A 121,493-nucleotide genomic window follows, 5' to 3' on the forward strand; every position below is an offset into this window, starting at 1 on the left:
TGCCTAAGGAGATGACTCAGGAGTCTCACTAGTCCCCCAAGCACAAATCAGTGCTAATAAACCCAGGAAACTGGGAGGAAGCCCCAGCAAGGGGTTCGCTTGGACAACATCCTCATACTTGCCATGCACAGGATAAGGAGAAGGATGAGCAAACACAGGTGGAGCCAGCAATCACAGCACAAGGAGCCTGCTCCAGGAGCCACACATGGCCCTCAGTACTGGGAGAGGTTTTGTTCTTCTTGTCCCTTCTGGATGGATGTGTTTTGGTTTCGTTCCCATACAGATTAGCATGGCAGAAGGCAGCGTGGCCTCACTCTCTATTTGCCCAGCTGTAATATAGAGAGATTTATATTCAACTCCTTTGCTCTCCTCTAAAGTGAAAGATGGAGTGTTCTTACATCCCCTTCTACATTCCTCAGACCTAGTAACGAAGCTCCAAGCAAACATAAACTCAATTAATGGTCACCCTGAGACTCCACGTCGCGTAAAATCCCATAAACATGCAGGAGGAAAAACTCTCCCAGTGCTGCCATTTCACTGCCACGCACAGCACTCCAACAGTGGAGCTGCTGCAAGCACACAGAAGCCATACCTACCTCAGCATAGGGAACATTTCCTGGGGAGATGCTTCCCTCCTCCCAGCACAGATGAACTCTGCTGAGCTCCTGAGTCTGGTGGATTGCCCTGGACAGCCTGTCCTCACCAAAGCCAAGCTGTTTCCTTTTCAAACCCAAGCAGCAAGAATAGCAACCAACCCATCAACTCAAAAACAAAGAAACAACCAGGCAAACACTCTTAAAAAGAAGACTGGAACAAAGCAGTTACCAGCAGTTCCCCAGCACCTACTTTAGGACTAACACCTACATTCTATTCAACACAGAAAGTCACAAAATCATAAAATCACTGAGGCTTTGAGATCCCCAAATCCAATCCAAGCCCAGCCCACTGTGCCCACTGCCCAGACCCCTCAATGCCACGTCTCCAAAGCTCTGGAACACCTTCAGGGACGGCGACTCCACCACCCCCTGGGCAGCTGTGCCACTGCATCACTGCTCTTTTGGAAAAAAAACTTTTCCTACTATCCAAAATGAGGTCTTTAGAGCAGATATCGAACCTTTTGGGCTTCACGTATAGAAGAGAAGCTCACAGACTTGACTTTCATTAGGGTTGCTGACACGCTGCTATAACATTAATTTTGTTTTCCCCTTGGAGTTCACTGTAACTACTATTTGACTGAAGTTTCTCTTTTCTCTTTTGCACAGCTCATTAATTTCCAACCACACCAAACACAAGTTGCAACAAATGCACGCAGCAGGTGCCCTGACACGAGCTCCCACACTCACACAGGCGATGGAGAAGAGGTGCCTGTGAGTCACCTTTGAGCCAGGATCTCTGCTAGGTTTAATTCCAGAGCACCACAAGAGCTTTACAGGAAGTGACAGCGTGTCTGCAGGAGCTGTGCGAGGAAAACCCATCCTGCTACACTCATCCATTGCAATGTGTGACAGCAGCTCTGCAATTGCCTCGGACAGATTTTGCTCCCTGGGTTGGTGGAGCTGTAAAGCAGAAGGTGGAACTTGAGGCACATTAGGGTCTGTCTGTAAACGCAGCACCTGGGAATCCCTGAGAAAGTCCATCCCAAAGGCATTAACCTTTGCCTCGTGCAATCTCATCCTAGGGAGGCTGAGAGACTGCTGCAGTGGATAGACACACACAGACACCATCCTCAGCCCCCACGCAGTAAGGGCAGCTGCTCCCCAACACTCTTCATCCTCTTGTTCCCTTGCCCTGTGCCCCCTGCCTGGGATGCATTCAGTGTCAGAAGGAAGGTTGGCCATCCTGCCAGGCACTCTGCTCCCAGAGCCCAGACACAACCAGAGCTGCTCTGAACAATAATCAGTGTTAATAAGACTTGATTACACTCTAATTCCCTCTGGGACTTGGGTTGCAGGTCCACAAGATGAGTGGGGTTTGCTGTAAAAGTTCCTTTCTCAAAACTGCTTCTTAACAGTTGCTGGCTAAGTGTGGAGCTCAGACTGCTGTCATTCTGCTTTGATGTGGATCAGACCCACCTCTCACCTTCACCTGTTGGGACATCCACAGTGCAGTTCTGGCTCTGAACACCACAGTTTCTAGTGGCTGGGGTGGGAGATGCTTAGCATTGCCTCAGCTCACTCCAGTTTTCAGTTTGCAAACAGATGCCAACCTCTGTCTTCTCAACTCATTTTTGGGACTCATCTCATCCAGCTTCCATCCAAGGTGCACAAGGGAACTCAGGTTCACTTTGTCATAAAAAGAGAAAAGGGCATCTCCAGAAGGCAGACGTGCTCTGAGTATCCTATGGGCTTTCTGAGAGGAACATAGGACACAGTGCTCCATCCAGCAGGCATCTGAGCATCACCAAGCTCAGTGTCTGAGCACGGTCCACACTAACACAAACCAGGAAGCTCCTGCTGCACCCAGCACTCCTGGTGCCCCATGGTAGTTTAAAGCATGCCGCTACAGCAGCAAGAGGGATGAGAAGATACCACAGATCTCCCATTCCCTGTGCACTGGGAAAAGCTGCTCTTTGCCCAACACCCAATCATAGACTCATTCAGGTTGGAAAAGACCTCCAAGATCCTCAAGTCCAACTCCATCCCACCCCACCATGCCCACATCCCTCAGTGCCACATCTCCACAGCTCTGGAACACCTCCAGGGATGGTGACCCCACTGCTCCCTAGGCAGCTGTGCCACTGCATCACTGCTCTCCAGGGGAAAAAAAAAACCCAAATGTTCCTAACATCCAACCTGAACCTTCCTGGTGCAACTTAAGGCCCAATCCACCCAAAAGAAGTCACCAGATGGATGTTAACCAACACCAGAGCTTTTCACACATTTAAAAAGCACATTAGAGGTTGGAGCAATACTGCAGACAGATGAGAGATAGGCAGAGGAATGCTCCAGTTTCCCTCATTTATTGGCACTCAGGAAGCCCAGAGGCTGCAATAAAGCAGCTCTCATTATCCCAGCCAGTGACTTCTGCTCAAGATACTCCCCAGCAGACAGCTCTGCACATAATTAATTCAGTGCTTTAGAACAGTTGCACATGACCTCCCCAAACACCTTCAGTCTGTGTGTCAGAGCTGCTGCATTCACAGCTTGCCCAGAACAGGGCTGGGAGAAGCGTGTGGGAAGCTGAGGTCACCAAGAGCTCCAGCTTGTTCTTTCTGTCTGTGTGGATGGGCACATCCACCAAAAGGCCAATTTAAATACCTGCAGCATCAGCAGGGCCATCCTCTACTCTAGATGATGTCAGAGGAGCCCAAGTGCTCTTGGCTTACAGCCCAGCTAGGAACAGTTTGAACACATGGCAGTGATGGACCAGGTGTCCTCCTGCACTACCTGGTCCTGTTGGCAGACACTCGCTGCTCAAACCACCTCACAATGCATGCATTCATCAAATTCAGCCCAGACCACCCCGATCAGCCAGTTTTTAAATGTAATTAATTCAGTTCTGATCACCTGGTGGCTAAAAGCCATTGCATTATCCCATAGCAACGCAAACCACCATGGGAAGAAGAGGCTTATCCAGCTCAGTGCTGGAGATCTTGTCTCTGAAGGGGACGTCTCTCACGAACAGGCTTGCATTTCCACAGAAGCATGCTGTAGTTTAATCCTCTGTAGGAATCACCCTCCATCCTCCTCTGCTCCCCTGCTTCCTCTCCGCAGGAGATTACATGGCAGGAACTGCCACTGTAATTTTAAAGAGGAATCAGTCCCTCAAGAGCCCACAGAGAAACCAGCTGTACGTTTGGGCTACCTTAAATAGGATTATGCAGGGTTGAGCGTTTGCTGCTTAAATCCCAAATGCCACATGCAGAAGTTCTGTGCTTTTTGATCCCAGTAAGCCCTGCAAAAACCTGACAACAGCCTGCCATCCTGCTTTACCAACAGACCACAGAGTCTCATCCCACCACGTCCCCCATATCTGCCGACAAGTAAAAAAATATGTATTAAAAAAAATAATAATAAAGTGGTTTTCACAAATTGCATTTCTTTGTTGAAGCGACACCCGTCTCCCCTTTAGTAGAGGATTTGGGACTTGCTTTGGGGGTCATTCCTTCTTAAGAAAGATGGAGGCTCAGCTGTTTGAGGCGCATTGCATTGCAGAAAGGAAGTCACCCAGGGGACCGACTTGTTTTTCCTTTCCTGAATGTCAGTGTGGGGTGAATACAACTGGAACGTGACACATTAAATCGGGTTGCTCCCACCCAGCTCTGACTAAGCAGGAGCTGGTGAGGCATCTCTGCATGGAAGTCCCCAGGGAGGACGAACTGCACGGTGAGGGCATCGGTCTCCAGAGCCCAACAGCTCCATTATGCTCAGCACATGGGATTTGTGTTGGACCTTCATCCTACACTCTCAATAGGATGTGGGGAGGATCCTGCCCATCACTAGTGAGTTGGGTGGGTTTGGGGTTGTTAAAGGCTCACCTGAGCATGCAGAGAAACACACGTGAGGGTCAATTTAAACTTCCTCCTAATTAATCAATGCCATGAAATAGGTATACAAAATTAAACGGGGAGAAAACCAAACCAAAACACACAAGCTTTCTGAGAGCAGAAAAATGCCTAGGGGTTCCCGAGGGCATTATATCAAAAGTAAAAGATGATCTGAGAAAGATGATCTGCATGCAGTAACCACATTTTTCCCAGTCCCTGAGGGCTGGGAGGAGTCACAAAAGAGGCCACTTCTGCACCAAGAAATCCCACACCTCTGAGGAAGAAATTGCATCAACTCTTCATCTTCCCAATGCTCCATAGCTGCTGCCACAGAGAACAATAAACAGAATGTGAAAATTACATTTGCTGTAGACACACAGCTTTAAAAAGGCTGAACATAGGTCCCAAACAAGAGCAGCTCACCCAGAGGTCAGGAACTACACCTGCAGACACAGAGGGCTGTGGGGCGCCCAGTCCACGCAGTTAGCACAGAGCACAGCATCCCTTCTGGAACAGGATGCATCACAGCACCATCAAGCACGGGACAAGTGATAATAAGCAAGGTAAGAGGATTAGAAGGGAAAAGATAATCTAAACCATTAAAAAAAAAAAAAAAAAAAAAAAAAAAAAAAAAAGGAAAACTGAACAATTTTGAAAGCAAAACGCCTCTCTGTGCAGAGAGCTGCCATGTCCCTCAAAAGGCATGGCTTGCTGCTTAGACAGGGCTCAACTTTTCAAGTTTTAGCTCAACCTTGAACAGAACGAGGCCATGTGCTGCAGTGCTATGGCTCTGCCAAAAAAGACAAGAAAAAAAAAAAGAAAGAAAAAAGAGAGAGAGCGAGCTGAGAGGAGGAAGAGGAATACCAGGAAAATATGGGAGATGAGATACAGGAAGCCCAGAGTCCATCTCCAGCCACACTCCAAGATGGGATCCATGAGACTCAGCTGTCCATAGAACTGTGCAGAACATACATACCTGTATAATGTACACATACACACCATGAGCGGGTCACCCACTTGTGTCAGTGTGGGAAGAGCTGTTATGCATAGAAATGAATCACAACACAGCACCATGAAATAGGGAGCACTGTTTTCACGGAGGGCACAGAGCTGTTACAGAGGCAATAGCTGGGCTGAGTCTGGAGGGATGGAAGCTCCACTGAATTCCTCTGATTTGTACTGCGTGAAATGGTGCAAAAGGGAAAGAACAATGACAGAAGGAGAAGGGAAATAGATCAATGGATGCAGCATGAGAAACACTGCCACTTGCGTGGGGATCTCCAAGCAGCTCTTCCATACAAACTTCGTGACCTTGAGGCAGTCCCTTCACCCTCATGTCTGTGCAGAAGCAGCCAGCAGGCTTTGTGCTGTCCTTGTTGGATTATAGACTTTTTTAGCTACAAAAACCCAGAAAAGCCCCCACCTGCCCCATTCTGATACACAGAAAGCTGGCATTGGTAGGGTCTGGCTGACGGGCAGCAAAGGGAGTAGCTGGCGCTGGGCTTTTCCCCGGTGACTTTGTGAGATGTTCACTGTACCCTCCAGCTCTCTAAATAACATATTACTGACCTGCCAAAGCCAACCTTATTGTATGCATGGTTCAGAAGACTGGCATTCACAAAACATCCCAACGCACTGTAAAAAATTAATCACATTACTAACGCTTCACAGACCTCAGCGCAGCTCCTACCTCAGCCCTGAGCACTGCCTCCATTTCCCAGCAGTGTGGGTCAGGGGTGGTTTTGCAGTGTTTCCTATTCAGGCGCAGCTCCTGGCACAACCAGGTGACGCACAGCCACGGGCCCAAAGCAAGATGCAGCTGTGGGCTCTAGGGGAATGCACTGGAATGCACTGGGGACTTCAGGAGAAGGTGAACCCCAGAAGGAGGTAGCTTAGGATACCCTGCTCGTGCCCTGTGATGATTACTGCCTGCTCGAGCCAATGCCACTGCAGAGAGCGACGTAGATCAGAAGTCAAGACAGCAACTGAAGAAGCAAAAGAAGCTTACAAAGCCCTCCCAGGCAGGGCTACCCCTTGCTGGTCATTTGGCTTTCAGCCCCTTTCAGTGCTGCCATTGCCAGTTCAAGCTGGGTTTTCACCTGTGTACAGCATGCACCGTGTGCTCTTAAATACAACCTCATTCTCGCTGTAAAGCCAGACGAGCTCCTCCATGAGACTTCGCAGCACCAAGCACATAGAATTCCTGGGCATGGAGAATGCTCAGGACCTCACTGCCATCACATCCATCACTGAGCTCCAAGGATGCTCCCAGGGACACCCAGCTCTCTACAAGCCCCCAGCCCTCTGCAGTGCAGGGTGAAGCTTTCCCTTCCTCCCAAACAGCATCTTATCACCCGGACACAACACACCTCCCTGGGAGGCCTCAAGGCACAAAATGGCTGAGGACCATAAAGCACATCCCAATATCTGATCTAAGAATGTCATGAGCAGCAAAAGGAATAAGGGAAAATAACAAAAGGCCCCAAAAATCTTCTCGATTGAGTTGACGGAGGCCCTGGCCATGATGAAGAGCACGCAAACAAAAAAATCCATTGGCTCTAAGGGCGCAGGAACCCAAACAGGGCTGTGCTGGAGCCCAGGACCGCAGAAGAGCCCAGTGGGACTATGGAAAGTCCCAGAGGGAAGGGAGTTGCAGTAACACAGCGACTTATCCTGACCCTCCCTTTGCAATCCTCCTAATAACGAGCAGCCAGCTGCCCTCCTCCTGCAGCACAACCTGCAATCAGGGGCATTTTTTCCCACCCAACGTAGCCATTCCTGCCTAAAATCCAGGCTGCCGAGGGGAAACGCGCACCCCGGGACCGCTCCTTTGTTCCCTCTCCATCCCCCCCAGAAAGCCCCAAAAGCAGCTCAGCATTTCTTTGCAGATATTCCCACCCCACTGCCTCCCACGGGGGGCACAGAAGAACCTCCGGACCCCGGTGCGGAGCCGCAACCCCCCGGCCCCACATCCTCCGCAGCACCCCGCAAAAGATGGGGCCGGAGGAGACGGGGGGGTGGGGAAGGGAAAAAAGCCAGTTCCCGAGCAGCGCTTTGTGTTCCTCAGCTCGCAGCATTGCTATGGTGATTTCAAGCAAGACGGAGGAGCGCTCCCTCCCCATCTCCCCTGCATGCACCCACCACAGCCCCTTCCCCCACAAGCGGGGAAGTAAACGGGGGTGCATAGGGCCGGTGCATTGCACCTCCCCACCGGAACCACCCCCAGCTCTGCAGGGACAGCTTCATTTTTCCCCCCCACCATACACACACCGCACATCCCTTCCCCAGGTGCACCGTGCCCGGACACTGTAGGGCTGCGGCAGCTCCGGGAGGGGCTCACAGTACTCTTAGGTTCCCCAGCGAGCATATCCACCCCCCCCCCCCCCCTCCCCCATCCCTTCCTTCCCTGCAGCCGTTCTGCAGCTGGAGCATCCCCCACCCACCCCGCACTCCGCGATTGGCGATGGGTGGCAAAGAGAAATTTGGGGCTAGGGGTAAAAAGGGAGGGGGCTGCGCTGTACTCCAACCCCACACACACCACCACCTTTTTATTACTCACACGTATGCGTGGTAAATGAAAGCCCAGCCCCGCGGTCTTTCCAGCACATTGTAGAGAAAATTCTGCAGCTTGCGGTAAAAAGCATTCCTTTTGGGGGGCTTCCCGCTGCCCGACACCCCCGAACGGGGTTTGCTGAGGATGCTACCCCGTTTGGTGCTCTCGGAACCGGCGATGAGCAGAGCCCCGTCCCGGCTGGAGTCCGGAGCTCCCGGGTCCAGCCCTACGAAGCCCACCTTCAGCTTCTTCTCGGCGGCGGGCCCCGGGTAAACGCCTCCGTTGCGGGATTTCTGCACCATGGTGGTGGCCGGGGGCGGCGGGGCCGCGGGAGGGGGGTGGCAGGGGAGGGGGGGCTCCACCCGCGCTCCCCTCCGCTGCTCCGCGCCCGGCGCTGGAGACGCCGCAGGAACGGAACGGAACGGAACCGGCCGCAATGGGCTCCGCCGGGCCGCGCCCCGCCCGCTCCGCCCGCCCCGTTAACCCTCAGCTGTGCGGGGAGCGGCTGCCGAAGTCCCGCAGAGAGCATCCTCCAGAATAGGGAGCTGAGAGCTCCCCGCTCTCATAGAAAGGAAAAGGGAAAAAAAAAAATAATAAAGAAGAAAAAGAAAAAGAAAGAAAGAAAGAAAAAACACACTAAAAATATACACACACGCTAATGGAAACAAGTGCAAAGAAAGTTCTGGTGTCCCCCCACAAAGCAGGCTTCAGCATCCTCTCAAAAATTCAGGATCTGGCATTCTGCCCCCAGAAGAAAGCTCCAGCATCCTCTAAAACCAAGCCCTGGCATCTTCCCCTGGCCTAAAGTTACCCTCAGTGTCTCCCTGCTTTGGCTTCTCCCCATAAAGTCACTGCAGGTTTTCTCCCACTGGGAAGGTCCCACAGTGTGAGCTGTTCTGCTGGGGCTGCCCTGTGGTGGGGTGCCCATCCCAACAGCTCTGCCACAGTCTGGGTGGCAGCAGGCACAGGCAGTGCCACGTAGGTCGCAGGAGGGAACCAGCTCCATACCCACTCAGCTTCTGTAACCTCATGACAAATCCACTTATGCAAAGCCATTCCCTTTGCCCACGCTTCCCTGAGGTCAAACCAATCTTCTTCAGGCTCACAAACCCTGTGCACCTTAGTTCCTGTGCTGAATCTTCAGCATGATGTGGCTACGAAGCTCCCACTGTTGGAAGCCCTTTACTAAGCACGCTGACCCAAACCACCTCTTTATCACAGCCTGTAATTATGACCCAGTGTTACCATTTTCCCCCATACAGCATGGCAGGCTTCTGCCCCATAGAATATTTCCTCCTGATGGACAATCACAGGACTCAGAAGAACACACAAAAGCCTGACATAAGAAATATATACCTTCCTTCACCATTATCCTCCATGGAAAACAGCTCTGTTTTTCATAAGTAGGCAGTACTTTAGGACAAGGCTTGTTGTGTGAAAATAGAACTGTGAGCTCTGCTGAGCTGCTTCTTTCAGCACAGACCACCTCGCCACAGTGTGGGTACTTTGGAAACAGCAAAAGGTTTACCCAAAGCTCCATGGTGTGCATCCAGCAGAGCTGCATTCCAGTTCCTTCTCCTGTGAGGGGCAGTAGCTGGAAAACCAACCCCACCACTCTATGGCTTTCATATTTAAAAGAGAAAATCAGCATAGCCTTCTGGATTGCATTTCACAAGTTCTGGTATTTTGTCCTCCTTTTATGCTTCAGGAGAATCCCAGCAGCAACAAATGCACCAGAGACTGACATCACTGCTGCTTGCTCTGCACATCCTATCACATATGTGCTCCAGTGTGGAGCATCCCTACATCCCAATGAACAGTGAGTTTTCTGTGACCCATATTATCTCTAACACATGACCGAAAGAGGAGATGTCTCTGCAAGGCAGGCAGAGAGCTAAAGCTGGGTTAAATAATGGAAAAACAGATCTGCAAGTATGTCAGTGAATAAATTACTCAATTCAGCGAGGGGCCATTCTATTCATTATTTGTGAACACTTGTAAGATCATTAGTGTTCTTTAATAGGGTGGCCAATTACAAATGTGCCTGGCACTAATGTACAAAGTGCATTATTATAGATCCAGCGACGCAGTCCAAAAGCAGGAAATATCCCCCTCCACCAAAAGGCCAACAACAAACAGAGGAAGCAATTTTCAATTAACAAATTCCAGATTACTAATAGTCTGTGAGCCCTAAAGAAGAATCTAAATTCGTCGCACTCCTCTTTGCCTAATTAGCTGGTCATTTGTGGTGTCACACTGCAGCGCAGCTTTGGGCGCCACGCATCTCTGATATCATCAGAAAACAGCAGTGGGCTCAGGGACGGGGTGGGATTTCACCATTCCCAAGCACTGGGTGTGAATGAGATGCTGGGGAAGGTGTGGGGTGGTGCTGGTGGCTGTCAGGGATTGTGGCTTCATTTGGGAGGGAGATGAAACCTCAAAGGAAAACCAGCAGAGCCCCATAAGTAAGGACAGAGAGCCTGCAACAGGTCATCTCAGAATGGCTTAGGTTGGAGGGGATCTCATTCCAACTCCTCTGCCATGCACAGGCTTGCCACTCACTCAACCAGGCTGCTGATGAAATGTCAAAGATCACAGAATCACAGAATGGCCCAGGTTGGAAGGGAGCTCAAGGATCGTGAATCTCCAACCCCCTACCACATGCAGGGCCACCAAGCTCCACATTTAATACTCAACCCAAGATGAAGGCAGTTGTTTTGGAACAGGAGGACAGACAGCCACTAACACTACGTGAATTAATGAAGTATGTAAAAGCAGTACTGGGAAGGTGCTGTTATCTGATCCAAGGACATTATGTCTCCACAAACAGAATTACTGAGTCACTTTTTTGCTTTCAACACTACTGATGGCTTTAAACACAAACACCGTGGCAGAGAGCTCAGACCCTGAAGGTAAGAGGAAATCTATTGAGCTCTGTGATGATACAGAAAGTTCATGTTCTGTCCCTTGGCAGTTGGAGTAATAAGAGAAAAAGAAGGCTGGTGTGAAATATGTGGAATGACTCCAGAGATATGCTTCCATTTGAAACCCTGAACCGGAGCCCTTTCTCCACACCCACCCAACAACCGGTGATTTGTGTGCCCTGTGCTGCCCATAGCCTGGGTTTTGGCACCCTCACTTTGCTCCCCGAGCTATTTTCAAATTCCAAAGCAGATGGCTCTATCTCTTCTTGTACGGGGCTTGGCTAACTGATGCTGCACCATCCAAGCAAAGCTAATCCAAGAGCAGAGTGGTGACTGATCTTTCAGCACTTTGCAGCCACTCATCTCCCTCTTCTGCTGAACCCCTTTCCTCTACCAACCCCATCCTCTCCTCCAGGCAGCAACCAGCATCCTAGAGTCCACGTTTATTGATTAGACGTGTCTCTTTCTGGTCGGCCAACAGGGGCTCTTCCTAACACCATTTTGACAAACCTTTTTGAGATTTAAACTACAAGACATGACCTGAGAGTAAGGTTGGTTCATGCAGATGCACCTGGCACTACAGCTTGAGCCCATAGGGGAAGATACTGCAAGAAAAATTCCTGTGCAAAAGTGGAAAATTCAACAGATTTCCAAAGCAGAAAAAAAAAAAAGTGAATGTGACAAGGGGGAATGTGCGCTTCTGGCTCAAATACAAGCCAACATTCAGCACAGGTTTCATCATTTGGGATGGGAAGATTTGGGCACAAATGCATGATGGAGAAGGAAGCACTAGACAAAGTAATTGGAGGGAGCCTGCTTTTTGCTGTTCTTAATTGAACCGTAATGATATGGGCCTTTAATGAGGGACAAAATGGCTGAATAAGCTTAAATTAGGTTGAAGATTCATGCCCTGTTGATTGGATTGAGGAAGGGATTAATGCACTTAATAAATGTGGGGCTGCTACAGACGCAGGGTGAGCAGCAGGTGGGGTAGTTTTATGTTACCAACCTGGAAATCCCATTCACGGCTTGGCCTGAGCCAACAGGGTCTGCAAAACCTCCTGCTGCCATGGGAGGGGATGGAGACATCAGCTTTTGGGTCACCAAGTGGTGGAGACAACCCAAGTGCTGAGGGACCACCCTGGGAGCAAAGGGGCTTCAATGGGGTCATGGGGCAGGGAGCAAAAGCCTTTCTGGGTGCTTTCATCCAACCACAGCACCACCACAGATATTCTTTAACAATCTAAAATGAAGAGACACCAGATGACTGTCCAGTTTCAATCAAATTTGACAGTCATCAGCCTGGAGGTTAATTAAGTTTGTGCCAATTTTCATGAAAGCGAGAAGCCTAGAAAGAGAGAGAGTATCTCTGATGCTGCCTCCATTCCCATTCAAAGGGGATCCTGGAGTGTGATCTCATCTCTGCAGGACACCAGGGAAGGTACCCATGTGGACATTGCTCCCAACCCCCCAGCCACTAAAATGCTCCAGCCCAAATTCGTAGGCAGTGCATTGATAAAAAGCCAGGCTGCCTTCCATCCGGTGCTGACAGAGCTTCTTGTTTTATATCACATATTTAGCAGATGCAAAAATTCTGTGCCATCATCCATCTCTCCGTCCTGTTCTTAGACAGCACCTACCTCGTCAGGGCATCTACAGCAGAACCCAGGGAAAGTCGTGTTGAATGAGATGGGCCTGAGCTGCAGCAAGGAGCGCTCGCATGGAGAGAAGCCTCTGAGTCGCAATGAAGAGTGTGTGCATCCTTTGCACAGATAGAATTTCTTTGTTTCTCCTTTCTAAGAGAGATTAAAAGTGGTGAAGTTTCAGTGTTAGTTTAAGCTGTGCAGGTCTGACTGCAAAGAAAACCAGATCCCAGAGAAACAGCAAGTGGATGAGGTATGTGAAAAAGGAGAAGCAACGGTGAAAAACAAAGTTGGGTGAATTCTATTGAATTAAATGGAGTTACCTTCAGGGTGTGCACGAAGCTGAAAGGAAGCAGGTTGGTCACACAGGGATCTGATCACCTCGTTTCCCCCAGCATCTCATGGCCCTACTTGCCCCCCAGCCCTCTCCCCTGGCAAATCCCCCCAGCCCAGTCTCCCTCCCCTCCGCTCTATGCATCTCCTTCATCAGCCTCCAGCTCTGGCTCTTGCCCTACCCTCCTTTGAGACAACACTCAATTCCCTTTCTTCATTTATATTGTTACCTTGAAGGTATTTATAGCCTGTGACCACGTTGCCCCTGTGTCTTCTTTTTCCCAGAGTCTGTAAATTTAGCTCTCTGTCATTCTTCACATCTACCTTGTTCACATCATCCGTCCAAACCTCCTTGGCTTTCTGCCTCCTCCTGCATCCACGAGGCCACACAAACCAAAAAGCTGCCACCTCTGTGCTCCAGCACTTATTCCTTGGGATGAAACAATGCCAGGACCTCATCTCCCCTCCATGGAGCCACCAGCAGCTCCATGTGGGGCAGCCCCTTACAGACACATCTTGGAAGGCTTCCCATGGGCAACACCTCCCAGTTTCTCCAAACCAACACACCACTCTTTGCAACTTGCAGCTTTATAACAAACAACAGAACTAACCAGCCCTACCAGATCCTGTAAACTCGGGGTCCAGCTCAGGACTGACTGAAGCACCCCCCAGGACTGTAACTGAACCTGGGTCCACTCCCCCAGGGCCCGTGAAGTGCTTTGTTCCCGTTCCAGCACCTGCCTCCCACCAACTTCAAAGCTGAATTGAAACCTGCATGAATATTTAGGACCTGGAGGTTGTCATCAGAAAGAAAAACCCCATACTGAAATAGCTGACAACGCTGACACATCTGTCTCATCTCAGATGAGCGGTATATGAGCTAGATACTAGATTCCTCTTGTGGATTGTTCTGCAGTGATGAAAGAAGGAAAACAACACATCCAGCAAAAATAAATAGGCTCCAAAAGGTACTGAGTTAAGAGAGGAAGGGCCTTTCTGGGCTCTGCCCCACCTGTGGGGATGGAAAGGGGCATGGGGGCTGGGAGAGGAGTACTTGCCAGAGCCAAATGCCATTACTGCACCAGGGAAAAGTTATACAGCTTTTTTTTTTTTTTTTTTTAAATCTTTTCATTATTGAGAGATAAGAGAACCTCCAAATGCAAAAACCTGCTCTCTAATTTTCTCATCTAACCTTTCCTTTTAGGGAAAAAAAAAAAAAAAAAAGCATATTGAAAAGCAGAATCTAGCTTTTCTCTTTAATTAAAAGGGTCCCCCTTGATCCAAGTTCCAGGTAGGAGACCTGTCCTATAACGGCCATGAAGCTGTTGAGAAACTCCCGGGCAGAGCTGGCTGTCACAGCATACAGCTGCCTGATGCAAGGACAAACTTACAGGAGCTGAATTCAGAGTCTTTCTGCACTGTGCTGCACTGAGAGCTTCTGCTTCCAGCCTGCATGCTGGGGGAAGCAAGGGAACATGAAGGGATGAGGGCCTGTGATTTATTCAGTTTTAACCCAAAGGTCCCAAGGAAAACTGGCCTTTGTGGTTCAGCTCTGGATCTGTCTCTTTAACAGCTGTGGGCAATTTTAATCTTAATTTGTTGAAGATGAGTGAGATATTTCAGGTTGCTGCAAGTAAAAATATGTGATAAGAGAGGATACAAATCCTGTAATATCTCTGGTGATGGAGGTGGCAACCCAGCCACAGCCCCATTAGGCATCAGAAAATCCAGCCACGCTTTTTCATAACAAACCCATAGGATACTGGATTCCTTTGGTTCTGCTGCTTGAGAGCTTTTTCTCTGTGGGGCTTTCCTCTGGATGAAGCTGATGCTGCATTTGCAGGATGGCTTTTCCTCGCTCCCAGCCTTATTTACATGCAGTCCCTGTTGTGTTCTTGCAACTTCATCCTGTGCTCTTCGGTCCAAAGGATGTTCCTGTCCTCTGGGCACCAGGCTGTGCGTACGAAATGTCTCACTCAGCATCTCCCTGTGCGTGCTGACAGCATGCAGAGCAGGGGGGACTCAGCAACCTGCAGCAGTGCTGCTAGTTGGGGCTCATCCTCCTCTCTGCCCTTCTTGCAGATGACCCCAGCATGCCCTGTCCTGCAGGCTGGCTGCTTCCAGGTTCATCAAACCTAAGTGCTCCGCTGGCCAGCACTGCAAAGAGCATTCAGCAGATAGAAGGCATGAAAATAGTGCCAGACAAGGGGAGACTGGATATAATATAGACTAAGCAAAAACAGGCCAGCCTAAATTTGCAGGCAGGCTGGTACGTGGAAGGACTGCTTGTGAATGAAGCTGAAATAAATTATCTGAAAGTGCTGCAGCTTCTCTGTGTGAAGCAATGAGTTTTGGCTGAATGGTTTCAGAGATCTTGAGGGAGATCACCAAAGGCAGGGGGTGCATGGAAGAAGCTCAGCCACGGGCTGTGCTGCAGCTTGGGTTTCTGCTTCAGGTCAGCAACATCTGTACATGCAGAGGGAGCACAGGCCCAGAGAAGGACAGCACATGGTGCAGAGCTCTGTGCAACCCCATCTGCAAAAGCAGCCCAGGCTCACTCTAAAAGTGCAGCTCCAAATGCAGTGGGAGGAGGATGCAGAGGGAGGTGGTTAAAGGAAAAGAGTAGAAAATTCTGGAGACATGGGCCCAGAAATGGAGCAGCTGCAGAATTCCAGCTGTACCTGCATCCCACCTGCATTCCCACATCTACCAAGGGTGGGTCAGCACTGGCAGGAAATGGCAAGACCACTGAGGGCTGCTGGGGATGCTGGAAGCATAACTTGGCCTCCAAAGAAGGAGGAATGGGATGGAAGATCCACCTGGAGGCCAGCAGCTCCCTGGTATCATGCTGAACCTGCAGGGAAGCTGTGGCTGCTGCTTGAACCCACTGCCAAGTATGGAAGGGCAGCAGGCAGCAGGCAGCTCAAATTCACCCAGCTCAGCATCTGCAGCACAGGTTCCAGTTGGAGTCTTGCAGCTGCCTCATCAATATTTTAGAACAGCCCAAATGCCTGCTCAATCAGCCAATCAGCTCTGGCAGCTTAACGAAACTCACTTAAATAATTAACAGCACACAGCCAGCCTGGTGGTTTCTCAAACACCTGATGGGCTGCACCATGGGAGAGCCAGCCCTGGTGCTCTCTGACTTACCTGCAACCTCCAGTTGCTGTCATTTCCCTCCTGAGCTTTAAGTTTTGGGTAACACAATTGTGTGATTGCAAACTCCAGTCTCCAGAGAAACAGCAGTAAGCACTTTGCAGCTCCCTGCTCTTGCTGCAGATTTGCTGTCAGGCAAAGCTTTGAAACAGAAGGGCCACTGGTTTGCTAATAATTGCACTAATTATCTCTGCAGAAGGATTTCATGTCTGTTTCCACGAGATGGCATTGCTGAGGCTGGTACGGAGGGGAAGCAAGGAGGACAGGGATGGGAAACACCACCATTTAAAAATAAAATAAATAGCTAGGAAAAAAAAAATCTGAGCTTTCAGTGAGGTCCCAGCACACCTGAGCATGGCAGGGAGGGAAAGCTGGTGTTTTAAAATGCATTCCCCCAGCACAGTTCTGTAAGTTCATCATCGTCACCACCTGACACAGGCAGCACCACACCTGCCTGCTTTATGCACAGTGCTGATGGCTCACGAATCAACTTCTGTTTGCTGCAGGGCTTGCTGAAAACCATCTGTGGCCCCGTTCAGAGTCATGTTGGGTTGCTTATTGTTTTGCTAGAAGCCCACAACAGGTCAGTCCCAGCCCAGAATAAGTGCACCATCCCCCTTGCCTCCTGGGGTTGGGCAGTGATTGACCAGGTCCATGATTTTGCACTTGAGGTTTGGGTGGAGGCAGAATGTGGTTTCATTCTGCTCTGAGTCGTGACCCCCAGAAGTTTTTCAATCTTCTGTTTTGAAATGGGTCTACATCAGAACATTTCTGTTTATTTTGGCTCTGCCAGAGCCCAGTTCAAGCCTCCCAAATGAGGCATCTCCCTTCAGGCCCCGTATCTTCTTTCAAACCTTACAGATTATCCAGGGTACCAACTGCACAGAAGTAGAGCTGAAATCTTGAACATGCTGTGAGCCATGAGCAAATCTGAGTTAAACCCTCAAGGTTTTAATTTTCCCTTTATGCAGCTACACTGTTAATTACTGCACTGCTTGTGCATCACTCCCAGAGCATCTTCACAGCTCCCCTGCTGTATTTCTATGGAAACGTACCCGTGGCTTTGTCAAGCTTGTTTTTGCTTTTAAAATAGCTATAGAGGACCAGGTTTGGACCTTGTGTCTCATCATGTCTCTCATCTGACCCCAATGGCCCTGCTGCTCCAGGACCAGCTCCTGTTGGGTACAGGAGAGCAGGAGACACTGCACAGCACAGCAGCCATGTTCCCATGGGAGCTCCTGTGCCCGTTCCTAAAAGATGGGGGAAAGCTGTGCATGGAGTGAGGTTCTGCCATCCTGCTTGGAAACAGCAGTGAGTACAAAGAAGAGCCTTGGTGCACTGTGAGTGCAGTTTTGAGGAAGGCAGCACCGTGAGCTGGCACAGAATTGTGGTGGCTTGGGGCTCTGCCTGGGGCATGCAGCACTGCAGAGCATCTGTTATTAACGAGGTGCTTCTGCAACATAAACAGCAATGATCCCTGCGCCTTCGGAGCCCTCCTAGGAAGGAGCTGGCACATTGCCATCCTTCACCTTGCATCCTCTGCCTCTACTTCTCCTAAACACTGCTTTACGAGCGCAGGATGATGCCCTGGTGTGCTGCCAGCCCCACCTTCAAGGAACAAACCTTGGAGATGTCCCCAGAGCACTATGGCACAGCGTGAGCAGCCCCTCACACCTCCTCTACCTTTGCACTTAGCATCATAGAATCATAAAGGTTGAAAAGACCTCTAAAACTATTTAGTCCAATCACCAACCCATCCCCACCATGCCCACTAATACACACCCCATCCTTTGGTCAGTCCTAAGCACCCCCCAGGTGCAGCCTTTGGTTTCAGGCATCCTGTGCTGTGTGGGTACATCTTCTCCTGCTCTATAGGTTTGCAGTGAAGCCAGGACACAGTCCCAGGTGGACACCTTGAATTCTGGCTCTGGGCGGCCACTGGGCACCTCTGCCCTCTGCTTATGGCTTTGTTTGGGTTAGAAAGGCTTCTGGGGGATCTGCTGCGGATGAGGGAAGGAAATATATGGAGTAGAGGCAGCTTTGGACACTTCTCCCCAAATTATTAAATAGTATAAAAGTGATATTGCTAGCTTTTCAAGGAGACATGGGCGTGCTATTTTCTCCCTTTTAGTGGAATAACATTAGGGATTTAACTCAAGCTTATTCAGCATGGAAAAGATAATAATTAAGGGTCGTGATAACTGATGTTAGAGAGTGGAGCAGGTTAAGAATAACAAAACTCCACTGCAAGAGCCCCTGCTTTATGCCAAGGAAATGAGCCCATAAACCTGGTCTAGGGGTGAGAGCCAGGGAACAGCTGTTGTTGGGTGCCCACGGGTGCTCCCATCCCTGCCTGTGGCCATCCCAACATCTGCCCCAAACAGACCCAGAAAACCAGCCCCTCTCAATGACACACACACGCACACAGAGCTCCACACTTTTGGGGTTGGTTGGTTTGGTTTTTTTTTTGTTGTTGTTGTTGGTTGTTTTTGTTTTGTTTGTTATTTTTTTCCACTGTGGATGTTGTACCAGTTTTATTGGTAAAATTAACATGAAGCCTCACAAACGCTGGAACATGCTTTTCCTTTTAAAGAATTTCCACTGGACCTTAATGGTGAGCATCCAGTCGTTGACATATAAACTCTTACAAGCTGATGTGCACACATGCGCCGGGGGGAGACGGTGGCAGCGTCCTGGTGTCAGGGATGGTTTCTGCGCTACGCACTGGGAGCCCACGATTCATTTGCCAGCCTTCTGGGCCTTCTGGGCAGACTTGGTGACTTTGCCAGCCCCGCCGCTCTTCTTCTCCACGTTCTTGATGACGCCCACAGCCACGGTCTGCCGCATGTCACGGACAGCAAAGCGGCCTGGGGAATGGAAGAGGATGAGTGATGTGCCTGTGCCACCCTGTGAAAGGCTCCGATTCTTCCCCTGATGTCAGGGTAGAGATAGGGAAGCTGAGAAACACTCCTGCACAGTGCTGTATTGCAGCAATTCCCATAGGGAAAACCCAGCTCAGGAGAGAGCCTGTCCCACCCCTCTAACCCAGCTCATGGTGAGACTTCACAGATGGAGCAGCAATGGAACACGTGCACCTCCCTCTGCCTCCTGTCTGACCAGTGGGAGGTTCAGCATGACCAGTGTGAGGTCTGCGCCCAAGCAGCCTCCCTGCTCCTCCACGGGACACCACATAGGAGCCATTCCCTTACCAAGAGGTGGGTACTGGGAGAAGCTCTCCACACACATCGGCTTGCCAGGAATCATCTCCACGATGGCCGCATCGCCTGATTTCAGGGATTTGGGGTTGTCCTCCAGCTTCTTGCCGGAGCGCCGGTCGATCTTCTCCTTCAGCTCAGCAAACTTGCAGGCGATGTGTGCGGTGTGGCAGTCGATGACAGGTGAGTATCCGGCACTGATCTGCCCGGGGTGGTTCAGGATGATCACCTATGGGACACAACAAGGTCCAAAGGGACTTGGCTATGGGGTCTTGCACAGCTCGGTGCCAGCAAGGACCAGCAAGGTTGGGAAATCAACGCCATCACGTGCCACACACAGAGAAGAGCTAATTGGCTTTCATGGCAGAATCCTTCCTTCGTTTAAAGCATTACTTAAGCTATTATTTATTTATTCAGAACACAGAAGGACAAGGGTGTAGGTACCTCACTGTGAGAGGTTATCTAGTCCTGCTCTTCTCCAGCTGCATTTGGGAGAGGGAGCGACCATTTTCATGTGCACCAGTGTGAAAATTTCAAAGACAAGGCTTAACCCCCAGGAAATCTCTAAAATGTCCAGCTTTCCCTGGTGGGTACGTTGTTCCCCAGGGTTTTATCTCCTTGATATCAGCTGTGCGAGGCTGTGAGCTGTTGGATGTTGGGGACAGAATGGAATGGAGTGGAATGGAGTAGAACAAAAGTGGAATGGAACAGAACAGAATTCTAATCAGCTAACCTGAGACGTGAACTGTGCTGCCTCCTGCGGCGGGTCTGACTTGCTGTCCCCACAGACATTCCCACGGCGGATGTCCTTGACGGAGACATTCTTCACGTTGAAGCCAACATTGTCTCCAGGCAGAGCCTCGCTCAGTGCCTCATGGTGCATCTCCACCGATTTCACCTCAGTGGTGATGTTCACAGGGGCAAAGGTGACCACCATGCCGGGTCGCAGGATGCCAGTCTCCACTCGGCCCACAGGAACTGTGCCAATTCCTGCAGGGGCAAGGAGAGATCAGAGCAGAATGTCACACACGAAGCACATGATGGGCAGCAGGGCATCTCCAATGGCTGTTATCAGAGACTACATTTGTTTCTTGACAAACGAAAAATCAGTTATTAGCTGCAAGATCAACTTTAGGGTCTTCAAAAATATAGTTAATCAGCGCTTTCTACTCAATGTTTTGTAAAAAAAAAGAAAAATGTAGGGTTGCATCATAGTTTAAAGGCCATGAGCAATTACATGCCCTGGAAATTCTTCCTTTGCAGCAGCCATTCCCTCTTGTGCAGAGGACCAGGAACATTGCAGCACGTGTGCAAAACTGAACTAAATTAGGTGAATGGGACATTCTGCACTTCGTGTCAACAGGAGATTTGAGGAAAACTCACCTGTAGATTGATATGAAGAAACATTAAGAGAAAAAACCTGCAGAAGAGGCTGGTGGGATCCATCCACTTTTCCACACCAACTCTATTGCCTTCAGTTCCACCCTTCCCACAGTGTCTCTGCTTTCTAAGGACCTGCCCAATCCCGTGGCAAAATCCTGTCTTTCCCCTAGCTGAGACAGAAGAGGATGCAGAGCTGCCCACCATCTGTCATCTCTGTTGCAAACAAAAGCTTGCATTAAAATGCTTACTAAAAGTGAGGGAGAACCATTCTACATGGCCAGTTTCTGCAATGCACGTGCTCTTTGAAAAGTATGGAAAGGGCTGGAAATGCCTCTGTGGGGCTGCCCAGGTGCTGCCAGCAGGACAGAGAGCAAAAGGATATTTAAAGCCCTGAGAAGTGCCCACATCACTGTCCATGTTCCCTAAAAGGCTGGTCCCGTGGTGCAGTTGGACACATGGAGGTGCTGCTGATGGACACCAGCATTTGGGAGCATCAATGACCACAGCCAAGCAGAATCTCATTCTTGGCTGGTCTCCACCTGGTTATACCAGCTGTGACCTCTGAGACACCCAAATCTGCAGCCATTTTGGCATCGTGTTCACTGAGGAGAGCTCACTGCTTTCCTCTCACATCTCTAGGCATCTTTGGGCACGTCTGCCTCCAATCCAAAATCTCGCATGGGATCTTTGCCCTGGAGCAAATACCCTTCTCCCCAGTATTATTTGAATTTCAAGAAGTCCAATCCCTCCAGCTTCCCAATACCTGGAAACATCATCCCCCAAATCCCTGCGGAAGGAAGTCTACAATTAAAAAGAGTCACACTGATGGTAGCTCACCTCCAATTTTGTAGACATCCTGGAGGGGCAGGCGCAGGGGTTTGTCTGTGGGGCGGGTTGGGGGCAGGATGGTGTCCAGGGCCTCCAGGAGGGACACCCCGCTCGCATTGCCTTCCTTGCGTTCCACCTTCCAGCCTTTGAACCAAGGCATCTGCAAACAGAATAGCAACGGTATGCATTGAGCGTGCCTGTCCTCAGCACCCTGAGATGGTCCCCCTGAAGTGTCCCACTAGGGCAACTTGCGTGGAGCTGGTTTAGCTGCAGCCTGGATTTATTTGGGTTTGTTAAGATCTTTGCGTTACACCATCTCTGCACGTTCACCTGCATCCCTTCATCCAGCCCCATCCCCATTCTCTCTCCTAGAAATATGTGAAACATCCATGAGCAGAAGAAAAAGGATGAAAGTGGTTAAACCCAGCAAACCTGCAGCCTCCATTCCTAATGCAAAGGTGTTGCCTTCCCACACCAGCCACATGTATCCAGCCCTCAGCACAGGGACTGAAGAGCCACCGAGTTTCCTCAAAGCTGCTGAGAGGCAGGATTGTTTGTCACAGATAATTCTGCCCAGCATCGGATCCTTGGCTGCTATTTGTCGCCCAAAGCACACCATTGTACAACAAAACTTTGCTCACCCCAAATCCATTTCCCAAAAGCCATAACTATTCCACAGCTCCGTGGCAGAAACAGGGTCTGACGTAACACAGTCTGACAGGTTGTGTGTTAACCCAGTGTTGTCAGCCACGGGTGCTGCAAGCTCAAGCTCCCCTCATTAACAGCTGAGCTTTAATTCCTAATGCACTCCAACTTATATTAACTTATATTATATTAACTTATTTTATAAAGCAGTCACATCTCTCCAGTTTTGCCCACTCTGTGCCCCATACATCCCAACCTTGCATCACAGATGAGGTGTATTTGGGCTGCAGTACCCCTCAGAGCAAAAGACTCCAAAACCCACCAGTGGCCTCATTCTGTCAGATGCAGCAACAGAAAGCCAGCATAATGCAAAACTCCACTTGCCAAAAAGCTAGAAAATGTCAAACTGTCATTTTTTTGGTTAGCCTAGCAATTCTGTGCACCAGGGCCATGGGCTACATTCTCCCATGTAGGGCTGGCTCCAGCCCCATGTCCATGCAGCCTCATGGGATGCAGCTGCTACACCACTGCACAAGCATAGCATCACAGAATGGCTTAGGTTGGAGGGGACCTTAAAGATCAACTAGTTCCAACCTCAACCGTGGCTGTCTGTCCCCTGATGGATGGACAAGCCACCTGGCTGCCTCTTGCTCTAGTGAAACTCAGCTGGAAATATGCAAGCGAGAATAATCAGAGCTTTTTTGGGGGGTGAGGAGTAGTAAGTTAGAGAGATTGGCACTGGATTCCCACCCAAGCTTTCCTAGAAGTAGTGCAATGTGGGGAGATGGACTCTGTCCCCACAAAGGTGGGAGGGAACCCTGAGGACCACATCATGGGATACAGAATATCCATGCATCCTTTCAGCAGAGTTTCCCTGGACTCCCAGCCCACAGCCAGTTCTTCCCCCCTGACTCTCCCAGCCTCCCATCTGAGGTACAAAGTCAGTGAGGCCCTTCCTACCCTGTGCCTCCCCTCTGCAGCCTATTAATAGCGAATTGTTCAGGATCATCTTCCCTGCTCAGCAGCTGCTGACATTTGGAGCCTGATTTGGAGGCACCCAGGAACTATGCAGCTGGGCTTGGCATGACCGCAGCTGACCTTATCCTAGCTCCATTCTACAGGGGAAAGGAATCTCCCAAAAACTCACTTGTTGCAAGCTAGCCCCAAGCTTCTCATGAGCTGTCTTTCCTGTGCAAGGCTGTGAGCTACATGCCAGGTTGGTGTGAGGTTGCATTGCAGCACTCCTCTAGTTCAGGCTCTCAATCCCAATCTCCGTTGGCTGTACTTTGACACGTTGCCTCCCTCTTTTTGGAGTGCTGACCCCAAATCCTCAAGCGAAGTCCTAAATCCCCCTGAAGTGTTGAGTTTCCAGTTGGTTTCCCAAGGTACCACTGTTTCAGCAACTTGCTCGAGGTCAAAAGACCCTCTTTAGTCTTTAGAAGACTGAAGGTGGGGGAGCTTTTTCTCCAAAAAAAGATATGAGTAACAACTGCTATTGGCATCTGGTCTGACAAAGAACCCCCATGCCTCTTCAATCTCTTCCTTCTCCTTTGCCATCATATGAAGAAATAGCGCCCTATCGTTTTATCATCAGCACGGATACACGAAGGGAGAGGCTACTTTGGAATCAGCTGGCCAAGGAGAAACCCCAAATGGATGCTCGAGGAAATCATGGTACATTCCCATGCAAAAATTGCCTTAAAAATTGGAGTCCCAGCAGTGGAACATGGGTGCAGCTGATACGGCACCGATGCGAAGAAGCGCCCAATATGCAGCACGTGTTAGCCCGGCTGTGCAGTGGGAACTGCTCCAGCCCTGCAACCAGATCGTGTTGTTTGCCTGGGAAAACAATGCCCTAAAACCACTCATGTTGTTCCTGCTGAGCATGACAATTGCTGTGGCTGGCTCTAATGTCACCATGGGTCTGACGAAGCGAAATTTTTAAATCAGATCCCAGAAGCAAGGACCCACAGATCATGCAAGGATGCTCACGGAAAGCCACTGGGATGTCTGGCCACGGTACAACAAGAAGCATGCACACTGTGCCCATTCATCCCAGCACAATCACAGCGACGTGACAAACATCTACACCAGCAACATGGGCCACTGCGCATGACGGGTGCAAGAAGCACGCCTGTGGCTTTCACAGCACCAAAACCAACCTCAGCCTGGATGCAGACATTTAGAATGGGGGAACAGCACGACACAACAACACACTTACATTGGGGGATGGCTCCAGCATGTTGTCCCCGTGCCAGCCCGAGATGGGCACGAAGGGAACCGTGGCTGGGTTGTAGCCAATCTTCTTGATGTAGGCGCTGACCTCCTTGACGATCTCATCATAGCGCTTCTCGCTGTATGCAGGCTCCGTGGAATCCATCTTGTTGATGCCCACGATGAGCTGCTTCACCCCCAAAGTGTAAGCCAGCAGGGCATGCTCACGGGTCTGCCCGTTCTTGGAGATGCCAGCTTCAAACTCACCGACGCCAGCAGCAACTATCAGCACGGCGCAGTCAGCCTGGGAGGAGAGAGATGATGAGCTGCTGCTGTCCCTGAGAATGCTGCTCTGGGGAGCTCTACATCCCAAAGGGAACGTTACTCAGAATGAACATGCCTTAGGCAGATGCCTTGCCAGCTGCTACCCAAAACCCTGCTGATCTACCTCAACCCTGACCCATGTTATTTTATTCTTGCCAATTGTGAATGCTTTCGCAATATGTTAGACAACAGAATGGATCTTTCTAAGCTATGTGGATCGAACCAGGACCTCATCTTGACATCCCATGGTTGCGGGGCCAAAGCCTCACCTAAAACCTCACTAAAGTCTTTCCAAAAATCTCCATGGTTGATGGAGGAGCTCCCACAGCTTACTCCTGTCCTCAGAATCAATGACAGAAGCTGTCTGCCTTTGGCAAAAGGCGTGCACTACCCAGGTGGCATCAAGGGACATGCAACAAGCCTCACCCAGTGCCCATGAAGGGATCTGGGATGCAGAAATGCCCTGCAGTGCAGTGCAGCACAACAGGGAGAAGCTATCTTGCCCTGGGGACACAGACCACAGTTTGACATTGTGGTGTGGTTTATGGAACAAAGATGGCTGTTTTGAGAAAAAGAGAAAAGGCCCACTGAGTCTCATCTGGCCAATAAAACCTAATGGTCTGTGGGAAGCTTCTTGTTTGCCTGAGTTGTCTGAGGCTAAAACAACATGGGAGACATTCTCACTAAAAGACCTATAGCTCACATCATCCTGTTGCTTCTCAGAGTCATTCCCCAGATCATACAAGTAAGGGAAGTGCTGTAGCACTCCTTTTTGCCCAAGGAAACCCTTTCCTCAGCATCCAGAGAGAGATCTGGTGCCACCTCTTGCACGGATCCTGCTCACCACCACTCACTGGTGCCAACTCAACCTCCCACATCCAGCAGCTCCTGGCCTCCCGTTCTCACCTGGGATGTGCCTGTGATCATGTTCTTGATGAAGTCCCTGTGGCCGGGCGCATCGATGATGGTGATGTAGTACTTGGTGGTCTCGAATTTCCACAGTGAGATGTCAATGGTGATGCCACGCTCACGCTCAGCCTTCAGCTTGTCCAGCACCCAGGCGTATTTGAAGGACCCTTTCCCCATCTGTTCAAGACAAAGGCGAGAGCTGATCAGATCCCCAAACCCAGGGCACCTCCCACTAATGGAGCACATTCCATTTCCCATAGCCATGAAGGCAAAAGGTCACACTGCAAACCCCCTAAAGTCAATGGCAGCCACAATCTATACATCAGTACACGCTGAGGAAAGGAGATATGGTTCTAAACACATTCCCCAGTAGGATGGAGAAGAGGTTGGAAGCAGAGCTACGAAGAGGATTCATGGTGGGACTGGATAAGAAGCTGGAGCCAAGACCAGAAATGTCTCCTCTATGAGATGCCGCAACTCTGCAGGGCTGCTGTGAAATCACATTGATACAGAATTACACAGCAGTGCTGGAAAGCTTCTTGCTGCTGTGTTTTAATCTTTTAAGTGAACACGAGACAGCTGGATAGAGGGAAAAGCCATTGCTAAGCGAGGGAGCCCCAAACTAACAGGACGTAGAGGGGGAATGGGTTAAAAGACATCGAAATGCAAGAGGGTTGCTAGGAGCTGAACAGAAACTTGATTGATTTTTGCCACAGAGTGTGTGAATTTACACGAAAAGTGACTGCGAGCTGCAGTCAGACCAACTGTCACTGCCAAATGGCCAAAATCCCAGCCAACATTGTCATGTAGAAAATCACGCTGGGTGAGACGAGCCACTGAAAATCTCTCTGCCCTGCAATAAAGCTCACACCCTGGTAAAATTAGGATGCTGCTTCCTTTGGGTCGGTGTCCATTGACTCCACCAAGCAGAGCCAGACCTTCCCCAGGTTCTGAACAGGGATCCTGCATAGAAGGGGGAGGACAAGCTCAGCCGTGCCCCACGGTGCCCTAGGGTAGCCCAGGTGGACCAGAGGATTAACATGTGCCGATCACCAGATCTTGGCTGGAGAGGCAAGTTTTCTAAGGTGGAAAATAGAATTCAGCTAGAGAAATAGGTCATTTGCTGATGACGTAATGTGCTGTAACTGCCTCGCAAGGACGGAGGTGCTGTACCACGGTCCCACGTCTGCAGCAGCGATTTCTTCTGGAGCATCAGTGCATAAAACTCATAATGGGCCATTATAGATCACCGATCCGGAGGGAAATGCCTCCTGCTGGCAGGCAGCGAGCGCTCCAGTGCTTCTCACCGGGGAGGATGCTGCAGCACCGCACCCAACGCACCCTGCCTGCACCGGGATGGGATCTCTGTGCCCCACATCCCTCCCGCATCGCAGCCCCGTGCCAAAGCAGCACGAGGAATTAACGATGCCAGCCCCTTTATGTAACAGCCGAGCGCTGCGATGACTTTGCAGCTTGCTCGGGGTGGGGGAGGGGGATTACAGCCAAAATCCTAAAGCCAGAGCAAACCTCCCCTTCCTCAGAGAGAGTGCTGGGTGATGCCGCAGCCCCAGCGGGCAGCCCCGAGCTCTGTGCCTGCAGGAGCAGGGGGTGGAAAAATCCAGAATCACATCTTTGCTTCAATATGGCAAAAGATGCAGAGTGGGAGCTGGGAGGTTAACCCTCTCCAGCATGCACACCCACTCTCTCCCTTGCTGGGGGATATTTAGGGCATCATTAGAGCGTGCTAATTTACTGCCCAAGCCAAGAGGAGGGTTAAGGAAAAAGAGATTTATTTTGTGCAGTGCATTAATAATGAGGCTCGCTCAGGCAGGAGCTCAACCAGCAAACCCCACAGCCTTTCAGCCATCAGCACTACGCTTAGGGGTGGGGAACCTGAGGCACAGAGAAGGCCCCAGGGTGCAGCTGGTTGTGGGAGCACCAAGCTTATCCTAAAACCTGGCATTTCCTCATAGGAAGCGCAGGGATCCATAGCCAACCAAAAGCTGTCTATTCTGTGTCCCCCCTCCAGAACGTGCAGGACATAACCTGAAGGCAAGCGAGATCCTTTATTTAGCAAACAGCTCCCCTCCTTCCATAGGGTATATTCAATTACCCAGAGCTGCTGTTGAAAAACAAAAACAAAAAAAACCCCACTGCATTATCTAGCATTGCACAATACCTTCACTGTTTGGTGTCAGGACTGCCTGAATTTCCTCCAACAGACCCCAGCAAAGGGACAGCTTTCTATTTGGAGAACACAAATACTGTTGGTTTTTGGGTTTGGGGGTTTTTTTTTCTTTTTCTTTTTTTAAAGAGGAATTTCAAAATTCCTCCCTTGGAGGTACTGCTCCTTCTGCCCTTGAAATCAAGAAGTAAAATAAAATCTTTTCTCTTAGGAAAAAGAAAATAACACGAAACCAGCCTGTGTTCTCTGATAGCTTTTTTTGGGTGCACGCAGGCCTCCATTTCCTGAGAATGCCACCTAATGGAAGAAAACCCTTCCCCAGCCCTGCATCAGAAAATGGAGTCGGTAAGCTCAGTCAATAGGCTATTAATAGCAGCTCCAGTCCCCGCATATTCTGGCAAGTCAGGGGAAATGTCTGCTCAATTAACACAGCTGCAATCATGTACGTGATAACCTCATCGTGCCATACCTGATCTGGAGGTAAGGGGCTGGACATACATCAAGGGATAGCAGCAATCATTTTAAAATGAAGGAAAGAGAGGGTTTTATTCTAAGGAAGAGGCTCTGCTCTTAAGGGCGGCAAGACAAGACTGACAATGAGGCAGGAGAAGGGGTGGTGTAGCTCAGATGCTATTGGCACATTCAAAGGGTTCAAGCAGACAGACAGCAAGATGTACTCTCAGGAATGGCAGCTCTGAAGGCTTCTTTTTTTATTTTTCCTCTCTCTCTTTTCTTCTAAATGTGAGGTTTTGTCCAGAAAATATTAAGGGATGGCTGCATTAAAGATTTATAGAAGGTTCATGACATGATGATGATGAGACATCTTCTGACCAGAGCTGCCCCATGGCTAACACAGCCAGCCTGCTCCTGGCTCACCCACCTCTCTAGAATTTACCATCACTTATTTTCCCAGCTCTTATCACTTATTTTCCCAGCTCTTCCCATTTGCAACGTTCTTCTCTGTCCCTCAGAATATTTTTTCCTCTTTGATCTGTGCCACATTACAGGCATTGGGTGGTGCTTTGCAGCACGACAGCCTGAGAAATGCCTGCACTACGACTTTGCTACAGATGTCACCATTCGAGAAGCTAAACAAAAGAATTCAGCTTAAATGCCTATACTCCATGCCTGCTTTCCTATACAGAAGGCTACCAATCAACCCCCATTAAGGGGATGGATCTTTAGCCAAGTGGACCAAATTCATACTCCAGCTGATGCTGGTTGCACCATAATGCTGGAAGGACATGTTATAGGGTGAAATTCATGGTCGTGCACAGGGCAGGGAGGGATTTATGAGGTTTTTCCTCCTCATGCACAACATTTAGGGGGAATTTCATGCCCTCTAGCACTGTGGCTCTCCCAGAATCCTCACTATTTCTGCTAGCACCACAATCCATCTTCCAAATCCCCAGGTGGTGGGATCACCATTGGGGGCAAGCACCCAATGGACCAATGGGCCGCAGGAGCCGGGAAGACTTGGGATGCAGAGGGAATAAAGAGATGGGAACACAGGTAGGAAGATACGAGAACGGCATCACCGGGAGAAGGGGCGCATTGCCCATGGGACATCAGCATGGAGCAGGGGACACGGCGGGGCTCATTCTCCTCACCTCGGCAGCCTCCTTCTCGAATTTCTCAATGGTCCTTTTGTCAATGCCCCCGCATTTGTAGATGAGGTGCCCGGTGGTGGTGGATTTCCCAGAGTCCACATGCCCGATGACGACAATGTTGATGTGCGTCTTCTCCTTCCCCATGCTGGTGGGCTACGTGTGGAGGGCGGGCGGTGGGGGGAGCGCTGGGGATGCAGCTGAGTTTATGGAGAGGCTGTAAAGGGTAAAAAAAGGCAGCGTCAGCACAGCCCCCACGACAGCATTGCCAGTCCAGATGGGGCTGCACAGCCGTGGCTCGATGGCTCTGCTCATGCTGGGTCACATCCAGCCCACCCCCAAAGGAGACTGGCCAGTCTGGCCAACACTTCCAGCCTCCAGCTCTCAGCAAGATACCATGATTTTATTATCTGCCTTCCTAGAGACCCCCAGCTCCCAAGGCTACGTCATCAGTACCTCGAAGGTGCCCTTCCTCCATGAAAAAAAAAAAAAAACCCACCAACCTTCCGATGGCTCTGCACTGCTTCCTTCTAGGTCTTTCCAAACCCTATTCCATTTCCAAACCCTCCATTTCATGCACACTCTGGGAGGAGCCATGGGTGCCCATCCCCACTGGGTGTCTTCACCTCTTGGGTGACAACATGGTGCCCAAAAAACGGGACGGACAAAAATAGCCCTCTCACTCTGCCTGAGCTGGGCTGCAAAGAGCGGGGCAGGGCAGCACAGCTGAGCCTGCTGTGGGAGGTTTTGTGGTATTTTGCTGCCCTGAATCTGGATGAAACAGAGGGAGGAAGCTTAAAACGAAAATCAATAGATCTGTTCTGGCATCTCCCAGGGTTACCATGGTGCCGCAGCTGCTACAGAAGCTCTGCACAATTAGGAGCTTTAATTTGACGTCTAATAAAATCCAATTTTATGAAGCTGCCCATAGAAGCAAAGCAGGTCGGGGGCAACTTTCCATTCACACAGCGATTCGGGCGGGTGGTGACAGCCCCGCTACCCCCGGCCCTCCTCCCTGCCCTTGAACGACTGCAGGATCCGGCCATGGCGCAGCCCAGCTCAGGTGCCCGGCGTCGGCTGTGCTCCCTTCTGAAGCGGGGGATTCCTTTATTTTCATTTACCGTTTCTTTTCTCTCTCTTTTTCTTTCTTTTTTTTTTTTTAATTTTTTTCCCCCCTTTTTCTTCGTTTTTTTTTTTTTTCCTCCCCTTTCTAATTTATCTTCATTTATTTTCACTTTTTCCTTTAATTTCAACGTTAACCTTTTTCCTTTCCTCAAGCTTTCAGGATGCAAGCTGTTTCTCACCTGCGGGCTGAAGGAGCGGCCCAAGCCCATCCTCTCCCTCCATCCCAGGGGTCTCCCCCACTCTCGATGCCAGCAGCACCCCATGCACACGCATCGTACCCCCGCCCCAGCAACCCCCCCTTCAGCCAGGTCCTCCCCCCCCCCCCGTTCCGAGCAGCCCGATCCCGGGGGGAGCTGGAGCTCTTACCGGAGCGGCGGTCGGGGCGGCAGAGGCTGCCAGCTTGGGCTCCGGCGGCTTTATCTCCCCGGGAGGGGCCCACCTATTGACGGCGGCAGCGCAATGCAGCGGCCCCCCCCGCACTACGGCAATGCGGTACCGGGCGGGGGAGGAGGAGGAGGCGAGCCAGGGGGAGGAGGAGGAGGAGGAAGAGAAGGAGGAGGAGGAGAGAGCAGGGAAAGACGGAGGGGGAGAACTGGAGATGGAAGGTAGATGGAAGAGGTGGAAGAGTGGGAGATGGAGGGATGGGGAGGAGATGGGGGATAAAATAAAGGGATGGGAAAAAGATGGAGGGATGGGAGAAATGGAAGAAAGCTGGAGTAGTAGAAGATGTACAGATCGGAGGTAAAGGGATTGATTGGAGGAATAGGGGGATAGGGGAAATAGAAGGATGGGAGGAGAGATGGAGGAGCAGTAGACAAATGGGTGGGAGAGGTGGAAGGGTGGGAGATGGAGGGATGGGAGGAAGAGGGGGATAAAGGGATGGGAGAAATGGAGGGAGAGGGAAATAGAAGGTTAGGAAGAGTAGAAGGATAGGAGAAATGGAAGAGAGATGGAGAGAGGAGGATGCAGACAGAAGGATGAGAGGTAAAGAGAAGGGAGGAAGATGGAGGGAGGGAGGGAGAAATTGAACAATAAGAGGAAAAGAGGAAAGAGAAACAGAAGAGATGGAGGGATGGGAGGAAGATGGAGGAATGAGAGAAATGGAGGGGTGGCAGAACTGGAAGGATAAGAGGATGGAGGAACAGGAGAGGTGGAAGAAGGAGATGAAAGGATAGAGAACAGGTAGGAAGGAGACAGTGGGATGGAAGAAAGAGGAATGGGAGGAAGGTGGAGGAATGACAGGTGAAGAGCCAGGAGAGCTGTAGAGATGAAAGATGAAGGTAGGAGAGGGAGGGATGGAGCAGATGGAGAGATTAGGGAGGTGGAGAGCAAGGAGGAAGATGGAATGATAGAGGGAAATAGAAGAAAGTATTTTTTGTAAGTGAGTGGAAATGATGGAGCTCCTCATCCAGGGGGATCGGGGCAGGTGGAGACCAAGAGGGGCTTGGAATTGTCGTGGCAGCCTGGGAGTGAAGGGATGGAGTGGGCATGGAGCCCAGGGCTCCCAGCAAGTGAGATGGGGGACAGGTCATTGCAGGGACACACATGTCCCTGGGCACAGTCCTGGTGGGCACTGACCCACATTTCTGCCTCAGTGGAAATGCATTAGCCCAGGAGCAAACAGTGAAGGAACAAATTGAGCAAAATATGTTTCTGCACTTGCAATATGTAGGGCTGTTACTCAAGAATCTGTGGTTTGTGAACATCATTGAATTTAGTGGGAGATGTGGTTCGAGTCCTGGGACAAGGAAACCATGAATAATGTCCTACTGTCCTACCATGACACTTCCTTTGCATTAACAAATATCAGGTGGTGGTCAGAGTATTTATACCCATGTCAGCTGTGCAGTTATAAGGCAATGCAGCATTTTCCCAACACCAAAAACAGGTCAAAACTTTGAGAGTGAATTTTGAGTTGATCTATGTAATAATCCAAACCAATTTCGTGGGCCAGACATCTTCCAGTGGGTTTAGCAGCTAAGTCATGTGCTCTCACTTCACAGTCTCGGGGTTAAACAAACATCATGTAGATTAAAATGGTACCAAGCTCTCATTAATGTTTAAAGGCAGACTTTTCTTTTTTTCTGAATGTTATAGTTTGGTGGTATTTTCTTAGAGGTGTGATAGGAAGATACCTGTTGTGCAGCATTCTCTGTGCAATACTGAGTACTAGGGGGGAAAAAAAAAAACAAGTAAAATTAGACTTTTAGAAGGAAGGGTTTACATGGTATTTAAAGGCATTGAGCTCATTTTGGGATGGGAGCAGTGGCATAACCCCAGGCCTGGATGTGCTGGAGGTGGACATCGAGTGTGGCAACGCATAGCAGAGATGGGTGTACAAGTCCCTTGTTCTTCCTGCCCATTTATCAGTGCTTTGCCAAAAAATAATCTCCCCTTTTTATGCAAGGACAGGCAGGAGGCACAGAAACGGGGCTGCCTGTAGCTGCAGCACAGCAGAGCCCGACAGCCCATCACACTATAAATAGTGCAGGACAGGAATAGGAGAGAGCTGCCAGACCTGGCTAATCGGGATGAGGGGCAGCCACCTGACACCCGGCCTCCCAGGGACTTAAAGCCACAGCCGTGTGCTGCAGAGCAGGGCTTCCCCTGTACTTGCATCCTGAGCAGAAGTGCTTCACTACAGTGTTGGACCAAACACCTGGAAATTAGATCTCATCCACCTTCAATTCTCAGCTCTGAGGAGGAGAAGAGACCTGAGCAGGCAAAACATGGAGCGACTGGGAGTTCAGAGCCTTGTTTTCATCTTTCCAGCTTCAGATTTGGGCTCAGCTGAAACAGCTCCCCTATATCCCATCGTATTTAGGCTTTCTCCAGAAAAGCCATCCCCAAACAATTTGGGATCACTCAAGAAAATGGAGACCTCCCCCAAAGGCCATTCAAAGGTGCTGCGGTGGCAACTGGCAGGATCCTGTATCCCTTTTGTTATCACCTCCACTCCTTCCAGCCCCTCAACCCCCCTGTTAGGATCTGATGCCTTAAACTGTACAAAAATCCCCATTTGCCCAGATGTAATAACTGAGATTTTTTTTTCCCAAGAGGCCCTGCACAGTGTGAGAGTGAATAATCCGCAGTGCTGGTAATTTGTATGTATCTGGGCTGCTGACACCCCAGGCTGCCTGCCTGAATTTGCCTTGGTACTGAGGGGGGTTCCTTCCCATGACTGACTTGTTCAGCTCACTGAGCTCTCACAATTCTCCCTGTGTAATGCATCAGGTCCCCTCTGAAGGAGGGGGTCTGGGTGGTGTTGACAGCAGTCACCCCCACCCCAGACGCCCTGCTCTCACAAGGGCTGGCCACAGGATCACCAGAGGGGTTACTGTTTTCCTCCTTCACCCCATGCAAAGCAATACTTGCCTTGAAAAGAAGAAAATACACAGCCTCATGAGCATTGGAGGGGCTGCTGAGAGCATAGGGGAAGCAGCTGAGATCCAGTGGACACTTCATGGCAGGGGAGGATGCTGTTAGGATTCCCTCCTCCTATGGTCAGGGTTCCTTGCAACACAGCAATATACACATAGAGCCAAATTCTCACTCTAGTCAAACCCCAGCTGTGATGGATGGGATTCCCTCCCCCATCTCCTGGTGGTTCTGCTCATGCTGCAGATCCAGAGAGGAGCAATGAAGACAGCACTGCAGGACAGAAAGACAGGGAAAGAAGGAGGAGGGGAGAGTATTCTGAAGTCCTGCAGTCAGCACATGATGCCGATAATTTTAAATTGGAGGCAGTGGTTTAAAAATAACTTCTGACAGTAACAGCAAGATGCCCAAGCCCTCTCACCATCGGCCAGCTGGGGCTGGTGTCTGGTGTCACCCTGATGGGACAGCAGTGTGCCACGTGGCTGTGCTGGGCTCACACAGACACTCAACAGCACTGAGACGAGCAACCCAGACCTTCCTTCAGGTCATCACAACCACCAAGCTCCTGGGTACTGCAGTGATCTGAGGCAGAAATGCTGAAGGGTCACAGCTTAAAGGCCTTTAAAAGTGTCCTCAGGACCCCCTGGGGCACGAGCGGTGGCACAGAGGGGTGCTCCTCAAGAAACTTCCTCTGCACTAAACGGATAAGTTATGGGGTTGAAACAGGGAAATCAGCATCCCATCCCACAGCTGGCTGCTTGTGGGTATTCATGTCCAAAATTCAGGGGAAGAGGGGCTGGAAACATCCTGGACACCCCCAGCTGGATTAGGTGACCTGGCCAACAGCACCTTCAGCTGAACATCCTGTTGCAAAGGCAAAGCAGTTTGTGGGCTCTCAGCCAAAATTCAGCCTTGGAGAGAAAACCATCATAGAATGCCTGATTTCCTGCTCGCTGAGCTGAGCAGCACCCGTGGGTTACAGTGCACATCCCCAGGTCCACTGCAGCAGCTCCTCCCCTAAACTTGAGTTTCTTCTGAAGATTTTAACTCCTTCACTGCTCCTCACCTTCCCCACAACCACCTCAGCATTGCTGCTAAAATATAGCTCCCTCCTGCTCTCTGAGATGCTGCTGCATTTTGGCAGCTGGGCACAACTCCGAGTTTGGAAAAGCCTGCATTCATCCTGGGGACAGCTCTTATCGAACCACAGAGCAAAACCAGCCCCCATCTCCTGCTCAGCTCCTATGAAGAGCTGCTGGTGATGCCTGGCTGACAGCAGGAACACTGGCTGCATCCAGAGGGAGAAACGAGGACCTCAATGAGCACATTCAGTGCTGACCCAGCCTCTCTCGAAGCCCCTCTTATACTCAGCAATGGATTCGTTTCACATTCACTGAACAATAGCAAAATTTTCCCTCGATCCCACGAAGGAGATGCTGCTCCAGCAGTTGCCTGTGTCCTGCTGAGCACAGTGTCGGTTTCTGCCAAAAAATTATCCCATTTTCCCAGGTTTTGCTGCTCATACACCAGCTTGGGGTAATTTCCTTCATGCGTTATCCTCCGTACCCACGACTGAGAATGCAACAGGCAGAACAAAAGCCGGGAGCAACCCGACATTCCCATCACATCCCCACGTTATCACTGCGACCCAAACCCGCGTGGGCAGAGGACGGATCCGTCCCGGTAGGTGGCAGCAGCTGCCCACGCCGGCCTGGAGCAGCACGATGCTGAAGATAGGAAAAAATGGGAGGAGGAGGAGGAGAAGGAGAGCTCCCCGGCTGGTGCCTGGTCCCCATAGAGGCCCCGCTGGAACGCGGAGCCCTGAGAGCCAGGTGGATAAATGGGGAGAAAGACAAGCAGAGAATTTGCTCCAAAGCAAAACGCATTTGGGGGGGGGGGCAGAGTTACTTGGAGACTGTAATTAGAGAGAAAATTAAAATTGAAGGGAAAAAAAGGGAAATCTATCCAAATCCTGTTGTCCGCTCACTTCTGAAGTGATTGATTCTTGATCGATACAAATGAAATTTGGCTTACTCTCTTCCACACGCATAGCAGAGGCTTTGTGCTGAGAAATCAGCCCAGATTCTCACCCCACCCCCCTCAATCCCCCACTGCTGCTCTGCCCATCTGGCCACCCGCCCAGCATCATCCCAGAGCTCCCTCATCACCACCTGCAGAGCACACTGCAGTCCCATTGCCCTCCTGTGAATCCACCCCACACCCATCCCATCCCTTCTCACCCAATGTGAGGCTCCCCAAGCCCAGCTGCAGGTCCTGCCATTCCTCAGATACGTTTTGCTGGAGGCCAAAACCCATCCACACAGAGGCCAACTCCTCCTACATTGCTCCGTTGTGACCCTGCTGCCATTGTGCTTTATAAAGCAGGTTGAGACCTGGGTGTAAGCAGTGCTGTTGCACAAAGGGAAGAGGAAGTGTTTGTGCATCTCTGCTCTATCATTAATTAAAGCTATTATCCCACTCGGGCATGGTGGAATACAAAGCCATTCTGTTCCCACCAGAAAGAATGTAGCCCATTATAGATTGTATTCTGTGTATCAAATATGTTTTTATTACTTTATACATTAGAGGGACATAGGATACAGGAATGCATCTGTCAGGAAGCATTTGAGGAGGAACCTCAGATGCCATCAACTTCACTAGAACAGAAGTGACTCCTCAGCCCTGGAGCACCCAGTTTCAGCCTTTCCATCCTCTTCCTAGGCCATGTTAACCTCCAGAGCCCATTTCCCAGAGCTCTCTTTGCTTTGCAGCCAATGGGGTCAGGAACACTTGCACACAGCAGGGCCCGCCTGGGAGTTCCAGGGACCCCCAGATCAGCTCCCTACCAGAGCATGAGACAGAAAAACAAATCCTGGTGCTGGGCACAAAGCCACCACAGGACTGTTTAAACAGTTTGGATTTGTACAGTCAAAGTCCATCACAACCTTCAGCAAATTTATTTCCTGCAAAGCACCAGGCCAGCACCATCAATGGGAGAACTGAGGCAAAGTGGGATGGACTTAGTCCTGAGCTGCACGACACACATCTCTGCTCTTGATCCCCGAAACTCTGGGGTAGGCTTTCGACCCTCCCCCAAGAACTGGGTCTGACCCTCAGTGGTCATGGGGTGGACAAGCAAACAGCAATATCGACTCTGCCTGTGTCCACACTTGATAATCTGCAGCCTATGTGGCTGTAAGCCTTAACAAAAAATACTTTTCTCTCTCTGAAGCACAGGGCTGCTACCAGGAATCTGCAGCACACAGACCCACTGCTTCCAGCCTCACCCTGCTCAGGGGACAAGCAGCAAACCTTTGGGATTGCACCCAGGGCCATGCTCACCCCCGTTCCCACCTCAACTTGCTTTTAAACAAAAAGGACTTTCTTTCCCCCTTTTTTTCACCCAGTACACACATGGTTTCTCACAGACCTTTTGCTGAAAGCAAACCGGAGCAGGACTCCGCATCTTTAAGTTTGCTCCTGCTGTGAAGTTTGCTGGGTTCCTGTCCTGCACGCAGGTGCCTGCAGGCTCCTGTTTTCATAGTGCTCCAGTGAGCAGCATGTCCCAGTAATCAGCTGGTCAGCAGAAGGGTCACATAGACTAATTGATGGCAAAACCAGCCAGAGCTCAGCAAAAACATCAGCCAGCTACACAGCAGCACTGCTCATCTTGGTCAAACCTCCCCCCTCCCCTGCTCCCTGCCCAAGCACAGCAGCACACCCTGCACATTACTGCAGCAAATGCGTGCAGCACCAGCAGGGATGTGCTGTGCAGCCACACAGGGAGAACAGGGTGCAGCAGGCGCCTGTAGAATTGCAGTGGTAAAGCCAGATCCTGCTCATATGCAAAACACCCCTGCACTAGTGAGTCATGCTGGCATGACCACGCTGTCTGGCTCAGAGCTACTCACCTCCTGCAAAAGTCCCTCCCAGCATTATAGCCATGCTGGAAACACTGGATGGAGACTGCACTGCCTCCAGGATCCATCCCATCCTCACCCATGGCTTGATCCCAGACTGACAGACCCCTCACCACAGAAAAGAACAACCCACAGCATCCTAAAAGGCTGCTTGAGTTTATTAGTAGCCATTGTACAAGTACAAAGTCAATTAACGCGTGTTACCGAATCTGCACAGCGTTGCATCAAGAAATAGTAAAAGACTGGTGTAGGAATTGCTGGGAGGTTGCTGCCTTGTCTTACCCCTAAGCAGCACATACATCTGCAAGCAGCTCTGCAGGGAAGGGAAGGGCCATGCAGCTCAGGATGAGGGCCCGATGCCCGGCTCACTGGCATGCCGCCTGCGTCCTGCTCCTGCTGCTGGCACCAGCCCACATGCCAGGGGCCCCACAGGCACTGGCAGAGCTCCCGAGCTGCAAGAGAGCAAAATGTTGGGTCAGGAAAGCAGCATGGTACTTTGTGTTCAACCTGCCTTTTTTTTCCCCCCCACAGTCTAACAGCAGGTGGTGAAAACCTCCGAGATGTCACCCATGGGGTCAGGATGCACCATGGGGATGTGGTTCCCAAATACCCAGGTTAGGCTCGTCCTGAGGATGTGGCATGGGCCCCCATGTCTTTATCCAGAGCAAAGTACTCACCTCTCTGGGGACTCTGACACAGTTGTCATGGCAGGGTGATTTGTCTTCCCGAAGAAGAAGCTGGCCCACCACTGGCCAGGGTCAGATTTGGGCAGACCTGGGGGACAGCAGAGGTCAGTGCACACTGGGCAGCCCTACTGCCATCCCAGAGGAAAGGCTGGGACAGCTCCAGTAAGTGCACAGCTGCATGCTGTCCTCAGTGCTTCCATATAGATTTCTAAAGGCAGAATGTTCTCGCTGGGACATGTAGGGAATGTATTCCTATGCACTCACCCGGGTGGTGGGGGATGACCTCCCCAGCATACTCAGAGCTACTGCAGGAGCTGTTGCTGGATGTGGAGCTCAGACGCCCTGCAGACAAATTGCAGCCATCAGGAAGGAAACACGGAGAGGTGGCAAGTTGGCCAACACAAAACACCTGAATACTTCTGCAGGAAAATACTTCCACCCCCAAGGACGTTATTTAATGGCTTGGCCTTGCAAGGAACACTTCAGAAACCTTTACAGATGTCTCAAGGCCAAGAGGATGCTGATTCCTGCACTTAATTTGCACAGCTTTAGCCTATATGTTGTAAGCCTGTTCCTAATCTGAGCTCAAAAGAAATATTTCAATTCCCTTGGAGCACAAAGCCACCCCCCAGAGAGGCAGCAGTGGCTGCCATGGCCCAGAGTGGCTCTGCAGCTCATTTCCACAGCAGCAGTGCATAATGCCCTACAACTCATAATCCTATAACAGGCAGAGGAGCTGGCACAACTGTTCCCCAGCTGGTCAGAGCTGCTGGGCACCCTTCTTCCTTGCCAAGGAGCTCCTGTGGGCTCCCAGTGACTCCACACCCCCACGTGCTCTGCTCTTACTTCGGTGATAGTTGTGCGTGGCCATTAGCGAGCCACTCGATGGGATGGAGGCCATGGCTCTGGGTCCTGGGTTTGTGCTGATGGAAAACCTGCAAGCAAAGGAACAGCCACGATTGCACAGGGACCAGACTGATTATTTTGTAAAAGATTTGACCACACCAGGTGCGATGCCCAGCAGAGTCCTCGATGTGTGTCAATCTGCAGCCGTAGAGCTCCGGCTCAGAGCCTTGTGCAAAACCAAAGTAATTCCCTTGAAAACAGCTGCTTGCACAGCCTCGGTGCAACAACTTCCTGGGGCCCAGCACAGTTGTTTTGCTTCTCTGCAGCAATCCTGTTACTTTCCTCGGGTCAATGCTTCGGAGTTGTGAAATCTCAGCATGAAGTTGCACAAGGAACAAAGGTGGGGGTGCAAGTTCAGGCTCTTTGCAAGGGGTGCAGCCCAGCTCCCACCGGGGCAATGCACCCATATTGAGCTGCAGCGCTAGGGAAACTGAGGCACGGCGCTGCTTGGGCTCACCCCCACGTGTCAACCACACGGAACCACAGCAGCCACGATCAGGGAGCTCGATTTCATCCCCTAAACCCTCAGGGTGAACGAGACCCAACCAGCCCCTCCCAAAGCGGCCCCCTCCCCGCTTCCCCCCAACGCACCCCTGTAACGACGCTCAAAGCTGAGCTACCCCACCTTCCAGCACCCCCAACCCATCCCTGAAGGCTCTGCAGCGCACCTGGCCGGCACTAGGGCCCAGCGGGGTCCGGAGGAGGAAGGGGAGGGTAAAGGAACCCGGCGGGGCCCCTCCGAACCCCCGCCGGAGGGAGCGCAACAACCGCGACCGCTCCGCACGGCCTGAGCCGCGGCGCTGCTGGCCCAACCCCCCCTCTTTATTTATAGAGCAGCTGTAGCCACGCCCGTCTCCGCACAGCCAATCAGATATCGGGGAGTGCATAGACACGCCCACTTTGTCACGAAGGGGGCGGGGCTTGCAGGCGGAGCGCGCTGTCCTGGCGGGGCGGGTCACGGCGGGTTCCGAAGTTTTGGACTCGGCTTTGAGATGTGGTGCGAAGACGTTTGAAAAAGGCCAAAGCGAAAATACGTTTCCCTCAAGAGAAAAGCTGTCGTTGCCTCTTCACTCTTTAAAACTGTAGCACAAAGGGGATCTGAACCACTGCATCTGCATCGATGCTGCAGAAGAGGTTTTAATTTAGGAGAAAAAGCCTTGCACGACCCATACTGAAGCACAACAAGCCGGACGGTGGGGTTCCTCCCCCTCTCACCTGTGTTTCTGGTCGTTAATCAGTTACTCATGAAGCATGGGGCAAGCAGCCAGGCTGTCCCCAGCTCCCCTACTGCCCCACGGCGGTGCTCCTGCATTAGCCCCAGGCAAACAGCCCCAGCAGCTCTGAGAGCAGCCTTGGCACCACCTGGCTCGAGGCTCTGCTGTCCCACTATAGGATGCTGCTGCAGGTCCAGGCTGTGCTCCAAGGGGCCGCTTCATCTCCGCGTAGATTTTTTTCCATAGAGAGGAATATCGCTGCTTTAGCTCACGTTTGTTGTATTTTAATAGCAGTGCTTTAGGGCACAGCTCCTTGCTTTACTTGGCAGCTGCACGGCCAGGCCACGAGCACGTCCCCATATAACCCTGCAGCGAAGCATTGCCTGTGTTAGCTGGAGCCTGGCCAACAGCCCCAGCCCTCCCTAAAACAACCTCAGGGCCCCTCACACAGGCTGAGCTGTGCCTGACGGTGTTCAGCAGGCATTTGGATAATGCCCACAATAATTTGCTTTGACTTTTGCTTAGCACTGAAGTGATCGAGCTGTTGGGCCCTTCCAGCTGTTCTATTTCATTTCATTCCCACCACTAATCACAGAATCACAGAATTGTAGGGGTTGGAAGGGACCTCCAGAGATCATCGAGTCCAACTTAACGTCTTAATGATAAGAGGAAACCCAAAACTTTCAGAAGACTTTAGAGCTGCCTCAAGGCTGCACTCAGGTTTTTGGTTTTGCACCCAGGAAGGTGAGAGTGACCCAAGGAGAGGCCAAGTGTCATGGCAGGGTCATGCCAGAGAGCATAGCACCAGCAGCTTGGTGAACTGGGAATTGCAACTCAGCCCACACCTCCCTTTACTGATGCATTGTGCACCAGACCGGGACAGTGAGAGATTCACTGGGTGACACAGGAGAGAAAAGCAGGGTACCCCATAGTTCCACCTAAAGACCTCCGCCTGTTTCCATAGGGCTTTCTGTTGGAGGAGCACATTGCTCTGCCACCAAGTGCAACACCCCACCAGGAACCAGTGTCCCCTTCCTCACCTGCTGCCCCATGCTGCTTTCCAGGACTCGGCCTTTTGGCTGTTGATTAACTCACATATTTGGGCAAAAATAGCTTGTGCTTTCTGCTCGCTCTTGGCCCTCATTACTGCCCTTGTGCCATCCCTCTGCTGTCGGAGGAGCTCCTGCAACAGCCCAGTATGAGAAATATTTTCTTCCACTTCCTACGTTTTGCTACTTTGGGATTTCTTTTTTTCCTTACAGAAACTTTGCTTCTCTCTGACCCTTCACAAAGGCTCAACTGGGGCGTTAAAAATAGGAACAAATGACACATAGCTCTCATACGTTGCCTTAGTCTGGCACTGTTTCCAAATGCCACTTGGACAACTTGGGTCCATGTAGAGAACACGTGCCAGGCTGAGACAGAGCAGTGGATGTCTCTAATAACACGTGTCTGCAGTTCTGCCTTTCCTATGGCAATTTGGAAAGGAACGGGGCCCCTGCAGCTAGGACACAGCCAGGTCGCCCATTGCATCTCCGGCTCTGGTGGGAGATGAGGCTGAGATCCTGTGATAAAAGAAAATGTAAGTCCTGCCCAGCTACACCTTCATTCCAAAAGCAAATATAGACTCAGAGAAATGCCAGAACCCAGCAGACAAAGCTGGAGACAAACCCAAGCAGTGCAGCAGCTGCAGAGGAGGAAGGAGAGCCAGCTTGGCTATGTTCTCATATCCCTGCATCCCCTCTCTGCATTGTGACATTGCTGCTGCATGGTGAGCTGCTGCAGGACAGCCGCATGCAGGACAAGTGCACGCAGGCTCCAACCTGCAACCCTGAGCATTCCCAGCACCTTCTGCTTCATTTTTAGCACCACCTCGTGGCAGCAACTCCTGCAGTCTGCCCTGCTGCAGAGGTCCTGCCATGAACACGTCCCAGTACCTTCCTGGCAGGCAATAAATCCATCACCTATTGGATGCAGCTTCAGACTTTGGTTTCACATTAGACTGTGCTGTATGTAAGTGCTCGATCAGACTGCAAAATGCTTTCAGGATGAAAGTTTCCTCTTGCAACCATTGCCAAACACCACAGGCAGCCCAATGGGTTGCTTTTTCCCGATGGGAACAGTCAAGTCCAGAGCTGCACCTTTCCCTGGACATGGACACAGCTCACGAGCATCACAGCTCCCGAGGGCTCAGGAATTTGCTGGGGACTCGGAAGAAATGTGCCCCGATCCTGGAGTATTGCACACCTGAGCTGCATTTCCACCTCCCCTTTTTCCAGGCCCCTGATCACAGAGGCTTGCTCAATTAACACTGGATTCTTTTCTGCTATGTTGCACAGCATGGCTGCTTCTCAGACAAGGAGAGCAGTGCTTAAACTTTTTGATTTCACATACTCCATACCCACTGTCCCTGCATCTTGGCATTGCTCCCTCTGCTGTTTTTCAGTGGATTCTTTCAGTGCTGCCAGGGACAGCCCAGCCCTGGAGAGTGTACGTGGAGTGGGAAAAAGGAACAAACGGTACCCCTGGGTCCATAAGGAGGAAGTTCAGGAGGCTCCCAAGATGATGCACACCAAGGGACTCTGTGAGCTTATGGAAGCATCTCTTGGTTTCGCCCCGTGGGGAGATCTGTGCACCCTCAGAGCTGCTCCCAAGCAGAAGAACCACAGCTGTGACCCTAAATCCCAAACTTGACCTGGCTATTTCCCAGGGTCTCCACTCCCCTTGCGCACTGAAACATCCCTCATCCCACCATGGTAGCTCTCCCTGCAGCTGTAACACCAAGGCCTGGTGCTTGCAGGAGCCAGGGGGCCTTAGGAAACCACAGCAATAAGTTAAATGCCTCTACACTGCAGCATAACAGGGTGAAGCTGTCTTACCTGCAATGCTGCCTCTATTTCCAACTGTCAACCCATCCCTACCATGCCCAGGGAGGTGGTGGGATCCCCATACCTGCAGGAGTTCAAGAAACACGGAGATATGGCACTGAGGGACATGGTTAGTGGGTATGGTGGGGTGGGTTGACGTTGGATTGGATGGTCTTGAAGGTCTTTTCCAACCTTCATGATTCTACGGCTCTGTGAGAAGGCATGAAGGTGACCAAAGCAAGGAGTTGGAGAGGAACAGCCAGGACAGGAGCTGCCTATTTCCACCTGGAGAAACAGAGACCAGAGACACTTACATTTCTGTCTGCACACAAAATGTTTCCATCTGGGTTTGCAAGAGTGGGACTGGTTGCAACCCACTGCCTTTTGGCACAGCAGCGTGCAGAAGGCAGCAGGGATGGAGGCACATGCATTTATTGACAAGGACACCAGACACACAGTACAAGAAAACCAAGCAGAGCCACAACTAAAAACAAACTGCAAACCTTCATGTTGGTGTGGGGATGGCAGGAACCTCCCACCTACTGGCTGAATGGAGCTGTGAACTGGGTGATGTCTTCACTACCATGGGGCTTTCCAAGACTGCTGCACAGCCAAGCTCCAGTAATGAATTCACACTTTCATTTCCTTTTCCCTTGGCCACCTCCCTGCATCCTCACCAAGAGGGTCCAGGGGCTGTTTGTTGGGTTTTTTTAGGGGGGGGAAGGGGAGGGGGATGGGACACGTGCTTTCCTCCAAGTCCTATAGGAGGGCAACCATAAGGAAGGAGACGTTTGGCAAGAGCTGGCCCAAAGGGAGTTTTGCTGGAAGGATGGGAAGGTCCCTCAGGAAAGGGTGTTGAGCAGCCGCCTGTAGATGAAGCCCAACTTCTCCCGCAGTGCCAGGAAGGTGGGCCGCTCCTCCGTGTTGCCACTCCAGCACTCCAACATGATGCTGTAAATCTCAGGAGGGCAGGAGCTGGGCCGAGGAAGGCGGTAGCCCCTGGTGATTTGTCGTATGGTTTCTTGGTTTGTCATTCCTGCAATGGAAGAGAAGATTTCCTTCACCTTAATGTTCCCAAAGGACTTACTGAAGGTAGACCTGTAATGGGCCAAGAGATCAATGAGTGTTGCTTGGAAACGGCTTCTGCCACAGGTTTGGTTTGAGAGAGATCATTCAGTCCATACCACCTTCCAGATCCCTCCGCAAACACCAAAATTCTCCTGAACAGTAACCATATCATGTGCCAGGAGGTGCTTCCACTTCCATTGCAGAAGGGATAATATGACAACTCCTGACACTCTGACTTTTGAAGAGCATGGGCAAGATACTGGAAGGGACCATCAGCCCTACCTTCATATGGGATCTGCCCGTATGTGAAGACTTCATAGAGCAGAATGCCATAGGACCAGACATCGGATTTGAGGGAGTAGGTGCGGTAGTTGGCTGCCTCAGGGGCTGTCCATTTCACTGGGATTTTGGTGCTGCTGCTGGTGGAATAAATGTCATCCTGAAAAACAAAGGGAGACAGTGTTTGAGGGCTTGCAAGATGAGTGCAGCTGCTGCTTTTAGGGCTTTGCCTTGGAGGCCATGGGAAGGGGTCAACAGGTGATGACTGCAGTGTGGGGCAGCTCAGTGACCCACTGACTGACCTTGAGGAGCCGGGCCAGTCCAAAGTCAGCAATTTTGCAGGTGAGCTCCTCTCCCACCAGGATGTTTCTGGCCGCCAAGTCCCGGTGGACAATGTGCTTCTCTTCCAGGTATCTCATCCCATCTGCCACCTGGCAGGCAATGTTGAGCAGGTGGGAGGTGCCCAGGGACTTCCCTTCAGGACCTGTCAACCCAAATGATCCGGGCATTTGAGGCAAACTAGTAACATTTATTTTAGGGTGTTCAGGTTTGAAAGGAGACTCTGTGCCAGCAGTGTGGGAGAAGATGTGGGGAACATGAAAAAGTCAAATCTGAGGTCAGGGCTGTGCTGTGTGGTACATTCATTATGGCCATGTGCTCATCAGGAATGGGACTGTGTTGAGCCTGAGGAGCAACTTGTGCTGCAAGAGCATGCAGAGGTCTGTAGCTTGATCAAAACTGAAAGTGACCTGCTGCCATGCAAGTCTGCTCCCACCCCATCCTACCTGCAAGCTCCTTCTCCTCCGGCACAAACTGCTGCCAGAGCTCCAGCCCAGAGGTCTGGAGGAGGAAGGATACACTCGGCAGAAAAACAGGTCTTGGTGGGAGCTGTTGGTCTTGTTTCCCTCAAAGTCTGATTACCAGGTTGGGAGAGGAAATAAAAGCCAAGAAAAATAAACTGACTTACTGTTGAGGTAGCTGTGCAGGTTGCCTTTCCGCATGAGCTCAGTGATGATGTACACAGGCTCATCCAGTGAGCAGACAGCGTGCAGTTGGATCAGCTTCTCATGCCTCAAGCGCTTCAGGTTTTGAATCTCCTTGGTGAAGTCTTCTGCCTTCATGTCAGCTGGCGGAGAAAGCTGCTGTGAGCCCTTTCTCACTCAGACCTTCAGAGCTTTGCACCTCCCATCTGACATAAGGACCTTTATCCTCCCTGCGTCTCTCAAGCCTCTCAAGCTTGCACACCCTGCATCTCAGGTCCAAACACCCATGAGATGTTTGCCACTGGGCTTTGGATCCCATTTTCATTGTCATTGTTCCATCGAGATTTATCACAAACCTGCTGAGCCATTATGTAGAGACACAGCACAAGCTTGTACAGGTCCATACATGGCTACATGCCAGGTCCTACCACAGTTTGCTTGACGAGACAGACACAGTGACCAAGAGGACCAGGAAACAAAAGGGCATGAATGCCGTGGCAGCAAACAAGACACTCGGTAGATCACCATTATCATCTGCCCTTCCACGCACCTTTGATGATCTTGATGGCCACAGGCACTGTGTTCCTCCACAGTCCTTCCCACACTTCTCCAAAGTAGCCCTCGCCCAGCTTCCTCCGCAGGGTGAACTCCCAGCGCGGGCGCTCCCAGCCATCCCTCTCCGGGGGGGTCTGCAGAAGGGACATGGCATGCTCAGACCCACTGGGACAGCCTGTGTCAGCTGCTGGTCCCGAGCAGGGCGGGGGGCATCGGCCACACATCAGTGTCATGCATCCCTGGAGGTGCCCGAGGCCATGGATGGGCAACCTGAGCTGGTCAACCAGCCCTTGGCATAGAGGTTGGGGAGCTGTAAGGTCCCTTCCAACCCAACCGTTCTGTGGTTCTATGATAATGCATAAGTAACTCCTCATCAGCCCCCAAAGATGGCTTTTTCTCCATTTCCACCAATGAATAAAAAATAAATAAATTAATATCATTACATATTATGGCTGGTTTAGTCTTCAAACCATTAAGCATTTATCTCTTAGCCCATTTCACTCTCCAATTATTCACATATTTAATTGTTATTTCTAAGCCATAACTAGCAAATGCAATTCTAATCAGGGAGTGAGCTAGTAATTTGGGATTTGTGCTGTAGCTGGATTTATGAGTGCCACGCTAATTGGCATGAGAGCCATAGAAAAGCCAAGTGGTCTTATTATTCTCTAGGAAAAATCTGGAAGAGCAGCTATTTCCAGACTCAGTATTGAAGGAATTTGTAACAACGTGGTTTTGAGTCTTTGTCATGGAGCAAACATTTCAGAAAAGGCTGTGCCTTTTGGCCAGGCCACAAGCTGGGCAAGGCAGCTCTCCATGCACAAAAACACCAAGCCCAGCCTTAATACAGCCAATGAATGTGACCTGGAAGTTATGCTAACAGTATGTTATAGCTTTTAGTTTAACAAAGCTTGAATCCCAAATGGATACGTGTTATTTCTGATCTTCCCTATTTAGCTTCTTTCCTTTCTTCCACGTCTTTTAGTCTCTGACCCACCCAACCAAGCCCAAAGGGGAAAGCAGCTGGGGGGCAGCCTTGTACGCACCGTGGGGCTGCAGGGCTGCAGCAAGGGGCTCTGGATGACCTTCCAGTTCTCGGTGTAGAAGGCAAGCAGCTCCTCCATGTCAGGGAAGGGATGACCCCTCTGGATGTACAGGCTGCCTGCAGGGCTCTTGCAGATGCGGAAATGGCTGACTTTGGTGTGGTTGCGCACTGCAGGGGAAACCCAGGGGGAAAATCTCAGCTCCTTCCCATGTCCCCAGTGCCCCCTCCATCGCCTCTCCTGGGATATTTAATTCCTTCTAAAGGAGTCCCAGGGTTCACCCCTCCTTCTGGCATTGCCTGGCTCAGCAGACTGCTAGCTACAGGCGGTGCTGGAGCAGAGAGGAAATGCTTTATGAGAGGAAACCATTCCCATGCAAACGAGCTGCTCAGAGAGCGTCTGAGTTCATCCCTGCGTGGGGTTGGTGAATCAGGAGCAGCTGTACCTGCAGAAAGCATGCTGCAGCACAGAGCTATGGCTTGCCAGGAGCTGGAGATGTTTGACTTGGATCTGACCACACTGCAATGACGCTGCCTGGCCTGAAACCCCACGCTCAATTTGCTGTGCACAGGAGCACACCAGGCCCTGACACCTTGCAGCCAAAGTCAGACTACAAAAGCCACCAGAACGAAATCCCAGGAGTTAGTGCTGCAAAACCGTCATTAAACTGCTGTAACGTGCTCATGGCTTTCATACTTCAATGGAAACGATGCACTCTCCTTTGCCACAGTAACACAGTGATCCATACCTACAGCTGTTCGCTTTTAGGAAGCAGTTAGCTCCTTTTAACAAGGTGCTGTAGAGCACTCCCAGCATGTTTCTCTTTTTCTCCCAGTGTTGATTGAGCTGCTCCTGGGGACCAGCCTGGCTCCTTTCTCTGTGCTCATTTTCTCAGGATAATTACCCCAAAATTACCTGAGAGAGAGTACTCGCCCCTGCTGCTCTCACTGTCCCGGACAAGGAAGGAGCCATGCTGGTTGGGAGGCGAGAGGAGCAGCTGCTCGGCCTCACTGCGACTGATCTTGCTGAAATACCACCTGGGGGAGAGTAGAGGGCAGTCAGAGCTGGGACAGATTCCCAGTAGGGGCAGAGTGCAGTGGTGCTGTACAGGCTGTGCACGGGGCAAGAATGAACATCGTAGTGACTGCAACGGGGCTGCTTTGTTTCACTGCTCTCACAGGCACTCGATGCATTTTATCACAGCTTTCCAACTTCATGTGCTTTCTTTGTGTTTCATTGGAATGCTCAGCAGAAGGTGCCTTTCATCCCTCTCCAAACAATCTGCTCATAGCCACGTGCCCCAGGACCCAAATAATTCATATTTCCAGTTCATCCTCTGCATGCACTAGGGCAAAGCTATAGGCTGTTTTATCTTCGCACCATGCTCAAAATTGGGAAGTTCTTTCTCTTTTCCCTTCTGATGGATACAGCTCCAAAGGTGGCTCAGGAGCGCCCATTTCCATTTCCAGAGAAAGGATGCACATTGCCCCACCTGGGAAGGAGGGTACGGGACCCCAAATGGATCCCCAGTTTGGGAGTTTTCCTCCCACAGCTCTGTGCACTGCAGCTGCCCTTTGCTGCACCAGATGCACTGCTATCAGCAATGCTGAGCCACGAGGGAGTACCCAACCAAACCCTTCGTTCATGCACGAAATCTCCAGCAAGAAAAGGCAGGTTGGTGGTTGGGGCCTGACGCCTGTGTGACGCACAGGAGCCCGAGGAAGAGGCTGCTTCCTTCCAGCTGGGATGTGCAAAGCCGGAGGTTTCATCATTAGCTGGGATTGCCAGCATCTGCTGTGTGGGAAATTAACCATGATGGGCTTACTGCAGCAAGGCAAATTAGCACCCAGCTGAGACCTGTGGCTCCGCACAGTCTGTGTGCTCCCAGCTCGCTTCGGCTGCCCCTTGGCATCACCCTCACCTCTGCTCTCAGAACACATATAGATACACAGACACAAACACCCACTCCACTTCAGCGGATGCAATAGGAACACAGCAGGGAGCCAAACCCACCAGGCACGTTGCAGGTGCAGTCCCAAATCGAGCCAATTTGCCCCAAAGTGTAGGCAGGGTGAGGAGAGGGGGAGGGGCTCTGGTTGCAATTTGTGCCCCTTTATCTCAGCATGGAGGGGCTGCAGGAGCCCTGAGGGAGCGCAGGGATCCCACACCCACCCACATCCTGCTCACTGACTCGGGGCCTCAGGGCTCATTGACTCAGTGCCGGGGAGCACCGATGTCTCAGGGCACACTTTACCCAGCATGTCATGACTGGGCTGCCTTATGTAAGGATGAGTCCAGGCTTTTCCTGGATGAGGATGGTAACCCAGTTCCACACAGATGGGAGAGGCAACAGCAGGGAGGGGAACCCCATCCTGAATGCACCAGAACAGTGTAGGCATGGCTTGGTCCTAATGAATCCTGACAGCTCTCAACTCAAACACTTCTCCCTATTCTCACAGGCTCTTTGGAGCTGACACAAGCTGGACCTGGTGATTTCCTCAGCTCCATCCCTCCCCACTGTCTCCCCTTAAAGGGAAAAGGAACCAGAGCAAGCAGGGACCTGTTTTGGTACATCACTGAACCGTGTCTCAGTTGAGCACACCTACTCCTGTGCTGGAATGATGCACACAGGAGGGGGACCAGCATAATTGTCCCCAGCATGTCCTCAGGCTTTGCCCACCATCCTGAACCCTCCACCCCACTGCTATCAGCTCCCTCACAGGGATGCCCAGGGACAGGCAAATCCTCAGCACAGCCCTATGAAGGTTCCCATTGCCATTCCTGGGCAGGGTTGTGCTGCTGCAGGGCCACCCCCCACCCTACACACAGACAAGTTGGATACTTACGGTCGGTGAGCAGAAGTGCCCTGGCTGAGGTTGGCCACATACGCAGCAGGGACGTATCCTGTGGCCGGTTCCCCCAGCAGCTTCCTGGCTAAGACATAGTCCCCTTCTTCTCTGAGGACACGCAGTTTGTCCCCTGCATTTACACTCAGTTCATCTGCACTGCGGGCTGTGAAAGCGTATAAAGCGATAAAGAGAGAGGACTTTGGGATGAAGGAAACGCAGCTGGGCTCCGAGTGCAGCGAAACAGAATCGGAACCAAAGTACCCCAGCGAGCAGCTATCCGGCCCTGAGCGTGGCCACAGCTTGTTCCAGAAGGATGTCAAGAAGGTCAAACGCTTGCGGACAAACTGCTCCATCCCTGGAGGATGCAGCGCCTGGATGTCACCACGCTCCTATTCCCCGGCGCTTCCCAAAGGCACAACGAGGGGCGGACGGCGAGCTCATGCCGTCGGCCCCGCGCCGCAGCGCCCGGCAGCTCTCCACCTCCGTCCCGACCCGCACGCGTCTGGGCGCTCACTGCCACCAACTTCCTATTTCTGAAAGTGAAACCCGTTGGGCTGGTGGGGTGAGTGCGCGGGCGGGACGCGTCTCTGTGTGGGAGACCTGCGGGCACATCTGGCACAGCTGGAGCCGCCAAGCCGGGCAGCGCTCGCAAGAGGAGAAAGGCTTCGCCTTTAATTAGGATTTTAACGTGCGCTCTCACGCTCGTTTCCAGAGTGCTGGTAAACACGGCTCGCTGCTCTTTAAGCAGCTCTTGTGATGAGCGGCGGGCTCTCGTTAATGGTCGCGGTCCCCCGTGTGTGGGAGGGCTTTATTTTTCCTTTTTTTTTCCAAAGGAAAATAGATTAAAGTAACCTGGAGGAGGTCTGAAGTTTGGGCAGTTGCTGGGTAGATATCACCCTGCATTTGCCTCTTCCCATTCATTTCTCTTTCTCAGGGCAGCTCTAAGGAATTCACTTCTTGATGCCTCAGGATGGGCCCCTCCGGATCAGCCCCAGGTGCCTCCATGCCCCTCGCATTGAGCCCTCATCCCCAGCAAAGGATGGAGATTCACACAGTGCATGTGGGTTGCGTTCCTTCAGCTGTCTGAAAATCCACTCTGCTACAAATCCCACCACCAGCCCCCTCAGCAACCCCTGTGTGGGTTTTGTCACTTAACTGTTCCATCTAATTAGTGGGAGTTCTGTGCCTGGCAGTGCTTGGCAATAGCAACTCCCCCAGGAACTCAGCTCCCGGCCCTGAGCTTGTTATTTCGATCCTCCCCTGCTGTCATGGCTGGGGGGAGTTCATTCTGGGTGTGGAGATGGGTTTTTCAAAGAGGTTCTCTAAAATAAATAATGAAAACAGATTAATTCACTGTAATGGTCTCACCTTGCTGCACAGAGGGGATGGAGAGAAAAGCAAGTCTTCAGCAAAACATTCTTTGCAAAATAACACCTGGATATATGGGCAATTCCACCAGATCTTCCCCCGCTCACAGCACACAGCCTTGCTGATGGGGGCATGAACTGATGTTGAATTATTGCATGTTTTTCCCACCTCAGCCCGGGGAGAGGAACGGAAGATGGAGCTCAGGGTTTGCAACACGTGGGGAGCAAAGGGGCAGCTGTCCCACTGACAAGGCTGCACCAAGGCTGCGCATGCTCTGTGGGGAAGGAGAAGCCCTGCTCACTTATGCATTTAGAGAGATCATCTGATTAGATCAAGCACCAACCATTTATGTCTTGCTGCTTTGAATGGGGACTTGGTAAACTTGTGGTTTGCAGAAGGAGACTGGAGACTGATTTACCTTTATTGACCTCTGCCAGATTGGATTCTCTGGTGGTACAAGCAAGAGACAAGTGCAGCTGATAGAGAACACGCAAGGCTTTGGACCTTGATTTGCACCTAAATGAAAGAGTACTTCAACGTGACAAACATCCCCGAGGACTAAATGCTGCCTCTGAGCTTACCAGACATGCATAACACACACTCATCACTGCAGCCTCTGTCTGCACAGGACATGCACACATGGCTCAGAGTCCCACGCCAGGAAATTGCTGAGAAATCACAACCTTTTTCTCCTATTTTGTTTTATTTTCCTATTAAGTTCCAGGAGCATCTCTGTTGCTTTGAATCCCCTTGGTACTATCACACACCTAAAAAAAGGAGGAGAAGATGAGGGAAAGCACGTTCATAAAAGATGTGGGTCCTTGCACTGGGGAAGGCAGGTGGGAGGACACAGGAAAAGTGAAAAAGATAAGGCACAGCTATCAAACAGATCAAGTATCTTCTCTCAGCCCCTGTGCTTGGCTTACACAGATGGATTAAGAACCAATCTGCCCACAGATAGGCGGCTGTGGTGGATGCACAGGGACCTCAGTTCTAGCACCACTAAAAAGCACCTCCAAAGAGCAAGGAAACCAGAAGACCAGCTCAGGAGAGCTGGTTGCACAGTCGTGGTTTCGTTGCAGAGCACCTAGGAGCAATAAGCACAAGCAGCACTTCGCATTCATCAGTGTGTCAAATACTGCACATCGTGTTCTCCAGTACTAATTGACAGAAACCAGCAGCTCCCCCTCACTAATGAGAGTGCCCATTACATCTAATTATCAGAGGTTCTGTTGCAGGTCCTGTTACATTTACACTCAAAACACATCTTCCAGTGAAGAGCCATTGGGAGTTAAAAAAAAAAAAAAAAAAAAAAAAAAAAAAGGGAAGAGAAACATGAATCCAATTAAACCTCAGAAGGGCAGAACCCTGGAGAATGCAGTTAGTATTGAAGAAAATGTTTCTGAGCACCAGGCAAGCAATGGGAGGTCAGTCATAGGGTCACAGCACTGAGGATGTGCCACCCATTACCAATCAGGTGGCAAAGCACAGCAGCAGGCCTCAGCATGGTGGCTGCCACAGCTTGTCCTGAAGCACCCAAGCAACTGCAAGACCTCCCCAGGCTCTGGATCCAGCTCACTGCTGCAGGCATGGACCCAGCCTAGCCCACACAATGCTTTCCAGGGCCCTCAGGTTCCTTTTGGTCTTTCTGTTAGCATTAGAGTATCTCATGCTTGTTCAATTTTCCTTTTTTCAAACCACATACAGATTTTTCCAGATGTTTCCTGGCTTGAAGATAATGCATCTGAGAGAGGTTTTGTCTCGTAATGAATTCTTTCAGTTAACATTTCAGACCAGGGGTAGGAAGATGATGTCAAAGATGGATGGAAAGAGGAGAAGGGCACAATGGTGAATCTAAGGCAGCTTCAGTTATCCTCCATTTCTTGAGGACTGGTGGAAGGAAGTGGCATCTTGGCATCATCTAGCAGGACAGTGTGGTGGCAGAGCCCATCCCTAGAGGCTGACAAGGGCTGGAACAGTGCAGGGGCTGAGGGGCTGCAGTGCAGGGCTCAATACAGGCAGAAGGACAGATGTTCTGGAACAAGAGGTGGCACAGGAGGTGGCAGGGTGTCATGGGGGCTCATGGGTTGCTTGGAGCCTCTGAAGAATGGGTTGGACTGGCTGACGGTGAGCAAGAGCACAGATCACCAGACACCTGGAACAGCACAAAAAAGAGAAAAAAACTTTGTGAGAGGCAAAGATCACCATTTGTATTGTGCCTGAGGCACGTGTGATTGCAGCACAAGAACAGCAATAATCCTTTACAATGACAAATAGATCTGGGGGACCCTGTAAAACCCCTACAGCGCTCTTCAAGGATCTGCAAATGATGTCAAAGAAAAGCCAATTCGTGTGGGTAACAGTGCAGCCTATGGCTGTCAAATTTCTGAATGGGATCGGTATTCAAGTGGAAAATGTGTAGAAACCCACATATCAAATCAGGCTGGAAAATGGCATGGGTGGTCTACAAGCTTCTCCTTCTTTTTCCACAGAGATTATCAGCACAGATCAGCCTTGGTGTGCCCTCCCCATTAATCTAACTTCCAGTGGATGCTTCTTCTAGCACAGACTGCCTGGCAGGGCAGTGCTTCTGCATAACTCCTCCTGTCCATGAAGTAGTAATTTGCAACACGTAAAAACTATCAACCACCTCCTCCAGACTGGCAGGTTCCAGCGAGTTGTTCAAGGCTGCAGGGATATCCATGGAAGGGAACTCAGCCTGTGCTCACTGTGACCCTGAACACAGGGAACCAGAGGTCTTGCAGATTTCTGCCACTGCTGGCAGTGCTTATACTGACTTGAGAAACACAACAGCCTCGCTCCCTTGGCTGGAGTCGAGCAAACATAGGATTGATGCTTTCAGCACAGAGGTGCAAAGTGACTCAGTTGTCAAGGGGGAAATCTCTGTCAATATGTAAGCAAATAATGGATTGCTCCATGTGCCAAGATGTCCTCGTTACCTTGAGGAGGAACCAGTCCATCTGCTCCATCACTGCACTTCTTACTCTCTCTCCCCACAGAGGTCCTCTGGAGGCTGTTGGGTTTGGTGTTGTGGCATTAAGTGTTGCTAGAAGAAAGCTACCCACATCCCTGGAGAATAAACCTCAGACACCTCACCCAGTCCACATAAGTCCTATACTTATGTATTTCCCCATCTTTGCCAAACCAGTTCTTAAAAGACCTCCAGATATGGATATGCCACAAGATCCCCAGACAACTCATTCCGGTGAGTCACTAATCATTACTGTTAGAAATGGTGTCTAACCTGCTGCATTTAAGCCTATTACCTCGTCCCACTCATCACTGGATTGCTCCATTCCTTACTGCAAGTCTTTTCTGCATATGAAGGCTGCACAGCTGTCCCTCCACAAGCACTGAGCCACCTGCAGGACCCTAGCCCAGAACAAACACACTGACCTCATATATGAGGAGGCAATACGGTCAACTTTTTCTCCGTTTGTCCCCAGTCTTCTTCCCCTGTTCATACGTGCTGGTGTTCCTGTGGTGCCACCTCAGCTGGCTCTCTAGTACATGCACCTGGTGGGGATGAAAAGCAGATCTTAGTAGAGCCTTCACTATTGGCTAGAATCATAAAATCATTCGAGTTGGAAAAGACTTGCAAGATCAAGTCCAATCATCAACCTGACCTACCAAGTCCTACCACTAAACCACGTCTTCTAGGGCCAGTGCTCTTTAACTTGTCCCAAATACAAGAAAAAAAGTGCTAGCTCGAGTCACTTTCAGTCTCAAACTTGTGCTTCCCCTGCAGTTGTCGAGGTCTGAGCACAAAGAACTCATCTTCTCCCAACTCTTTATGTGCTGCTAGTTTCCTGTGATCCTAGGCTACTCGCATCCAGCGGTTGCTCCTGGATCTGGAGGGCACAGAAACTACTCATAGCAAACAGCTAAGTCCTGCTCTCAGGCTGACTCCATGGAAGATGAATGTTGGGGCACACAGTTTTACCTGTTTCCGTAGGGAAGTGACTGCCTTCTCCAGTTCAGCCACAAGGGACTCAAGATTCTCTCTGGAAGAAGAGCTTGGAGAAGTCGCCTCATTTCTGGGGTGAGGGATGAAAAGGGAAAGGAATTACAGAAATGTTGACTTCCTGGATTAGAGAATGATTCTGCCTTCTCCAACATCAGCCTCCATATAACAAGATGGGTGCTGAAGGGCCCAACTACTGTTTTGTCTTCCAAGAGATGTCAGTTAAACAGCCACTCAGTGGTACCCTGATCTGCCCAAATATTTAAAAAGCAGAATCCTGTTCTCTGCTAAAGTGTTGGATAACTTTGACCAAACTCAGCATTTACTTACTGAAACACTGCTGTGCAAAATGCCAGTGTTAAAGGCATGAATGGCCTGAGTAATTAAAAACTTTTCTTACACTTCTGAACAGAGGTTGAAAGTGTTAATATCCACCTGGGGGAGGCAGGCTTGTGCTTGGCAGGGTTTTCTTCAGGGTAGCTGAATCCAGGAGACCTCTTGCTTCGGAACCGCTGAGAAAGAGCCCTGAATTGCCCACGTGTTTGGCAATCTAGGGAAGGAAACAAACAGTCGAGTCATTAAAGTTGGAAAAGACCTCTAAGATCCCCAGGTCCAACCCCAACCCTTCACCATGCCCATTAGCCATGTCTCTCAGTGCCACATCTCCACAGTTCTTGAACATCTCCATGGACAGTGACCCACCACCTCCCTGGGCAGCCTGTGCCAACACTTGACCAAGGAAAGGAAAGCCTGTGTTAGCACTTGTGTATAAAATAGAGCCATTTGGCTTAAAATGAGCTTGGGGCTTGGGGCGGTGTGGCTGGAGGACTGCGTAGAGGAAATGGACCTGGGGGTATTGATTGATGCTCGGCTGAACATGAGCCGACAGTGTGCCCAGGTGGCCAAGAAGGCCAATGGCATCCTGGCTTGCATCAGAAACAGTGTTGCAAGCAGGAGCAGAGAGGTGATTGTTCCCCTATATTCAGCACTCGTCAGGCCGCACCTCGAGTACTGTGTCCAGTTTTGGGCCCCTCACTGCAAGAAAGATATTGAGGCCCTGGAACGTGTTCAAAGAAGGGCAACGAAGCTGGTGAGGGGTCTGGAGCACAGGCCATATGAGGAGAGGCTGAAGGAGCTGGGAATGTTCAGCCTGGAGAAGAGGAGGCTCAGGGGGGACCTCATTGCTCTCTATAACTTCCTGAAGGGAGGTTGTAGTGAGCTGGGGGTCGGCCTCTTCTCTCGTGTCATTAGTGATAGGACCAGGGGGAATGGTTTCAAGCTACGCCAGGGGAAATTCAGGCTGGACATGAGGAAGTATTACTTTTCAGAAAGGGTGGTCAGGCACTGGAATGGACTGCCCAGGGAGGTGGTGGAATCACCGACCCTGGGGGTGTTCAAGGAAAGGCTGGATGTTGCGTTGAGGGACATGGTTTAGTAGGAGCTATTGGGAATAGGTGAACGGTTGGACTGGGTGATCTTTTAGGTCTTTTCCAACCTTAGTGATTCTATGATTCTATGATTCTATGATTCTATGAAGCATGAGGAGGGCAGCGCTGCCCTCCTTCACCACTCAGCCTTTACGCATCTCATACAGCAGAATGAAGGAGATTAATTGTGCATAGATTCTTATGTCTTATTGGGTGTTTGCAGCCAGAATATCACACAAAGAGACTATGGTAGAGACTATGGTAGGATCTTCAGTTTAATGCAGGAGCCTTGCAGACTCTCGAACACGTAAGTTTGGTTATGGGGTCACCATGCCTACATCCTGCTCAGTCTCACTCCCTGTGCACCAGCTGCCAGAGAGAGAAGCCCTGAACGGCCTTAATGGACCTTTGGCCAGATTCGATGCATTTAATTTCATGAAACCAGCTCCTGACCCTTCACATAAAAGGAGACAGCATGTGACAGTGCCACCTCACAGCACTGGCACAGCCTGCTCCCTACCCTCGCAGCAGTCCTGCCAAAAGCGAAGGTCCACAGCAGGGATCTCCTCGCAGCCCACCATGCCCTGTGGGTACGATGCCACACGGAAGACGTCCCTCTGGAGCTGCTGGATGTGGTCGCTGTTGTCACAGATGACACGAGCGAGGGACGACTGTCTGAGCTGAGTCAGCTGCGCCGGCGTGAAGACTCCTGGGTTCTCATACCAAAACCTGCAGGGTGTCGTAATCACAGCATGAGAGAGGAAGATGGCATCTACATCTGCATGGCAGCACCCAGAACCCCAAAGGAGCTTTTAGTCTGCTATCAGGCAGCTGTGAACACAAAGTTCAGTTCTGTGAACCCAGGAATCCCTGTGAGCTGCAGAGTGCGACCACCCGTACCTACAGCCCTGTGCAGGGGAATCCCAAGGCACTTGCATAAGGAGCAAATTGGGAATCACAAGGAAGCTGATATTCTCTTGACTTCTGAGAACTCAAGAACTTTCTTAGTGGAAAGGGAATTGGTGTGTGCATTTATGCACACACTGAAAGTACCTGTGACAAAGTCCTGAACAGAGGAGACACTTCTTGCTATCGTAAGACAAAGAACAATCAAAAATGACAAGTTCTGTTCCTTCCTCACTCCTCACAGGCAGCAAATCTCCCCAGACAGAATGTTGAGTTGACTTTGATGATAATACCTATCTCCATCCCTCAGCTTTCTGAACTGTGTTGTTAACAGGCACATCAGCGTTGGTCCAACTCTGGTTCCAGGGACAAGATCCTCCACCATCAGGGCTGGAAACAGGTCAATATTTTTGGTAGTTCCATATAAGCTGAAGGATAAATATATATATATAAAACAAAACAAAAAAACAAACAAACAAAAAAACCCCCACAAACATTTAAAACTATCAAAATGTAAAGACAAAAAATTTGATCCTATTGTAGGCATGTGTACGACAGGAAGTAATCTAGAACATATTTCTAATTTGGTGTTATCTAAAAGACACTGGGATAAAGGTCTGTCTTGGGAAGAGTAAGCTCATAGCAGCCAGTACATACACTGCAGTTTAGTCTCTGGAAAACAGCTCCAAGGCTCAGTCTGCTCCCAAGCTACACCACAGCAGTGCCTGATGACATTTTGCTCACAAACAGCCTGATCACTTGGAGAGACTTTATTTCTCTTACTCTATTCTCAAACCACAGCTACTAACTTATCCCAATATCTGTGGACAGCAATATCTGGTCATCTGATAGGAAGGTTATTTGATTGATGCTCTAGGAGGAGCAAAAGCTTTTCACTAGCTGATCTCCAGTGATTTTGATCCCTCTGAGTCCAGGCTACAGTACCTCCTGAGTTTTTCCCTGATCTCCAAGTTCTTTATCTCATTTCTGAGGTCCTCAAACTCCTGTGCAGACGAGAGGTTGCAGAAGACCCTGAAGTCGTTGTAAGGTGGGATGCCATGGTCTCGTCCTCTCTGGATATTGATAGCAGCCAAGTCCAGGGAGACAGAGTGCGCCATGGAGAAGAGCTTCTCTGTCAGCTCCATGTTGAGGAGTTCTGAGGGGACCCGCATTTTCCCAGGAACCCCAAAGAGCCCACGGAGGAGTGGATCAATCCCACCCTCCTGCGTGATCCTGAAAGGGGAGAAGAAGGCCTTGTGCAGGGGGACGTGGCCTTGGCGGATGGGCTGGAAGGTTTCATTCAGCCGGTACAGGATAGGGTTGATCAAAGTGTGCCCAAAGCGGAAGGCGGCGGTGGCGAAAGCGTTGAGAATCCCCGCGTTGACGTTGGGGTCATAGCCTTTGTACTCACCCAGCATCTTCATCCCTGCTTCCCCAAGGACCTTGGGGAGCCAGTGGGTGTAGGTGATGTGCTGCATCTGGGCACCCACGATCTTCCGCGCCTCGTGGTACAGGAGGTCTCCATCCCAGTGGGGATTGAGGACAGACAGCTCAGCAGCAATGCGGTTGTGCTCCCTGAACCACAGTGTGTGCATGGCCGTGAGCCCTAGCTGCTCGTTGGCACGGTGGTCTCCGGCCAGGAAGCATGGCACAGGACTCTCATTCTCATCCCTCATACATTCAGTGGGAGGCCCCACAGCGAATGGCAGGAGGTGCTTCCCTGAGCTGGGTACCATCCTCCCTCGCTTCAGCAATCCATTCTGGTTGCTCAAATCCCGCAGCTCACGTGATTCCTGCTCGGTGCTGCCATACACATTGGAGGCATCGATGTAAGAGGTCAAATGATTGATCTGCTCCCTGGCGTAGACAGAGTTCATCAGCAGGGAGGTCATCCCACTGCCACACACGGGGCTGGAGCGCACAAAGAACATGCAGCGCCCATTCCTGACACGTGGGTCGTTGGCGGGGATCAGGACGGAGAAGCAGGGTGGGTCATTGCTGCATACCTGGCTGCAAGGTGCTCCATCTGAGAAGCGGGACATGCTGATGGCTGCCACTGTCTGGTCCATGTCGTGGTCCAGAAACTGGCCCCATTGCATGAGCATATGTGTGAACTGCTCATCTGGGGTAATGGTCTCAGTCCCGACCATGGCGGTGGAGACAAGCCTGGGTAAGGGAAGGGGCAGGTCCCTGGCATCTTCTGCCAAGGAAAACCCCCGGGGGAGGTTAAATCCGTTCTGATAAGCAGGTTTGAGGAGCCTCTGGAAGGCGGTGAGAGAAGCGCCCCACATTGGGTGCTGCAGGTTGTTGCAGGAACCATCGTGGGTCCTGTATTTCTTGTGGAAGCAGATATCGGAGCAGTTGGGTGTGCGGCGGTGAGCAGAACAGCCAGACAGGTTGGCAATCATGTTCAGGTAGTGAGGAGACACCAAATCGTTGTAACGATAACCTGCAAATGGAACCAACAGCGCAGTGTCAGAGCCAGTCACTGTGCCATCTGGTTCCCACGTCAGGGTGCTGTTGGAAGCCTGCTTCTGGGATTCCCAGAACGGGCATGGGAGGACCATATCTTCGAGCTACATGTGATTTACAGAATATATATATACATATTCCATATTACAATATATGGAAGCATAAGATAATATCAGACCCACAGAAAAGAAAAGAAAGGGAAAAGCATTTCATGAGAACCGTGCAAAGATGGAAATCAGAACTGCTGAGATTGGCAGACCAAACAGCAAGGTGGCTCGGTTCCCGTTCTGCAGTCAGCACTGGGATTATTTCACATCTCTCTGGATTAAATGCTGCAACCCTGATCACCCAAACTCTACGTGACGAGCAGCAGGGAAGCTGCTGGTGACTCGGCGATGTGCTGAATAATGCTGCGGTGTATGCAGGAACAGGGAGAGACTGGCAGGGCAATGAGCCCAGACCTGACCTGCAGCTTGCAGGGAGATTCCCTGCAGCCTGGAGTGGATCCAGGCAGGCATAGAGTATTTACAGGCCCAAACGTACATGCCTGCTACACAATGACTAACACATATAGGTAGCAGTGTGCAGTGAAAGGAAATGTCCAAACACAGGAAGGCTACTGTGGGGCACTTAGATCTCTGCAGGGATCTGTGGGGAGGTTTGGGCTGGATATCAGAGAATGGTTCTGCACCAGAGGGTGGTGGGCATGAAACAGGCTCTCCAGGGCAGTGGTCACAGCCCTGAGCTGCCCAAGTTCAACAAGCATTTGGACACTGCTCTCAGGCACACGGTCTGATTTTTGGGTGGTCTTGTGCAGAGCCAGGGGTTGGACTCGACGATCCTTAGGGTGCCTTCTCAGGGTGTTCTACAATTCTGTGATCTCTGGCCAGCACAGCACCGTGGTGTTCCACTTCTGTGGTGCTTGATATCTTGTCCTAAAAAGAGGAATCTGAGTGGCTGGGACATGTGGGAGTACGTAGCTAGGAGGTCAAAGTCCTGAAAGACCACATATGGCAAAAATCAGGAGTAAGATCCCCTTTCTCTGTTCAGAATCCAAACACACCAGAGTTTTCAGTATTTTGCTTGTTGCCACTTGGAAGGCAGGAAATTGGTTTGGATATTAGGAAAAATTCCATATCTGAAACAGCAGTGATGCAGTGGCACAGATGCCCAGGGAGGTGGGGGGAGGTCACCATCCCTGGAGGTGTTCCAGAGCTGTGGAGATGTGGCACTGAGGGATGAGGGCAGTGGGCACAGTGGGGTGTGCTGGGGTTGGACTTGAAGATCTTGGAGGTCTTTTCCAACCTTCGTGATTCTATGACCAAAACTCAGACCCACAGAGGCACTCTGATGCTCTGCCCCTCTCCGAAGCTGTGGGAGTTAGATGGGTGAATGTTCACAGGGATCATTAATGTCTGCATAAACAATCAGGAAACATTTAGCAAAACTGAACTACTCTCCTGAGTGCTGAGCTGGTTCAGCAGCCACACAACCCTCTGGCTGTTACGACACCCATGAGACCTTAGATAGAACTGCAACTCAGACAACACATTTCTTACCATACCTATAACCGATGGAGACATTTTGGCACAATATTGCACAAGACTTTTTACATTTTCTGCATGCCTACACACTGTTATTTTAATTTCATTCTACCCATGCGGTTACAAAGGGAAATAAATCTCCCTTACCTGTGACATTCATATCCACAATCAAACCTTGCTGCACGTGCTCCTGAATCAGCTGCAAAGTCCTTTCGAAGATCTCACCTGCCCTGGCTGTTTCAATGGTGTAAGGATCCCGTGGGTAGCGGAAGAGGGCCAGCAGGTCGTTGGGTGTCTTGGGGCGTCTGTCCCAAGGAATTAGAAGAGAGAGAAGAACATCAAAATAAACACACAGCGCTCAGAGCAACGGGACCCTGCAGGAATCAGGTTCTCAGCCCGCCTTGGTGCTTGACCTCAAAACCAGAACACATAAAGGTAGCTAACCCACATTTTACAGGTGATTAAAGACATGTTTACTTTCCTGGGGAAAAATATCCTATTTAATTTTCTTGGTATCTGCATGTTTTGGTGTTTTGTTTTGTTTTTCTGTAGCCATTTATCTTTCAGTCATCAAAACCCAGAGGTTTGGGGCTTAATAAAAACTGTTTATTGTTACAATAAAAACCATATTTTGGAACGGAAATGGGAGGAGTTTTCATTCTCTTAGATGACATTTCTCATTGAGGAAATGCTAAGAATTGTATCAGCATTTCACTTCTCTTGCACAAAGTCAATTGCACTCACAAAATGACTATGCTGACTGAATGATCTTTTAGGTCTTTTCCAACCTTAGTGATTCTATGATTCTATTTTTTTGTCTGTGTACTGTCTCTGGAGCCAACTGCAGTTGACAAAATGCATGCAGTAGACGTATGTAATGTAAGAAGAGCTATTACTATACCAGTGCTTTCCAGGATTCCAAACACCTTCCTGTTAGGAAATCCTAGCACATCCTTACATCTACATGGTACAGCTTCAACCTTCAATACCCTGGACAATCCAGTAGCTTTCATTTGCGGATGGTCAATGACAAAACGAGATTTCAGAAAGATTCATTCAGTGCCTCTGGTCCCCATCTCTCACAATGAGATGTGAGATCCTGGCCCTTCACACATTTACCTGCTGAACAGTTCAGTGCGTGTTGAATTGATGGCATGGTCCACACTGCTGATGGCTTCCTGCAGGGATGTGGCTACAAATGTGTCACCACTCCGTCCGACGTCCGTGGCTTTCCAAAGCAGAAAGAGAGAATAAATACTGTGCATTTACTTGGATATTAATTTGTCTTCCAAGCTGAAGAAAATTTGTCTGAGGACAGGCACCAAAGTAACTCTACTGCAGGTCAAATTGCATTGCCATTGGTAATTCAACCACTGTTAAACTTTGGTGTCTTTTTTCTAACAGATATTCTAAAGAAGAAATTACATTAAATTCTCATTTTAAATTTAATTAATTAAGAAGAAAAAGAGGTGATGTTTCCAGGAGATGGCTGTGCAACACGCATTCAGAATCTGTTCCTGTACAGCTTCACAAATGAACACCTGCTTTGGTTGGTGGTTAAACTGGAAAAAGAAAACGTACAAATCTCAGTGGGTGAACTGAAAATAATGCTTTTATTTCCCACAAAGGACATTTCTAGAATTCGCGACATTCATCTGAAGGCATCACTTAAATGTTAATTTTCTATTTGTGGGACACTTCAAATTCAACTCGTTAGTGTTAGCGCATCAACACCACCATTTTAAAACAAAAACGAATGCTGTTGCCTGAATACCTTCAGAAGTAAATGATAAATTCCTAAAAAATGTATTTTTTGTTTGAGCCAGGGCCTTTCTCACAGCGAAGCAAACCAGTCTTTATTTGAGCCCTGGCGTATGCAGCAGGCAGCTGGGAAATGAGGTACAAACCAAGAATAAATCACAGAAATTATCTCAGGAATAATTTCAAGTAACAAAGAGATTTCAGATTATTTTCAGCCCCCTGCATACAGTCCCTGAAAATGATATTAATTTCACCTAATAAGCTGCTCACTATTCCTGCTGGTAATTCCTACGTGCTCGAGTAAAGGTCTCTACTCAGATTGTTAACCTCATTGCTCGCCTTTGCATTTTTGCCCCTCATCAGTTCTTCCTTTCCCTCTATGAGGCACAATGCCACACTTGACCTCTGCTTTGACCAGCAGAGGAGTGCTGCTCTTCTTTATTCATTCCACTTCCCCTAATGCACAGAGCAGTTGCTTGAAAAGCAGAGGCTTATTGCTCAGTCCCTGAGGACAGAGGGAATGTTTAAGCCCCTGCTTTGCACTAACAGTGCAGTGCTGTTCTCCCTCTCCCTTCCCCGTGTGTGAGATTGGGGTCAGACGTGGGAGCGTGCTGGCACATGCTAAGAAGGTTCTCCCCCTCGTGCTTGTGAGCAACCTGTCTGCAAAGCTAAAGAAGTGAGTTTTCATCCGAAGTACAACCATCAACACTACATAATCCTTGCTTTGCCTAAGGGCAAAAAGGAGCACCAGGAGGAGGTAACACTACCAGTGATGGTGAGCTGCATGGCGCTGGAGGTGAAGCCAAAGGGGTTCCGTGCTATGCATTCATATCTGCCCTGGTCAGCCACGCCAAGATCCTGGATGGAGAGAGTCCCATCCTGGCTCACGTGGAACTTGCCACTCTCTGTGATCTGAATCCCCTCCTGTTCAAAAAGACAGAAATGGTGTCAGCGTTGGGAAAGCTCCCCTGCATCCCAGCCTTCAGCGAACTGGATGCGATGAGCCAATGTGGCCACCAGATGTTAGCACTGCTCTTCAAAAGAAAGAAAGCAGAAAGCTAACCGAGGACAGCTGCTGCTGCCTGGAGCCACTGCGAGGACAGCGTGCTCAGCTCCTGAGCCTGCTCTGCCTCCAGCACTCATTGCACGACATGGGTGCTGCACCCATAGCTCTGCACTCTGCACAGATGGGCTGGCATTGAAGTTCTGTGCTGCAGGAATAAGTCTAAATAACTTTGGGGGTAACCTGGAACCGATGGTTTTTTTTCTGGCTTTGGGCTGCAGACTGCAGTTTTTGCTGGCTCTGAGCAGCACTGTGCTCGACCCCACCTCTCAGCCTGGCTGGTGGCTTCAGATTTATTTCATTCTTCTTTTCCTTAACATCTTTTCACTGTCTTGGCCCAATGTAATGCTTCCTCTTTCCTGCTCCACTGTTGGAAAGCTGCTCTCCACTGATCTCCACAGGAGAAATGAGGCTCAAGCTATTTCCCCTGTAATTTGTTGCATGCCTGACTGTCCTGGTAGCCAGGAAAGGCCCGAGTTGTAGTGCTATGGCACAGCAAGAAAAAGCCTGAAGAGCTCCATCTAATGAATTCTTCAAAATTCTTCAAAAGAGCAGCCAGGCTGCAGACTGACTGTGAAGGATCATGGCTTTGTCCCAACTAAGCTACAGCCAACCAGCACCATCCAGTTCCAGCAGTGGAAATCCTGGAAATAAGCAAAACTACTTAGGAAAACAATAATCAGTTTGCAGTTTGCTCTGGGAATAGTCAGTCAAGCATCCCTAACATCCTGAAAGGTCACTGGCTTTATGTTACTTCTTTGGAAAGAAGAACAAGAGAAAACAGGAACGTGCATAGCAAGGCTTTGAGCTTGAGAAATAGCAAAGAGTTTCCTTTAAACCCTTTAAGAACCCAAAATAGTTGAAATGTTGGTCTGGCAGTGCAGTGCCTCTTACCTTCACCCAGGTGATGGTGGGCCGTGGGTCCCCCTGGGCAGCGCAGGTGATGGCCACATCCTGGCCTGTCTCTGCCACCACGTCTTGTGGGGGGTGAAGGAACACAGGAATCACTGCAGGCGCAGGGGAGAGTCAAAGTAAATGCATGAAGGAAAACAAATCCACGTGCAAAGCATTTCACTATTGAGAAAATGGCTCTTTGTGCTGTTGCATGTGGGCTCTCCCAACCCAAGTGTGTTCTCTGTCTCTCCACGACTGTCCTCCATCATTTACATTCATTACTTTCTACTCTCGTGCATCTCTGTTTGGGGCAATTATATGCGAATGTGCTGACTTCTCTGTCATTTAAAATCTTCCATTAAATGACTTTCTAGGCAAGATCATAGAATGGCCTGGGTTGAAAAGGACCACAATGATCATCTGGTTCCAAGCCCCTGCTGTGTGCAGGGTCGCCAACCACCAGACCAGGCTGCCCAGAGCCACATCCAGCCTGGCCTTGAATGCCTCCAGAGATGGGGCATCCACAGCCTCCTTGGGCAACCTGTTCCAGTGCCTCACCACCCTGTGAGTGAGAAACTTCCTCCTAAATATCCAACCTAAACCTCCCCTGTCTCAGTTTAAAACCATTCCCCTTATCCTATCACTATCCACCCCCATAAACAGCCATTCCCCCTCCTGCTTATAAGCTCCCCTAAGTATTGGAAGGCGACAATGAGGTCTCCCCAGAGCCTTCTCTTCTCCAAGCTAAACAAGTCCAGTTCCCTCAACCTTTCTGCATAGGAGAGGTGCAGTAGCTGAAGTGATGATTATGAATTGATTCAGGAGTTACCAGATGAAGCCACCTGGCAAGTGTTAGGTCACATCAAGTCATTCTATTGATCTTTCTGCTTTTAAAACAGTCTGCGAGCCCTTTTCATTAAGCATTACTAATTTCATGCTTCTAGTTTCTTTCCACCCAGCCTACCATTAGTAAAATTCTGTCAAGTCTGTGAAAGAGCAGGAACGTTTGTTCATGTAGAAAGATTATTTATATGGGAATAAAAAAGAAAATCAAAACACATTCCTGTGTGACTTGTGTTTTTACAAAGGCTTAATATTCAAGAACACCTAAATTTAGGTTGAACCTCTGACCTTGTAAGCTAACGTTTAAGATAAATGCCTCTGGAGCCAGAGTTATGTCTTGGTGAGGGGGAACCAGGTGTTTTTCTTTAGAATTTTTCAATACGAAAAATAAAAAATAAAAAAGGAATCTCACAACTTGTTCCATAGGAAGGCCCAAATTAAATAAATAAATATTACTAAGAATTCAATTAACACAACTTGTAAATTTTCCAACAGAAAACTTTGGTTTCCTTTCCTTTCCCAAAATCGCTTTCTTATTAAAAGCTCCAAACACAATGAAGGGCCCCACGTCTCACCCAAACTGGTTGGCTAACAGAGCTCATCTGATGGGTGTTAGGGTACAAGGCCATTCCTTGGTCACAGAGCTCTGCCCGGCGTCCGTGGGGTGCGTACAAGCCCTTCCCCCAATCACTGCCCTCCTCAGATGATTTCATTCCCACGGTTATACTCTTTCTTGACAGCTCAATAAATTTCCAAGGAAGGAAAACCAAAGCAGCTCCTTCCAACTCACAAATCTTGGCACTCTGCAAACTTCCTTCAAGTTTCCCACCAACTGACGGAGCTCTGGTGGCCTCAATTCTGCAGCCTGGCAAAAGCAAAATCGCATCCCACACATTCCCGATCGCCTTATTCACCACGACATCAACTTAACGAGAGCCATTTGTCAGCCTGAGCTTCCCACCGCCCCAGCTTACCCCGCGGGGTCACGGCCAGCTGCACGGGCAGGGTCCTCACACCGATGGCACTGATGGCGTGGCACTCGTACTGCCCTTGGTCATGCAGGGCCACCCTCATCACTCGCAGGGTCCCCGTGGAGAGGATGCTGTGCCTTCGGTCGCTTGGCAGAGGTCCCCCTGCTCCAACAAACACCTCAATTAGTTTGTTGCTTCTCAGCTTTCTCCTCCCATCACTGGTGCATCTACAAGTTCAACATTTCGTGTCGTCCCCAACGTGCCATCAGCCACCATGAAATACAGCCTTCATCTTGCTAAGAGGGGAACAGGACAGATGCTGCTCTTCCCACACCCAGGACGATGATGGAGTTGTCTTGTCTAAGCAATGGGAAGGAGATGGTATGTTTTTAATTCCCTCGTAAGCCTTTACTTAGTGAAAACTACAGGCTCCCTGAGACCTGATGGATAGCAACTCTGTGTTCAATTAACCAAACCATGTGGGTTAATCAAATACATGGAAACGGAATTGTCTCTTTCTTAATTCAGCATTCTGACTTTCTTCAGTTTAGAAACTGCACTGTTCCAATATTTCCTCTACTTAAATTCAGAATAGATATTTTACTAACTTCCTCAAAAATGTCAGAACTTAGGTGACTTTTTTTCTTTAAATATTCACCTTCTTCCAGATAAGGGCTTTATTAACATCAAATATCACGAGGAATCTGAACCCTCCCTACACTGCCAGAAGTGACTCTGAGCATGAGTTCTGCTCCACCCTGTCCTATCCTCTTGTCCTGGCTGTAACACATGAAGGTGCTACAAAGCTTGGTTAATTGCTGCATTGCCAAATGACCTTACAAATTTGGTTACAAAACTGCCTTCTTAATCTTACTTCTTGTCAGTGAGGCCTTTTCACATCTCTACCAGAGATCTGGGTTAAAGGAGATAGAGAGTATGGTAGAGAATCTCAGCTGGTCCTTCTTAACCCCGTGTCAGGGCTATTGCTGTGGAAGCTGGAATACAATAGCCATGAATCCTCCACGGCACTAAACCATTAATTATGGCTTGTGAAGCATAAGGAAAAGTTGGAGGGCCTCTGGGCCAAGCATTATTGGCTTCTGTCCCAGAAAGTGTTAGATGGGATCAGTCTGGTGGAGACAGCGTTAACAATCATCTGAGACTTTAAAAGCTCACCACCACCTGTCAGCCCAAAGTGCTTTTTCCTAAGCTAGAAGGAAGCTCAGAGCTGTGGCAGCAGTGACCAGCATTCTCCTGCTATGTGCTCGTCAAGAGAAGCAAAGCAATGGAAATGACAGAGAGCTGGTTGATGGTGGTGTCCAGACCCTGCCCTTCCAAAGGAGGTAGAAGCCTCAGCAGGAGGATGTTCAAGGATTTCTGTAGGTTTCATGCTGATGAAAAATGGCACGCTCCTTCCTTTCAACATGATGACCTAAGAGAATACGTTCTCACAGAATGGCTTCGGTTGGAAAGGACCTTAAAGACCATCTAGTTCCAACCCCTTGCCATGGGCAGATTGACCCCCATCAGGTCAGGCTGCCCAGGGCCCTATCCAACCTGGCCTTGAACACCTCCAGGGATGGGGCATCCACAGCTTTTCTGGGCAGCCTTTCTCAGTGCTTAACATTATCCTTGGTGATCTACGACACAGCTCTTCTCTCCCATACCCTGTGGATGGTGGCAAAGAGAGAAAACCCTAGTCAAGTGAGGCCATACCTGCTCTTGTCCAGGCAATCACAGGTGGGGGGTGACCCTCAGCAGAGCAGGGAAAATCCACACTTTGTCCCTCGGTTACCGTCTGATCAGTGGGGACGAGGAGGAACCTGGGAGAATCTGGAAGGGAAAGTAGTAACTGAGCAGCAGGCAAAAAAAAAACAACCAAAAAACAAATCACAGCACCAGCTCAGATTAATTCTCAGAAGGAGCATGAAAAATTAACTAGTCCCGATGCACAGGGATTAAACACACACTGAGCACTTCACCCCAGAAACGGCACCAGCCTGGGGCTCCCCACCTTGCACTATGATCCTCGCCGTCGCCCGGATGGATCCCTCAGTATTGCTGGCATTGCAGTTGTACTGTCCCTGGTCCGAGAAGGTGACGTTCTGGATGAAGAGCCCTCCAGAGCTGGTGATAGTGAAGCGGGGATCCTGTGGTAAAGGAGAGCCTGTGCCAAGTGTCCAGCTGACGCGAGGGTGGGGATGCCCAGAGACCCCACACTCCAAGGTGACGCTTTCCCCAACCAGCACTTCAGTGTTCTGCGGCTGGATCACAAAAGTGGGCTTGGCTGGAAGGAAATGAGTGCTTCAGAAACCAGGAGCCCTGCTGCCTGCTTGCTTATGGACAGAAATTGCTCAGACTCTCCATGCAGCCCAGCTAGCATCCATCTAGCTCTTCCCTGACCTCCAAATCCTCAGCATTGCCCCCAGCCCCACTTCTTTCACACAACCTCCCCATACCCTGCTGCTGACATTTCCCCACTCCTGTGTCCCCATCACTTTGTAGAATTCTTCACAGCCTCTAAATTTCCTCTCTACTCCCAAATCACCTCCAATCTCCAACCTCTCAATTCCCAACTGCCATGAACGAACCACCCCCAAAATGGCATTATACTATTAGCCACTCTACTCCCCAGCACACCAAGAATTACTTGGCACATATAAAGTAAGGATTTAGAGATTAGCTCCACTTCTAACCCCAACCACACTCCCAAGCCATCAAGGGGTACCCAAGGTTCAATTACATGGCGTGCCAAAATAGCGCAGGACGACTTCTTGGGTCTTGACCTCCCCAGCGATGTTCTTGGCCATGCACTGGTAGACACCTTTGTCTGACTCCTTGGTATTCTGGATCATCAGGGTGCCATCTTGCAGCAGGTTCAAGCGATTGTCATCTTTCATGTCAATCTCGTTACTGAAAAACAGCCACAGACAGGCAAAGTTGGAAGGGGGAAAGCCAAAGTGTTCTTCCTACAAGCTGCCAGGGGGCTTCGCGTGAATTAGATTAAATTGGCGTTCCTTGACACTGCTTTGAGACTTCGTGACATTTATAGCAAAGGTTATGATTTAGAGCACTGAACTCCAGCTCCAGCTCTGATTTACTCCCTGGACAGGATGAGCTATTTTCTCTCTCACTGCTGACTACATGCGACATTTACAGTCCATCAGGAGAGCATACTGTTCCCATGCAATAGCATCATTGCTACTGCCATGCATCCGAGCTCAGAAAGCTTGCTCCTATTATGTACTAAATGTAAATATAATAACAAATGCATATTGTTATTGTGTGCAGCCATTTCTATTTGAGTGGGCCCAAGAGCCTTAGAGGAGACAAAAGCATCTGAGAAAGGCACCACGGGACCCCACCGCAGCCTGGATTCCAGTCTGGGATGTAAGAGCTGCGAAGCATCTTCCCTCTTTCTGCAATGGCTCCAGTCTCCAGAGCTCAGCCCGCAGCTGCAGGTCTCACTGCAGCACCCCATTTATCCCAGCATGCAGGAGACCTGGATGGCTGCAAATGATTGAGAAGGGAAAGGGGACCTCACTCCCACCAGGACAAAGGCCGAATCCACTATGCAAACTAACATGCTTGCTGGGCATTTCTTTAATTCCTCTGATGTCTCTTCACTGTAGTCGTACCTCATTTGCTGAACATTTATTATCATTATCCCTCTTACAATGCTATTTTTGGGAGCCTGCCAGCATTTCCCCAGCAAAATCTTCCTTCCAGGGGGACTTAACTCAGACGTAAACTTTTGCTCTGTGCTGAAACTTTGCTTAGTGGGGAGTTAACTGAAGGAGCACACATTGATCATTTTTATTAATAACCAGCCCCTATTCAGAACTCCCTCAGACAAGGAGCTCGTAAAGCAGCTCAGGAACTTTATTTCCTCAGTGGGTAACTGCTCGAGCACCGAATATTCTATTGTGTAGCACTGCTCAGAAAATTTGGCATCTAGCATAGGCATATTTTTTTTCAGCATTGCTGTATAGAACATTCATCTATATACTGCTTTGCAAGGTCTGTCTTTCAGTGGAGCACAGTAATTTTCCCCTCAATAGAAAAGCACACACCCAGCACACTGGTCCTTCAGCGAGAAAAAAATCCAGATACAAGAAGCATTTCAGCAGTTAAAAAATGGCAAACATGGCAGCTGAGAGCAACGTGAAACACTTTGTTGTTTTTTGTTTTAATCAGAAGACAATTGCTTTCAGCCCGCAGAGCATGTTTGCAGGAGAGCTATAAACTCTTGGAATGCACTGCAACACACATGAAACATTTTAAATACAGATAACTTGGGTTACACGGTCATCAGAGAATACCATTAAAAAGAAGGTAAAAGCAATCCATGGAATATCCGTTCCTGTATCTTTAACACTGCGTGAAACAGCCTTTGTAATTGCAGGAGTCACTGAAAAGTTCAGGGCTTGGTAGGAACCTTTGCTACCCCAGGGCTCATTGTATGACACTTACTTGTTGTGGAGCCAAATAATGGCAGGCTTTGGGTTGCCTTCTGCCCTGCATGTGAAATAAACTGTGTTTCCCAAGAGAACATCGACGTCGTGGGGCTCTGAGGTGATGCGAGGCCTTTCTGCAAAAGATCATTTTCACACAACCCAATAGCACAAAACCACCTCCAGTGCAACCAAGCCCTGGCAGAGCACACCAGCACCCAGCCCAACGCTCCTTACCAGCATCAGCAAAACAATGCCAGCAGTGGAACAGCTCCCCAAACCAAGTACCATTGAGGATTGCTGTGGCCATTCTGAGTGCCAGTGGCTGCCTCCTGTTCTGCCCAGGTACTCAGGGCACAAAAACTCCCTATATGCTGCTTCATCAAGAGTTGGCCCCTGGCTCCCCAGAACAAGCAAAGATTTGGTGGCATCCTCACACGGGTCGTTTTCATGCCCTTGGCAGCCCACAGCTCTCAGTGACTGCTGACTCCATCCAAACAGTGCCAGCTCTCTGCAAATCACACTGCTTCCCTTTTGACAGAATTTCATTCATTATGTCCCTGAATAGAGCCAACCCTATTCAACTGAGGTTTTCACTACGTGCTTCATTTTAAGATGTACGCCTGCACTGAGCAAGCCAAACACATTCAAGGGATGTGCTAAAATAGGAAGGAATTTAGGCACTTGATCTCATTTCAGCAGAATACTTACTCGTGTAATAATCTCTATGCTGATCAGTGAAAACAGCTGTATTATTCATAAGATTAAGAGAGAACCTGCCACCTTGCTCAGTGAAAGGCCTGTGGCCTTGTTCTTCAGCCTGCAAGTTGGTGACCAACCTCCAGGATGCTGATGCGGAACCAAAAGCACCGTGACACAAAATGCTGACCCAGTGCAAACCTGCACTGCTGGCTGACATCTGCTAAGAAGTGGTGGGTCAGCTTCATGCCAGCAGGCTCCATCCTGACTCAGATATCAGCTCTGTGCATTGTTAGGGCTTTATGCTGCATTATACATCATTTGTCTTCCCCAGCTGGCACAAAACCAGCATAATAGCCCAATGCCAGCAAAATGTTCCCACCACAGGTGCTCTGGCTGATTTGACAGGCATCCCACTGTGCACCCATGCCTAAAGCAGGACAAATTTCCAATAGTGGCAGGAATGGCTCATGGTGCAGCACAGTCCATAGCAGCAGGTCTGTTCCAGCTGCTGTCTCCAGACCTTTTCCGTTCTTCCCACGTGCTAGAGATCATGAGCCCATTTGTGCCAATTCAACTCTATGCAGGGCTGCACTTGTTTCTGATACAAGCCAGGATACCATTGGCTTTCTCGGCCACCTGAGCACACTGCTGGCTCACGGTCAGCCCACTGCCCACCAGCACTCCCAGATGGACAAAACAGTTCCAAGCCCAGAGCCCAGCTTTGGGGCCATGGGGTTTTTGCATCCCACTCACCACAGTTGAACTCCTGGGCAGTCAGGGTGACGATGGAGCGACCGTGCAGCTCCCGCGGGGCCTCGCAGGTGGCTGCAGTCTGGATGCTGCCCAGCTCGGCATATTTCTGCAGCAGCTCAGCCAGCCACAGCAGGTCACAGTCACAGAGCAGTGCATTGGAATCCAGCCGCCTGCAAGAGCAGGGGAAGGCATGTCAGCCCCCAGCTTCCCAATTGCCTGCTCTGCCTGGCATTTGATCGTATCCCAAAGCAGAATCTGAGATAGTTCATTCCCACAACATTTAGATAGGGTGCTCAACCAAGTCAGTGATTTTGCTGACAATCTTTCGTCTGTCAGCTATCCCAGTTTCAAATGAAAATCGTTCTATTAAACCCAATTATGCATAGCGTTGCACATCTAACTGCCCAAGTGCTAAAATCCAATCTTGCAGTTCGTTTGCAGGAGCACAAAGCACAACATGCATTATAAGGTCACCCTTTTTTCACCAACCAGACAGCCTGCAAGACGCAATGCATCTGAGTAACACATGGGAATAACAGCATCCCCCTGCTTAAGCCATTACCAGAGCACACCGAAATCAGCAACAACACCTCCATGATTTCAGTGTGCATGGAATCAATCTGATCCTAGAGGTTGTAGCATTTCTGCGCCGCTGTAAGGACTTTTATTGCTGCAGCACATGTCGAATGGGAGCACTGGTGACCTCCAGCTGCACCCACGCCTTTCCTCCCACTGACCTCATTACGACGTGCAGGGCTATGTGCAAGGATAAGGAGGCTGCTGGGGGATTAGCTTATGTCTCCTTCCCCAGACAGTTTTATAGTAGATGGGCCTTAGCCATATAAATATGTGAGGGAAAGGCCTAATGTTTTAATGGACAAACATCTGAGAAAGTGAGATTTCACACGAGGCCACGACAGGGCTTTTTATAGACACTACATCTTTTTCTCTGACATGTGCAGACAACGTTTCATGAGCTGTTCTCTGTTCAAAAAATGAAGCATTCTACCTGCCTGCAGAAATCAGAGGGCTGTAGTGAGACAGTGAGAAGCACATTATTTTCTTGAAGTTTAAAATCATGGTAAAACACCAAATTTCTTTCTGTTTCTTGTTGCTTTATCCCCCCTTCCAAAGAAAAGCATCTTAGAACTTATTTCCACAGATCATAAAAGACAAACAAATCTAAGTACTAAGGGTTATAAGCAATCAAAATGCAAGATTAAGAGACTGTCAGGTTACATGGGAACAACACAGCAGAGCTTTCCCTCCCGGGATGAGAACCAAGACCTGTGGCACTCCTCTGAGCACATCTTTTTTTTCCTTCCATGTTAAGACAAATCTGAAAACATGACTGAGATCCCACGTGCGGCCTGGACATCCCACGTTTCTGCAGGATGTTTTATGGGATCAGAGCACGTAGGGCTGCAGAGGGTTGGGATGACTTTTCAGGAATGCTCGTTCCTGGGGCATTAGCGAGCTGTAAGAAGATTAGAGCTAGCTTTTAATTAGACACCAGTGTGAAGTAACTACTAACTGGTTAAATCAGCTCTTGCGTCCAACCAAAACTGTTTTATAAACTTAACAGTGGACTTAGAAGTGCAACAACTGAAAGCTTTGCCAACCAGGCACATTTTTCCTCAGGTCCTGGCCATCTGATCAAAGATAAACAAATGCTCTTTGCAGGCAATGTTTTTCACTTACAGTCGTTTGAGGGATTCCAGTTGAGAGAATGTCCCTGGATGAATCCTGGAAATTTTGTTGTTGTGCAAGAATCTGCAATGGAAGAACCCATGCCAAAACATTATTCATTATTTGCATTGCAGATGGTAACATCCCGGGTCAAAACTCAGCTTAAGCACAAAGGCTGCTCACCAAGATGGAGCTCACTTTTTACATTTACTGTGTTTGCTTCCACAAGCTACAGAGATTTAGTTTGTCTGTGAGTGCAATGCAGCACACCAAAGCAGAGAGCGGGTGTGTACTGGAAATGGTGACTCGAGGCGTGATGTCACGGATTTAAACTGGAACCTTCAAGTTAATCTGCTTCGAGCTCTGCAAAGGGAGGAGAAAGGGCACAAAATCCCTGTGGATCAGACCCACCCTGTGATTTCTGCACCTGGGTCAGCTCTAGTTTGAAAGAGACCTTCTTCTCCCCTCTGCACAAGACATGGAAGCTGTATGGGGCAGCCACTGGAGCAAGGCTCCAGCAAGAGCAGACAACCCCCAGACTCAGTGTTACTAAGCCAACTCCATGAGCAGATCCAATTCAAACTCTCCAGTTAAAAAAAAAAGACAACAACCACTGATTGCTCTGAAACACACCAGTGGCAACCAGGATGGAACAACTAACCCTCCTTAAAGGAGAAAATTGAGTTATTCATTACATCTACTATTCACAAAAGACCATCTACAAAAGGTAAGAATTCATTGTAGTAGATGGTGGAACAGAAAAGAAATACAAAAGCAGCGTGCTTGCACACAGCTGTCTGCACACACATGTGTACAGGCACATACAGTCTAGCTGCCCAACTTGGATGCTGACAAACCTTCCTCTGAAATTTAAATCCAGAATTTCTGTTGGATCAAACACAGAGGCTGAGATCAGCCGTGGCAGACTGATCCACATCTGACTTATCCTGAGGGTGTTTGGATCTCCCAGTTTTGTCTTCCCCCCACGCACAGACACAAGGCATGTTTGCATGCAGTAAAGAAGTGTCTGTTGGTTTCACTATGGAGCAGGAATCTGTGTGTGTGTCCCTTTCCTGATGGCTATACAGTCACTACAAGCAGCACTAGAGAATAAGAGACACAACACTTGACTCCTCACTGCTTCCAAGTAGGATGCATGTTTTTCTTGTTAGACTTCCTTGTGACTTTGTCCACACTGCCCAGCAGTGATTAATGCTGACCTTACACCTGGAATAAAATTGACTTTCTACAGATTTACCCCTACTGAAATAGAAACATACCATAAGACGAGAAAACCCTTCCCAATCTCATTAACCATCCTACTTTGCAAGTGCATAAAATCTGCATCATTAAGGATGCTTTTACCATTTCTCTCCATTTTGGAGGTCACCACACTTCGCTTCAAAATATGGAAAACAAAGGTTAATTTCCTCTTCCCTCCCCTTGCTCACATGAAAGGTCACATCTTTACTTACAGCCTTTCAAGTTTGGGCAGGTCACTGAACGTCTCTGGCTCCAGGGTTTCCAGGTTGTTGAAGTGCAGGTAGCTGCCACAGAAAACCACAAAGGACAAGGTTACAGATCTCAATTTGAAAGACAAAAGATCTTTCCAAATCGCTGCACCAACATCCTCTAATCAGTCACCACACATCTCAGGGCAGATGCTGTTCAGCAGCCAACCTTTTCTTCACTGTCTCTAACTTTCCCATACAAATAACCAGCGCTGTATTTCCCCTATACCAAATGATTTACTCCCACTCTTTACAAACTCCAGCAAACACTGAGCAGGTCAGATTTGCCCTTCTTCTAAACCCAAAGCCACCACCATCACCATGAACCTGTTGCATTGTTAGGTGTGAGGACAAAGCTGCTCCCACAGGCAGCCTGCAGCTGCAGCTCCCCATCCAGCCACCGCAACTGCTACGTCGCACGCCTTGCCCTCATGCCTCAGCCTCCCCTTGGATTGTTGGCGTGGAATACATTGTCATGGTATAAAACACTTGTCAGCCTTTCTGAGAGGGTCATGAGTTTGCTAACAATTCATTTGTAGTAAAAGGCTCTGAAAAACCTGATAAAACCGAAATTGGTCCTGCTTGAAGCTGGAAGTCAGACTGGGGACACCCAGAGGTCTTTTCCAGCACACATTTCTCTGCAATGCTAACAGGAGTTCCCAGCAAGCGAGTCCACACAGTGAGAACAGAAACATCAAGAGAACCTGCTGCCATCAGGCTATGCAGCTTCTGCAGACAGAAAACACATTCTCCAAAAACAGAGATGCAGTCAGCTGGAACACCATGATCTAAACGGAACATCAATGTAAACAGCCCTGCTCTTGTTAATGAAGGTTAGTATTGCTAGTCCCACTAAAATCCCAAGCGAGCTGCTGCCCACAGGTGTAGGAGATCTCTTGCACTGTCCCACGTCATCTTCTGCCATCAGGGAAGGAAACCTGAGGTCTGCAACAACACACCAAGAGAGCCGAGATTCCCTCTTCCCATCTGCTGTGACATGACTAACATAACTGAAATGTTCCTGACCCTTAGAGGCATTTCAGTGCGCTCTGAACATTGCCAAAACTCTCCCCCCTGATTTTACACAGGCATAAATTTCACAGTGGAAACTGATTAATCATGGATCTACAAATACTCATTCTGCTATTGTAGCTGACCGCACTAAGAAATAATTGCCTAAGCCTCCGCATGGCTGTTTGATCTGTAATGGAAGGGGTGACAATGCATGGTTTGCTATCAGAGCACGAACCAAGGCGCACTGACTCAGATCCTGTGGTGGGGAGCAAGTGTGGGGAGAGGGAAATGCATGTGCTGTAGGAAGTTTGAGATATCTGCTGTCATTGCTTTGGACCTTGAGGAAAACACCTGACACTGTCTATCAACTGGGTTATACTTCTCCTTGAAAAGCTGGCCTGTGGAGTACAGGAAAATGGAGTAGGATTTGAGCAAAGCTAATTCTTCTGGAACCATGCCTGCCTGAGAGATTGAAAACAGATGGGCTTTTCAGAGGGTTGTTTGTTGGTTTTGTGGTTTTGTTGTTTTTTTCATGACATCAAGTCTGGAACGCTCATTGTTAAAGCATCACTATGGCCAGCACCATCTCTGCAAGCACAGCCCAGCCAGGATCCGCTTCCTAAGTCTTCTCCCAGGCATCACTGGAGAGCTGGATGAAGGAAACCCATAAACCCATCCCATACACTAGGATGGGGGCACAGCTAGTGTTAAGATTGCTGGAACATCCTGCTATGCTCCCTCCACTTTTGCTGTCAGCCTGGAAAACAAGCTGAATTCTACTCCTTTTGTAGCAAAATTGCTAGTCACATTCGAGCCCTACAAAGTGTCATCTGGGACAATCCAGGAATTAGTGGTTTCACCTTTGCTGACTGTTCTCCAACGATGCAAATAACGCCTGCACTTGAAACACCCATGCTTACATTCTTTCTGGCACATACATTTACCTACATGCACGTAACATATCATGACACCTACATGAAAAATCAAACCCCAGTTTAGTAAGACGCAAGAAGAGTGTCAGAGCTCAGTCCTTCCATCTCACCTTGAGCATGGAACACTAACAGTCTAAAAACAAAACTACAAACAGAACAAATGACGCAGATTTGCAATAAGCAGGAGAGCAGGAACCTCACTGTGACAGGCTCCAGCTGCCAGCAGAGCACACGAGGCTCCTTTCATCACAGAGTGCTATGCAGCTTGGAGAGAAGGCCATCACTTAGCTTCTTTGTCTTCATCATCTTCTCCCCATTGGAATTTCCAGATGCTTTAATGCATGCAGGCATCACCTTCCTGGCCGCTTTCTTAAACACTCCAACCCCAGCTCACAGCTTGCATTTCATCCATTTGCTTCCAACAAAAAAGAAACACTATACTGCTCTCAATTGAAGAGATCAGCCAGACCCTAAGGCCCTACACTGTGCTCCAGGAGTCACAGCAAACACAGGGGGGCAGCTGCACTCTATTTCGAGCCACCAAACATGTCTGTATTTCCCTCCCATTGGAAGGCCTGTGGATGCAAAAGTATTCGGAAGCACAGCTGAGCTATTCTATGCTCCAGCAGCCTGGGACTGGGTTAAAACATATAGGATGTCATAGGAATAGTCCTCAGATCAATACTGGGACCAGCTGTATGCAGATGAAGCCAGTGCAATGCTGCAAAGCTGGACATCCCACTGTCTGCTAAGTGCACTCCACAACTGGAAGTGCAGAATTCGGGTTAGATGAGCCGACAGCTCAGCTCTGGCACACATCATGTATACTTACAGCTGCTCCAGGGAGTGCAGCCCATGGAAGGCATGTTGCTGGATGCTCTGAATTTCGTTTTTATAAAGGTAGCTTTGAAAAGGAGAGAGAGAAATGCATCAGAATAACCACACAGCAGCCATATTTGAAAAGACACAGGAAACAACTATGAACCTTAATCCAAAGCAGAGCTTTCTGATTGAATTCAAGGGCAATATTTTACAGTTACAACATCGACATCCAGAAATTCTGAGTGCACAAAGCACACCCTTCACTCGAGAACTTTAGAAGTGAGCTTTTAAATTTCAAAGAAGTTAAGAGATTACTGAGCTATCCACTCACAGGTACTTCAGGTTCTCCAGATCTTCGAAGGATCTTCTCACAATATGCTTTATCTGATTATTGTTCAGCAGCCTGTTCAGAGCAAGAAACAAAAATATAGCTGGTGAAATCACAGCATTTGTATTGCTGGGTGGCCACAGAAATCCTTAATGCATAGAATTTAAGATTTAAAAGAGTTATTAGGCCACAGCTGGGATGTTCACAGCAGATAACTCAAAAACATCTCTTGTCCAGAGTCGCCATGTGCTTCTAATATATACAACACTCAAAGGTGTTTCCCTACCTTTCACCACAGTGGTCTTCACCCAGAAGTTCCAATTTAGACTAGGAAAAGGATGAGGGGAAGGGAGACAGACAGCTGGAAGCAGAGGGGAGGTCCAAATTCAATCGTTGCTGCTGTTTCTGTACAACTGCACAGGCTTTTGGAATGCACGGTTGTGTGAGGAGAGCCAGGTTTTAACTGTATAAAAGCAGTTCAAAGTGCCACTGCACGGGTTATAGGAGTTGTTAAATGAAAAGGCATTGGTTTAAATCCCTTTCGTATACAAATTGGTGCGTATGAAAAATAAATAAATATTACAGACCCTGTATCTGCTGCTATGCACAAACAGCCTCTTTCAATCTAGAGAGCCTTGTGCCAGATTTTAACACAAGATCTATGAACAGCATCATGTTGGCAGGCATCTCTGGTTTTTATGTGCAGTTGCCATGACTGTAGATGCAAATGAATGCCAGCCACCAGAAAGGCAATTCACCCTTGTAACCACCACAGCGGCGGTGACCACACAGCTGAACGCTACAGAAACTCTTTATGCAACCACTGCCAAGCCAAACACCACAAAAACCTCAATAAATCACTTAAAAATAGCTCTTTAATGGGCAGGATTTAACTGTACACCGTGGCTGCCTCACTGCACCATTCCTTTGGGTCTTTCCCCATAGTATCAGATCCAGCAAAACTTACTGTGGCCACCGATGGGTGTCATAGCCTGATGGCTCAGAGTAAGGGCTTCACCTTAGTTTTGAAGTTCCTAACTAGAGAGGTGGACAAAAAGGAGAGTTGCAACTTCACATTGCAAAGATTTGTTTTTCTGTGTTGAAGGAAAAGCTGCTATTCGCTCTGTAAGCTGTCAGACCTTACAATATCAAGTTAAATTCAATGTAAGAACAGTTCCGACTGTTCATGGAGCTTATTCTCCAAGTTGATTCTTTTCCCTTTTTGGGGATAAATGTGCCCCTCAGAAGCAATTTGGCACCTGACAACACAAGAGAAGACAGCTCTGTCATTTCCCAGCAGGAAAGCCCAATTTTTTGCTCCTATTTGATGGAGAAATGAGGGTAGAAAGCACATCAGACAGCCTCTGGTACTATGAGCAAAGGCTCCTTCCTGGGAGCAAGGGTTTGTATAGGTAAAGGGAGGAGAGAAGAAACGAAGGAGCGAGGAGAAACGGAAAAAAGCACGTTGGTAAAGAAAATACAATCAGATGCCCCAGGGATGCAAGATCTCAGAAGCATAAATGTGTTATGGCAGCTTCACAAGTTGCCTTCAGCCACTCGAGCCGCACCAACCCTCCACCAGCTTGTTTTCAGGTGGGGAGTTGCATGAGAGGTCCCAAAAGCACATGTGATACTTGAGTGTAAGCCCCCCCTAATCTTTTGGAAGTCAAAGCAGTAAGGTTTTGAAAGAAAACCTCACGGTGGTCTCTCAGTGAGTTATTTAGCCATCCCAAACTTGAGTGCCACTGCCAAACTGCACATGGTCAGCGTTGTGGATAAGCAACCAGAAGAGGTTAAGGCAGAGACATGCTGGAAAGTTTCTGCACAGCTGGAAGCAATGGCTCTGTACACATGGTTGAGGCTACATGACCCAATTTTGCTCATAAGGATGCAAAAATGATGTCAAGCTCTTGGAACATGCTATCATGCTTTGACAGCCAAATATGCTGTGTGGAAATACAGTCCCTGAAAAACAACCCAAAGGTTTATTTGTTAATTGAACACCCAAGGATTGGAAATAACTGCTCGAGAGCAGCACAGGAGAGGGCTCTTGTCTATTTACCTATGGGACAAAGACAACACAGGCACCAACTGCACACGCTCCTTCCCTTGCTCTCTCAGCATGCTTTCATCTGCAGCCAGACAAGAAAGAAGGCAGCTTGTTCCCTGCTATCTGATCCTTGGCCACACTTCTGAGGATGCTGGATGGGCTGATAAGCAGGTGCCAGTTCCAATGTCATTCCCACCTGTCTCCTACCATACAACCAACACTCATTTCACAGGGAACAGGAGGACTGCCAGCACCAGACCCTGTGGACAGACACACTGACAGCCTTGGTTATCCCATTGTCCACCACAGCCTGAGCTCCTTGGCCGACCTTTTAACACAGAGAGCTTAGACCTGGATTGAAAGCTATAGATTTAATTGCAACACATTGGCCCATTGAATTTTGGTGCTGCTGAAAAACATTGATCAAACCCCTTTTGTTGTCTCGGCAATAGGACAGTTATCTGAGCCAAATGAGAGCAACTCTGGGAGTTCAAATAGCACACGCTATGCCGACCTCTTATCTCATCGTCTGATACTCAAAAGAATTATTCACTGCCTGATTAAAGGTTAACGAGTGTATGGAAGAAGCAATCTCTGCTTCCTGTCTCAGGACTCCCTATTGTAGTAGAAGGATATGTCCTGGAATACACTCAAAACAGATAATTTATGAAGGCTATCACGCTGCATATATTCCAAAGAGCTGCTTCCAGGGAAATCCATGGACAAGACAGCACATCTGGAACCCAGGAAGACTTCAGATGGCCCGTGGACAGCTGTCTGTTCCTGGACTCCTGTGCACTTCACTCAGGCAAAGAAGCGTGCAAAATCCTGGCCATGATTTGCATGAGCTGGATATTGATCCCAGCTGCAATCATAGCAAAACGCCCAAATTCCTGGTAACGTTACGGAGAATTGAAAGCAAAGTCCTGCTACTAACCAGATCTGCTGGGAATAAATGCTCTGGCAGACAGAAGCTGGAAAGATCATTATAGATGCATGTCTGAAGCGTACCCTGCAGCAAAATAAGCTAAATCAAAGGTATCAGAAGTACATTTCCTGGAGCTTACCAAGACAGCCAAATGATGTGCATTCCCCTCCATGACAGCTGGTGAATTTGGTTCAGAATGAATAGATGTACTCAGTCATGCAGGTTTTATTCCTGAAAATTCTTCTGGGAGGCTTGTGATACACAAGCACCATGCGATCTGGCCTGTATTCACTACGGGAACATTTCACATTGAGTTTCCTTTAGGTTTTACATTCTGTCTGTCCCTCCCTCTCCCTTCCCCACCCTGTCTCCAGGTTGCCAAGCGCAGGCTTAAGTTGCATTCAGTGAGTCATTTTTCTATTTTGAAGCATGTGTTAAATGATGTGACAGTACAGAATTCAGGCTCAGAACATCTACCCTTTCCTCTTTTCATTTGACAAACCACATGCTGCAGTCATTGTGACACAACAGCTACTTTTTTCCTGCCACCATTAATAGAAATCATCGTGCACTGTATTTTTAAAGGGGGAGAAAAAGCTAGCTTAACACTGAGCCATACATTCTCCCTTGTTGACGGAATGATCTGGAATAGCCATTTCCCATATTTGAGAAGGAAACTTTTATTCCAAGATTCAGCAGCTCTGACATGCGGGCTGCTCACAGGGATTTGTGTTCTCAGGGGAGCCTCAGGTTGGATATTAGGAACAACTCCTTTGAAACAGCAGTGATGCAGTGGCACAGCTGCCCAGGGGGAGGTGGGGGGTCACCATCCCTGGAGGTGTTCCAGAGCTGTGGCACTATGGCACTGAGGGAGGTGGGCAGTAGGCACAGTGGGATGGGCTGGGGATCTTGGAGCTCTTTTCCAACCTTAACGGTTCTATGAGGCACCAGAAGATCCCAAACAGCACCATCAGTTACTCCCTTACTCCCCCCCAGCGTGTTTCACAAGCAGCATCTGAAGGAGAGTTGCAGAGCTCACCAGAACGCCTTTTGCTTTTACGTGATGCTTCCTAAATAGTCTGAGCACTGATGGAGCTGTGGGTGTCCCTGTTACTGCGGGGGAGTTGGACCAGAGGGCCTTGAAAGGTACCTTCCAACTCAAAACCACTCTGTGTCTTTAAGAAGCAGAAGGAAGGGATGAGAAAGCCTTACAGCTCCAAGAATTTGGGCCCCAAATAATTCCCCCAGTGCACACAACGCTGCAGACAGCTGACAAGTGAGCTCTCAGCAGGGCAGGATGTCAGATAACTGCTTGTTACCTGTGCTGCTCCATCACGAGTCCCCTGCCAGAAGCATGTAATCACTGCAGCTCCTCCACATACAAACTGCTTTTAATTTTAAAGTAGTGTTCTGTAATTTATCAAACCTCCTGCATCAGGGAGAGGAAGGCAGAGAGCCAGGGGAAGGTCTGAACTTTACCCAGGATGTTTAAAAAGCCCCATGGGCACTCAGGACAGGCTCCTCTTCTGTCAGCTCACGTCCTTGCTCCAGTGCAAGGCACAAAGGTTTCCTAATCAGGGTGGTTTACAAACTGTCAAACTTGAATATTCCACAGCCATCCTGCCTGGATGGAGACACAAAACAGAAAATGCACCCAACTGTACTGCCCTTCCTCTGCCAGGTCAGAGTGCTGCAGGAAAAGGCTCTTTCAAAAGCCTTATTTTTGGTTAAGGCACATTTAGTTCTGAGAATCCCACGGCAGATAGCTGTGGTCTGAGAGCTCCCACAGATGAAACCTGAGCTCCTCTGTCCTCTAAGTCACGCGCTTCAAGTATTCTGGCCAAATTTACCCAGCACATCTCTTCGGGACCTTTAAAAACTTATCACTTGAAAACCTATATAAATCCTGAGGCAAAAGGTTACCATGTAGGAAACAACAGCAAATTCTTCAGCTCTTGTCAGTTTTGATGTGGGAATTAGACAGACCAGAGTTCCTCAAGAGAACCTTGCATTAGGAGCACAGGGTCTGACTGCCTCTTTCTGTTAACACTCACAAGTGGGGAACTCAGTAACTTCTGAGTGTGGGAATAGCTGATTTTCCCAATTTGCTGACAAAAGCAGGAAACAAAACGGAGCACAGGAGCTGCTATCTAAATAGTAAGGTTTCATTTATAAAAACAGCTGATATTCAGAACTGAAATATTAAAATGCCATACTTTGTGAGAGCAGTGTTTTTCAGCTAGCCCAGTATTCTAGCTCTGGTAAGAGCTGTAAGACACTATTCAGAGAAAGCATGAGAGCCTGCCCACCATCTGCACAAAACACATCCCTCCTATTGCCCAAGCATCCATCACCATGAGATTAGGGTCGTGGGGGGTTGAGAGGAAGGTACATTCAATCCTCTTTCCTTTTGCATCTGCTCATGGAAGGCTTGTCCTTGAGGTCCCTATCCAGTTGCACGTGGAGGCAGAAAGCCAAGAGACACCACTTGGAAGAGCTGGTTTTCTTGAATCAGGAGAGCTTCAGTGCTGGAGGAGCAGGATGGAAAATGCCTCAGAAGAACTTTGTGATAAGGTAAAGCCTTCCAAACTCCGGCCCTATTTTTTCACTCGATATTTTGAGCTCAGATGAGGTAAGAAATATGGTCATCTTCAGTTAGAGAAATACATCAATTTAATTTTCTGGATCTTTCTTATTATTTTTGGTCATTACCAAAAATCATTCGGTACCACACGGTGCTGTCTGAGATACTAATGAGGGCTGCTCCTGTACTCTGGCCAAGCAGAGTTCTGGAAATCACATTTTCCACCAGTCTACAAGTTGAGCTCCTCCCCTGTGAGCAGGGGCACAGGCATCCTGCAGCCACACTGCAGGGTTTGGCCAGTCAATCCCCAGCATGCAGTGAAACAAACTTTAGCAAGCACCGATTTTTAAAACACAGCAATTAAACAAGTCTCAGTGACAGAGCACTCCTGTAGTCTTACCCTTTCTACAGCTTCTTACAGCTGTCTGAACTTACAGCCCAGGTATTCCTTCTTTCAGCACTGCCATCTCTACTGAAGCAGGTTCAAATCTCCCAAAGTCAGACAGAAAAAAACAAGTATGGACTTTTTTCTTTTTTGCTGTTTACAACCACAGACATTTGAAGCCAGGAAATACAAACATGTCTGCCATGCAGTGCAAAAGTCCTAAACCAGCTGGTCACCTCACAGAGAGGCTCAAGCTCAAACCTAGCAATCTCATAGCCGTTAGCGCCATGCTACAGCTCGAATAATCAGATCTGAGCCTTGACAGGCCAATTACATTCAGCACAGTTCTGTTTCTAATTTGGGAGCTGGTTTGGATTCAGCTCCTTGGCTACACAATGCAGATGTACTCATATCTATCTTCAAACCCTTAGCCTCATGGCAGCAAGAAGCAGCAAAGGCTCCTGTTACTTCCTTTGATCGGAGTGAGAAACTTGTCAGTAAAGCAGTACATCACAGTGGTGTCAGCATGCCTGCTCTGGCTGAGATGCAGAACCAAAGGACTGCCTTACGCTCTCATCCCTGTCTGCAATAAGGCAGGTGCTAGTGTTTATTTTAAGGCAAAGCACAGTGACAGTCTGGCATTTGGAAGGATGCAGTCTCACTTCAGTACCATCACGCAGAGCAGCCGATGTGATTTATGCATTTGAAGCACTGTGAAAACGAAGCAGCTCTTAATGCATCTCTCTATCATTTTGACCCCAGGCCATAACTCTTTTTACGGGCTACTCTAAAGCTACACGTCTTCAGGCAGTAGAGCATGCATCAGGAATCATTCCTTTTAAAAGACAGGGTTAATTACCACAATGTAAGTTACCAGATCGCACATTTGATTCAAAAGGGTAATTCACACAATGCAGGGTAGAGCAGAGATGATCGTGACACGTTAGTTGGATACGTACAATTTGGCTGAAATAACTAAGTAAAACCTAGGCCATCTTTAAGCCGTTATGGCAGCTAGTGCTAACAAAAGCCATAAAGAAAAAACCTCATGGCAGGATCACCGAGAGGGACTTACAGTGTGTTGAGGTTCTTCAGCCTCCTGAGGGCCCCAGGTTGTATCTCCCTGATGTGGTTGAAACGTAAATCTCTGGAAGCAGAAAACACAATCAGTGCATTCGTAACAGAACTGAGCCAGCAGAAATCAACATCAAAGGGAAGAAGTTTCCTGGGAGAGTCTGTGCCATGCCCACAGCAATGGGAGCAGAGGAAACAACTGCAGGCAGGAGGGAGAGTAATGTGGATGGATGGCTGTGGGCTACCATTACCTGCAAAGTCAGCCACCAGCCTGCACAGCCCTACACCTACAACATTTATTTTCATCCTGTTGAAAACTAAAGGCTGAAAGGACTCCAGTGCTTGTTTCCATGAATTGCAGCCAAGTTCTGCTACTTATCACCCCAAGTTCACGTACAACGATACGTGCTGAATTGTAGAGGAATGCACATCACCATGTGGAGCCACTTTTTAGGACCCCAACAAAATGATCTTTGTCCTAAAATGGTGAAACGTGATCCAATAACCTCACATAATAAGCATTTCACATTTTTCTTCACAGTGCTCCAAGACTTCGAACAGCTTATCGCTGCCTGCGTTTCAAATCTGTGCCAACTTCAATTAGAATTAGTGGAGTCCAGGGGATTCTGGCAAATTTCAAGGGCTGTCCATGTAACCGCATTGATTTGGAACCCTAAAACATGTTTCTTTGGTTGCTAATGAGATAATAAAATAAGAGCTAAGTGGGTTAACCCACTTAAGCAAGTAGAAACGTTTCGATAGGGAATGCGCATTGATTGGGCTCCTTGCATGCTCCAGCACATTACAGCAAATTGCAAAAGACTGACCAACACTTCTTGCTGTTAGTTTCTACCCAAAGCACCTTTTTTTTTTTTTTTTGCTGCCTGGACTATCACATTTAGAGAACACACAGCTAAAACAGCCTTTTAAGGACACTTATTTTAAGTGAATGAATGCTCTGAAATGCCATCGGGCTGTTGGTGAGCTACAGAGCATCTGAAGTCACATTTTAAAGCAAGAATTCCACGCTTCATTTCTAAAAGCTCAACAATTATTTTTACAATGGGCTTCAACCAGAATTGGGGCCTTTATAAAATTAAGATTAGAAAGAGACAAGTAGCTCTGCAAGTAGCTGGAAAGCAACTGAGTGAGCATCCAAAGTATTCAAGAGGAAGACGCACAGCAAATAAGGCTGATTTTAACTGAAGACATAACGTTTCTTAATTTCACATCTTACAAAATAAAAAGGTTATTTTATGCTAAAAAAAAATCCCATTGAGCTTTCTTACATTTTAGGCAGAAAACGTACAGTACTTTTGTCTAACTCAAGTTACACTGAAATATCAGATCTCTGCCTTGTTACCCCCCTTTTAGCGCTGAATGGGTAGAATATGGGGCAGTGGAAGACGTCTCTTCTGTTGTCTTTTCCCCTTTCTGTAACTCTGCAGCTCCAAACAAAGCAACGAGAGAACTGGTTTAGAAAAAGTCCTGCCCTTTCCCAGAAATTAACCTTGGCTCATCTGCAGTGTTTTCCTCCAGCCATTGCCTTTGCCTGAAGCTCAGCTGGTGAAAGAACACCATGTAGGGCTGCACCAGGAAATTCCTGGCTTGCACAGTGATTGAGAGCACTCCCTGCGGAGTTCAGCCCTTTGTACACAGAAACTCTTGTTTCTCCCTATTCCCAGGGTGCTTGCTTTGGGAGCTTCATATTTCTTTTAACAAACAAGTGTGCTTTCACAGGGACCCACCGCACAGCTGTTTTGTGCCAGCCCGTCCCAGCTGCTGCATACGTGGGCAGCTGGGCTCCCTCACTCCCACTTGCATCCCTCTACCTTGGAATGTGCAAAACCTAAAGGGGGAGGTGGAATTCCCTTCTGATTTAACAATCCTTCCTACTTCCAAGGCTGGGAGTCTGGATCTGCATTGAGGACCCCACATCCTTCACGCATTCATAGCCTGGGGTCAGCACTGATCAATTCGGAGTGGCTCTACAGAACATCTCCCCAAATCCTCATGTCAAAGCACCACTGCCAGGATGCCAGGCTGGGCAATGTGGATAACCTCAGGCTTGCTATTATTGAAGTAATTTACCTTTCCTTGCTCCAGGAGGCTCAGCCCCATCCCTGAAGCATATCAAGAATGAGAGAATTTGCAAGCAGACTGGGAGATGCAGGTATTCACAGAATGACACTCGAATCCTTCTGATCCTCTCAGCTGTTATCGCTGTGTTAACTAATTAACAGCCTATAAAGCAATCAACAGCTTTTACAACAATCTCCCATTTCTGCATAATCTATTTAGCCTTTTAGTGAATCACTTATCACCATCAGCTAACCAGATAATTAGCTACAAGAGGTATTTTACTGTAGTTCTGGGGAAATTTGTGTTTTTGCTTCATTGAACTATCTTTTGCATTCCTAACGCTGTGCCACAGCAATCACTGCTTAACCCAGAGCGGTCGTGGTAAGTGGCAGCCACTCAACCATCACCAATGACACAGAGCAAAGGTCGCCTTACAAACAGGGTTAAGACACTGAGGTTCCATCCAGCTTTTCCTGGAGAACAGACAGCGTGAAAGACATCCTAAACATGATTTTAAGTCAAGTATCCCCCCCTTATGAGAAGAGCCAGAACACTTGTCAGAAGAATGCTTGCTTATGTATTAACCACAGAGCACAGCAGTCAGCTCTGCAGGTTCTCCCATCTTGCCAAACAGCCCTGACAGGAAGGGAGAACAGCCTTGCTGTGATGGGAATGAAGCCTTCCAGACTCGCTGTCATCAGCTACCCAACTCGGAACGTCCTTCTCATGCACGAACCCCCAAATGGCTTTAATAAATGACAGCCTTCATCTCTAAATCCCTACAAGGAGAACCGAGCAGCAAGGGAGAGAAGGAGACCATGCGGGGACTCCAAGTTTCTGCTATTTTGGTTTGTACCAGTTTAAGACATTGAGATATTGACTGTGCAAGGAGTGAAAATACGTGCAGCATGGAAACAGTGACAGAGAAGATACTAGGATCATGGATGAAACACAAAAGAGCACATAAATGCAGAGAGCCCCACACTGCAGAACAGACCATACAGTGCTTATGCACTGAAGTCAGAGCAGTGGGCACACCAGATTCTAATTAAGAACTTACCACAGCCGTTACTGAAATCAGATTTAGAAATTTCAGCACCCACAATATTTAAGGTCTCCCTCTTTGTCAGCTGGGTCAAGAACCAGTCAGTAATTCAGTACTCAGCCTACTACACTGTTCTGAGCATATGCAAGCTAGCACACACAGAACTGGTTCCAGGCAGTGGTTTTGGGTGGCTTCTGAAGACAGTGAAAAGTTGTCTGCTGATACATCCCCTCCTACCACTCAGCACCCCTCCAGCTTCACCAGTACAGGAGGTGCAGCAAACACTTCCAACTCAAGTGCACGCATCCAGGTTGGAAGATTGCACAGCAAACAGCTGACCTCACCATCTCAGATAATTCAAACTATTATGTATTAACAGCTGGCCTGGAGATCAAGGTCTGATCCTAATCAAACAAGCTAGATCTATTCTTGGATATTCATGTCAGCACAGAGCAGGACACTCTTAACATGTTGCACATTTCCTTTGCACTGCCTATTTGAAATATTGCCCTCATCAAATAAAGACAGCTTGCTCTCTTCCTGAACTGTATTCTCACCCTGATCCAGAAGCAGTAAAAGAAAATTTCAGAGTGTGGAAATATACATACCTTCTTCAGAGTGCAGTAGTACTATGTCAGCTTAAATGAAATGCTATAGCATTCTTCAATCCAAAGTCTCTCGTAGCATCAGTACCAGCTTTTTAGCTCCTGAAGAGCACAAACATCAAACGCAGAATACAAAGACATTCCTTCACTGAAAAATACAAACTGCTCCCATCCAATTCTGCAGCCCACCCTGAGGAAGCTGCATTTGAGTGCACAGCAAAAACTCCTGGGGATGGGAAGAAGGATGTGGTGAAGCCAAGGGAATCAGGGAAAGCACAAATACTCAGGTGAGAGCCAGATGATGGCATGGCTGCTCAGTGAGTTCTAAACACCTGAGGTAACTACAACCCTGAGAGTTAGAGTGGCTTCAGCAAAAAATGGTGCAGTGCTTCTAGGAAGGAAAAAAGTCTTTAAAGACCTTCCTTCCGATGAAGTGACTGCTATGAATTGGACACACAGAAAGCTTAGGTCACCTCAAAAAGGTTTAATGGGAATTAAATACTACAGCAGAAGTAGCCAGCAAGAGATCACACCTGGAACAAGCAGAATGTGTGGGTGTGCATTTAATGACTGCACGTAAGGCCATCACACACAGAGGAAATGAGCAATCCCCTTCTTCATCCCAAAGACTGAAGGCTCACGATGGACATCACAGAGGGAGCAGCATTTCCAAGAACCCTTTTTCTCAGTGAACCTTCCCCACACAAACGTGCGTTGTTCTCTCTCACAGTTATGCTCCTTCAGATACACCGAGGGCTGCACCCTGCCCCGGCACAGCCCTCCCTACTGCTGTGCAAGAGAAGAAACAAGCAGCCACCAACCACACAGCACATACAGCGACGACAGGAAAAGAAACTCGTCAAGCTGGCCGTGTTCACAGTGCCCAATTAGCAACCAGGTCTGTGAGCAACTGGGTCACCTCCGGCTCATGCCAGCAATGCATTCAGATGCCAAATACCGCATCGTCTTTGCTGGTGCCCTCAGCTATGCTTCTCTGGAAGCGTTCATTCATTATGTGCTATGCATAATGCAAAAAGGAGAATAACCCACGGATAATTGGATTGCAATCCATTAGCTGCCAGCCAGAGGGGAACTTCTTTCCATAGATTTCTTCTACTCATGCCCACGCATTTCAAAGTTTATTGTTTTAAATGTCACTCTGTAGAACAAACGGCTTTGAAGGTTAAAGACTTATTGAAATTTTCGGAGTGTATGTTTCACAGCTGTTCCCCTCTTTGGGCTGCTGGCTAAACAAACGGCGTGAATCCCAGCGGTAACCAGCAGATCACATCTGGAGAATCGTGTTCCAGTTGAACAAACAGCAGCCAAAATACGCTTGCAGTTAAAACATTGTGAATTTTTACAGCTTATCTGTACACGTGTAGCCATTCTTGCCGTCCTACTCTTTGCTCAGGATAGAACCAACAGGCATCGTTACCGAAGACAAACAGCCTGTTGCTAAAATCAGACACTGTGCCAGGTCCTCGGCTGCACCCAGCTGGGACTCCGAAGGGAGGAGCGAAATGGCGACCAAAGAGGAGCCAGTAACAGCTCATCAATCCCAGAGCTGGGCCCATGCCAACCCCAGCATCGCTCCAAGAGGGCCACGGGCTGCTCCAAGGGCTGCCAGCTGGCGAGAACCCCTGGGGGCCATCTGCCAGCAGGGCTGGTCGAGGCACAGCGTGTGCTGGCGAGGAGACTTCCCTGCTCCACTAGGAGCACTGCAGAGAGGGTGGCACGGAGTCACGGAAGTCAGAAAGTCTCCAACTCCAACTACAAAGCAACGCTCATCTGGAAGCTGCAGCTGCTCTGCAAGGGAACAGAGCTGGAGCCTCCGATCGGGGTTTGAATCCATAGTTACAGCCTTGGTCCTATTCATACCAATGGGCAAATGTGGAAAATATCACGATCCCACATTTTTGACTCTGAATAGCTCCACGATCAGACCATTCTTGCTATACGCTCCCAGTGTTCAAACTGAGAACGAACAGCTCTCCTCCCAGCAGAAAAATTAACATACCAAAAAGCTGGAGCAGTCGGGGGCTTGGTTAAGAAGCATTCTTTAATCCTTCACAATTAAAAAAGTGTAATTATTCAAATGCTATTTATAACAGATACAATGGGATGCTTGCTGGCAAATGCATTTACATACATTAAATCCTAAGACAGCCAGAAAGTCAGTGTCTCTGCTTGCTGTACATCATACAAAAGCATGCAATCTGCTAACAGCTCGTATCACTCTCTATGGGGATCACTAATTGTCAGTATGGGTTTTACTTACAATTATTCTCTTCTGATTGTCTGCATACACCAGGTAAATCTCACTCAGCAATACCAGCCCATATAGACAGTAGTCTCATATTGTAACAACACTACTTTCATATCACACACCTACACCACTTTGTTAATGCTTAAAACCACAGTTCCCCATCCAAAGCTATAGTTAGCACATTAAAAGAAATGAATCAGCTTTCCAAATGGTTAAGTATGCAAATCATGGCCCATTTACAAGCAGTGCACATGATAACTAGTTAGCAGATGAGACACAGCAGGGGAGAGAAAAGTATGGTGACTGCATAGGGTGCACTGGAAAAATCTGTCCACCTGTCCAGGTTGAGTTTCATGAAAAAACTCAATGTCAGCTGAATTGCAAACAGATACATTGCAAACAGATACTACCAATGCTTTTACTAAAGCTGCACAGATAAGCAGTCACATCTTACTCCCCGCAGCATAAGAGAATGAAGTGTGTTGTTGTCTGAGATCATTCAGAAATACACCATTCCTGTACTGAAAAAAAGTTGGTGAGCACAGTACATTTCTCTCCCTCTACAGTCGAGGAATCTTCACAGAAAGCACAGTCAGGCTATTCATTGCAACAACAAATGCTGTCTTGTTTGGAATTAAGAACGAAAATAAAGCTTTATCGAGCTCGGAAATAAGTTGCCAAAAAAATAAAACCCACCACCCAAATTTTTCCCCAGTAAGACATGTTTAAACAAGCAGCAGCAAACTGCTTTGCTAGAAGCAGTATGTACATGTTAAATACTTAAAGATGCAGAAAAATCTGTAAGGGGAAAAAGGCTGGCAACAGTTTGGACAGTTAAAGACTGTAAGTTACTGCAGAGCAGACAGCCACTACCCAAAAAGCATGCAACAAACCATCAAGCAGATATTATCACACTGCAGCAACTGCAGCATCACCAGCCTAGAGAGAAAGCATGCCCAGATTCTATATATACACACACCATAGAATAGCCTGGGTTGAAAAGAACCATAACGATCATCTTGTTCCAACCCTCCTGCTATGTGCAGGGCTGCCAACCACCAGACCAGGCTGCCCAGAGCCACATCCAGCCTGGCCTTGAATGCCTCAAGGGAATTCTGTTCTGCCCCATGTCACAGTGAGTCCAAGGTGGCAGTTCTGCGGCTGCAGCAAGTGCAGGCATTTTCCTGTGTGCCTCTACTGCTAGAACCTCTGTGTTCCCCTTCCACCCAAGCAGACCTGGATGCAACTACTATCGTGCCAGCATCCTGCCCCATCAAGTTGTCAGCAGGTAAACTGCATTAAGAGTATTAGTGCAATGTTTGTAAGAGACACGCTGCTACGGATGTTCTGCCTGCGACCAAATTTAGTTAGGAGCACAGAGACAGGCTTCTTAACCCTCCAGGGCTGGATAAGTTTCATAAACAGCAGTGATGTAAGGAGAATGAGCATTAAGATCGATGTTTGACAAGTCTTTCCTGCTATTTACAAAAAAAAAAGAAGTCTTTGAACTTCTCTCACATGGCACTGCACCTTGAAGACACCTTTAAGCATAGGATTTACTCCTATACATCGACAGGAAAGTGCTCTCCTGGACCTGAGAGTCTCCTAAACATCTCTTACTGCAAATGTTTCATGCCTTTTTCCTCCACCTTCTCCACCTGAATGGCTATAGCCAGCAGCCCCCTCCACAACAGGCACAGCCAACTCAACAGGTATATTTTGTTTCTCAAGGAACGCAAGATGCCCCAATTATTGCTTCACTGATAAACTTCACATCTGGTTTGCACAGCTGAGATACAAACTGAAAAGCCAAAACTTAAAAGTCTAGAGGAAAAAAAGGGGTTTTATTTACGAAAAATTAAGTTTTTTGTTGTTGTGGTGTTGTTTGGGTTTTTTTTGTAGAGACAAAAGCCTGAACTGCAGTATTTCCTCTCTCCCCTACACCCATATCCTTCTGAAATGTAAACCGGGTACCTTTCTATAATTCAGTTTTAACATTTGTGACCCCTGATTTCCCAAAACTGTCTTCCAGTGATAGTGTGGCACTATTAGTATGCATTTCCCCAACTGACTGCCCCATTAACCATTAATTACTGACAAAAGAAGCAGTTCATGTTCTGAAAGCATGAAACAGATTCAAGCGCAGACAATCCTGCAGCAAGGATGAATAAATAAAGGACAAAAGGCATTTTTCTTTTTATTTCCTGAACACCAAGCAGATAAGAAAGGCAGCGAAATGAAATGGTTACTCACAATATGCTCGTCTGAGGTGGGATGTCAGGGATGGTTTCCAACATCAGATGCATGCATCTTACTGTGGTCCTGAAGCACAGGCAGCGAGGAGGACAGGAACAGGAGGAACGAGGCAGGAGGAGAAAGCACCAAAAGCCCAGAAGAGCTGAAGGTTTGATCAGCATGGTGTTTGCTGGAGTGTATTTTCCTCAATCCTGAGCTGCAGGGAGCTGACAAAAAAAAAGTTTCCCAGCCCTGAGGTCCAGGAGGAGGGGACTCATCAGCATGTGTTTGCAATTAAATTAAGGCAGTTTGACAGTCCAACCGCCCACCCTCTCTGCCATTATGTACATCTCTGCAGATCAGGCTGTTCCCACCCCTCTTTAATTGCAGCGTTGAAATATTAAGTCCTAATTTTTTATTTATTCTTGCCTTGTTACTTACTTTGAACAGCAGGTTAACTCCTTAGGCATCCTTAACTCCATAATGCATCTTTATGGACGATGACCAAAATAATCACTGGGATTCTGACAGCCTGGACTCGAGTTTTAAGCCAAAATTTCTGCTTTAGCAGACTGCAGACTAAGGATGGCATCTCATCTCACAGCCTCTGTCAAACGCAGCACACAGTACAACTTTGGGGATAGTTATTGCATGTATGTGTAACATCTGGAGAAATGCATTTCCCATCACCTCTGGGAACTTTGAATGCTACCGATAAGAGATTTTAAAAGGGAGACTAACAAAGATAAATAGCCTGGAAATAAAGACCTAAAATCCCCCAGCTGGATGCATTTTGCCATGTCATAGGAAATTGATCAGATATTATTCCAAAGATCTTTTAGTTAATGCAGTTTCATAACACAAAGACACCACTCAGGGAAATGCTGGGGCTTCTAAAAAAACAAAGGGGCAACTAAGGGGTGAAGAGGGAAAGAAACAATCAGAGCAACCATATTTGGACTGCAGTAACTCTTGCAGAAAACACACACCACGATTTGTTCAGCTCTTTGGAGGATTAAAAAAAAAAAAAGCAAAAAAGAAAGATGTGTGCCCAGCTTAATTTATCAATCTTATCACTATAAAGACACTTAGAATGAAACTAGCTTTAACATTACAGTTACCACTAAAATACATGTGTATTTTAAACAGACATGAGTGTGAAGCATTAAGCTCGGCGTGAAGCATCACATCATTCCACATCACCTGTGCAATCAACCCAGAGCTTCCCATGAACTTGCACATCTGCTTTGTACTGTACATTGCAGCACAGCTAACACAGGGAAATAGTACTTACCCCGGGTGGCCTGCAACCTCCCCAGTTTGCTTTCCCCCTCAGACACTTTGTCACTTGAGCACTCAGAGCAAAAGTGGTGGGTTTTTGTTTTGTTTTGTTTTTTTTGTGTATGGTTTTATGTGGTTATTTTTGCCAGCCTCCCCTCTCAAACACCTTGTCAATCAAGGTTTATACAATACCTTCCAGAATATATAAGGTCATATATCTTCTCTTCACTCAAAAATATTCCAGGTATTTAGCCTTGTGTGTCAACGAACACTGGACAAGTTACCGTCATACAGCAGCTGATGCCTCATAGATGATCTCTTCCAGAGCATCAGGCATGTCAAGCTTGGTAAAAGCTATTTTATTTCTAACCAGAAAGAAGGCATAATGCAGCAAGTTTTCTGCACCTAAGGCTCAATCAATCCACTGTTTGTTTGCATTGGCATCACTTGGGAAAGCAGGCAAGTTTGCTCGACAGCTCCCCTGTGCACCCAACTCATGGTTTTGTGCACACTGTCCTCTAGTGGCCACTCAACCTGCTCCTACACAAACAAGTCGTCACCACTTTCCATGCACATCTGAACAGCTCACAGATTCTGCCTTCAGTTACGTGCCACAGCATAAACCAACCACCTGCAAAAAATAATTCCTTTCCAGGTTTGTTTCCATTGCTGACCGGAGGGCTGTGCTGCTCATCAGTGTGCAGTCTTTGCTTGGGTTGTCATGCAGTTGGTGGCAGCTTCTGGAAGGGACTGATGTGTGTTTATGTATTCTGTGAGATTTGGATTATTAGTAAAGCCAGCAGATTTAACAACAGCCACGTGAGTATAACGGGAATAACTGGAGTACAAAAAAGCAAGTTCTGCAACCCTGAATCTACTTAGAAGCAGATCTTTGCTTGAAGTTGAGGATACCTTTCCTGCTCTGCCCATCTCCTCCCCATGAGGAATGAGATGCTATGAAGCACTACCAGTCACAGTTCCATTACACATCCATTAGTTCATTTTATTTTGCATTAACATGACAAATTGTTTAAAAAGGAGCGTGCAACTCTGAACAAGAACCAAAAGTTAACTTCTAAGTGACTGGAATGAGTGTTCTTGTTTGTGCCCCTTGCTTAAGTATTTCTAGCCTGTGCTAGAAAGCATTCCACACTAACATAGAAGAAGTTTGGGGTTTTCTTGTTTTTAAACACCCTTGTATTGTCTTCATCTACCACTTCTGTCCCAGCAGAAGAATTTCAGAGTACACCTTCTGAAGATTTCATCACTTCCCAGGGAACTGAGACGTATATTTTACTATGAAGTGAACATAAACATTACCTGAAACATAAACATTACCTGTCTTGACAAATTTCATCTACTTAACACCATTGATACAACACATCCACAGCTTTCCAAAGCAGGAAGGGATTTTTTTTTTTCCTAGCAAGCATCACATGAAGGAAAGCATTAATGCTGTACTATTCCCATTTCATAGCTTGTAAAAGGACATTATTGTACACGCAGACAACAGGAAGAAACGATCTACAAATAACTATCACATGGAATAAAGGTCAATAGATACACTCTATTAGTAACAGCTGGGTTTGCTATTATAAACAGTTCCCTATTACAATTGAAGCCAAAGCATTATTCTCAACACTAGTGAAATGAAGCCTTGGAATAAGCTCCTAAAATTGGCATTAAGTAAGAATTAAATCACAGCACAGGTAAGAGAGCAGTTACAAAAACGGTGGTAATTGAGAACACATTAAACAAGGTCTTGTCACATTTGGTTTAGAGATCGTGTCTGGAAACAGAGAAACAGCCTAAGTGAGCTCTTGATACCTCTGCTCTCTATAAACCTATCAGCCAGGTAAGTGAACTCACTTGTTAAGTTTTCTATTAAAATCCAGACATGTGAGTGCTGTGTATGCCAATTCCAAAACAAATCTTGCACAACTCCATTACATAAATGTTTGGAAATCATCAGATGGGCAGGTTTCTTTTGATTACATTCTGAGGAGGTCATCTAAAACAAACTATGCACCTGCACCATATGATTAAGTGCTCTTAACCAGTGGTTAGTGTCTTAACTTTCAATTATGGAAATAAGTACTTAACTACAAAGTATTCTAATCACAACACGATGCAAAGCCACGTTAAGAAGGCTAAAAAGTCTTTACTGAATTTATTGAAACAGAAACACTCATTAAAAGGAAGTTTTACCACTTTTGTGTGCCTCAGGCCAGTTCAATCCATTCCCACACACAGATTTTTCAGCTTACACACTGGTGATTAAAGCAGCTTGAAGACCATTTCTTTTTTGCAAATTTACTGCTCTGTCTAAACCTAAAGGGAGTCACACACAAAGAAAGCAAAGACTAAAAAAGAAACAGTCAAAGCAGGTAAAATTCATAGACAGCTTACAGACCACACAAAAAACCCAGCCAAACAGTGATGCCATAATTACTAACAACACATACAAAAACTACAGTACAAGTGCTTGTGCAGAGGGAAAATGCATTTACAGTTCCCCTTCCTTTATACACTATAAGCAATGCTATTTCACAATTATAGTACACAGAAAACTGCTACTATGAGTTTGTTTGGATCTGGGGGGTTGTTTTTTTGGCTAGGGGACGACCAAGAACATATTTTCTGTATATGTATTTATTTACTCAACCTCATCCAGAAAACCAGAATACTGCAAAAGCCTAGCAGATGTAACACAAAGGCAAAGCTGGTGAAAATCTGTGATAAAAAAAAATACCTTTGAGAATTGGAAAATGGGGAATGGTTAAAAGAACAACACAGAGCTAAACTAAAGATGTTCTCCCTCAACTGGCCAATGTTAACAGAATCTCAATCAGGTTCATTAGCATGACCTGAACTTCAGGTGCCAATTTTAAAAGTAACTTCTTTATGGCATCCATGAACAGTTCTGCCATTAATAAATGGAAGGATGACCTGCCAGCCAGAGGTAAAACGCACCCTGTATATGCAGAGGCATGGAAGCTGTGCCACCACACAGAAAGGTGCACACCTGGTATGACAGTTATTCTAAAGAAATAACTAACAAACACAGAGATGACAGCCTTTGAGGAAGCGCAAGAAAAACTTTATGCAGATTTTATTATGCCTCCATTTATCATCATACACGGAATTCTCATCTGCAGAAAGAAATCCCCTGTGGTTGCCAGATGTACGAGATGGGTGCTTGAAGTTTACAGGAAGCCATCAGCTCAGTGGCCACAGAACCACCCCACTCAAAATAAACCAAAAAAAAACCCAAAGGAGCAAGGAAGATGATTCAATAGCTTGGGGGCACTGCAGGCAAGATACAGCCTACAGCTGCTTCAGTACCATGTGGCCACCTGCCACACCACACCTACCAGACCATCATCTCAAAGACCAAAAAAAGCCCATCAAACAAGGCAAAATTCTCCAACTCGGGTTGAGATAACTACGAGGAATCTGTGTGCTTTTCAAGCTGCACAGAACTTTGAAACTCTACTTATCATTACATTGTGCAACTCAATATCACTACATGAATAACCAGCGTTTTTTCTTTTTGGCAAGAGAGCCTTATTCCTCCTCAGGAACTGAGGAGACAGCTTAAAATAGATATCAAGGTGATACCGATGTAAGTGCTTCTGATGGGGTAACATCTTTCATAACTTCATTACCTACTAAGTGTTTTTCTGCCGCCATTCTTTCTGGTTTTACCCTCAGCTATAGGAGTACCACACATCAGTATGAGCTCGAGGGTTTCTTTTCAGGCTATGTTGGTCTATGCAGATTTGTCGAAGGAAATCAACGTGGAATCTCCTCCCATCAGCATTACAGGAAGACTTAGGAATAAAAAAATCAAAAGTCAACACCCATAAAACTGCACTGCTCTTCTGTCCATTGATGCAAGTCTGTTAAAGCATCTATTTCTTTGTTGCAGTAATAAACTGCCAAGGCAACCTCATTCCACTTGCTGTATGTGGACTAACGTGTACACAAGCTGCATTCCAGCCACCCTGCTACGACAAGGGTGCACACAGGAACACCTAAGTCAGAATTACATCAATTTGGTGTTCCAGAGTTTCCACATATCCTCCACAGACCTCTTTGGCTCATTTCCCAGGATATAAACCATGCCCAGGCTAGAGCTCTGCGCTCCACTCCAGTCAAGCAGATTTTAGTTCACACATCACTGCAAAACCTGCAGATCCTGCTTTCACAGCCAGTATTCACCATCTCTGCTGCCCATCTCCTCCCTACCCTCATCCCCATTCAGTATTACTCTGTAAACACTTCTGGAGACAACAGTCACAACTTCGAACACTTGAGCATCCTGTCAAAGCTCAGCTTCACTACTCCTCACCTGACTCCACTGCTTTAAAAACAAAAACAATTTCACATGTAATACTCTAAAACAGGTGTTTCCCACTAAGAAAACGAATAATCTGTAAACATTTCTGCCTTTTACTGAAAATCAGTATGTAAAAAAAGCAAAGCTGGGACCAACCAAAGGGGAGCTGATGCCTTCCTTCTGCATTCAAAATCTGGACATCTCAAGAGTAACACCAGAACTTCTTTTCTGTAAAAGTTGTGCTTTTTTCACATTTCTAGAAGAAAAAGATTTGCCAGGTCAGCTTTTACTAATAATCTTCATCCTCCTTTGAACACACACCATGGTAAACACACGGCAGGTAGAGTGGGAGAGACCACAGACAGCAAAGGTCTTTGGGGAACTGCTTAAGAATCTAAGAACATTTAAAAACTGCAATTCAGTAGAGCAGCCATCTCTGTGCAGTTAGTTTCAGGGAATTAAATCCTCCATTCTGTAAGCAGTCAAGCACTTCACCAACTTGCTACCTAAGGAATTCCTGCTGTAGAATAAAACTATAGCACACAACCAAGAAGAAAGAGGAAACTTAAAAAAAAGCTATAATGTTTAAGTATACAGCAGCCACATTCCCCAATCAGCCTACTGCCTTGGGTGGTCATATTAGCAGGCAAGCAAGTGGTATACATTTGTCAAGCCCTAAGTAGTATTTTATTTTCTGCCTACTCCCATATCCTAGAAGGAAATTACTTCTCCCTGTAATAAAGCAGGTAATATTTCAAGGGATCGGGCAAAGGCAGACTCAAGACCTTTTCTCTCAAAAAGTTTACAGGGGGATCTGGCTTTAGTTCAGAGGGTTTCGTTTCTTCCTCTTCTCGCCTCTCATCCTCGGTCTCCTCACAGTTGTTGTTATCATCCGATGGGTTGGAGATCCGACTGGCAAAGACCTCTTTGTCCAAGAAAACAATGGTTTCCATGCGACGGCGACGCACACGTCTTCGTTTAAATCTAGGAGGGTTCTTCAGGCCGTTCCCGTTTTTGCCCATTGTTTCCTGATGTATAATTCTTTTAATGGTTCCTCGGATGGCTATGCGAGCCAGGTCCTGGAGGCTGCGAACTGCCACAGGGGCTAAAACAAAACGAAAATCATGAACAGAGATGGAGAAAGTCTCCTCAAGAGCGCTCTGAGGAAAAGCTGCATTTGCTCAAATTAAATCAGGCCACTTGAATTCCCTGCTGCGATTACAGCAACAGCTCCATTCAATTCCTGTCAACTCCGGTAAACTGCATTGTAGCTTCCCAAACAAAATTTAATTATGCATTTCTCTCATTAACTGGAGAGAAAGAATGGGATGAAAGAAGAGTTTCGTATTTTGATGTCAAGTCCTCACAATTATTTTAAGATACGCATTTTGGAGACTGTAAGAATGTGGACTTAGTTACTAATACTGTGACTATTTAATAACCCAGATATTTTCCTTCTGTAGATATCTAGACCTAAAGTCTATTCAGTTCACCCACAAACGATTTGCCTATTGTGAATTTATTTCAGCTTTGCCAAGTTCTTTATTTATAAAACATAAGTACTATTTATGTTCATCAAAAACCGTTTCAGACGTAGCAGGAGAAGACTGGCTGGAAACCATTTGGTAAAAGTAATTTTAGAAACATACAATAACTTACTGTGTTTAAAATAAAAACCCTCCCACACTAATAGTTTGGAAGACTTCATTTTTCTATGTTTATTTGCTGCCAGCATGTAAATTCACAACACAACTCATATAGCATCAATGCATGTCTGCCTACAAAGGCACCATACAAAGCATGCTCAAATGCAGACTTAGGGGACTTTATGGTGCTGTACAGACTGCTTACTGAGCTGCTTTTTGTCACACAAAGACACCTTTCCAGAATAAGACCAAAGCCTGACTAATCTCTTTATGAGTATCTTTGTCTTTGCCCGTTCTTAAGAGGCCGCTTTACACCGAAGTCTTAAGCTGAAGATTGGGGCCATGGCATACAACTGCACTTCAAACAGCTAACCAAAAACTGCACAACTCAGATTCCTCAACTGTTCCAAGCTGAGGATAATTCTGACTTGTTTTGGGTAGGACTACATTTGTTCACAGTTACCACTTATGTATTCTTTACCACCACAGCACAGCGCCCAAGAACCATGAATGCAGGTGGTCTGGGATTGAAACTGATGCCTGTAATGACCAGACATTTCCTTAAAGCTTGGGTATAGTTTTTTTTGTTGTTGTTTTTAAACACAACATTAATATTTAGAATTTATTCTACATGATTGAGTCAACCTGCTGCTAGGATCAAAGATAGGATTCCTCTGTTGGAACCCAATCAAAATGGACAACTGCTCCAAGAAGGAAAACCAGCTGGAATAATTTTTATGGAAATACGCATAGCAACGTCACAACTAAGGAACCAAGATAAATCTTCTAGCCAAACAGCAGATGAAATCCCCCCCATAGCCAAGAATGTTTGTACTCACGCAAGTGAACAAGCCTCGACTTTCCTGAATCTGTGTGGTTGGGCTGAATCAAAGGAGCAAAAGAAACAGCAAGAATCTTCTTGGTTTCCCAGGCAGAAGGACCAGTACGAGTTATCTTAGTTAACTAGATCAAAACAGGGAGATCATTGTCCTTTGTGTGAAATACAGTAAGATTTCTAAATAGAAAATGAACAAGCAATCCTCTGCCTCTACAAGTGGCTACAGTACTGGAAATTAATACAGTAAAAAGTCAGGTAATAATAGGAATCAATTGTTTTCCTCCAGAAAATTCAGACATCCTGACTGAATTAGCCCCAGGTAGCTCTGCCCAATGCAATAGAATATAAGCACTGGCAGTTTGGGTCACCCAGCTTTCCAGTCCTTCCCCAGTTCTGAATCAGAACAGCCACGTCCAACCAGTAAGAAAAAACATCAGTCTCAGATGAACATCCACTCTTGAAGGAAGACTGCAACACAATGAATATCAGTTACAGCTTAAATCAACCACTAATGCATCTTAATGAGAAGAAGCTCTGCACTGTTAACCCCAGCTACCTTGCAGGAAGTAGAACATCAGCAACCTAACACCTTGACCACTCAAGTTTATTAGATAACCCAACTTCACATCAAAATTTGGTGTAAAGTGATCATCTGAATTACCATATTGAGTTTACAGACAGAGCAGTCACTCACATTTTACTAAACACCATTGATATTTGTAAACAGGGACAACTTACAAGCTCTTTCATAAGCCAGTTAGAGTATAAAGCCTTCCAAAAAGCAATTTTGTACTTTGTCATAAGTGCAGTGCTAGATTATATAACTTGAACAAAGCCTTCTTACACTTTCCTGCAGCATGGAAATAAAGTTGCAATTAACAAAAGATCAGCACGTGCTATGAATACTGTGGTAGAACTTAAACACTATGAAGCGTTCAGAGTACTGCTTCCATTCTGAATGGAAACTGGTGCATCTCATGCTTCCTGCAATTTGCCAAACCACTGCTGAAAGAGGTGCAAATTAACAAAAAAAAGTTATTGGCTACACTGAGATCAGAATTGAAAACAACTGACAAATAGGTAGAAAGGTACTCAACCTTCTCTTCAAGGGGCATGACGAGAATTCCCCCAACTTTCAAGAGGTTCTTCATGTAGTCTTCATGCTCCTTCTGAACTCCAGCACCGCAGTAAACGCGGTCATATTGAGTGCAGTCCGGGGAAATCTCTAAACAGTTTCCAGTAACAAAAGATGGCTCACAAAATTCAAATCTAAAAAAAACAAAAACCAAAACCACCAAGAAAATGCATATCACACAAGAATATCACAATTTAGCAAATGAATTACTTCTGTGGTTCTGGAAGAATGAGGAGAATGAGAAATACTTCAGAAATATTTCATGATGTTTCTCCTCCCAAGCCTTTGTGTTCTGGAGATGATCAAAACAGAGCACAGCTGAAGTTTCAAAACCACAAAAAGAACGAGGTGAGAACACTCAGACAACACTTCTGAAGGGTATCAATGCATAATTTCACACCTGATTTGCATAAAATTAGGCAGTGCTGAAGTTTTAAGTTACCTACTGCTCTTTCAGTTATAATATCCAAACGTAAGGGTTAGACCTGCAATTCTACAAGTGGAGACCTGAGGACTGCTGCACCAGGTCCTCAACATTTTCAGAAGCTCTTAAATGTCTTTCAGATGTTCTGGGGAAGGCTGATGCTTCAGCAACGTGTGCTGAACACAATGGGAGTTTTGCCATTCACTTCAAAATAGCCATGATTTCACTCTTCTTAAAACACTTCTTGTCTGTTTCATTTTTGATTTAGTTTACAATCAAATTGAGTAATTTTAAATGCTTCTGCTTCCTGTATATACTCCAAAATCCACATGAGCTTTAAGGCCTAGGTTTTAGAGCTGATACAACATATATTCTCCTGCCAGCACCTCAGCACAGTACTTACTTACTCAAGCTTTTGGCTTTTGCAACCATGCTAGACTTCACAGCAGCTGGCTAACAGCCCCCACACGTGGCATTGTAACAGTCTGATAACCCAGCAGCCATTATCTATCAGCAATGCCAGTTTTCCAGTCACAGTGATTTCTGAATTCAGTTGACTTTTGCTTTATCACTATCTGCCCAGAGAGAGAAAAAAGCCTTCCCTAAAACCCCTGTTCAAACAATAGCAACGTGACTCTGGGAAGCAGAGAGTCATCTGTGTGCAAGCACCTTCCAGGCAGAAATACTTCAGTCTGCTGCCAGCATCAAGAAAAGATGGCTCTTATCAGCAGCTTTCCAGTACTGCAGTAACAGCACAAAACTGAGTAGTTTGAATTCCATCACTGAAGACTTCAATTTTCTTCCTCCCACAACAGGACGACTTTCAGGTAGCCAGAGATGCTTTCCTTTCATGTTTGAACAAACTGTGAGACAGATCCAAAAAACGAGACAGCTACAACTTTTATTGCTGAGGTTGCTTTTGGCAATGGTTATCCTGCTAGAAAGTTATTAATTTTGACAGCAGCAGAATAGATGTTGTAAGGGAGAACATAAATCAATTCCCAAGCAGCTTTAGTACTAACTTAATCATTATAAAAATACCTCCTTGTTTTAAGATACCATTTCTATTCTTCTGAGACTAAACATATTAGGTCACTACCAACATCAGTTCATTTTCTTCTGATAACACGCAGATCACAAGCATAATTATTACTGTCACTTGCAGTTTCCAAGTTGCTATCTGTAATTGCATTGTAAAATAAGTAACTGTTTTCAGCTTCTTTCAGGCTCTGTCACATCACAGCTGCTGGTAGGAACACCACAACAATTTCTAAAACTCCTCCACAACACATATGAGCTTAGAAGGTCACACACTGCAGCTCAACAATCCTAAGGAGCCAGAATCCTCAGATTACCCTGAATGCAGAGTTGCCCCAACTAAAGCCAAGCACAGGAGATGGAACTCAATGGCCATTCTGAAATCTTACTTGTCAAAGCTGTCGCTTGTTTTGATGAAGAAGTCCAATTTCTGCTTTGCATATTCAATCACATCAGAATGAAGCTCCACACCATGGTTAACACCAAAAGGACCTGAAAATTTAAAAGAACAGGTGCCAGGAAATGCTAACAGACAACACAAAATGCAGCGCAACTAACACAGTTTTGGTTGCTTCCTGTACCAGATTACTCCCCAAGTAGGCAGCCAGTCAGTGATTGTGCAGAGTCAGGCATCTTACTAATACAATGGGAAGTACAACCCTACACTCAGTCTCTGACAGCAAATAAGGGTGTTTTGCACCATCCACTTGGAATCAGCAGGCTTAACTATACAAAGTCGACTGCAGGAGGGAAACACTGACAGTGAAGAAACACTGTTGATCTGAAGCTGATCACACGGGGAAAACTCTAAGGTGTAGAGCATATTTTAATAAATCCTTCTGAAATCTCTATGTTGTTTTATATTATACCCCTTTCTGATAGGCTAAAAGTTTCCTCATCAAAGAAATTAGGACCAATGACCTCAGTTGTACCCCAATTAACAACAACAATGAATTAGAAAGATACAGATGTTATTCAGCACTCATGTTTTTTATATTCTGATTGATAACCTTTCCAGGAGGAAGAGTCAACTCCCAGAGTAACATATTGGCAATCAAAGTAATCACAGAATCACAAGGTTGGAAACGACCTGCAAGATCATCTAGTCCAACCACCCTCCCATTCCTATTAATACCACAAGCAATCTAACAAACTAGCTAACTAATCTAACAAACCTAGCAGAAAACAACAAATGTGACTCCGTAAAAGGCCCTGGGATGTAGGAGTGGGGCTCTATCCTGACAAGAAACATTCCAGCAGCTAAAATTCCTGACACCCCCACAAGAGGACAGAACATACCCCATAGCCATTTATTTATCCTGGCAGCCAAAAGCAGACAAACACTGACTTCAGAAATGCTTGAGGGCAGACTGCTATTATACAATATTACTTTGATGCTTTTCACCTACTGCGGATGTGGTCACAAAACCTATTCTGATGCATGAACTATGCTTCCACAGATTCTATTCCCCACCTACATATTGATAAGAACCAAAACTGGATGTCAGATGTGTTACAGTCTAGAAAGGACAGCACAAAAAATAACAAGGCACTGAGCAGCTACAGTCAGAGGTTTCTCTGAGCACGCTCAAACCTAGTTTAAGCAACAGCATTCCCACTCCTGAAGTCTTGAACTGGGCTCTTGCTTAAGCAGCAACAAACCAAGGTTTGTGCCAGTCCTGCAGGAATCCACAAGAGTAACCTGTGTAACTGCACTGGTGCCTGCTCCAACTTGCCACAGAAACTTGGACACCATCCAGATCCAGAAAGAAAGCTGCATGAAATCCTGATAAATAGGCCAGCTGAATCAATGCATTCTTTACTTTGCTAGATATCATTTTGTTTCACTACTTGAGGAATGCATCTTTCCTAATTTCAAGGCTTTCTTAAAAAAGAAAAAAAAAAAAAATAAGTCACACAACAAAAGCCTAATGAAAATAGTTAGCACAATTGAAAAGTTATTTACCCAAGATGAGTCCAACCATAGAACTCAGATAGCCAGTGCCACTGCCAAGATTCAAAAATGACAGCCCTGGCTGCAGATCCAAAGCTTCCATCACCTCAGAGTAAATGCAGGGTGCTGAAAGATGAATATTTCCATGCTTCCATGCCAAGTCCTTGTAGGCATTGTCTTTGAACTCCTCCAAGTAGTAGTCAGCTCGATCAATGGCACGGAACGCCTGCTCTACCAGCTCTGTCCGGATATATTGTGCCTCCTTCAGGTTATCAATTAACTCATCGTTGTCTTCTCCTGCACTTACTGCACCTCCCATCTTCAACCTTTGTGTAAGCACTAGAACTGAAGAAGAATAAAGAGAAGGTGAGGTGCAGAGAATGCATCTGAGCTCAGGTATGCTGCTGCATATTCTTTGTGAGAGGCGTATGTACCTGAAGCTCAACAAGCAGCAAAAAAAAACCAAACCAAACAAAAACAAACAAACCAAAGAAGCATTACTACCATCCCAGCCAACCAAACCATGAAGAAAATAGAGCAGATCTGGTATTTAGTACTGACACCAGTAGGGAAAATTAGAACAGATAACTTAGATGATTGTTTTCAAACAACACTGACATAATCCCAGTGTGTCAGCTGTTCCACTGAGCCCTTTTACACAGGGGGTTACTTTAGATGTTATGCTCACAGGTCATTCTTCACTGCAAATCCAAGCAATAAGTTAAATCTTGCTTGCCAGTCAGAAATCTTGCTACTTGTAGACTATTTCTAATGTATCAAGAGGAAATTGAAAGACGGGTTAAAAGAAAAACCTCAAGCTGCGCGTTCAAAGAAAACCCGAGGACTGGGGGTTTGCAGAGGTTACAATCTCTGATCTAAATATAGGTACAGCTTGCTTTCCCTAGCAAATGCACTTTCACACAGCTCATCAGAGCACAGGACATCACCAGTGAAGGACCACAATACAGACTGCAGCTGCTGAGACAATTTTCACCAAATCCAATGGAATCCAAATTATTCCAACCTTCTGTCCCCCATCCCCCATTTAAAAAAAAAAAAAAGGGGAATGGGGGGGAAGAGCAGCCCTTTTCAAAAAGAAACAACTTCTTTTTTTTTAATGCATTTATTTACAATGCCTTTCTGTGCTCACAATGACAACCACAGAAGCAGGAGCCTTAGAATTCGTTCCTGGGATCAGAAGATCTGCCTACAGCGAAATTGTTGGGGTTTGTTACGTTCAGCAAAGTGAAAGTTAAACACTTCCAGAGGAAACAAAAAACCTGCAAGAGCCCAAGAAAGTTTCACAGCTATCCAAGTGACACACCAGCCCCATCACCTACAGAGAGACAGAAAATAAGACGTACTTACGCAAAGAATTCAAGCTAGTTTTTAATCCATTCTTTCAATACAGCCTCAAACACACCAACCCAATATCAGACCACTAGCAAACCTTGAAGAAAAAGAAAACCACCCCTTTCCTTTCTATAGTAACTCCTCCAGCTTCTCTACACACACACAAAAAAAAAAAAAAAAAAAAAAAACAACTATGGTGCTGCAATTTCACAGCAAATTTAAGACTTAGGTGGGTTCATCAGCCAACATGATTCTTCCTGCTCTTCCTACACACAGGTTGCCTTGCTGCAGCCACACTTGGAGGGCTGGGTGCCTACGGCAGCACACACTTGCTGTAGCACTCTGCATTGAAATACTCTTTCCTGAAGGAATTCCCGACTTCTTCTGTTTAACACATTAAGCACTTGCGCTTTTCTTTCTGCTTTTGTTATTAAAATCTACATTTTCAGCTTTAAAGCATAAAAATAAAGCCTTTAACAGTGCTGCACTTTGGATCCCAAACCAATACATGCAACCCCCGCTGGGACAACAGGTCTGACCTGCTATCAGCTCAGCAGACAGCAAGTAAGGAAGGACTTACAGTAAGTAAGTAAGCAGTCCGCAAGGAGCCCCACGGACACGCGGCTCCCTACAGGTGTCACTGAAGCATTACTTTCGCTGAGCTCTCACTGACCTCTAACAGAACAAGTGTTTTATTGCAGATGGCGGTTTACCCACTTCGGCTAATTCCACATTTGTATTCTTTTCCTACCTTTCTCCCTTTGGGAGGTGGAACACACAGCATGGGGAGGCGTTACCTTTAACAAACCTTTCCAATTCGGTTCCCCGCATCCCCAGCTGCACTTTGCACACAAACCACGAGCAGATGACAACGCAGGCACGGCACCAAGCAGCCTCCCAGCACCACAGCAGCCCTCTGCCATCTTCACAACCACCCCCCACAGAACGCCCTCCATCACACGCCTCGAACGGAGCAGCAAAAACAAAGCCCACACGTTACAACGCAATCAGGGCACAAGAACAACACACTAAAGCGCAGTTCTTCGCCTCCACGGGCAGCCTAACATCACTCGCTCTGACATTACGTGCTACGCAAGGATCCTCGTCCCACCGAGCCGTACCTGGGAGGCAGCGCGGCCCGGTTCTACCCGCTCGCTCCCGGCCCGGCTCTGCCCGCAGCTGTAAACACTGCCCCGCCGAGCGTCGGCCGCGCACTGCGCATGCGCGGCACGCACCATCGCATCGGGGAGGTGGGGAGAAGGGAGAGCATCGCTAAGTGCTATGGGGGCGGGGGCTGCCTGGACGGTACCACTGAGAGCTGCCGGGGGGGGAGGAGGGCAGGTTGGCTGAGTGCAGGCTGGGGCTGTATAGGGGGCCTGGTCTGTGTTCACAGCAGGCCGTCAGATCGGAGCTGAGGGTTATGGCTGAGCAGAGCAGGAGTAGGTGTAGAATATGTGTAAATAGAGCTGAGGTTGGCAGGCTGATATGGCCAGCAGAGCAGGGATAACATCAGGCCAAAGTGCAGAGCGGGTGTACGCAGGGACTGGGACAACGCACCGCACCAAGACGCGGCCTAAGTGTGCACCAGGTTTAAATACAGACACTCTTTTTTCCACTGTGTGCCTTTGCACAGCCCGTGGGCGCATCTCCCAGGCCTTACTGGAGACATCCTTGCTCCCTACAGCTCCTTAAGGAGGTTGGAGCCAGGTGAGGGTTGGCCTCTGCACCCCGGTAGCAGCGACAGGATGAGAGCTGATGCTTTAAGTGGCTCCAGGGGAGGGTCAGGTTGGATATCAGGAGACATTTTTTCTTGGAATGGGTCCCCAAGGCACAGCTTGGTGTGGGGAGTGGCAGTGTGGGGACATGCCTGTCCCCAGCTGGTACATGTGGTCCTTGTGCCATCTCTGAGCCTCCTGCACGAAGCCTGGCTGACATGAGATGTCCTGCTGTCATCTGCCAGACTTGGGAAAATATCATGGGAACCTGGAAGAAAGCATTACTCTAATTGATGTTTGCATTGACGCCATTTGATGTACTGCATTTTGAGCCTATGAACATCCAGCATGCATGGAACTGTGTATGCATTTCGGCAAGCATAAATCGCCAAAAAGAAATTCCCTATGAAAATCAGTGAAGAGCTTATTCACCTGACTCCAGGGGCTGGAGAGAACCACGGAGTGTCATCACAAGGCTGCCACGTAGCTGACTCACCATTTGTGCAGTAGTGTCCCTGTCCCCTAACATCATCTTCCTGAGCGTCAGACACCTGATTTGGATTATATGCAGCCAAGCAGGCTCCTTCAGTGGTTGTAACCAGTATGGTAAGGTCCGAGAAGACATTGGGTAAAGGTGGTTCCTATCACCCACTCAGGATAAGATGAGTTATCCTCTAATATTATGTGTCTCTTCATCTATAAGTGGCCCATACAATGTCAGCTGAGGCTATGGGATGTGTGACCTCTAAGGCTGCAGATAGGACAGAATTTTTTGCCTTGGCCTTTGATCCATGATTTGGTCCTGTGCATGTCTGCAAAACAATAAGGGTTAACCACACCTAGAGAGGAGATTTCTTATGTTTTCTGAAGATTATTTGTGGGGGAAAAAAAAAGAAAAAAGAAAAAAAAAAGCCATCCTTCCAAACACAACAAGACTACAGGGGAGAAAAAAAAAAAGAGATTGCCCTGGTAAATGAGACTCAAATAGGAAGAAAGTGAATCAGCATCAGAGATGTATTTATGCGTTAAGGTGATTATCTCAGCTCCCTTCATTAACATAACAGCAGACTTCATGCTAACAGGCACCGGGTAATACTGTAGATGTCTGCACTTTCATTCTGCAGAAGACAGCTGCCTGGGAGAATGGGATTATTTGTGGAGAGTGAGCACTGAAACACCTCCTTGCTGATTCAACCAAAACAGGACACGTTGATTGTGCTTGCCTCGTCTTGTTTAATAAGAAAAGCACTCAAGCATAATGGCAATGCTGTTGAAATCTGCAAATGCAGAACGGACAAACTCTATACACATACGATTCCAGGGCTTCCGTTCAGCATCTGCTCCTCATCCCAGCAGAGCTGCTTGAAAAACAGCAGCTTGTTTTTTGTTTGTTTGTTTGTTTTGCACAAAAAAAAAAAAGTATTAAAAGCTGGGTAAAAACTGCTGTGGGGAGCCTGTTTGAGAATCCTGACCCTCCCCTGATGCAGCTCCTTGCGTCCTTCATGACTTAACACGTCTGCTGCAATTGCTGATGCCTTGTGCTACTCCTATTCCTGTGCTTCCTGACCTTCCCTCTATCCTTACGGCTCACTGGGGGCTTTGCTATCCGACCACCGGCTTGCACAGCTCTAGATGCTTCTGAGAGCAGGCAGATCCAAGTGGGACGAGGAAGGCAGAGCCTGGGTACACAGGGCCGGCGCATACAGCATCTGCCAGCCTCACACCGCCAGGTGTCCCCAGCAGAACGGGCACGGCTGCGAGCCTCGCCAGTGGGATCGATGATTTAACTTTCGGAATTTCACCTTGGTAATGATCTGTTAAAATGGGATGTTTTTATCCATCCGAAAGAGCAAACAGTAAAAATGACTTTTAGCATGCAAGCCAGGGGCCGTTAGGCTGAGCTCCAGCTGCACTGACCTGCAGCTTTGCAATGCAGATTGCTGTTTAAATCAGTGGGACAACTTGTGAGTGATGGGATGAGTTCCATGAATTACGAGTTGGAGCATTAAATCATAGGGTTATGTTTTCATCATTTCTCTTTTTTTCTTTTCTAATTTTGCAAACTATGTTCTGTTGCCTTTTCTAGACACCCTGGCACTGTACCTTGTTCAGAAGATTATCCATATATATGCATACACACATGCATATGCATACATGTAAATACATGGAGACATATGAATTTACACCACTATTACTATGAGCACAGCAGCAGCTGATCACCTTGGATCCTCCTGCCTGTGCAGCAAGTATGTGTGTGTGTGTGTCCTGAAGCTTCCCTCTATGCTCACTTCATCAAAGAGCTCTGTGAGTAATTGCTGAACCAAGAGGAAGAACATATGTCTTGATTTCCACTGTATTGCCTTGTGCATAACCACTGCCTCTTGGAAAAAGGACTCATAAAGACCTGGATTCATCTCACTTAGCTGAAATGTCAGAATTGAAAGCAGGAGAGCTGCTATGTAGTCCTGCGTGGTCAAAGGAAAGAAAGCAGCCAGCAGCCTCTTGGCTGCACCATCTTTGGTGGTGAAAATGCACCATTAAATTCCCTGCAGCTGGGGACACAGGACAGAGAATTGCTTGATCCCTTACAAACCTCGGGGGTTGCCCAGCTGTCTGACCTTCCCCAGACCTTCCTCCCTCCTCCAGCAATAGGAAAACATCTTCATATTTCTGATGGGAATTTATTCCTAGCCAAGGTGCACCTTATGTGATCTCCCACTGGCATTATCCTCTTACTTAAATCATTCCCCTTCTTCCCACCCTGAATGCATTTATGAAGAGTAATCATATCCCCTCTTAACCTTTGTTTTTCTAGGCTAAACAAGCCAAGCTCTTTTAATCTCCTCTCCTAAGACAGGTTCTCTGTTCTGCTAATCACCCTGCCAGTCTTTCCCTGCACCTGTTTCCCAAAGACAGGTCCCAGAACTGCCTTCAGTATCCCACACAAAGTCTTGCTGACACCAATACATGCGTCTTCAGAACAAATGGCTTGAAAGTTGCATGAGTCCTTTTGGCAAAGGGAAAGCAGATACAAATCCGTGAACCAGAGCCATAACACAATCTTACTCTAGAAGATTTAACTTGGAAGGGCATTGTGCTCCTCTACATCTGTGGGTCCTGGTGCTAAGCAGGCAGCTATCAGTGGTTCTGTGTTTTCCATTTCCACTGGATGAGCATCCGTTTCTTTCTCCCTGCCTTTGGACCAGCAAAACTCCCTTTGAAATCACGGGTGAGGGTTTGAACTACGAAGATGCAGAGTTAAATGATGAAAACCATTTTGCATTCATCTCTTTTCAAAATGATTTTCCAGTTTTATTTGGGGTTTAATTAAATTTCTGTGACCCAGGCAGGGAGTTCAGCCTTTCTTGATTAATGTTCTTTAAGGTGGCTCTGATAAGAATTTAGCATTAACAATTGAGCTAACAAGCCCCAGCGAGCAGTTTGTAGGAGACTAATTCTATCAGTGCTTTGCAATGTCAGGACTCCACTTTGAGCTGGAAGCTGAGAGGAAGGGTAAGGAGCAAATGCAAAATTTAGCAACTAACTCACTCCAATGCAGCTTCTTTGTGGGCAGAGCTCATCTGGAAACTATTTTAGCTGACAACATCAGAATTTCACCTGTTCTTTTTTCCTCCTGGCTGAAGCTGTGCTCTTTCTTGGCTCACTGTGATAACGGCTGACAATAAGGAGCGGAACTGAATGGTGGCGTTGATAAGAGAAATGAAAGGGAAATGGGATGATATGATCCTGGGGAAGGGTGTCTGCATTTGCCCAGCCTGTGTAGGATGTGGACCAGAGTATAGGATGGTCAGGAGAAAGGTGCTTGTGCTGACAGCTTCAAATTAGTCTGTTGTGGGGAGAAAACTGAGATTAGCACTCTGCAGAAGTGTTCCTGTTACTTTTTTTGGTGATATTGGGAATATCTTACGGATCTGTCCTGCTGATCAGCACTACGGCAGTCTATCTGATGCACAAGCCTTTTCCTTCTCTCTGTCCCTCTACCCTCCCATTTCAGGTACTACTAAAAACACGCTCAGTGCTAAAGGACAGTCTGATGTCACTAAGCCATAGCATAACATCCATCCAGAGCTTCCCATCTGCAGTGCCTTGAGACTGAGTTTTGGACCCAAGCTGCCCACAAACCTCGAGTGAGCACCTCCTCTGTGGAGAAGCCAAAACATTTGTTTCAGGGATGTTATTTTTTTTTCTCCTCTGGGTGATCATCAAGGATGATTTGAGTCAACAAGATTACCTGCAAATGACCTGAAAACAGGGTGAATTGGTCCTCCTGCACTCCTAGCAGAAAAACAGTCACACCAAATGGTGCAAGCTGAAAGTGAGCATCCATCACTGCCGGTCTGCAGATGCTTGTCATTGCTCTGGAACACGTGGATGCCTTTCACTATCATTACCCTTTAGCACTGGCTCCCATCTCTTCCTGTTGACCTCTCATTTTTCTTTGAGATGCTCAATCAGGGCTCCCACTCGTTTCTGCTTTGGCAATGCTGTGCCTGGGACAGAGTTGGCCAGGAGCCCTGCAGCACCCTGTTGTGGCTTCTGCCTCCCACAGTGACAAGGACAGGGATGGGTACCCAGTCCTGCTGGAGCCGGTCTTCCCAAGGAGGCTGCAACTGGACTGGGTGCCTGCCCCCATATCTCTGTGTGTGCACAGCCTCTGTTCTGCATCCCGTGCTCATGAGACATGCCTTTTCATGTTTTACTTGTCCAAAGCAGGCTAATGATTCAATTAAGTTATGTAGGCAATTTGGTTACCTCCACAGCCAGCAAAGGAGCTGCAGGCTCTGCATGGAGATGAAAGCTCTTTGCTTTTTCCCCAGTGAAACGATGACAAATTCTGCCAGGAATGTACCAACAGGTGCCCTCCCTCACCCCTCACCTGACTTTCGCTGCAGCATCACCATGAATTGCAGTTATCAGTGGGGGAGCAAGCTCATCAGAGGGCTCCATCCACAATCACTCTAAAGAGGCTGCTGATGTTCAAGTTCTGGAAGCTCCCCAATATCAGACCACAGCAGGGACCAAAATAATGCTCTTGTTCCCTTTCCTGAAAAAGTGAAGACCCACTGAGAAATCAGAGGGAAGTGAGGCACTGACATTGCTGTTGGTGCCACAGGATCTCAGGCAGCAAAGCTTTGGTGCTCGAAGGCATCACTACTGTTAGCGACAGCCAAGATCTTCCTGCCTTCATCTCTACAGCTGTTGGAATTGGCCCAGCACACAAAGGACAGCGTCCTCATTAAATTTCGTGGAGGGTTGCCATGTGGCCAGCAGAAATTTGGTTTTGTTTTAGTTCTCTGAGCGGCACGGTAATATATTCACCACCTCCAAATGTAATGGGGTGACAGATGGGAGCTGGGCTCTGGCTTTCATGGGAAAGCCTCTTCTCGGCAGGAGGCAGTGAGTTTCTCACCTAATCTTCTATAACCTCCAGACTGCTAACAACTGTAAGAAGAAAGCAACATGTAGTTATTACATTAATGACTTCATCTCCAAGCCAGTAATAAATGTTTTACAATTTTCTCTCTCCATACTGCAGACTACTCTAGACAGCCTAGACTGTTTATTAATCTAGCTTCTGGATTTATGTTATTTAATTGCTAAACACTCTCAGCGTGGTTGGGCTAGATTATGAAATTCTGAAGCCCAAGGAGTCCTCTGGCAAATGGCAAACTCTAAGGAGCTGATCCTTGGGCTTGTGCTGGATGAGTCTCAGGCCAAAATCCCCTGAGGCCAGTGCCATTGAGCTGGAGCAAAGTCCAGGTTAGCCCCTGTTTAAGTCAATGGTTGGTCATTACTTATGTTAGCTGGGTGGATCCCAGGACTCACTGTGAATAGAAAGACGAAGAGAAAAGCTTTGGCACATCCTGGCTTCCATATGGGCTGTGGGGTCAGACATCAAACGTCAGTGTGGCCAGGCTCCTCCTGGTGTGCTCTGAGCCTTGGTGCTGGCCTTGGAGCTCAAGCAGATCGCATGTCCTTCCTCTGTCCCTTTATGACTCACTGTTCTGCAGAGCATCCCAGATTACCACTGACATTCAAACAAAAGAGTGCTGCAGTTATATAAATGAATGCAGACTTTAATGGTTGTTGTACTTCCTGGTCGACAGGGATGAAAACGTCTTTAAATCTGATACTACCATTTTTACAACAATTGGAGATTTATTCATCCCATTGAAAGAAGGGGATGAAGGCATCTGGAATAACGAGAGCTATTTGTCTGAAGAATGCAGCCCTGGTCCCACGAGCCCTTCTGCACAAAGTGGAAGGTCGTTTCAGGATATATCTTCTCATAAAAGTGTTGGAGAAGCAAGTACATTAACAAGTTCAGGGCAGAGCCCTTCCTACTGCCTCCCCAGCACACTGAGTTTCTCCCTGATCTCATCTCACCTCCATCTTCTAGAGCTGAGGAGTGAATTCAGTGCCAAATGGCAACTCTATAGAGCATGGTTGCTTTCTGCCCCCAGTAGAGAACCAAATGGAGAAGGAGGTATCCCCATCAGCGAGAGTGACCCAGCCCTGAGACATCACCCGGAGGAGCTCTATGAGAAGAAGGAAGACAATCAGAAAGAAAGAACAAGGCTGGCAAAGAAACTCCTCTCTGCTCCCACCTGCAAACCCTCATTGCAGCCCGTGGCTCTCCAGGAGCAGCTGAGTGAATGCTGGCAAATGGAAGGCACCACTTGAGCAGAAGGATGGAGGGATATGTCATTAGCAGCTTTTAACAATAAACAGTGGTGTCCAGCAAGGCCAAATGACACGCACATTGATCAGTGATTTATACAACAACCAATGATTTATAGAAATAATCAAACACAAGTATCTTTCCTCTTGCATCCTTGAAGTGAAATCCTGCTCTTCTCTGCCGCCCAGCTCTCACTCTCCACTTGCTGGAGGAGGCTGAAGAGCTCTCCTAAGCACACCTATAAACTTACAGTGTACCATCTTAAACCCATTCAATTCCCTTCCCTGCAATAAAGGACGCCAGTTCAGAGAAGATAACATCTCACAGTGATGGCTCCCAAAGCTGCAATTTAACATGAATCTAACCGCTCTATTATGCAGCACAGCCAATTCGTTAGGAAAGGACAAGTGAGCATGCCTGTTAGCTCTATCATCATAATCAAATATTGGCACAATGAACTGTTCGGTGATGCAAAGTCTATCAACCTCCCCCTCCCCCCCAGTGATGCGCCCTTCAGAAATAAACCATGCCAGTCAGTTTGGATGAACCATCTCACCAGTCTGCGTGCTTCCCCCATTTAAGATATGCAGCCATCTGTGAAGGGGATTGGATCCCATAAGCTACACGAGGTGTCCAGCAAAACCTCAAAGAGACCTTGCCCTTGGGAAACATGCTCTATTGCACCTTGCAGAGTTAATTGCTATTAACCTACGAGCTCTGTCCCACGCCCTGCAAAGCTCCAGGAAGGACATCCTCTCCTCCGCCACCCTATAAATCCACCCGCATGAAGCAGAAGCATCCCTGCAGCTCCAGAGGGCACGTCCTCTCCTCCACCATCCCCATGAGCCTATCCTAAGCTCTGCCAGTCATTCAGCCCTAGAAAGGGCCCTCCAGAGCCTGCAGCTTACAGACGCTCGACGGAGAGAAAAAAAACTGCCAGTGAACACCCGTGGCTGTGTGTGTGTCAAAGGAAAGACTTTCAAGAATCCTCTTTGATCCCAGAAGTTCGCTCTGAGGGTTTCTGGCTGCAGTCTCACCCTTCTGCCCCCATTTTACTCCACATTTTCATTTCTGTGCCATGGCAGCAAGGCCACCTCCTCCCCCATGATCTGCAGCACTTGTGCCTCCCCCAGGGACACCAGGAAGTTTCAGCCCCGTTAATAAGAGAAATTAATTTCTCAATGATAGATCTACGTAAAATTCCCATTTAACCCATCTCCCTCAGCTCCAAGCGGCCTTCGTGTGAGTTACCTTGTTTCACCTTGGAAGCTCCAGTTCTAGCAAAGCTAAACCAAAATCGCGGTGGCTTCAGAATGCCATCTCCAGCAAAGCGAGCGGTGATGAATTCCCTCCATTGCTACAGCTGCAGAAGAAAACTTCCTGCCGTGAAGAAGCTCTGCAATTTGAGCAGGACAACCTGAGAGCGTTGCAGCCAGGAAAACAGACGTGAGGGAATCGTTAAGGTTGGAAAAGACCTCTAAGACCACCAAGCCCAATCGCCAACCCATCCTCACCATGCCCACTAAACCCAGTCAGAGGAAGAACCAATTCCCAGCATCCTTCCCAGCTAAATCTCCAAGATTAACATTTGTAATTTGTGTAGTAAATCCAGAAGGTGAAAGCGTGCGTGCTGCCCTGCCAATGGCAGCTCCTTGCTTAGCACCATAGCTCCATGGGGGCACATGTTGGGGACATTGGAGGCAGCTCAAAGAAAGACCATAGGAACTAAAGTCACAAACAGAACTGGGTTTTATTATGAAACAACCCTGCCAGTACATAAGGAAGTTCTGTCTGCAAAATACATTTCCTGAGGAAAGTAGATCACAGTATTCGTTTTCACAGAATAACATGTAGCCTGCTATAACTTTCAATTGACTCTTTATTATTTAAATATTAACAGTATTCCTTCACATAAACAAGTACTCAGTCATCACGTAACCGACACACAAACAACAAAATAAATATACAACAAGAGCACAGTTCATTTTTCTCATTCCCCCCCCCCCCCCGACTTAAATATTAAATAAATAATAAATACAGAATTCTCATTTCCTGTTATCAGTGCCTGAAACGATACGACCGAAAAAGAAAAGAAAAACTGACAAAGTCTCTCTTCCCCTGGTGCCCCATCCCCGGCAAAAAAACAAACCAAAAAATTATCAAAAGGTCTCAGTTATAAAATATCTTTAAAAAAATTCCCATCGTTAAAAGAATAAATAACAAAATATATAAAAAATAACTTGGTTGCATCAAAATTACAAGTAGGAGTTGTAGATAGAGGTTTCTCTCTCTCTTCTTTTTTTTTCTTCTTTTTTTTTTTTTAATTTTTTGGGGAATGTCCTTTTTTATGGTCAAAAGTTTTAATTTTTGCTTCTTTCATCTTCGTGGTTGTTTTTTTTTTCAATGGTGCGGTGTCCAGTTTAAAGTAAGTATAAAATTAATAAATAAAAAAGTTAAATAAATAAAAAAGTTAACATAAGGTGTTGTAAATATAAATTACATACATCTTGCCAAAATTAAATAATTTACAGGATAATTAAACTAACTACTTTTTTTTTTTTTTTTTTCCCCTCTCTTTCTTCCAGGAAGTGCAATTTCTCTACTTTTAAATACTAAGTGAATTGCAGTCACAATCAATTTGGACTCTATTTACATCTTAAGAACATTGTGTTTTTAACACCTCAAATTATTATTTTTTTTTATTTTTCCCTTTCTTTTGTATTTTTGCACTTGGAATGGGTTCTAAAATGGGTGAACTCATGGAGCCTGATCCTGCAAATGGCTCAGCATGGCACTTCCCAGTAGGAACCAACCCGCGCCACGCTGCTCCCGGTGCAATGCCTGCTGTAGTCGGTGGGAAGCTCCCCACTGACCTCTTCAAATCACGGATTACACCCTAAATATCTGCAGAATTGGCTCAAAATGACACCACATCTTTCCCTTTAGCATCGGCCACCCAAATCCTCCCCACTGCTGCCAGGAGCCATGCAGGAAGCGAACACACCTACGTTGAGACCCCAAAGGAGTTGCTGCCCTTCATTTCCTTGGGTCGCCTTCACTCCACCAGGAGGTTTGCGTGTACCAAGCTTGCAGAACGCTTCTTTGGAAGAATATCCAATACCTGAACACTTTTTTCTTTTTTTTTTTCCTCCAGAATGGTGCTTGTGCTGTGATTTTGCACAAAACGTAGAACACCAAACCAAGAAAAACCCATCGCCCTGTGGATATCTGCAAGAAATCAACCACTGATTCATGTTAGGTAAGCACTTTGCTGGCCATCAATTAGCATCTCTTTCTGTTGGTTTTTTTGTTTGTTTGTTTGTTTGCTTCTTTTTTTTTTAGTTCATCGCAATCTCAAACGTTCTCTGGCATTGATGTATGATCTCTGGACTGGCAGTACTGCGCCACTGTAAGGATGATCACAATAATGAAAAGAACCAGAACCGTCATCAAACAGACTTCCAAAAAATCATAAACACCGGACCATGACACATTAAGAATTCTTCTGTATGAAATATCTGGTATTGGCCTATTCATAATAGCTATTCTCATATTTAAGACAGACAAAGGAATACTGTAGTTGCAAACTCCAAAAGCTTCCCTGAGAACCTTTTTTCCATTGCGCTTTCCACTGGAGATCCAGAACTGCTCTTCAGATTTCTTTCAGAAAATAAAAATAAGCTACTTTATAATACTTAAAGAGTTCCCATGCCCAGTGGATATCTGAAAACCTGGGGTTGGGAGGCCCAGCACAGGTTCAGATTTACAGGTAGCTTGCAGCTCCAGCACTTATAGCAACATATAACATAATTCATGGGTGAGTAGGTAATCTGGACATACGACCATAGACAACATGAGGGTTTAAGCCAGTCATACGCTAGTCTTGGATCAGACAAAACCCTGTTCTTGTAACATTTTAACCCTTGGAGCAAGTCTGCAAAAGCACGGCAACTCAGGAGAGACGCCTGCTCTTTCACCAGCTGCCAAGCCCCACAGCCCATGGAGAATTTGACCTTCCATCCTGGTCTACCTCATGGTCCAGGTAGAAAAATCCCACTTTTCTCAAGAAGGTCCAAAGGTAAGTAAACGA

General features: G+C 47.7%; 6 protein-coding genes across 11 annotated transcripts in view; all 6 read right to left on the minus strand.

Annotated features, from left to right (window-relative positions):
• KCNQ2 (potassium voltage-gated channel subfamily Q member 2) overlaps positions 1-8,341 on the minus strand; it is a gene marked incomplete at both ends in the record, with an annotated part of 50,901 nt that extends 42,560 nt beyond the window's left edge. For all 5 annotated transcript variants that reach the window (XM_079543599.1, XM_079543598.1, XM_079543600.1 and 2 more), the window contains one exon: positions 8,046-8,341. In XM_079543599.1, coding sequence (XP_079399725.1) covers positions 8,046-8,341 — 296 coding nt within the window. The remainder of the gene's footprint in view (positions 1-8,045) is intronic.
• Positions 8,342-18,553: 10,212 nt separating this feature from the next.
• On the minus strand, positions 18,554-29,552 carry EEF1A2 (eukaryotic translation elongation factor 1 alpha 2; the record flags this gene model as incomplete). The annotated part of the gene is made up of 7 exons (XM_079543368.1): positions 18,554-18,962; positions 19,305-19,539; positions 20,044-20,300; positions 21,531-21,681; positions 24,388-24,684; positions 25,611-25,790; positions 29,409-29,552. 7 exons carry the CDS (start codon positions 29,550-29,552, stop codon positions 18,835-18,837), a joined length of 1,392 nt encoding a protein of 463 aa, XP_079399494.1. The 3' UTR covers positions 18,554-18,834.
• Positions 29,553-37,989: 8,437 nt separating this feature from the next.
• PPDPF (pancreatic progenitor cell differentiation and proliferation factor) lies at positions 37,990-40,155 on the minus strand. Its single transcript, XM_079543375.1, has 5 exons — positions 40,089-40,155; positions 39,361-39,449; positions 38,779-38,856; positions 38,506-38,602; positions 37,990-38,280 (listed from the first exon to the last, which is right to left on the minus strand). The coding sequence occupies exons 2-5, from the start codon at positions 39,413-39,415 to the stop codon at positions 38,169-38,171; spliced, it is 342 nt and encodes a 113-aa protein (XP_079399501.1). The 5' UTR covers positions 39,416-39,449; positions 40,089-40,155; the 3' UTR covers positions 37,990-38,168.
• A 4,188-nt stretch (positions 40,156-44,343) lies between these two features.
• On the minus strand, positions 44,344-50,631 carry SRMS (src-related kinase lacking C-terminal regulatory tyrosine and N-terminal myristylation sites; the record flags this gene model as incomplete). The annotated part of the gene is made up of 8 exons (XM_079543427.1): positions 44,344-44,537; positions 44,852-45,008; positions 45,151-45,332; positions 45,816-45,974; positions 46,382-46,520; positions 47,433-47,599; positions 48,345-48,466; positions 50,276-50,631. The coding sequence occupies 8 exons, from the start codon at positions 50,629-50,631 to the stop codon at positions 44,344-44,346; spliced, it is 1,476 nt and encodes a 491-aa protein (XP_079399553.1).
• Positions 50,632-55,087: 4,456 nt separating this feature from the next.
• On the minus strand, positions 55,088-95,156 carry LOC306952503 (peroxidasin homolog; the record flags this gene model as incomplete). The annotated part of the gene is made up of 22 exons (XM_079543215.1): positions 55,088-55,183; positions 55,611-55,704; positions 56,067-56,181; positions 57,579-57,787; positions 58,258-58,392; positions 58,910-60,413; positions 62,128-62,285; positions 63,100-63,208; positions 64,509-64,665; positions 65,699-65,811; positions 67,516-67,674; positions 69,229-69,345; positions 69,527-69,799; positions 70,256-70,425; positions 71,986-72,103; positions 73,422-73,591; positions 75,123-75,194; positions 76,586-76,657; positions 79,400-79,471; positions 79,721-79,792; positions 86,740-86,811; positions 94,993-95,156. The coding sequence occupies 22 exons, from the start codon at positions 95,154-95,156 to the stop codon at positions 55,088-55,090; spliced, it is 4,221 nt and encodes a 1,406-aa protein (XP_079399341.1).
• A 6,163-nt stretch (positions 95,157-101,319) lies between these two features.
• Positions 101,320-107,951, minus strand: PCMTD2 (protein-L-isoaspartate (D-aspartate) O-methyltransferase domain containing 2; the record flags this gene model as incomplete). 2 transcript variants are annotated; one of them, XM_079543282.1, is made up of 5 exons in its annotated part: positions 101,320-101,702; positions 103,083-103,125; positions 104,179-104,350; positions 106,068-106,170; positions 107,645-107,951. In XM_079543282.1, the coding sequence occupies 5 exons, from the start codon at positions 107,949-107,951 to the stop codon at positions 101,320-101,322; spliced, it is 1,008 nt and encodes a 335-aa protein (XP_079399408.1). The 2 variants fall into 2 exon arrangements, with proteins under 2 accessions (XP_079399408.1, XP_079399407.1); XM_079543281.1 differs by having other exon boundaries at positions 103,083-103,206.
• Between the last annotated feature and the right edge of the window lie 13,542 nt (positions 107,952-121,493).

The sequence above is a fragment of the Tetrao urogallus genome, assembly GCF_951394365.1.
Source record: "Tetrao urogallus genome assembly, chromosome: 16".
Classification (NCBI taxonomy): domain Eukaryota; kingdom Metazoa; phylum Chordata; class Aves; order Galliformes; family Phasianidae; genus Tetrao; species Tetrao urogallus.

Excerpts from the sequence above, each read along its gene's own strand:
- PPDPF (XM_079543375.1), bottom strand. The coding sequence starts at position 39,415 with ATGGCCTCCATCCCATCGAGTGGCTCGCTAATGGCCACGCACAACTAT. Across the intron at positions 38,857-39,360 it reads CACGCACAACTATCACCGAA|GGCGTCTGAGCTCCACATCC; the intron begins GTAAGAGCAGAG and ends ATTTGTCTGCAG. Across the intron at positions 38,281-38,505 it reads GTGTCAGAGTCCCCAGAGAG|CTCGGGAGCTCTGCCAGTGC; the intron begins GTGAGTACTTTG and ends GCTCTCTTGCAG.